At 39.6% G+C, this 144,179-nt stretch overlaps 1 long non-coding RNA gene across 1 annotated transcript; it reads right to left on the bottom strand.

The window, feature by feature from the left end:
• Positions 1–77,324: 77,324 nt before the first annotated feature.
• Positions 77,325–130,163, bottom strand: LOC123586767. The gene is made up of 2 exons (XR_006706938.1): positions 129,771–130,163; positions 77,325–77,544 (listed from the first exon to the last, which is right to left on the bottom strand). It is a non-coding gene; the product is annotated as an uncharacterized LOC123586767 (long non-coding RNA).
• Between the last annotated feature and the right edge of the window lie 14,016 nt (positions 130,164–144,179).

Raw genomic sequence — 144,179 nt, 5'->3', positions numbered from 1 at the left:
TCTTTGATGCTGACACAGCCCACTCGGATGATTTCATGATCCACTATTGGATCATGACCTACAGCTGGAAAAACATTGCCCTAGAATTTACCAGTTCTGTTGGCTGTCAATGAATATTTTTTTAAGCAAAGGAATCTGTTGTCTAAAAAGTTTAAGAAATTATAGGTTGAAAGTTTATTGAGACGTCCCCCTTTATTCTTAAATGACTGCTAGGTTAATATGCAATGTGACTCCCCAAAGGGACCTAGTGTTCAGTTTCCCAAACTTAACTGATCGTGGAGCAACCTGTGGGACTAGTGATGTACAGACCACACTCAAGAACCAGTTCATCGGGATAATATCTCCTTCTGTTTCCATCTCAAAATTCTTTGTTTCACTTGTGATTTCCCCAAACACAACACTAGGTATGATTACGATGCATGAACCATAGCATTAAAAATACACTGAATTGAAACTGGTGAAAAGCAATACGAAGACCATCTGTCCAGAAAACTACTGATGTCAAGAAATCTTCCATCTTCACAACAACATCCAGCAACACTCCTAATCTCCTCTCACTAAACCTGATATACCTGTAGAAACAATGACAAAGAAGAAATCATTTCAAAATATCTCATTCCATTTGGTTGTCTATTCAATGTATTGCTTTTTACAGCAGTTATCATCTTCTACCTTTTAGGGGAAATCTGTAAGGGTTCATTGATCTTAGTAAAATACACTTTTGTGGAAGGACTGTTTATATTGTAATTTATATGGGATAATGTGCACTAAGTTCCAAACAACTGACTTACAAATGCGTTTTAGAGAGAGTCATCAATAAACTTGGGTCTGCCTAATACTCTGGAATCTTAATAGATTAAGCCATTACCAATGATTAAATTCCTTTATGAGCATTTCATCTGGGGGAGGGGTGGTAAGACCTGAACTCTACAGGTTTAGGCATGCTGTCACATCAGCACACGGAGACATTTCAGGAGTGTACTTTTTGGTGGGGACGCCAAAAGAAGGTGAGAGGGTATCAAAGACAAATTGCATATTTCATTTTATCTATTTGTTTGTGTTTTTTTCTTATTTTATATGGGGACATATCATGCTTCATATAGAATACAAGATGAGTCTCAATGTTTACCATTTGGAGTCTCAGGGCTAGTTGCTTTAGGGTCACTGAAATTTCATAAATACGTCTTTTCTCGTAGGTTTTGACTTCAGAACCTTGACTTTCTGAGCAACCAGTTTGTTTCCCCCATCTCAGTGATGTGTTAGAGCTGCAATCACTGGCTCACAGGCCTGATTATGTGCCTCTCTTCCCAAGTTGGGTTAGAATCAGCTATGTTGGGAGTATTTACACAACAGAAATCATGAAATGCTACAACTTGCCTCCTCTTTCTCCACCTCTTTCTCCTCCTCCTCCTCCTTCTCTTCCTCCTCCTCCTCCTCTTCTTTTCTTTTCTTCTTCTTCTTTTCTTCTTCTTCCTCCTCCTCCTCCCCTTCTTCTTCTTCTTCTTCTTCTTCTTCTTCTTCTTCTTCTTCTCCTTCTCCTCCTCCTCTTCCTCCTCCTTCTCCTTCCCCTTCTTCCTCTCCTCCTCCTCTTCCTCCTTCTTCTTCCTTTTCTCTTCACCTTCTCCTTCTCCTTCCTCTCCCCTTCCTCCTCCTCCACTTCCTTTTTTTTTTTTCTGGTGAGTTGGTTTGCAAGCACATAGCTGTCTGACATTGACCCCCTACCTCCATTACCACAACTGTGTAACATTGTGTAAGTTACTTATTCTCCCTGAACCTTGCTTTAATAGAATAAAGATAATTCCCTCTCTTTTCTTCCTGGTCCACAGAGGCAACTTGAGGCTCAAATAAATGTCTGTGCTTATTTTTTGTAAAGAGCAAAGAACCAGGAAAATAAGCATTATTTTTATGTGAATCAATTCTGCCTTCTTTATACCTGGTCCTGAGTTGCACCCTGTAAGTCTGTCCTTTTATTTGGTTTTCATTGTGACAGACTGTTACTTTTGCAGTTCCCGATGGGACACACATCAAGCTATTTAAGCCCCTGTGTCCTCTCCTCCCATTGGCTCTGTGCTAAACTGTGTGACAGACCTTGACCAATAGAATGAGATAGAGGGGATGCTGTACCAAGTCCTGTCCTAGGTTTTAAGAGCCCAGAAGCTTATTTCACTTTAAGTCAGGCAAAATATAACATACTGCCATACTGTGAAGGGAACGCAGCTAGTCCTGTGGAAAGATTAAGTGAAGAAAAATAGAGATGCCTCACCAACTATCCCAGCAACCAGCAGGCATGGGAGTGAAGAAGCCATCCTGGGGTTTTCAGCCTAAGATGTTCCACGTGGAGCAGAAAAAAAGCCATATCCAACTAATCCTTCCCCAAATTGCAGAATTGGGAATGAAAATTATTTTGGTCACTTTAAGGCACGAAGTTTTGGAGTGATTTGTTGTCCAGTGATAGAGAATGAAAAGACTCATCAACTTTCAAGATAGAAGCATCATCTCCATTTTTTCAAATGAAGAAACTGAGGGCTCAGAAATGGTGAGGCGGCTTCCTCAAGCTCACAGAGCAAGTAAGTATTGGATTTAGGCTAAAATCCCAGTGTCCACACTCTAGCCCTGTGCACTCCACATTTCTTCATTCACTAGTGAGCATGATTGCAGGGAAACCTAAAACCTTGCACAACCTTGCACAACTGATTGCACAATAAACCTCATTTCAAAGCTATCCTTCTCCATTGTGACCAGTCGAGGACTATGTACAGTTGTTGCCTAACAGTGGACTTGGAAGGCAACGAGGTGTAGTGGAAAGAGAGAGATACCGAGAGAGCTACATGGTAATCCTAGACTACTCATATTAGGATTCTCCAGAGAAATCAAACTAATAAAATACGTATATATATGAAGTGACGGTTTAATTTCAAGAAATTGGCTCATCCAATTATGAAGTCTGGTGAGTCCAAAATGTGTACAGCAGGCCTGCAGGCGAAAGACCCAGGAAAGAGTTGATGTTAAAGTTCAAGGCCAAAGGCCTTCTGCTGGCAGAATTCCCTCTTGCTCAGTAGAGACCACTGCTTTTTCCATTCAAATCTTCAACTGATTAGATAAGGCCCCCCCAAGTGACAGAGAATAATCTATTTTACCTAAAGTCCACCAACTGAAATGCCAATCTCATCCAAAAACACCCTCACAAAACAGCCAGAGTAATGTTCGACCAAATATCTAGGTACCATGGCTCGGCCAGGTTGACACATAAAATCAATCATTACACCAGTCATTCTCTAGCTGTGAAGCCTGGATCCAGTCACTTAATTTTTCCGAACGTCAGTTCGGTCCTTAACATGGCAGGCATGTTCATATTTTCCTCACAGAGTAATGCAGATGACTAAATGGAACAGAATATATGAGGCTCTCAGTACAACACTGGTTAGTTTACATGGTGGTGGACATTGCAGGACATGGGAACTCAGGGCTCGTGCACTACAGGCTTTTAAGAAATTTTTCGAGGAAGGAAATACCACTGTGAGGCATTTTCTTGCTATCACAGGACCCTTCTGTCAGAGAAAGGCAGTGGGAACACATCAGGAACCCCCTCCCCGCCCACTAACTACATAGGTTGCAATGGTCCCTTTTCATAAAGTTGGCTCAGTAGCACAGTTTTTTTTTTCCCTCCAAACATCTCTTTAAAGAAGAAGAAGAAAAAAATACTTCATTTATTCAAATTGCTTTCCACTTCAGAGTATGCATGACTGCAAATTCGACTCCAACCTCCCCAAACACCCTGTTTCATGCTGATGAAACTAAAACTTCATTTTTGTTAATTTTTTTTTAGTGTTTATTTTTGAGACAGAGAGAGAGAGTTGAGTGGCGGAGGGGGAGAGAGAGAGAGAGAGAGAGAGAGAGAGAGACAGAATCCCAAGCAGGCTCCAGGCGCTGAGCTGTCTGCACGGAGCCCGATGCAGGGCTGGAACTCAGGGTCCGCGAGCTCATAACCTGAGCCAAGGTCGGACGCTTAACCGGATAAGCCACCCAGGCGCCCTAGAAATTAGCATTTCATTCGAACTGCCTCCCCCCTGAGAGTGTACTTTGACTATGCCTTCCACTCAGTCAGACCCTCACCTGCTATATCTGAGCAAGGTCCCTCCTGGTCTAGGACCTCTTGTGACCCAGTGACGTCCTCCATGTACAAACTGAGACTTGTGGGGTGCCTGGGTGGCTCAGTCGGCTAAGTGGCCCACTCTTGATTTTGGCTTACGTCGTGATCTCATGGCTCATGAGATCGAGTCCTGCATCGGGCTTTGCACTGACACTGTGGAGCCTGCTTGGGATTCTCTCTCTTCCTCTCCCTCTCTGCCCTTCCCCTGCTCATGCTCTCCCTCAAAATAAATAAATATTTTTTTTAAAAACTGGGACTTGTAATTCCTAGGACTTAATCTATAAAGATTAAAGCTTTGATCCCTGCAGAAATGAAAATCCCCAGGAGCTCCAGCAGAATGAAGGAGTCCAGAGAAGTTTAATTTAACACAATTGGGACATGTATGTATGCGTGCAAATGTCTGTGTGCGTGGGTGTGTGTATGAATGCAGTAGACAGTGTGGTACTCTTGCGTTTGGAAAAGGGAAAAGAGGCTCTAAAACACAAAGACAAACTTCCATCATGTGCAAATCTCACTTAAAACTGGCCCTTCACTGAGCCAGGGGACCTAACTGAGGGTTCTTTGTCCCAGCACCTTGGGAAATCCTGGGAGGCAGGCACTATCACATGGGAACCAAAAATTGTAAGCTTTCTTTTAATATGGGAAGGGCAGACCCAAAGGTACCAGCGGAGTGTTCATTATTGGAGGAGGAAATTCCTTATTGAATAGAACTCCCACTGGCTTTATAGGCTGTGTATAGTTGAACCATTCACCGGCTAAGAAAAAAAAAAAAGTCATAGGGCAAGATCAGCTTGAATCCCACACTGAACCCTTAAAAGAGGCTGCATGTGCTTCTCCGCAGGGAGGAGGGCTCTCCCAGAGGAGCCTCATCATGGCTAGCAGAAGAAGTGTAATAATAACGAAGATTCACATAGTTCATTAGACATTACATCAGTTATCTCCGTTAATTCTCAGACCAATCCTGCAGGGGAGGGAGGACTGAAGTGTGGGTTCATCTCACTTCCAGAGAAGCTAAGTGCCTTGCCCAAGCCAAGGACTGCTAGACGGAGAATTCAAAAGGGCCCAGTGCTTGTTCAATTTTTCCCAGTATAACAGGCAGAGGACAGAGATTGCAAATAAAAATTCAACTGAAAGTGAGGATTAAGCATTTCATTAAAAATCCTGGCTCTGGGTAGAGAAAGAAAAAAAAAAATTTCAGCCCCTTGGATACCACTGTGGTAACGCTATAAATCATTGCACAGCACACTTGAGAATTTAGGATGATTTCTTAGCTTCAGTAATAATTGTGAAAGCACACATTTAAAGTAATAATGATACATCATTTCATACACACACACACACACACACACACACACACACACACAAACACCATTAGGCTGGCAAATCTTTAAATTCCATAATACAAGATGTTGACAAAATAAGAATAAATAAAAACTGTTACACACAAGTGGGGGTATAAACAGATACAACTATGTTGGAGAACAGTTTGACAATATCTAACAGAGTTGAAGATGTACATAACCTATGACCTAGCAGTTTCATTCCTAAGTGTTTTCTCTGAAAAAAATGTCTGCATAGTACATGAGGCAGCTTTTATAGGACTGTTCATTATAGCACTGTTTAGAGTAGTTGAAATTGAATTTTAAAATTGGGATGGGGGGTTCCTGGGAGGCTCAGTCAGTTGAGTGTCTGACTCAGGTCATGATCCCAGGGTCATGGGATTGAGCCCTGCATCAGGCTCTGGGCTGAGTGTGGAGCGTGCTTAAGATTCTCTCTCTCTTCCTCTGCCCTTCTCCCCCAGTCGTGTGTGTACTTTCTCTCTCTCTCTCTCTTTAAAATAAAAAATAGTCACTTAAAAAATAAAAATAGAGACACATTGGAATAAACCTATGACAATTCACTTGTCACTTTATCCATCCATCATGTGTGTGCACATATATATGTGTGTATATATACATGTCTACTATGTGCTAGATGAGATTCTAGGTTCTGGATACACAGCAGTGAGCAAGACTTAAATAAAAACCTTGTCCTCATTTATATTTTGGTGGAAACAAGCAATAAACCAGGCAACAAACATATAATTTTAGTAAGGACAAATGCTATGAAGCAAATCAAAAACAGTCAGGACCTAGAAGGCACCTTGGTTGGAGAGGAACATATTTCAGACGTATGGGTCAGTCTGGCAGGCCTCTCTTTGTTAGGGCAACATTTAATCAGGTATTTGGCTGAACATGAACAGAGAGTACATGAGTAAAATACAATCACCCGAATGCCTGGAGAGTAATATGTATTAGGGGATGTCACCCACAGGGACACGGATTTTGAGGTGGCAAAGTGGTAGTTTCTGAAGCTCAGTTGTGTAGAGGATGGCCAGAGGTTGATGAGGAGTGGAGAATAAAAACAATTAAAGAAATATTCCTTTTGTTAATGGATTTTTTTTCAGTATGGTATTCAGTATTTATTCGGTATGGTATTCAATAAACTGCAGGATACCAGAAAATGAAATTGTCACAAAAATCTAAGTTATTATGGAAATGGACCAACCAAGAATAACAGCGACAACTGACATTTAATAACTACTTACAATGTATTAAATGCTGTGCTAACCTTTTTTTTTTTTTGTATATCAATTCACTTATTTGTTTATAACGATTTTAATTGTTTGTAAGAATCTTTAGCGTGGATACTAGTACTCTTGCTTTACCGATGAAGAAATCACGGTTTGAAATGTTTAAGAAATTTGCTTAATGTGACCTAGTTAGCAAGCAGCAATGGTGAGACTGGAACCCAGCTCTACCTTTATTGTAGGCTCCCAGCCACTCTATCAAAAATCTAGGATGTGGGTGTGAGACCTGCTTTGTTTCTTGGCAAGCCAGATAACCACTGTTTGGACAGCATCCGCTTTGACTCTCATTTCTTCAGAGGTCATGTATACAGCCCATCTCCTTAAACTGACCATCTATTCCTGATCCAAGAAAGGCCAAAATGCAGAGATGAAAGGGAGATTATTTCTAGAGCCTGAAGCCTTGTTCACAAGGCTATCACTTTGAGAATGGCTGAGATTCTTCCCCTTCTTCCCTTCAATCTATTTCGCCACAAATTAAGAGACTGTCCATAACAAGCAGTCCCCAACCTTTGGGCGGGGAGGACAAGAATGGCAAATGAGTATCATTGCACACATTCACTGCAATCCCTTGGAGAACAGAGTTGAGAGAGATTTCGAGAATTATACGGAATGCTGTTGGCAGATAGACCGGGTGAGACAACCCGGCTTAATGGACTCAATTTACTGGCAATGTCAATGACCACACCAGCAGGAAAAAGGCTTGGGATAGTTCATATTAGATGTTCTTGAACGTGCAATTCAGTGTTATCCTGTAATCCGAACTCAGTTTTGCTCCAGTTGTGATCTCATCTTTTGCAGCACAAACCTCTTCCGAATAATTCCTCGAACCTTCTTCACAGGGAGATTTTATCCAAATCACATCTCTTTTCCCCTTGATTATTGTTTTCTTCATTTGGCCATGGCTTTTCTTGTTATAATATAACAGCAAGGGACTCTGTTACCTAGGTAACCAGGCATAATTTCTGTCCTGGCTCATCTTTGTTGGGACCTGTCTATGCTTGGAGGGGACTCTTGACGTGCTCTTGATTCACTGCACTCCTAAGGGTACACGACTTGGCAACAGTGAAGTGTCCTTCCTCTCTATCTGATGGACAAGGGCTGTACTACCAGTCAGGCCACATTCAGCATAACTTTCAGCAGTGTATCTTTTTATTTTCAATATCTCAATATAAAGTTAAAAGTTTTACAAGCCCTCATATTTATTATTCCTCAGACTGCCTACCTTGCCCAACGGTGGATTATAATTTTATAACTTTAACTATCTACTTTAATGCATTTTATTTTGACTTCCTAAGTTTGATACGACTTTTTCCTCTGTTACAGAAGCTTCCCATTCTGATTGTTCCCATAACACACCACACTAAACACTTCACAGATTGCTTCTTAATCAGAATATCAGATTTGGAAAGATCCTCAAGGTCAAGCACTATTACATTTTCATGTGAGAGACGAGGACAGCAAGGGGCAAAAAGGAGAGGACTGGGGCCTGGAAGCCTTAGTCATACAATTGGAAGACTAGTAATTCATTAATTCATTTATTCTTTTATTCATTCAGAATATATATTCACTATGTGCTAATCACTATTCCGGGCATTAAGAAATGAGCTATACAAAAATAAATAAATAAACAAAAGTTCTTATCCTCAAGGAACACTTTGATTAAAACAATCCAGAAGCATAATCAGGAATCAAACCCTAAAAGTCTTAGAGCTATTCTGACCAAACTCTAGGTTTGACCATCCACAGTTGCATTCAGAAACCAAAATTAAGGTCACAAGACATGAAGTAAGGAGTTAGGTTTTTAGTCTCGTTTGAGTCAATAACTAGCTAGATTAGACAATTTTCGTGATCCCTCTGATCTCACCTATGAAACAGCAGTATAGGGCTAGATTACCTTAACAGTATCTCTTTTACACCCAGAGAATTAGGATTTCCACCATAATCACATGGGAAACCTTAAAATAACAGAAATATCCAGGCTCCACACTGGTCTGACTGAATCATAACCTGTACAGGTGAGGCCTCAGTAGTGGGAATGGACCACTCAGTAGTGTGGTCTTAGACTCCAGGTTTTGGTCATCGTGAGTGCTCCTTGACTGACTGCTTCTTATCCTAACTGCCTGTTATTTATAACTATTCTCTAACCTTAAAAATTTTTTAAATAGTAATTTGAGTAATTTTGGGAAAAGCCTAAATATTCAGTAGCCATGGTAAAAACTAGTCATCAAACAGATTTTATACTTGCTTAATTAATCAATTACAGTTCTACAGTCATGGTAAAAGCAATCACTACAACTCGTTTTATACCCACTTAATCAGTCAGTGATTCACTTCAATGAACAAGCTTCCTAAAACCAACTAGTCAGGAATAGCTCTTTACTTCAAAAAGTCAATCAAGTGGGCACACAAACTTCCTATGTACATGCATTCAACACCAATCTCATCTAAATCGTCATGGTTTTACAACTGATTCTAATTTACTCAATTCTGCTGAATGCCCATATTCTTCCCAAAACAACATTAAGGTCATAAGTCTGCTTTCCTCGAAGAGATCATACTTGATGAGCGTAGCTCTCCTTACTTAAATAAGCAATAAATTGAGCTTTGAATTTTTGTTTCAGATATTGAGTGGTGAGATTGTCTGTAGGCAATTCTGGAGGTACCATCAAGATTACTGTAAGCATTCCACAGACGAGTGGATCAACAGAAACATTCTTTGGTTTTCTTGTGCCAAAATTCCATTGGCACCTCAACAGTAATTGAACTGTAAATTGTTACATTGGGGTCTCATAAATGACCTCATTTGGTTATCCTAGGGTTTGCAGAAAACAAGGTAGGTTTTATTTATTAATTTTTTTTCTAAATATAGTTTATTGTCAAGTTAGCTAACATGCAGTGTATACAGTGTGCTCTTGGTTTCGGGAGTAGATTCCCATGATTCATCACTTACATACAATACCCAGTGTTCCTACCAACAAGTGCCCTCCTCAATGCCCATCACCCAATTTCCCCTCCCCCCCCTCACACCCCCATCAACCCTCAGTTTTTTTCTCTGTATTTAAGAGTCTCTTATGGTTTGCATCCCTCTCTGAAACTATTTTTTCCCCTTCCCTTCCCCCACGGTCTTCTGTTAAGTTTCTCAAATTCCACATATAAGTGAAAACGTATGGCATCTGTCTTTCTCTGACTGACTTATTTCACTCAGCATAATACCCTCCAGTTCTATCCACGTTGTTGCAAATGGCAAGATTTCATTCTTTCTCATTGTCAAGTAGTATTCCATTGTATATATAAACCACATCTTCTTTATCCATTCATCAGTTAATAGACATTTGGGCTCTTTCCATAATTTGGCTATCTTTGATAGCGTTGTTATAAACATTGAGGTACATGTGCCCCTATGAATCAGCACTCTGGTATCCAAAACAATGTACACATCCAGTGCAGTCCCAATCAAAATTGCACCGGCATTCTTCTCAGAGCTAGAACAAACAATCCTAAAATTTGTATGAAACCACAAAAGACCCTGAATAGCCAAAGTAATGTTGAAAAAGAAAAAGAAAACCAAAACGGGAGGCATCACAATCTCGGACATTAACCTCTACTACAAAGCTGTAATCAAGACAGTATGGTATTGGCACAAGAACAGACACATAGACCAATGGAATAGAATAGAGAACCCAGAATTGGACCTACAAACATATGGCCAACTAACCTTTGACAAAGCAGGAAAGAATATCCAATGGAAAAAAGACAGTGTCTTTAGCAAATGGTGCTGGGAGAACTGGACAGCGACATGCAGAAGAATGAACCTGGACCACTTTCTTACACCATACACAAAAATAAACTCAAAATGGATGAAAGACCTAAATGTGAGACAGGAAACCATTAAAACCCTAGAGGAGAAAACAGACAACAACCTCTTTGACCTCAGCTATGGCAACTTCTTACTTGACACGTCTCCGAAGGCAAGGAAAATAAAAGCAAAAATGAACTATTGGGACCTCATCAAGATAAAAAACTTCTGCACAGCAAAGGAAGCAATCAACAAAACTAAAAGGCAACCGACAGAATGGGAGAAGATATTTGCAAATGACATATTGTATAAAGGGTTAGTAAAATCTATAAAGGTTTATAGGTTATAAAATCTATAAAGAATTTACCAACTCAACACCTGAAAAACAAATAATCCAGTGAAGAAATGGGCAGAAGATATGGATAGACACTTTTCCAAAGAAGACATACAGAAGGCCAACAGACACATGAAAAGATGCTCAACATTGTTCATCATCATGGAAACACAAATCAAAACCACACTGAGATACCACCCCACACCTGTCAGAGGGGCTAAAATTAACAACTCAGGAAACTACAGATGCTGGCAAGGATGTGGAGAAACGGGAACTCTCTTGCACTGTTGGTGGGAATGCAAACTGGTTCCTCAAAAAATTAAAAATATGATCCAGCAATAGCGCTACTAGGAATTTACCCAAGATATGTTTTATTTAAAAAAAAATTTTTAAATGTTTAATTATTTTTGAGAGAGAGAGAGACAGAGACAGAGGCAGAGTGTGAGCGCGGGAGGGGCAGAGAGAGAGGGAGACACAGAATCGAAGCAGGCTCCAGGCTCTGAGATGTCAGCACAGACAGAGCCTGATGTGGGGCTGGAACTCATGATCTGCAAGATCATGACCTGAGCCAAAGTCAAACACTTAAACGACTGAGCCACACAAGCGCCCCTATCCAAGGTATGTTTTAAATAATACATTTTAAAAATATTTTTAATTTATCTACTTAATGTTTTCATCTGATGGAATATAGTTATAATACATGCTTTAATGTCCTCTGGTAATTCTAACATCTGGCTCAGTTCTCGGTCATTTTCAGACAATTGATCTGTCTCCTCATTAGGAGTCATTTCCCTGCCTCTCTGCATACCTCAAAACCTTGGATGGAGTGACAATGTGAATTTTAACTGGTTGGTGGCTGGATATCTTTGCTCCTATAAACTTTTTTTAATGTTTATTTATTTTTGAGAGAGAGAGAGAGCAAGCACAAGCTGGAGAGGGGCAGAAAGAAAGGGAGATAGAGGGTACAAAGCAGCTCAGACCCCGATATGGGGCTCAAACTCATGAACTATGAGATCATGTCCTGACCTGAAGCCAGATGCTTAACCAACAGAGCCACCCAGGCATCCCTCACATAATACATTTTGAGTTTAATTTGGAGACCTTTTGATTTGAAACTACACCATTTGGTAATTTTTTTTTTCTATTAATGTGCTTATTCTTCACTGGTTACTTTGCATTTTATTTGGTTTGTCCCTTAATATAATGTTGTTATATATGCATAGTGTGTGTGTGTTTTGTGAGCAGATGGCTGGGCTTCTTTTGTCCTGACTCATCTTTCCGTTGCACATATAAGAGTGTGCTCCCTAAGTAACAAAGACATAGGCTTGATCAGTCTCCAATCCATCTTGCCAGTTCATGAAAATAGATCATTTTGTTTATTTCATATTCCAAGTTATACACTTGTATTTTGATCACACAGCCCATTCCTAGCCTCTGTATGGTTAGGGAACCCAAAATTATTCATAAATACACATTCTTGGCCAATCGTGGTGGCCTTTCCTTGTTTGTCGTGAGTCTATCAGTCACAAAGCTATAACCCGCTCTTGGGAGAACAGCTGCTTTTGCCACATTAATTTTTATGCTTATCTTGGTGAATGGCAATATTATTTTTATTTTGAATAACAATAGCTATTACGTGGAACTTTCTACATGTCAAATTTTAGAAGAGCTTCAGGAAAAAAATAGGAAGCAAGAAAATCAATCATTCAATAGTCAGTTTTTTCAGCTTGCATGCTGACTTCAAATAAACAAAATGCTGACTTCAAGAAAATCTCTGACAGAGGCCCCCTTGCTCACTCCTGTTAATCTTTTGAAATGTACGCTTTTTGCATCTCTCCTTATCTATCATATCTTACTTTCCATTGCCTCCTGCTCTTTCTTCTGACCTTCTATCTTTGCTCCCCTTTGGGAGCAGACGTGTTCTCAGGAAAGAAACAATCACATTGCCCACAATGTCTTCGTATTCCTACATCAGAAAGCAATATATAAAAGCTGAATGTAAGTCCCTGTCTAGGGAAAAGTTGAGGGCTACAATTAAAATTTCTCCTACACCTAGAAGTTTGACCAGAATTTGCAATAGAATTCAGGATTTTACTAGATAGCTTTTTTCCTGGATGCTCATAGCTATCCTGGTTTGTTCACTAAATTGTTAGCTCTTTAGACAGGAAAAATTGGTAAAGTACCAAAGACGGAAAAACCAGGAGAGAATTTAAATAGCCCTGTTATGCTTATTTTTAAAAAGGCCCTTGGGAATGCAAGCTGGTGCAGCCACTCTGGAAAACAGTATGCAGGTTCCTCAAAAAATTGAAAATAGAGCTACCCTACGACCCAGAAATTGCACTACTGGGCATTTATCCAAGGGATACAGGTGTGCTGTTTCGAAGGGACACATGCACCCCCATGTTTATAGCAGCACTATCAACAATAGCCAAAGTATGAAAAGAGCCCAAATGTCCATCGACCAATGAGTGGATAAAAAGGATGTGGTATATATATATATTATATATATAATATATAATATATATTATATATATAATATATATATATAATGAAGTATTACTCGGCAATCAAAAAGAATGAAATCTTGACATTTGCAACTACATGGATGGAACTGGAACTGGAGGGCATTATGCTAAGTGAAATTAGTCAGTCAGAGAAAGACAAAAATCATATGACTTCACTCATATGAGGACTTTAAGAGACAAAACAGATGAACATAAGGGAAGGGAAATGAAAATAATATAAAAACAGGGAGGGGGACAAAACAGAAGAGACTCATAAATATGGAGAACAAACTGAGGGTTACTGGAGGGGTTGTGGGAGGGGAGATGGGCTAAATGGGTAAGGGGCCCTAAGGAATCTACTCCTGAAATCATTGTTGCATTATATGCTAACTAATTTGGATGTAAATTTTAAAAAAAATTAAAAATAAAACAAGTTAAAATAAAAAAAATAAAAAACAAAATAAAATAAAAAGGCCCTGACAAGGCATTAAATGAATGAATGAATGAACGAATAAATAAATTAATTAATTAATTAATTAAATAAATGCTACACGAAAGCAATTCCAGAGGGCTTTCTCTTAGAATTAGATTGCATAAGGAATAAAAATTGTAAGCCAAATAAAGGCAAATCAATAGCAGTCTTTAAAAAAATAGTCTTTAAAATTCCCAAATAGAATTTTGGGTAGACACAACAATTTAAGAAAAGAGAAGCTCATCTTCTTTTTTCATATATAAGCTCAGACCTGAATTAGGGGACTTTTTCAGAAAAAAAAAGTTGGGGGGCAAGTCTCAATTTAGAGTGTCTTCACCATATAACCAAACATTTCCAAAAACTTGTGAGAAAGTAAAAAAACTAGGAATCAAAACCACCTCAGTTTAATAGGTAGAATTTACCTTACAGACAGCACTTCCAGATGAAATGTATTATAGAATAATTATCATTAGAAGTCTCAGGAAAATATCTTGGGTATGATTAATATCTCTATATTATATTTGATTAAAGAAATAAATAATTAGCTATAATTCCAGAATTCTTATGGGCAAAAACCTCGTGTACTGAGATAGAATAATTAGTCCAGAGTACATAAGAATTCAGATCAACTTTTGTCAGATCACCATAAAATTCTTTTTTGTATTTATTAATATGGTAGGCCATATTCTAGAGCTTTTAACTCAATCACATGTTATACTTCAAAGATCCACTGTTATGCCTTGACCCAGGAGTCAAGGTACTTCTTTGCCTCAACAATTTCAGACTAAGCTAAACTATTCAAAGTGTCTTCAGATTTCATACCAGTATCATCTTTAAATCTGATGATACCACATGCAACATAATGTCTATTCCTAACTAATAACAACCAACATTTTTTTGCTAGACAACTACCTAATTATGAAATATTGTTAATTGTCTCTCAATCTAAAAATTTTTCTACATTTACTTAACAAAAAAAATGTCTTGATTGTGTTTCCATGATTCAAGAAGTATCTACGTCCAGAACAGTTGTTTTGGACATTTCCTTAAGTCTTAACTTAATATATTTTTGTTATCAAGTCTTGTCTTAAAAATGAGGAAGCATAAGGGCACCTGGGTGGCTCAGTTGGTTGAGCATGCGAGTCTTGGTTTCAGCTCAGGTCACGATCTCACAGCTCATGAGTTTGAGCCCCACATAGGGCTCCGTGCTGACAGTTCACAGCTTTCTTGGGATTCTCTCTCTCTCTCTCTCTCTCTGTCTCTCTCTCTCTCTGCCCCTCCCCCAGTCATGTGCACATGCTCTCTCAAAATGGATAAATAAACTTAAAAAATGAAAAAGGATAATAGCAAGTTGGATATGCAGTAATTACTTCAGTCTCTTGTAAAATCTAATCCCTTACTAGAAATCAAATTGATTCAAATAACTGAACAATGGTCCTTTGTAAAACACATCAAATTGTTAAAAGTAAAAGGGTAAATATATTCTCTGATAGCCAATATAATTTTGAAATAGTTCTTTCTGGGTTAGGATAATGTTCAAACTAAGAAGTTTCCTTCCTCCCCCAGAATTGCTATTCTCAAGGTGGAGACTCATAGTAAAATAGAAAACATTAAAGTTACATAAAATGAAAAATTGCTATCCTAAAGGTGGAGGATTACAGTAAAAGAGATACCATCAAAGTTACATAAAATGTTTTAGCATATCAGCATGCTAATATGATTCCCTAAACACAGTCCTTACATGTAAATCTCTTAAATACAAAGGCAATTCCATGGAAAAGTTAAAGGATTCCAGTAGAGACACAAAGTTTGAACCAAGTTCTAAAATAAATACTAGAAGCAAATGGGTTTTAAGATTCATAAGAATTATTCTAGCAGAGCCAAGATGGCTGCTTTCTAACACTAATTGAAAGCTCAAATGGACACTTGCCAAAATCTCCCAGGAGATGCATCACAGTAGAGGAAAAGGGTCCACAATATAAAACACTGACAGGGAGAATTTTCTAGAAGATGTGGGCCATCCACATCTTATACATCCATACCTGTATATATAAGAACTGTAAAGGTAGATATGGAATGGAACCATGATCTGAAAGATTTTATACACCGGGGCGCCTGGGTGGCTCAGTCAGTTAAGTGACCAACTTCAGCTCAGGTCATGATCTCGTGGTTTGTGAGTTCTAGCCCCACATTCGGCCTCTTGCTGACAGCTCAGAGCCTGGAGCTTGCTTTGGATTCTGTGTCTCCCTCTCTCTGCCCCTCCCCCCCTCATAATCTGTCTCTCACCCTCTCTCAAAAATAAACATTAAAAAAATTCTTCAAAAGATTTTATACACTGCCTCCTGTTGCAGCTTCATGCCATAATGAATATATGTTTCATACCAATGTTTATTTGCTGAATGGGATAAAGCATTCTATTATCAAAAGTCATATCACTCACTGTGGATAAAAAACAAACCACCACCACAACAAGCTCCTAAACTTTGTGTTCTTACGCGTGGCTTAAGAACCTATCCAGACAGGGATGGAACAAACCTTCAGTGACAGGTGCTTGTGAATTGTACATGGCTTTGCCCCTTACTCTGAAACATCACTCTCATTATCAGCCACAAAACTCTGAAAACATGGATGGGATTTCAGAATTGTAATATTTGCAACAAGCAGAGACTTTAAATTTCTCTGGAGATCCACCAGAAATAATTGGTCCATGAAGTCCAATAGCCAAAGCCAAGTTCGTTGGAGCAAACTAATGACATAGACAAGCATCTACCTAAACCGTCAGAAGGAAAGACTATCCCAGTGAGCTGAAATCACTGATTGTCACACTCCATGTACTTTTTGTTCACTACACTTTCGGTCATATTTACCTATTCACTAGCTTCAGTTTATACTCTTCTAACTTAGGACTACCAAAGGTAGAATCTGGAAGTTGAAGAGAATTATTTTTATCATAAAGCCTATAAATTATGGTTCCAGAGTGTCTTTTAGTTTTTTCTCATAAATGTTTAGTTGAACTTTCTTGCCTTACAGTTTGTTGATGTCTGTTTCCTAAGTTTTATGTTCTTCTGCGTAGTCTCTGTCCATATAAATGACTCAACAACCAATTGAAAGACAAAAACAGGATGAAATCATACTGATCACATTTGAACTGAAAATAATACCTTTGTAGGGATGCCTGGGTGGCTCCGTTGGTTAAGCATCCAACTCTTGACTTCGGCTCAGGTCATGATCTCGCAGTTCGTGGGTTTGAGTCTGCCTCGGGCTCTGCACTGACAGCCTGCTTGGGATTCTATCTCCTTCTCTCTCTGATCCTCCCCCAATTGCTCTCTACGTTTCCAAAAATAAACTTAAAAAAATAATAGCTTTGTAAATGAAGTATCTTCAAGAAGAATCATATATAAATATATCTATACTATATAGACTATATGTTATATAGTATAGTAAACATCTTTTATAGCCCACAGTTCATAGCATGGTGATTAAAATGTATTTAATGACATAGTTCAAGTTAGTGAAATACAATATCCTCCCCAGATCCCAAATATATAATGTCCTGAATGGAGAACAATGAGTTCAGTTTTAGACACTTTATTGCCAAAAACAAAGATTGATGGAAGCATCTATAATACAGAGTTGAGAAAATAAAATTGGCCAAGAAGAATAAGGAAAAGAAAATATGTCTTGATTAATAGGTTATTAGTGAATATTCATAGAAAAGAAAAAAATGTAATTGTTTTTTGGAGGAGAAAAGAAGAAAATCAGAAAAGTATGATAACAGAAATATTATGAGAGAAAAACATATATGAAAAAGCAAAGAAGCCAGAATAGCTAAAACATTTTTGGGAAAAAAAGCCAGGAGAGATTGTCTACCTGTCTACCATCAAGACTACGGTATCGGTGGAGGGATGGACATATAAATCAGTGGAGCAGAATAAACCCAGACAGAAATGGACACAGACCCACACAGACAAATCTAACTGACTTTTGACAAAGGGGCAAAAGAAATTCAATACAGGCAAAGCTACAGAATCTTTGCCTAAGGGTAGGCAAAGAGTTCTTAGACTTGGCAAAAAAACATAGCGAAAAATTACTAAATGAAAAATTAACAAATAAAAACTTCATGAAAATTAAAAACTTTTACTCTGCAAAAGATATTATTAAGGGGATAAAAAGGTAAGCTCTGGAACAGGAGAAAATATTTGCAAACCACACATCAGACAAAGGAATAATGTCAAGAATATATCGAAACTCAACAGAAAAAAAAAATCATCCAATTAAAATATGGGCAAAAGACATAAAGAGACATTTTAATGGATAAGAAAGTACAGATGGAAAATAAGTACATGAAAACATGTTCAATATCATTAGTCATTAGGAAAATTAACATTAAAATCACAATGAGTATGACTACATATCAATCAAAATGACTAAATTAAAAAAAAAAAAAAGTAATGACAGCCCTAAATGCTGGCGAGGATGCAGAAAAACTGAATCACTCATACATTGCTATGGGAATGTGGCATGGTATAGCCACTCTGGAAAACAAGTTGACAGTTTCTTAAAAACTAAATATGCAACTACCATGTGATCCAGCAATTACATTTATCCCAAAGAGAAAAGCACACACATACAAAAAAAAAAAAAAAATAGAAGAAGAAAGAAAGAAAGAAAGAAAGAAAAGAACCTGTATGTAAATGTTCACAGCAGTTTTATTCAAAACAGCTAAAAATTAGAAACAACCCAGATGTCCATCAATATATGCATGGTTGGACCATCTGTAGGATATCCATACCATGGAATACCATTGAGCAATAAAAAGCAACAAACTATTGATATATGCAAAAACCTGGATGAATCTCCAGAGAATTATGCTGAGTGTAAAAAAACCAATCCACTAAGTTTACATACCGTCTGATTCCATTTATACAACACTCTTGAAATGACAAAATTATAGAAATGGAGAACAGATTAGTGGTTGCTAGTTGTTAAGTCGGGGGTGGGGGTGGCTGGAGAGAAATGAATGTGACTGTAAAAGGGAAACATTAAGGATGCTTATGATGATGAAATATTCTCTATCTTGACTGCATCAGTGTCGATCTCCTGGCTTGATATTTTATCACACAGTTGACCCTTGAATAGCACCCGGGTTTGAACCACACAGGTCCACTTACAGGCGAATTTATTTTGAATAATACAGTATGATAATGCAACTGTATTTTCTCTTTTTTATGATGTTCTTAATAATTCTCTCCAGCTGACTTTATTGTAAGAATACAGCATATAATACATGTACTATCCAATTATGTGTTAATTGACTGTTTATGTTATGATAAGGCTTCTGGTTAACAGTAGGCTATTAGTAGTTAAGTTTTGGGGAAGTCAAAATTTACAGGTGGATTTTTGACTGTGCTAGGCGTCAGTACCCCTAACCCCCACGTTCTTCAAGGGTCAACTGTAGTTTTGAAAGCTGTTACCATTAAGGAAAAATGGGTAAGGAGTACACCATATCTCTGTGTTATTTCTTACAATTGCATATGAATCTGTAATTATCTCAAAGTAGAATTTAATCTTTTTTAAATCAAAGAGAATTCATTACCTACCAAACAACTGTTTCTTTTTAGAAACACCATTATCAAGAATGGTTTATAATAAAAATACTTTTCTGGTTCTCTTTGAATCAGAAAGTTTAAGAAGCCAGAAGTCAGTTTCAGCTGACATCACAAAAAATAGGGTATTTGTGCCAGGGCACACCTAGGTTCAAACCCTACATCTCTTTTGGACCTCTGAGAATTGGTTATCTTGTTCTAAAAGCAGGGATAATAATATCTGGTTCACTGAGTTGATGTAAGAATTGCAAGAGATAACTACGCAAGAACACACTTGTGATAAGCCTACTAATTTCAAAGTGCACACGCACACACACAAAGAATCCTACTGTAGCTCATGAAGCTATGTGCATATTTTGTATACTGTGTATCTGTGTCTGTGTCTTTAATAATTTAATATTACTGTCATATAGGTATAGAAATGGATATTTCGGTAGTGGTGATTGTCAGAATAAATGACTTTCTTTCTTTTTTTTTTTTTTAAATGCAAGCACAGAGAACATTGCCTAGTAAATTATGAGGGTTCAACAAATGTGAGTTTCTATCTCTTTCCCACTCTGAGTAATGGGAACTCTTATTTTATTTTGTATATAAAACCAGATACAAGAAGGAGAGAAATGTCAGGCTAGGTCTGCAGTACAAACTGCCTTGCGGGAAAAAAAAATTAAGATGAGTTACCAGGATGAAAAATAATCTTCCCAACAGAGTTCAAAGAGACTCAGAAATGGTCTCTTTGGGGAAAGCTTCCACTAGGCAGGGAAACATGAAACAGAGGCAACAGTAGTGCCCTTAGAGGCTAATGGCCAATTTGACCTATAATTTGCTTAGTACATCAAGTTTATCTGTTGTCCTTATCATAAGCCACTAAGGAGGCAGGAGTGAAGAAAGACCATCCACTCTGCAGCCAGTTCTTCTAGGTTCTTTTGCCAACTAGCCCTGACACAACATTTCAAGCCCTGATATACTCACCTCTTTTGCCCTACAGCCTTCCCTAGGATGGGAGGATATTGAAGGAAATATATATATGGAATCGGGGGAGGTGAGGGAAAATATAAGGCAAACGTAAGGTGCAATAAAAGAAGGTTGAAGTAGGAACATCAGAAGATTAATTTCCTGGCTCCAAGTGTTATTGGATTGTAGCTCAGCAATCTGCCTGGGACAGGTTAGGAGCTCATCATGGGAAATAGGTGAGCCGAGTGGATGGAAACATCAAATGGTGAGTAATAGAAAGACATCTGAACAGGCAAAGATCTTAGTAACCCCTGGAAACCTTGTTCACCTGTTTCTACAATGCAGAAGATTTTGTTGCCTGCTGACAAACAGCCTGAAACAAATCAACTTCTCTAGAAAGCTTACTTGCATTTTAATGGGAGAGGCAGGCATCTGCTCCTAGCACTAAGTACTTCCTATAACTTGCTTGGGGCTGTCCTGAAAACTGCTTATTATTTATGGCTCTCCTAGATCCTGCCTTTCCTAGAAGTTCATTAGAACTAACTACACAATATCAGATTTCAAACTGGATTAAGATTTCAAAAAATTGTTGCTTACAAATTTGTCTTCTCCCAAATCAGAAAGAAGTGCCTATAGATTCAAGATACTTTATCATTGTAAATAATCAACCCCATATATTTGAATAGCATATTACAACTTACAAGGCGCTTCTTCACAAGTTATCTCTTTAGAGCCACATGAATTCCTTTAAGCCGGGTGGGGCATATGCTATCAGAAAGATAATCATCTACAGATGAAGAAACAGGACTTAAAGAAAATGATTGTCCAATGTCACTGAAGAACAAAGTCAAACCTAAATAATTCTGACTCTTAAAATACCACTCATGTTGAACCAATAATAGCCAATAACACATAGGAATTTTGGAGCTGTGGGTTTGTTTGTTTCTTTCTTTCTTTCTTTCTTTCTTTCTTTCTTTCTTTCTTTCTTTCTCCTTCTCTTTCTTTCTTTCTCTTTCTTTCTTTCTTTCTTTCTTTCTTTCTTTCTTTCTCCTTCTCTTTCTTTCTTTCCCTTTCTTTCTTTCTTTCTTTCTTTCTTTCTTTCTTTCTTTCTTTCTTTCTTTCTTTTGCAATTTTCCTTCCCTGTGGGAAAAGAGGGCCAAGGTGGTGTTCAGTGTGGTGGCATTATACCTTAACGGGCACTTGGGCAAGCATGGATCCTGTTGTGGCCCCAGGTCTGCAAAGACTTTCATTTGGATTGGAAATAGACGCACCATCACTGAATCATTTATGACCCTCAAAGGAGATATCTGAATATATGTTGAAATGAGGGCAGAGGCAAAAACTGCCAGGGAAATCCCAATGAATTACATGTCATTATGAGCTAGAGAATAAACAGAAGGCTATGTGGTGAAGGCCGTTATAACCAAACATTTACAGAATAACAAGGATTTACAAAGGAGGAAAGGAGGGGTGAGATGTTTTACAGAGAAAAAGTTTGAGCAAAGGCATGGAGTAGGCCATACGTTTTAGAGCTATAATAGTTGGTATTAGAGGCTAGAATGAATACTGTAGTATATATTTAAGATAGAAACTCTAAAATCAGATTTTTTGGAGTTCACATCTCCATCACTCACTAAATAAGTTACATGACAGCTTCTCCATCTATAAACGGAGACAATATTAGTGCCAATTTCATAGAGTTTTGTGAGAATTAAATAAAACAGTACATAAAACATCCCATTAGAATGGTACCTACACTCGGTTGGCATTAAAACAACAACAAGAACAATAACTGTTACCTTTTTTAAAAATCGCCAGGAGCCAGGGAATGGTTAAACTTGGAGTACAGACAGAGTGAGCAAATAAGTTACCATTTAAATCATTTAGCCTTTGAAATGAAAGGGGATGCCATGAATGATTGTCAGGGCACTAAGTATAAAGGGAGAAATGTTTGGGACAAACCACAAAGTATGATGATCTTCCATATAAAAGACCCTACACATGTTTCCTTGTTTATTCAAACTTCCCAGATGTGTCATAGACAAAATTCCAGAGTCAAATAGCATTATATAGGCCAGATACTGTAAGTAATTTCTGTAATAAAATCCAAAGTGTTGCGCTTTGGACCAAGAATGTCAAAGGTAGACAAGATCTTAGAGGTCACATAATATTCCTTCAACATTTTCCATTTTAGAAGGGACCTCACTGACAGCAGGTGCTGATAGACTGCTGAGAATTCGTTGGGCAACACTGAGACAATGGATCCGCACCTAGACAGAACTTTTGGAGACAACTTTATAGATTTCTAATTATTATGTAAGTTCAGAGCTTATTATACAGATGAGGAACCTGCTTTGCATTGGCTAGGAGCCTTATTCAGGATTTCCTAACATTCAGTTCAGGATTTGTTTTCAACACATCAGCATTACCCAAAGTATGTTCCATTGAACTTGAGTTCTGTCAGACTTAGCAGCAAGAGTAAGCTCAGTCATGCTGCTCATTATGTTACAGCACACTCTTAGAAATTCACAATATACGTTAAATACTCTGAGAAGTCCTTGAGTAAAAAAACAATTCAGTTTTGTTCAAAGCAGTGTTTCCCAAGTGTGTTTTACCACAAAACCCTTTTATCATACAATATAAATTAACATTCTGCAGAATTAGCATCTGGATGCTACAAGCTTTGCAAAAGACAATACTGCACAAATTTAGCAACTTCTGAAGAACTCCCAAACCAGTAAGAACAAGAAATAAATAGATCATTAGGACATTTTCTCATTTCATGTGGATTTACATGAAGTCATAAAATCAACATGTCTTCTGCCAAATGCATTCTTTTAGTTGTTTTTAAATAACATATTCAATTAAGCTTAAGACAAATGGATATACCCAATTGATCATTTATTTATTATGGAAAATTTTGCTTTAGCTTTGTCAAAAGCAGCAATATTAATATGATAAAATGATTTTCCCTTAAATATTTTGTAATCTCAAAAAAAGAAAAAAAGAATATCTATTCTAACCTATAGCATCGGGGAGAACTTTTTAAAAGCAAAAGAAAAATGTATAAGAACAAAAAAGATTAACTCTTAAAATGATATGCTTCAATATGTCCCTACAATACAGCCAATTAAAGAGATAGTAAAAAGGATTTACCATTAAATATGAGAGGGAATAATGCCTATCTTAAGTACATAAATGGCTTAAGTAAATCTTATAAAGCCTACAAACAACAACAAAACTCATTAAGAGAACAATAGAAAGAAGGACCAAGGATCTGAACACAGGAAGGAGAAAGAGAATGAATAAAGAAGGTACTTGACTTCCCACACCCAGCTTGCTAGAGGCTACACTTTCTCCATGAGCATTGAATCTACTAAACAACTTTTCAGAGTCTGTTTCCACCTTCCATACCCCCGCTGCATAACAGTCCTGTGTGATCTGCAACCTAGACTTATAGGACCCACAGGAGTCATTATTAGCTGTTTTATAGTAGGTTTTGTTCTCTGAGAGGACTTCCTCTTATGCCTGAAAGTCTATTGTTCAACTTGAGACATTTAGTTTAGGGCACACGCAAAAGAAGGGAACTTCCATAGACATAGTGACCCTGGGGTAAACGTGTTTCCAAGCACAGCCTCCCAGATTCCCAGGGCATCACTGCAGGAACTGATTCAAGAAAGAAGCCAGATAAAACTTTCATCTCAAACTGTCATCTCTGCTCCCCGCTGGCAGTATTTGACTAGCGTGGTTTCACATTTCTGGTTATTTGTCTTGTCAAATGTTCACTGTTCATCTTCTAAAAAGCCAACCCCCCTGGTAAGTTTAGATGCTCCTAGTGTCCTCTCCATGTGAGGCACACATATCAATCAATTGCCTATGTTTCTCAGAACAGGGGATTTAATTACTTTTTCTGGCTACCTCAGTTATCATACTAAGCCGTATGCTGCATAATAAGCTATCTCCAAATTTAGTGGCTTACAACATTTATTATTATCTTTCATAGTTCTGTGGGTTGACTGGGGTTTAGCCAGGTGGTTCCTACTTGGATGTCTGGTGTAACTGCAACAGATAGTGGCTGAGAGTGGTACCCCGTGTGTATGTGTGCCTCTCAGTCTAGATGGTGATGCTTTCAGCTAGGAATGCATGGGACTCACCTGGGCCCTACGACTTGTGATGAGCCCCACAGACATTTCCCTGACAAGAGCCAGTGTCGTGAATGGACCAGCTCATGTGGTTCTTTTTATGATTTCAGGACACATCTCAGCAACAACCATCAGGGAATTTTGAAAAAAATAAGGTTTATTACTCATGAGTCCTGAAGGATACACAGCTCACCCCGGCCATACAGCGTGGTTGAAGGTAGACCCAGAGAGAGCACAGACCTGGGTTCTGCCTTTACTGGGGTTGCAGGTAGGGTGACTAGGGTATCACAGATTCGCTCTTTATTGGTGAATTTAAAACCTAAGAGCAGGAGTTAAAGCATGGGAGGGGAAACAGGGTCATTCAAGTGATCGGTTGTCTAGGTCACCCAGGGCTTTCTAAAGGGGGAACTTCATGGGTGGAACAGCATCGTTCTTCATCTAGTTGTGTAACTGGTGATGTGTTTGCTAGAGATGCATGTCTTTGAAATGGATGCCTCAGGAGGCAAAAGCTTAATGTCAGGTGCTTACATTGCAATCAAAGAAAGCTAATTATCAGGCATTTACATTACCTGTGCACACTTGAGTGGTCTGGATGTGAAAGATGGCTCACTCACAGATCTGGCCACTCGGTGTCTCCCATGTGGCCTCTCTCCCATAGAGTGGTCAGGACCACTATGTACGGTCTCAGGTACCCAGGAGAGAGCATCCCAAGAGCCAATGTTCTGAGAAATCCAGGAAAAGGCTGCAAAGGTCCTTATAATCTAGTCTCAAGAGGACGAATACATCACTTCTGCTGAGTTCTATTGTTCAACAATTCACGAAGACCAGTTCAGATTTAAGGGAAGGACAATTAGACTCCACCTTTTGATACACTTGAACAAGTAAGAGGAGGAATTGCTTGGGGTCATTTTCAGAGACTGTTTCCCACACTGCCATTCACCATCTTGTTTTTCTTCTTCTCTGTTTTGCTTTTACTTGTGTGATCCAGGTATTTTGTTTCAACTAAGTTCCTCCCCACTCAACCTCCTTTGCCCTGTGTCTCATGGGAATACCGTATTAAAATAGAAGAATGTTGTTCCTAAGTGATATGATCTGATTTCTCCAAAGGCTTCAGATTCTTTCTTTCAGTCCCCATTGAGGTGATGATATGAACTAAGTTGCCTGATATAAAAGTAGATAGCAGCTCAGTGCTACACCCCCCCACACACACTGCATAAAGTGTGATAGACGCACGTCCTGTCATCCAGATCTCTTGACTATCTGACAGAACAAGAGAGTGAGGCTGTGTCCCAAGGCAGAAACTGTCCTCAACTTAACATTGAGGTGCCTGAAATGGAGAGGTCAAGGGAAAATGAAAAGAGAAATTAGCATATTGCACTTTGAATTAGGAATAAAAATTGGGGAGGAAAAAAGAGTTTTAGGAAAAGAACCAGAGAAGATACGTGTCGCTCTGCAAACCCATGGATTTTCCCACTTTAGATAGTGAATTAGTGTTTCAAATGCCACTTGCCCAGAGACATAGGATTCTGTACCTAACCTATGAAACACAGAGTGTCATAATGAATGTCTCAATGGGAAAATTCTCCTGATTGAGCTTTAAATTTGCTAGACAATTGGCGAGGATTGACAATAGTCATAGAGAACCTAAATCCACATGGATTTTCTTGTTTACTTTTGATCTCTGCACCAGGAGGCAGTAAACTATAGCCCACAAGCCAAAATCCAGTCCTCCTCCTGTTTTTATAAATAAAGATTTATTGGAACACAGGCACATTCCTTTGCTTACACATTACCTATGACTGTTTTCATGTTACAATCTGAGCGGAGTAATTGCATTGGAAGCTACGTGGCACGTACAGCCAAAGCTGTTTACTATCCAACCCTTCACCGAAATGTTTGTTGACCTCTGCACTACAACAATCCTCCGAAAACATTATTTGCTTGCCATAGTTTATGACTAGTAACTCTAATGTGACCCCAGAGTGTAAATTACTGTGCTTTGGGACACTATATATTTTACTTGGAAATTACATTGAATAAGGAAATCATCATCTTACCATAGTTGTGACAGTGGTAACATTTGATTCTGTGATTTGATTATTCATTTTGAACATTATGTCTGCTGCGGTTTGAAGTGGGTGCTTACTCCATTTTTGTTTTTATTTTTGCTTGTTCTGTGCCCTCTAGACAAGACCTTCCCACGCCACATATTATAAAAGCAAATAAGAATGAAAGTGCATCCCAGGGAGAGTGAGGTATAGTGGAAGCAAGTTAATCTTGTCTCTCACCTAGGCAAAGTGTACCATTGTAGTCATGGGGGATCTTCTCAGGTTCACCAGAGTGAGGGGTCTCCTTAGGGATTTGGAGCCCAAGCACCAGCCAGTCTGAATGGCTACTATAACTTCCATTCACTGCTCACTCACCACAGGTGGATCTGGGACCTACTCACTTTTCCCATGTTATCTCATTTAACCCTTACAATGTATTATTGTTGAAGGAGGTCATCGAGAGGACATGACTGCCAATTGACCCCCAAGCTGGACCCGGGCAACTGGAGGCTTCCATTCCCTCCTTTGTCCTTGGGATGTATGTTCTGTCCACCATTTCCATAGTGGGAGACATTTTCAAGGATGCAAGCTTGAGAGAGCAATGTGTCCTTGAGACCACCCTGGAAGCATACACGGCTGAACGAGTTCAGGTCCCTATATAACTGTTCAGATTCTATCCAGGCAGATGCCGACATCTATTTATCTTGCAGCCGCCCAAGACAAGCCTTAGATGTAAACATTCCCCCACTTATTAAACCTGCCATCTACCAATCGGAAGTAGCCTGCCTCTTTCTTCTGTCTGTCCTTGCCCCCCACCTAAGGGAGCCAATTTGAGAACCAACTACTATGAGGCTGAATTTGTTAAAGACATGTTACAAAAGAAACAGACACTACAAAATGTTAAATAATTTGCCTAAAGTTACATAGCAAGTAAATGACAAAGCCACAAGTTAACCCCAGTGCTATCTGACTTCAAAATCTGTTCTCTTAATAACTATGTTATAGTTAATAGGGGTCTTATCACTATGCATATATGCCCCACTAATCTGATAGCCATGACATACTTGAGACCCAAGGAGATCTTAGACATTGTCATTCTGGCTGTATATGGACAGCACCAACAATTGAAAATGGAAAAAAAAAAAAAAATACCGGCATTACACTGAAACACTATCTACAGATGTGCCACATTGAAAGAAATGTTTTCAAAATTATATCCAAAATATATTTAGTTTATTTAAATATAAAACTTTTTATCCACATTTTATCCATCCACCTGTTGAAGAACATTTTGATTGTATCTAGTTCCTGGTGATAATAAATAAAGCTGCTACGAACATTTGCCTACGAGATACTGCATCCGCATAAGTTTTCAATTCACTTGTGTAAATACCTAAAAGTAAGATTATTGGATCACAGGATAAGCACATGATAAATGTATGACAGATTGTTTTCTCAAGTGGCTGTACCATTTTTCATTTTGTTCTTCCTTCTTGCCAGGATCTGGCATCTTCAATTCTTTCCTTCCAGACATTCTAACAGGTATGTTTTGATGGTGGTATCTCATTGTGGTTTTGATTTCCATTTTCTAATGACTAACCATACTGTCTCTTCATTTGCTCATTTGCTATTCAGTATCTTCTTTGAGAAGTGTATCTTTGCTCATTTTTTGCTGGGTTGACTGTCTTCTTATTGTTGAATTTTAAGAGTTCTTTATTCTGTTTCCATGTCTTTTATCAGCTATGCGATTTGAAAATATTTTCTCCCAATCCATGATTTGTCTTTTCATTCTCTTAACATTGTCTTTCACAGAGCAAAAGTTTTCAATTTTTACAGCTTAATTTATCCTTTTTTTTTTCATTTATGAATTGCACACTTGGTATTTCATCTAAAAACTCATTAATAAGCCAAAGGTGACACAGATTTTCCTCTAACATTTTGAACATCCATGTATATATCTAATTCTATATAGATCTGTTGATTGACTTGTTTCTTAAAAAAATATATGTTTATAGGGGCACCTGCATGGCTGAGTAGGTCAAGCATTTGACTCTTGATTTCAGCTCAGGTCGTGATCTCATAGTTTATGAGAGCAAGCCCCACAGGTTCTGTGCTGACAGTGTAGAGCCTGCTTGGAATTCTCTTTCTCCTGCTTGTGCATGCGTGCGAGTCTGCGTGCACACTTGCGTGTACATTCTCTCTCTCTCAAAATAAACATTTATATGTGTGTGTATGTGTGTGTGTTTATTTTTCTTTTGTTTCTTTGTGTGTTGCAATTTGTGGCTAGAAATTGACATTTTATGTAGACACTAGCAAGTCAGATAAATAATTTTGTGCCTGGAAATAATGGGTAAACTGTTTGCTAGGCTTTAGTATAGAGAGTTGAGATGGATTTGGATTTTGGTGTTTCTATGGCTACATCCAGTATCAGCTTCAAATTCCCCTAGTAATATTTTGTGTTTAAATTGAGGGCTGGTTTATCAGAGGATTTTTCTCAGTAATTTTCCTCACCTTCAGCTTTCTGTATTTCCTTTCCTTTCCTCCTGCATATCCCAGGACACCCCTTCTTGTGTCCTTGACTATCTCTAATACTAGCCCAGTATGTGTGGGGAGAGGTTGTGGGTTGTAAGTGTGGTTCACTGTGGTTCAGCCTCATTCTTAGGCAGGTGTTCTTATCCTGGGTCTGGGGGTCTGTTTGGAATCCTTATCTACCACTCGGGGAGGAGTAGGTAGAGAATCTATCCCTCCCCCAGAGGTAGGGGGTCCTTAATGGTCTAGCCTCAGAATATAGCCCTGCCTCTTCCAAAGGAGTTTTGTTTTTGTTTTGTTTTGTTTTTTCTCTCCCCTTCCCTTATTTGCAATGGGTCTTGACCTGTGTCCTCAGGGCAACAGGCTGTGATCCCCTTGCCTCAATACTTTAAAGGTTTTTATTCCATGGAGGAAAGAGAAGACGATAATCCAGGCAGGGCTCGTGCCTTTCCCTCAACAGCTGCTAGTCTCCTCTTCCAAGGCTGTTTCACAAAGGCTGCTTTAGCTTCACTCTCACCCTGACCCTAGACCTTCTTGTGATAAACCAGTGGGGATCTGTGGAGAAGAGCCTGCAGGTGGATGCAGATTCTCTTTACTTTAGTGGCTCCTGGGGGCATGATACTTTATGGTGGTCCACACTCAGCCTTTAGCAATTTGTTAGCATTTTTAACTGAATTATTTCTGGCTTGCATGGCAGATGGCATCTGTGGCAAGTACTTATATTATATTTCTCCTTGGAGAGATTTATCTTTCCTGAGATTTCAAATTACTCGTTGGTTGTCCTGAAACCTCATCTTTCTGGTAGATTGCGAAAAGTTGTGATTTTACATTCTTTAGTTGTAACAGTGAGATCTATGCTCTTTCTAACTTTCCCCATTCTAAATGGAACCTGGAAATTTTCCATTCTATTTTGAAAAATAAGAAAAAAAAAAATAGCCATTGAAGATTTTTGAGCTGAGGAGCAAAAAGTTCACATCTATTTTGGTGGGGGAGGGGAGGGGCACGGGGATTATCTGGCTGCATGATCCAGAATGGGTTGGAGAAAATGGAAGTCAAGAGGAAAGTTAGGAAGCAGTTACAATAATCTGGGCAAAAGATGAGCAAACCCCAAACACAGCATAGCATGAGGACTAAAGATAAAGATATATGAGAAGTTTAGGATTTAACAGGATTTCCTGACAGATTGTGGACGTGGGTGCATAGATGCATATTCATGTACCTCAATGTGCTGGATTATGGTGTGAAAAAGAGGGAAGATTTACAAAAAAAAAAAAAAGTGCCCATGTTTCTAACCTAGGCAACCGGGAGAATGATGATAAAGGAGTCAAGATAATATTAAGACTGTAAGGAAAACAGGTGCAGAGAACATACACAGGTGAGTGTTGTCCTTGGAGAATGGGTGGTCAGTTTACCCCAAGGACTATGACCAAGCATGACAGAGGAGCTCAACCAATCAGTAAATGATCAGTAAATGAACGAATGAGTGAATGAGTAAGTATATCAGAGCTATACCTGTTGAATAAGACTGATTTGTTTCTTTTTATTCCAGCAAGGGCAATAGGTTTTATGACATTAAAAAAAAATTTTTTTTAATGTTTATTCATTTTTGAGAGACAGAGAGAGACAGCATGAGCGGGGAAGGGACAGAGAGAGGGAGACACAGAATCTGAAGCAGGCTCCAGGCTCTGAGCTGTCAGCACAGAGCCTGACGCGGGGTTCCAACTCACGAAAACTGCGAGATCATGACCTGAGCTAAAGTCAGATGCTCAGCCGACTGAGCCACCCAGGTGCCCCTGGTTTTATGACATTTAAAAGAATTCAGGGGCACCTGGCTGACTCAGTAGCTTAAGCGACAGACTCTTGGTTTCAGCTCAGGTCATGATCTCACAGTTTGTGAGTTCGAGACCTGTGTCAGGCTCTGTGCTGGCAGCATGGAGCCTGCTTGGGACTCTCTCTCTCCCTCTCTCTCTCTCTCTCTCTCTGCTCCTCCCCCACTCATACTCGTGCTCTCTCTCTCTCTCTTAAAAATAAACAAATAAACATTAAAAAAATCCTTGCCCACTATGAGAGTTTAAAAGAATTCTGTGGGGATAACTTGGATAACTTGAAATGCTCCCACAAAACATGAACTGAGCTATGATAGCCCAGCACTGACTCAGATGTTTCAGAAACTTTATCATCTCTCCCCTATCACGGGGGCTCCAAGTACTGTGTGCTAACTGCATGGGTCAATCAGTATGAAATTCAATTTGTTACAGTCTGTCTGAGCACACTGAATAAACCTGATACATAAGCCTCAGGGCTTATGTAATTCATAGTGTGAAGCATTTAAGTACCTGTTAGAAATGAAGAAAAATAGTTAATGCCCAGTTCCTTGTTCCATCTTTCAGAAACGGGAAGAGATCATTGTATCACCAACAAGTTAATATAGGGATTGTCACAGGAAAGTAATTAGAGCATGTCGTCTATACCATGATATCATGGATTTCCCTCTTCCTCCCTCCTGCAAGAGTTGATACAGCCTCATGCTCACTCAGCTTGGTGCATCTCATCATGTGCTTGGTGTTTTGGATGAAAGATGAGAATTCTCACTTAAAGGAGCTGCGGCCTCATGAGAAAATTCCCAGGACAAACATTTGCTCATGTAAAGCGATGGGCGCTGAACTTGGGGCGGGGGAGGGGGCAAGGAGGGATGGAGAGTATCACTAACTTAGACTGGAATTAGAGAATTTACCCATTCAAATGAGCGTTGTTCTTCAAATAATCACTATGAAATCAAGAATACATGTCACAATTGTGTTCTGGTTACTTACAATATCTTAGACTTTCCTCTTGGAGTTATCTTCAGAGAATATTTGCAAGTAATAAAAAAAAGTGTGGTTGTCTTTCATTTTATCAAATTATACTAACTAGCTCAGTTCTTCCCAAAATGTATTGCCTTGCATAGTTGGCTGTATAGCTGCCCCATGAAACATGCTTCCATGGTCAAATAAATTTAAGAAAAATCTACCTAGGCTCACCTAGGATCTGCTAATGATGAGCATTAGCAGATCCAAATCTCTGAGAAGCCCTGAAGTCAACTTATTTAACGCTGTAGACGAGTGTATCTCCAAGTTCATTTTATCACATCTAAGACACCATCTACTCAAGATGCATCTTTAATTTATGTAGAAGTTATGTCGAAAAAATTTGCCAATTAAGCTGAGGCTGGATACTTTCTTAACGCTTTGAAGAATTTTTATTTTATGCTTGTTGAAATAATTCTTTTAGAATTATTTTGACAAATATTTTATTATATGTTCTTCTTGGATATATATCTATATATGAAACAAGTCCTTCAAGGAGTTTCTAAAACCTCTAAAACACATCCCAACTCTTCTGAGTCACTTTTTGTCGTGGAATAACTGATACTCATATTTTCCACATGATATCATTATCTGTGCCACCAAGAATATGTTGCTGTTTTAGTCATGCGTCATTACTTCCACCATGATTTTTATCCAAGCCACAGACACCTATTCTGCAAGCGTTGATATATTTGTGGAGGAAAAACAAGCACATCAAAACTGCCACCTAGAAAGCAGTGATAGTAAGGTGCATTTTAATTTTACGGATATTAAAATTTGAAAGAAAAGAAACGTGTTTCGGAATCAGTGAAAAACATCATATGCCCACAAGATTCCATGTTTGAGGATTTCATGTCCCTAGCTTTTTCGGGAGCCTTTGAGAAAGCTGATCTAGCCTATGTGATCAACGTTGGCTTGAAACTAACGATAGCCAACCTTCTATAAAATAAGTATATTACCAGTCTAGGTCATGGCAGCCTTGGACATAGGGAGCTCACACGTAATCCCAGAAGGCAGTACACACAGCGGTTGGAAGTGGACCACCTGGAGCCAGCCGGCCTCAGTTCACACATGTGTCTCACCAACTTTTTGGCTCGGATCTTGGGCAAGCTGTTTAATCTCCCTAAGGGTCAGTCGCCTCAACTTTTAAGATGATAATGACACACCTCCCATATAGACTTATTCTGAGGCTTAAATTAAAAAATTATAGGGGTGTCTGGGTGGCTCAGTCGGTTAAGCGTCCAACTTTGGCTAAGGCCATGATCTTATGGTTCTTGAGTTCAAGTCCCATGGCGGGCTCTGTGCTCACAGCTCAGAGCCCGGAGCCTGCTTTGGGTTCTTTGTCTTCCTCTCTCTCTCTCTCTCTCTGCCCCTCCTCCATTCATGTTCTGTCTCTCTGTCTCACTCTCTCAAAAATAAATAAACATTAAAAAAAATTTTTAAAGATTATAAAGTGCTGACCACTGTCAGGAATCAACACATCTTACCTATTATTATTTTCCCAGGCATTTATAGACAAATAACCACCTTCCTTGATTTAGCCCTGGAAGAATCTTGACTATTTCTGAGAATTAAAGTAGTTCTTAAAGGATGAGTGATTTCTCACATGAAGAGGCTCCCAGCAATGTGCTGCAGGGTCTGATGATGATTACTGACTGAGGCATTTTTAATAGTACTTTGGGCAATGGCAGGATTATCAAAACAAGTACACGATGAAAGCAGCCAGACTCATTTACAGAAAGCAGTTCTGGTGTGATTACTACCATATCCCTCTGCATGGAACATAAATTGGATAGAAACTTGTTTTCTGTTTTCCACGTTCCATCCCTTCTCACCTCCAGGTCCAATCCATTTGAAAATATTATGGGAGGCAGCATGGCAAAACACTGGGGGCAAAAGTGTTGTTGCTATTTTTTTAAGCATGAATTTCACCAAGGATGTAACTTCGGCAAGTCAGTTCAAGCCCTGTAACACATTTCCAGGCACAGGGTAAGTATTGACTAAATGGTGATATTATGCTTCTTGTGATCAGCATTAGAATTAGCATCAGTGCATTAATTTCTTATTGTAACATATTACCATAAACCTGGTAGCTTGAGACAACACAAATGTACCATCTTAAAGTTCTGGAAGTCAGAAGACCAAATGGGTTTCACTGTGTTAAAATAAAGGTGTCAGCAGGACTGGGTTTCTTCTGAAAGCTCTAGGGGAGAGGCTGTTTCTTTGCCTTTTTGAGCTTCTAGAAGCCACCCACATTCCTTGGCCTGTGGCCCCTTCCGTGTTCAAAGCTAGCACTGCATCACTGTATCACTCGGGCATTGCCTCTCCTGCCTTCCTCTTCCCTCTTTTAAGGACCCTTGGGATTACTCTGGGCCCAGTGTGATAATCTCCGCATCCCAAAGTCAGATGATTAGCAAACTAGATGCCTTCTGCCATGACCATTAGCATACTTGCAGGTTCCAGAAGGGAAGACATGGGTGTCTTTGGGGCCATTATTCTGCCTCATCTTCACTCTGTTGCGTACTGCTGCGTAACACATCACCCCAGATGGCAGCTTCTCAAAGTAACGACATTTGTCCCACAGTCTCTCTGGGTCAGGAATTTGGGTGTGGCTTAACGGGCCCTCTGATTCAGGGTGTCCCCCAGGTTGCAACCATGGTGTCCACCGAGGCTGCAGGAGCCCAGGGCTCGCCTGGGGGAGGGCCCAATCCAAGCTCACTCATACGGTGGTTGGCAGAGTCCAGTTCATGGGCCATTGGCCAGAGGCTTCCCTCAGTACCTGGCCACATGGACCTCTCCACAGAGGGCCCCTCACCACACAGCAGCTGGATTCTTCAGAGTGAGCAATCAAGATGGGGCACACGCTAAAAGAAGTCGTAGTCTTTTGCCATCAAATCTCAGAAGTGACATTCCGTCACAGTTGCCATCTTTTATTTATTAGAAGCACGTCACTGGCTCCAGCCCACATTCAAGGGGAGGGTTTTGCACATGAGCATGAGTACCGGTGGCAAAAATCACTGGAGGCCACCTTGGAAGCCTGCCTGCCGCAATCACCATCACTACTGTTCCTGCCAAATCCGTTTCCTTCCCCTGGTCACATTTGAACCCCACATCCATTTCCAACTCATTACATCAGCTTATCTGGAAGTGGGGCTCAGGCCCTGTACTTTTAAAGGCATCCCTTTGTGACTTCACGATGCAGCCAGCATTGACAGCCACAGCCCCTGCAGTCTGTCACTGTAAGAGTGATTTACGTACAATGCACTGGGACTGTCATTCTCTATTTAAAATCCTGTCACACATTTTTGATCATGTGCAGCACAGGGTGGATGTTCTGTACTTGCTTGTAAGTCCCTGAGTCACTTCCTCCACCTGGGATTTGTCTGCACCCATCCACACCTCACTCACTACACATGCTCCTCTAACACCTCGAAGCCCACATCTGTCCCCAAGCATTGGGCTGTTTGCCACCCCTGTCCTTGGTGGATTCTGTTCTGTCTTCCCACCGTCCCCCAAGACACACGTACTCCTTTTAAAAATGTAATAACTATTGGGGCGCCTGGGTGGCGCAGTCGGTTAAGCGTCCGACTTCAGCCAGGTCACGATCTCGCGGTCCGTGAGTTCGAGCCCCGCGTCGGGCTCTGGGCTGATGGCTCAGAGCCTGGAGCCTGTTTCCGATTCTGTGTCTCCCTCTCTCTCTGCCCCTCCCCCGTTCATGCTCTGTCTCTCTCTGTCCCAAAAATAAATAAACGTTGAAAAAAAAATTAAAAAAAAAAAAAGAAATGCTTCCTGGGGCACCTGATGGCTCAGATAGTTAAACAACCGACTCTTGATTTCAGCTCAGATCATGATCTCATGGCTTATGGGATCACGTCCTGAGTCAGGTTCTGCTCAGACAGCATGGAGCCTACTTGGGATTCTCTCTCTGTCCCTCTCTTTCTGCCCCTCCCCTGTGGGCTCTCTCTCTCTCTCTCTCTCTCTCAAAATAAATAAATAAACTTAAAAAAAAATGCTTCCCTACTTAAGGTCAGAAAGCTAGTCTCCTGTATTGTCTTCTAAAAGCTATAAAATTTTGACTTTCTTATTCAAATTTTTACTCTTGTGGGATATAACCTTATGTTTGGTGTGAGGTAAAAATTAAATTCCATTGTTTCTCTGTGGTTAATTGATTATTAGAACACTATTACTTTATTAATTACATTGTCCATCATTTCTATGTGGAGTCACAAGGTCAGTTGTTTTATAAATAAGGCTGACAATTACACATGTTTCATTTTCTGGCTTCTTGATTCTGTTTCATCTGTCAAACTGTCTCACTGCACTGAATTATTTATTACAATTATTAGGCTTTTATAATTATTTTTGTCTGATAAGGTAAATTCTTACTCTAAAAAAAATTATTCTAATTATTCTAAATTCTTATTCTCCTAAAAAATTATTCTTAGCCTTTTAAGCTTCCAAAATTTTAGAATCAACTCATAATATTTGGGGTTTTAATTGCGTTTTGTTCTGAGTATCAACTCAAGTTTTAGAATGTCAAAGGATACCTGGTACTAAAAGAAATTACTAAGCACACACACACACATGCATGCACACATGCACACACGTAAACACATGGTGCAAAGCTTCAACAAGCTAATCAGGCAGTTGACTCCTGGGGAAGGCACAGGGTTTCAGACACACACTATTTAAGGGGACCAGCCAGTCTCTGCTTGGGCTGCTGCTGACTCCTGGCAGGAGTGCATAGAGACCTCTTCTAGCAAGATTGGTTTCTTCTGGTGCTCCCAGGAGACCGGAGTCGTCTCTCAGTCTGTGTGTTGTGCTCCAAAGAAAACTCAGTTTGGCATTTTCCAGAGAGACATGGGAGGATGGGTATTCCATGCTTAGTGATCCTCCGCAGGCTGGACTTTAATACCATGACTTTCACCACAGGACTAGGCTACGGCTGCCAAAGTAGGAATGTCGATTCTTCTATTTTCTCTCAAATACCAATACCTTGTTTGTAGAACTTTATTTTCAGGTGTAAATGTATTTTGCTTTTTAAAAAATTCTCCTCAGCCAAAACATAAGAGACTGTTAAAAACTGAGAACAAACTGAAGGTTGATGGGGGGTGGGAGGGAGGGGAGGGTGGGTGATGGGTATTGAGGAGGGCACCTTTTGGGATGGGCACTGAGTGTTGTATGGAAACCAATTTGACAATAAATTTCATATATTAAAAATAAATAAATAAATAAATAAATAAATAAATAAATAAATAAAAAATAAAAAATTCTCCTCAAAAACATGTTCAAAACCAAGTGTCCCATAAAAAGTTTATGCTGTTTCTTAAGCACAATATGTTTTATAATTAACAAAGTGGGGTAAAAACACTGTCAAAATTTCATTTTTTTGGGTAAAAGAATGAGACACTTTTACATGTACTTATAAAAAAAACCCCACATATTAATGATTAGAATTGTTCTTAATTATTTGAAGGATTTGGAAAGAGTTATCAACTTTATGACCATTGAGTCTTCTAATCCGTAGGTATAGTATGTTGGTTTATTTAATCAGGTTTTTTTTTTTTTAATGTTATTGACAAGGTTTCATAATTTTCTCCTTAAAGGTATTTTATATCTTTTGTTATATTTTTTCATATTTCTATTTTTCCTATATTCTATAATGAATATTATTTTTAAAGATTTTACTTTCTATCTAGTACTTTCATATAGAATTGTAATTAATTTTATATTTTCTAGCAAGCTTGCTAAATTCTCTTATAATTACAATAATTTGTCAATATATTCTTTTGCATTTTCTAGAGAGCCAATTTTATCAGAGGATAATGAAAAGTTTATTTCTTCCTTTTCAATCATTATAAATTATTCTAGTCTTAGTATATTGGTCAGGGTTTCTAGGAAAATGTTGAATAGAAGGAATGATTTTACCCATACTTTTCTTATTCCTGATTTAAAGTAAATTCTTCATTCACCATTATATATGATATTTTCTTTGTTCTTTTGAATACCCTATATCAGCTTCTTGAAAGGCGTTTCTATTGCTAATTTTTTAAAAATAAATAAGTATTGAATTATATCTAATGCTTTTTCTACAGCTAATGAAATGCTTTTAGGATTTATTGTTTTTCTCCTGTAAGTTTTATATTGATTTTCTGTTTTTATTCCTTGGAATTAACCCATTTTGATATGATGTATTTTCTTTTTATTAGATTTTTAGATTTAGTTATTAGTATTTTATTTATAATTTTGCATTTATGGTCAAGAGTTAAGCTGGCCTATAATTTTCCTTTATCATAATGCCTTTGTAAGGTTTTAGTATCAAAGTTATGATAATATCACTAAATGCACTGGGTGGTATTTCCTTTCTTTTTTTTTTTTTTATTGTTTCTATGCTCAGGAATAGTTTGTGTAGGATTAAAATGTTTTCTTGAACATTCAGTAGATCTTTGAAAAATCTTAGTTATTTGTTCAATTACTTTAATGGTTATATCATTATTTAAGTTTTTTATTTCTTTACCAATCAGTTTTAGTAATAATATTTTTCTAGGGAATTTTTATTTCACCGAATATTTCAAATTTATTTTTATAAAGTTTTTCAAAATATCCCTTTATCATATTTTAATATCTGTTATTTCCAGTTATTTCCTATTTTTTTGTTATTCATATTGTGTATTTGTTCCTTCTCCCTTTTGTTTTTGACCCATCTTTTCTTTTTTAAAATTCATTTGTTTGTTTATTTATTTATTTATTATTTTTGAGAGAGAGAGAGCATGAGTGAGCAAGGTGCAAGGAGAGAGAGAATTCCACGAGGTGCAGAGAAAGAGAGAAAGGGACTGCGGAGCCCAGAGTGGGACTCGTGCTCACCCGAAGCTGGGTTTGAGCTCACCCTATGTGGGGTGAGCAGTTGGCTTGCAGTTGGCAAGCTGGAGAGCCAACCAGAAAATACATGAGTTTGAAGATCTAAGCACCAGGAGAGTCAAGAGTGTAAATTCCAGTCTGAAAGTGGATAGTCTTAAGACTCCAGAAGAGCCCATGTTTCAGTTCTAGTCCCAAACCAGGAAAAGACAACGTCTCAACTCAAGCTGTTGGCAGGGAAAAGTTCCTTCTTACTCAGCCCTTTTGTTCTATTCAGGTCTTCAACTGACTCGATGAGGCCCACCCACATGAGGGAGAGAAATGTGCTTTACTCAGTCTACGATGCAAACATTAATCTCATTCAGGAGCAACAGTATAGACACATCCAGAATAATGTTTGACTAAATGTCCGCACACTCTCTGGCCAAGTCAAGTTGACACATAAAATTAATCATCACCCTTGGTTTGTGGCTACATCACTCCAACTTCTGCTGTTGTTGTCACATTGTCTTCTTCCTTTGACTTTCTTTTCTTTCGTGTAAGACCCTGTGATTGCATTTAGGGCACAAACAGGTAATTTGGAATGATCTTCCAATCTCAAGATTTCAAGATTATTAATTTAATCACATCTGCAAAGTTTTCATGGTTTGTGGTTGTTGTTGGTGGTGGTGTTGTTTTGCCACTGAAGGTAACATTCACAGATTCCAGGATTAGGATGAGAACATGTATGGGGGGAGCCGACATTATTCAACCTACCACATTAAAGAAGCACCTTTCAAGTCTCTTAATACCTTCTGTTTTAATTTGTATCATTGCCTCCTTTTGTGTAATATTGATTCCTTATGTACTTTCCGCTTCCTTAATAGGATACTAAATTCATTATCATCAGCATTTTCCCATTTCTATTAGAATTGAAAGCTAAATATTTTCCTCAAAATACTATTTTACGTGGGTCCACAAATTTTGTTACAGAGAATTTTCATCGTCTAATTCTAATTAATTTAAATTCCCTTTTTGATTTCTTCTTTGAACCATGAGTCATTTGCAAGTGAGTTTCTTAATTTCCTGAAACATGAATGTTTTCTAGTTTTCTTTTGGTATTAATCCTCACCTAATTGCATTATGTGATCCATAGGATATTCATTCTTTAAAATTGGTTGAGACTTGCTTTATGGGCCAGTATGTGACCAATTCTCACATAACATCAAATAGGTTCTTACGGAACAGGTAACTGATAATTGGGTTTGGTGTTCTCTACATGCAAGCTTACAACCTGCAATCCTGCTCACAATTCCTCAGTCAGCTCAGACGTTCATTTTCTCCAAGAAGTCTTCCTGGCCACTGGGCTAAGGGTCTCCTTCTGTGCTCTCGTTGCATTCCACGTATGATTAAGCACAGCTTTGTTCAATATTGTAGCTTCTGATTCCTTATTTACCTCTCCTATCAGCTTTTTAAGATCCTCAAGGACAAGAAGTAGATGTTATGCATCTATGTTTTTCCTGTTCCCACCACTGTATCTGCCAGACAAGCTCTCAGTAAATAATTATTGAGCTAAACAACTGAATGAGGCTAATTTTTTAACAAGCTTGCCCAGTTCTCTTCCACGTAAGTGATATTCATCGCACTCTAGAAATAGTGCCAATCTGCCACATTAAACTTTGTGGAACGGGAAGGCAAATTTTCTACTCTGTTGAGGAGTTTTATTTACCAAGACAAAAGTGCTTATTTTTCAAGGTCACATATATGCAGTTCGCTGAAGTGAGAACGCACAGTCTTTGAGTTTGGTTTTTCCTCTTAACAAGCACATATGCCTTAATTCTTCTAGGATTACAATGTTGTGTGAACACACAGCTGAGCCACTACAGAGCTTAACCACATGGCATCTGGGACATTAATAGGACATAATAACGTCCATACCTTTGAAGTAGAGAAGAATATAGCTTTAATTAATTGTAGACTCACAATGTGGAAAAAATTTTTAAATCTTCTAGTCTAGCCTAATTCTTATATCCCTTCTCCAAGATCCTAAGCAAGAATTAAAGTTATTGCTCGAATATCTCCAGTGATAAAGGACTCAATGTCTCTAACATTTTTTATATCAATATTATTGCCTATCAGGGATGTGCTAACCTGATAGTAAAGTAAGTGGTTTAATTAGATTAAAAGAACACAATAATTCCTTTTTCATAACTCAGAAACATTCCTCTTTCCTCTAGAAGGAATCCTTCCATGCATTATCCGTTTTTCTCAGTCTTGAGTGTGATCACAAGTTAGGATCAAAGCTTATAAAATAAAAGGCAATACCCAAATTAAGTAAACTTTCTATGCAAAACTTAAACTTGAACTATTCGGTAGAAAAAAAAAATTATATCATAAAAACTGCAACATCGAAGGCTTTCTCAATTTGGAACATAGCAAGTATTAGATTATAGCATCTGTTAGTAAAATTTAATTCAAATACAGCTAAGCATTTTAAATTCCCAAGTATGTAGACAGAATTTAGAAGTCCTGAATGGTCCCAATCCAGAACCAGAGAATTCAAAAGTACACAAAAACTTTTGTGATTCAAGTATGGTTGAATAATGCCTGAACGTTTCCAAATACAGGAGTTCCTAGAGGTGAGAATTTTCAGAAAGGGTGGTAAAGTTACTAAATAGCACTTTTATACTAGAAAATGCCTGGCATGTATATTCCAAGGCCCATCGATATCTATCTTTTCTCACCAAAAGCTTTCACCTCAGTGTATAATAGTTTTACTGCAAACATATACAGCACATACTCCCACATTTCTTTATATACACATCTTTTGCTACATAACTCTGCAGTGCCCTCGCACTCTTATGGTACACTTGATGGTATGAAGTGCTTTGAACAAATGGATGTTAACAAATGTGACATAGAGGTTAGAAGAGTGTTTAGGTATGGGGACTGCCCTAGCTCTTGCACCTCTGCCTGTTCCATGAGAGCAAGCCTAGGCTAGCCTGCTGGGGGGACAGGCATAATGTGGAGCAAAGTCAAGTCTCTCCAGTCAGGTGCCAGACAACTCACAGGTGCAACAGTCACCATCTGACAGATGCTACTCAGACAAGCAAGCAATTTCAGTTTAGGCCAGAAGAGCTGTCCAGACTGGATTGCTGACCTGCATATTCATGCATATTCAAATAAATATCTATTGTTTTCAGTCATATGTTTTAAATCTGACTTAATATCTGCTTCTTTCTTTTTCTTTTCTTTTCTTTTTTTTTTTTTCTGTCCTTTATCACCATAAAACAAACACCCATGCTTTGACAGTCTGGAGAGTTGTCTCTTGGCGTAGATAAAACAGCATTAAAAAGAAACAAGAAATTTTCCTCAAAACAAAGGCTGAGACTAGTGTGATAAAATGGAGAGCAACTGAGCCAAGAGGCTAATTCCCAAGGCTCTCCACTCATAAACACTATCCCCACTGTTTCTACCTCCTCAGTGCCCTGGGAGTAGGGCCTCGGATTTAGCCACAGCTCCCAAGTTCACATTGTCAACCACAATAACAGGTATTACCAATGAAATCTGAAACAACGGGGTGGGGGGTGGGGGGACAGAGATGAGAATCATAAATATTAAAAAAAAAACAACCTAAAAGCCACATACTGAGCAATTTTTTTTGTTGAAGTAGAATAAATGCACATGGGAGAAGGAAAAGTTTTAAGTATTCACACTCACATGTTGAAACAGAGAAGTAAGGGTATTGGAAATGCCAAGGAAAAATAAGCAATTATAGGAAAGAATTAATTGGACGAAAAGTGGTATAAAAATAGAATTGTTGAAATAAAAAACCAAATAGATGGCCTAAATAACAGACTATATCCCATTAAAAAAATGAAGAACTGAGCTGAAATATTGTGTCTAAGACATTCATAGAAGGCAGAAATATAGCAGTAAGTGAAAAAGCATAATTTAAAAAGTTAAGTGATATAAGGGTAAGGAAAAGATGTGTTCCTAGTCCCATAACAAGCATTATAAAAGCAGAGAAAACAATCATTAAGGGGGGAGGAAATACATAAATAATTTAGAATAGCCCCCAAGTAAAGAAATATGTAAGAATCTGATTAAACACATTCATAGAGATTAGAAAAGTAAAAGCTACAACTAGTTGCCATATTAAAGTATATTCAAATGAAAGGGAAAGATCACCATGAAATAAAGAAGACCACCTGAAAGGAAATAGCATGAATCATGCATACCTGGGATGCAAAATAATGGAGTAATAATAACAAAGTGGTAAAGGAAAAGAATTGCAAATAAAGTGTTTTATAGCCAGCTAAATTATCACTTACAATAAGTGATTTCAGTAGGAGACTGAAATACAAATATTCTTAATAATGAATGCCTCAGAGATTTTACCATAGCTAGAGCCTCTTTGAAAGAAGTCTTACAGCAAGTACCCCAGCAGTAAGACAATGAAAGCAGTAACATGTGACAAATTACTTAATAAAATGTGTTGTTGTATAAGTAGACACTAACCAATAACAGACTTCCCTTCACCACAAATTACTAAAGTGTATCCAGAGTGCATTTCTGAGTGATAACTATATGGGATGATGTAGAAGAACCAAGCACAAAGACCAGAGATAGTATGAGAAAACTTTACTTCAAGGTAAGACAAAACTTGACAAACTTAAGAGGTTGGTTGGTGGAAAACAATAACTAAAGTCCTCAACAAGTTAGAGATAAGTAACAAAATTAAAGTAGAACATAAGATCTTCAAACTGTCAGAATAAAATTTAATTTATCTATGAAAGTTAGTAAAAAGGAAAGATAAAAACAGTAAGAAAGTCTTATAAATAGAAAACGTGAAATGAGATTCAGAAATAACTAAAATTTATAACAAATTTAATTGAGTAAATATACCAATCAAAAGACAAAGATTTCAACTGGATAATTTGAGAGGAACAATGGTATTATTCGCCCACATTTTCTCTTCTTGGGCACAGAAGGAAGGCATATCCTAGTCTGCCTGACAGCTAATTTGGGGACATTTGATTGAGTTCTGGACTGTTAATGGGCCAGAAGTGTTGTAAGGCACTCTCAGTCCTTGGAAATACTATTCTCTAACTCTCCTTTCCCTGCTGATCAACCCAAGAGCCTGTGTGTTACAGTTCTTGTAGCCATCCTGCCCCAGAATCACTTTTGGAGTAGAACCATGCAAAACAGCCATGTTTCCCACACGATGGGCATGAAAATAAGGAGTCGTTGCTGCATTCTTTTGGGGTTTTATTTCTAAACACATATTAGTATAGTTTAATCTTCACTAATATCAAGGAGGAGCTCTAGCCATAATTTTTTCTAAGAAACAGTCTGAATAAGGCAGGATTCTTCAGAACACTGGAAATCTGAAGGCGAAGATATTATTCAAAGACACCATCCCCAGCCCCACACTGGTGTTGAGTTTGGTTGGCGAATCAAGAAAGTTATGTCTATATGCTTTCTCATTAACTAAAGCAAAATGATTTCTAGGGTAAGCTGTTCTGGAATTGCATGGTAAGCCTGGACTAAAAAGACAGAAGTTCAATACAAATTCAGCATTTTGCTCAATTCTGGCAGGACACAGGCTTTATGGAAAGTGTCCCTTGCAGCATGGCACCACATAGAAACAAGGCAATGAAACAGTCCTGCAAAGGTATGTTTCTGCTCCTGGTTGCTTTACCAGCTTCATCCCATTACACTCTGATGCTCTTATTCAATAAAGAATTTATAAATTTATCAATCGCAAAATTATAGCAGGTGTGCACTGTCCAGAGCCTTGTGTGCAACACTGAACACACATAAAATGAAAAAGAAAAGAGTGAAAATAACATACCAGACAAATGTGGCTGAAAGAAATATGGTATAGCAACATTCATTTCAGACTAAATAATATTTAAAGCAAAAAACTTATAAATAAAAGTTTACCTTATATGTGGGCTGATAAAAAGAACAAAAGATCTGAAAGATAATCATGAATACATTAGCACATAAAAATATATGCATCATCTCTGACAGCAACTGGTGAACTATGAGGATAAATAGCTAAATCAGTAGTTGTAGTTAGAAATTTTAAAGCCTGCACATTAGAAAGAGATAGCTCAAGGAAACAAATTAAAAATTTATATATGTGATAATTAATAACTATGAACCAAAAGATACATAAGAAACTTTATACCCAGTGAGCACACTTTTTCTTTTCCAAGCACACATGAGACATTCATACAATTCAACCAAGTACTGAGTCACAATAAAAGCCCCAATAAATTGCAAAGAAGCAATATCTTACAGGGTTCCCCAACTATTATTCAATGAAATAAAAAATCAAAACCAAATGTAAAGTTTATAGAACCCCCAAATATCTGTAAACCAAAAAACCATATAACTACACAGCACTTGCATTAAAGAGAAACTCATACACGAAAGTAAGAAATTTACACTTGAGTGAGCATGAAAGCACTCCCTGTTAAAGTTTCTAGGAACCAGAGGTGCCTGGGTGGCTCAATCGGTTGAGCGTCTGACTTCAGCTCAGGTCATGATCTCACAGTCTGTGAGTTCGAGCCCCGCGTCGGACTCTGTGCTGACAGCTCAGTGCCTGGAGCCTGCTTTGGATTCTGTGTCTCCCTCTCTCTCTGACCCCCCACCACTCAAGCTCTGTCTTTCGCTCTCAAAATGGAAATAAAACATAGAAAAATAGAAACACACAAAGTTTCTACAAACTAGGGAAAGCAGTACTATGAAAGGCAAATATATACAAAAAATATTTATCATAAGTCAATATAGGTAATAAATAAATGAGCTGAGTATTCCCCAAAACACTAGAAAAACGGGGAATGAATTCAAAGAAGAAGGAAAGACATATCCAGAAAAGAATAGACACTAATAAAGTAGAGAAGAAAATAGAGATGACAATAACAGCTAGCATGTTTATGGCCCATGCTGTAGCAAAGGGCTGTTCGAAGTGCCTCACATATATTGGATCTTTCAATCCTCACAACAATGGTTAGAGAAGGTAAAATTATTCATTCTCATTTTACTGATGAGGGAAGCAGTGCACAGAGAGATTACATAACTTTCCCAAGATGACAAAGCTAATAAGGAGCAGAGATTGATTTATAATCTGTGCTATTACCAACTGTGCTATACTAACCCAAAAGCTGATTTTCCTTTTGAAAAGACTTTTAAAGTAGACGAACTTCCCAGAAAGACTGATCAAGGAGAGAAAGAGATTGAGAGACAGAGAGAGAGTGAAAGAGAGAGAGAAAGAGGGAGGAAGGGAGAGAAGCATTGCTCTTTTGGGATAATTAGGGATAGTTGACAAAATAAACCCTGAAAATCATTGGCATAACATAATGTTTATTTCTCTCTTACATCACAGTTGTTGGTCAGTGGAATCCACGGGGCAGTTTCCTCAAGCAGTGAGCAGGGGCCCGTGGAATATGTGGCAGAAGAAGGAAGAGAAGGATGAAAACTCGCTCCTATCTTCCTGGATCTGCTTATCTTTCTTTGGTTTGGACCAACCAATAGCACATGTCTCACCCCAAATGATGAGGCTGAGGGCGTAGGAAAGCACACACATTGTTTTAGTGACCACGACACCCTCTGCAACTGTTGGAGGAGGTCACCAAGAGGATGTCACTGCTGGTTGACCTGAGCAAGCTGGACCCAGGCGATCGGAGGGTACTTACCCTTTCCCGTGCCCCTGGAATATAAGTTCTACCCACCACAGGTGCTATTCCAAGGGTGTAGCCTTGAGAGAGTAAGGTGTTGTTGAGACCATTTTGGACAGTATACATGACGAACCTAACTAAGGCCTCTATATAAATTCTTAAACTCTTACAGTCTGGCAGGCTGGTATGGAGCCCTACTGGTCTTGTGGCATCCCAGACAAACCTTGTATGTGAGTTCCCTGGCTTATTAAACCTGCCACCTACACATCTGGAATGGTCTGCCTCTTTCTCGTCCCTCCCTACCTCTCCTGTACAGAGGCCAGGTAAATAAGGTAAGAAAGAAAGAAAGAAAGAAAGAAAGAAAGAAAGAAAGAAAGAAAGAAAGAAAGAAAGAAAGAAAGAAAGAAGAAGAAGGAAGGAAGGAAGGAAGGAAAGAAAAGAAAAGAAAGGAAGGAAGGAATGAGAGAGAGAGAGAGAGAGAGAGAAAGAAAGAAAGAAAGAAAGAAAGAAAGAAAAGAAAAGGAATGAAAGAAAGAAAGAAGAAAAGTAAATACAGAATGTAAAAGAGATTTAAAAAAGTATAAACAGACTTTAAAAAAATGTATTATTATTTTACATTATTTTTAAAGGAGTATTTGGAAAACTATTCAAACAACAATGAATTTGACAGCTGTCTTGAACTAGTTCCTGGAAAAAGATTAAATGCCACCACTGGAACAAGAAGAAATTAAATATGATCAATAGACAAACATGAACACAAAAGGAAATGGTAATCAAAAATCTCTCTGTACCTCTGACCTCCTTCCCAAGGGGAAATAATGCCCCTGGACCAGCTAGAACTGCATTGTCTCTCAGCTCCAAATTGTCCCTTTATTGCTGGGCCTCATGATACTGGAGCTGCAGCCTATAAACCTCTCCTTTGCCGGCTGGCGTAACATCAAGCTTTGCCAGTGGGATGCTGCGGAGGCACAGTGCAGGAGGAAGGGACTTCTCTGTCTGGTTTCCAGGTGCTTATTCCTCTCTTCTAGCTCCTGCGGCACTCAGTGCCCCTATAGACTTCAGCTAACAATAACAGATCAGTAATGACTCATGGATTGAATAAACGTATCACACTAATGCAAGGTGATGTGAGGGATGAGGCAGTGTATAAGAACTCTCTGTATCTTCTGCTCAATTCTTCTGAAACTTAAAACTTCTCCAGAAAACAAAGTTTGTTAAAAAAAAAAAAAAAAAAAAAAACACCACACACACAACCCCACTCCTACCTCACTTATGAATATAATTGCCAAAATCTTAAAGCAAATATTAGATAAGCAAACCCAGTATTATTTAAGTAGCTGCATAATGATGATGTAAGGGTTATATCAAGAAAATTATGAGGACCACAACATGGGGGTGTAGGAAGATCCTGAACTCCCGTCCCGAGGGCGCACCAAATCTACAGCCACATATGGAGCACAACCCCTTAAAAAGGCTCTAAAAGTAGATGAACTGTTCTCACAACAAAGGATAAGACGATCACACAAAGACAGGGAGGGAGGCACAGACGCAGTCTCACCAGGAGCCCCACCCCGCTGTGTGGTGACACACAAGAGAGATCTCACCAATCCACACTTCTCTTGGAGGAGTGAGGGGTTGGTGCCCACATCAGGCACCCCATGTCCCGGATCTGCAGAGGAGCAAGGAGCCCCCACAATTTCTGGCTTAGGAAACCAATAAGGCTAACATCCAAGAGACCCAAAGCGCTATAGGAAACTGAGATGCCCCTTTTATTTTTTAAATTAAAAAAAATTTTTTTAACATTTATTCATGTTTGAGAGACAGAGACAGAGCATGAGTGGGGGAGGGGCAGAGACAGAGGGAGACACAGAAGCCGAAGCAGGCTCCAGGCTCCGAGCTGTCAGCCCAGAGCCTGACGTGGGGCTCGAACTCACAGACCGTGAGATCATGACCTGAGCCGAAGTCAGATTAGCTTAACTGACTGAGCTACCCAGGCACCCCACGAGATTCTCCTTTTAAAGGGCTCCCATGAGGTCTCACTTACCCTGAGACCCAGGAAACAACAGCAGTTTGAAAAGCACCTAGTCTATATGTGAGATTCATTTGCTTCTCTAACAGAATCTGCTAGAAGGGATGGTAGAAACTCTTCCTAGAGAGAAAGACACTGGAAGAAACTATCTCAGATAAGCCCACCTTTAGAGACACCCTTAAAAGACAGGTTCCCAAACCTCTCAGAGACAACGGGATCCATTCTTTCATTGGTATGCTGAAACTTCTAAAACACAAAGGGACTTCAAAAAAACAGATCTACAAGGATCTTTATAGCAATGCAAATAAAAAGCCTTTAGCAAAAACTGTTCACCTGAGTGGGTAACATTATCTTAGCTCATGTGCCAGAAATACAATTCGGATCCAACTGTTCCTTTGAGTTTTGTATCTGAGACATGGCTAACATTTTTATTTTTTTTTTTTAAGGTTTCTTTATTTTTGAGGGGGGGAGGGGCAGAGAGATGAAGGGGACACAGAATCCAAAGCAGGCTCCAGGCTCTGAGCTGTCAGCACAGAGCCCAATGCAGGGCTCGAACCCATGAACCATAAGATCATGACTTGAGCCAAAGTCGGATGCTCGACGACTGAGCCACCCACGTGCCCCAGACGTGCAAACACTTTTAAAACAAAAGCTGTAAGATCTCTGTTTGTGTCTATCTGTATGCTCTGTGTGTCTGTATATGTATGTTATAGAAATGTGCTATTTTTCCAGCTTTGGATGGCACTGACAAAATTAATTTGTAAAGAGCTCTATTTTTTGGCTTTATTTTTATTTATTTATTTATTTTTTTACCGTTTATTTATTTTTGAGACAGAGAGAGACAGAGCATGAACAGGGGAGGGGCAGAGAGAAAGGGAGACACAGAATCCGAAACAGGCTCCAGGCTCTGAGCTGTCAGCACAGAGCCCGACCCGCGGCTCGAACTCACGGACCATGAGATCATGACCTGAGCCGAAGTCGGACGCTCAACCGACCAAGCCACCCAGGGGCCCCTCTATTTTTTGGCTTTAAAAAGTAAGCATTTATATAAATCAAGAACATTCTCAGAAATATATAAACTAACCCAAATGTTTTTCAAGTTCACATGATCTGGAGTCATTTGATAAATAAAGGCCAATTTAAATTTGTTGGTTTAGGGGCTTAGTTGCTTCAGCGCCTGATTCTTTTTTTTTTTTTTTTTTTTTTTTTCAACGTTTATTTATTTTTGGGACAGAGAGAGACAGAGCATGAACGGGGAAGGGGCAGAGAGAGAGGGAGACACAGAATCGGAAACAGGCTCCAGGCTCTGAGCCATCAGCCCAGAGCCTGACGCGGGGCTCGAACTCACGGACGGCGAGATCGTGACCTGGCTGAAGTCGGACGCTTAACCGACTGCGCCACCCAGGCGCCCCTCAGCGTCTGACTCTTGATCTTGGCTCAGGTGGTGATATCACAGTTTGTGAGATCGAGACCCATGTCAGCCTCTGTGCTGATAGCACAGAGCCTGCTTGGGATTTTCTCTCCATCCCCCTCTCTCTGCCCCTACTCACCTTGCTCTCTCTCTCTCAAAATAAATAAATAAACTTAATTAAAAAAATTTTTTTTAAGGTGAGAAGCAAAGGGACTCTCATGGGAGCTTTCTCCTACTGTGGAAGGATTTGCTATAACTTCTTGTTTTTCAATTGTGGCCGTGCACCACTGGGGAGTCATGATTAACATTTACTTAAATAGAAAATATGCATAGTATCTAGATCTATGTGTATCTATGTATATAGATAAATGGATTATATATCTTCAATTTCATCTATAATTTATAGGTGGATTTGCTTATTATTTATAGGTCAATAAAGAGAATAATTTCATAAAGTACAAAATAGAGTCCATGCATGGCATATACAGAAAATAAGAAATATGTGTCAGTTTATTAAGCTTTGATTCCAGTTACTTATATGATTTAATGTGCATATGTAAGTGCTGGCCATAATATACACTATATTTATTTCTTTTTTAAAAAAAAGTTTATTTATTTTGAAAGAGATACAGGGCAAGCAGGGGAGGAGCAGAGACAGAGGGAGAGAGAGAATCCCAAGCAGGCTCCCTACTGGCAGCACAGAGCCTGATGCAGGGCTCGATCGCACAGACCATAAGTTCACTGCCTGAGCCTAAACCAAGAGTCAGTTGCTTAACCGACTGAGCCACTCTGGTGCCCCTATACATTATATTTCTTGCTGTGCAAGGACCTAGCATTTTTGAAAGCCGCTGCTCTCCTACCACGGTAAATTGAGTAACAAGAAGGTCTATGCAGCCAGCTGCAAAGGCTAATCCAAGAGCCCTTTCTGTCCTGTACACACACAGTGATAACTCCTCAAAATCCAGGCAGTGATCACTCTTGGACAGGCTCCTACTTTGTTGCCTTGGCTTTTCAGACTTGCAACCATCCAGTAATCTTTGTTTAAAAAAAAATTTTTTTTTCAACATTTATTTATTTTTGGGACAGAGAGAGACAGAGCATGAACGGGGGAGGGGCAGAGAGAGAGGGAGACACAGAATCGGAAACAGGCTCCAGGCTCTGAGCCATCAGCCCAGAGCCTGACGCGGGGCTCGAACTCACGGACCACGAGATCGTGACCTGGCTGAAGTCGGACGCTTAACCGACTGCGCCACCCAGGCGCCCCCAGTAATCTTTGTTTAAAAGAACTTCCTCCATTTTTTACTGCCTTAGTTCTTACTTCTTTTTGCTTGCAAGGCTGGGAATTCTGGTGGTGGCTTCCCAGATATTTATAGCTTTACTATCAGTTTAGAAGTTGTCCCGTATTTCAAATCTCTATCCTTTCCCCAACTTAGATCAACCCTCTTCATCAGTCATGTGGGGATCCTGGGGCCCCCGACTGTACAGTCATTCGCCGTCTAGCAGAGCAGTCTCAGGACAAACCTAGAGACACCAGTGAATCTCATGATGTAAGACAAAAGGCGCATGGTTTACTTTAACTGTATTATGTGGAAGGAGTTTATACTCACTCAATGTAGTGCATAGGCAATTATGCGATTCTCTCAGGGTAAACTGTAATTATTCTGTAGCAACTGCCTTACATCATGTCTTTTCTAGACAAGCTTTGTAAGCTTTTGAAATTGAGAAAGCAGCATTTGAACTAATAAAAAACTGAAATTGTCAACAAAAAAGAGAGCCTTTGAAAAAACAAAACTATGAGAAATAATAAAGATGACAGAGAATTACTATATATGAAAAGTAGGATGGGGGCGCCTGGGTGGCGCAGTCGGTTAAGCGTCCGACTTCGGCCAGGTCACGATCTCGCGGTCGGTGAGTTCGAGCCCCGCGTCGGGCTCTGGGCTGATGGCTCGGAGCCTGGAGCCTGTTTCCGATTCTGTGTCTCCCTCTCTCTCTGCCCCTCCCCCGTTCATGCTCTCTCTCTCTCTGTCCCCCAAAAAATAAATAAACGTTGAAAAAAAATTAAAAAAAAAAAAAAAAAAAAAGAAAAGTAGGATGTGTGTTTTTGGGAAAAGAAGGGATGAGAAATGAAGATGCATTTTTGGTAAGGGAGAAAAAAGAAAGTAATTTTGTCCTAAAGTAAAAATGATTGCTCCTAAATAAGAAAGGGAAAAGATAGTGTGAAACTGAAATGTATATAGAAAGTTATAGAAGGTTTATGGAAAAGAAATCTTGAGAAGGAATTTTATGTGTGATCAAGCTAAGATTAGAATGGATTTATTTTAAGTGAAAAGAAAAAAAAAAAGGAAGAATTTTAATATCAAAAGTATACTGGTGCAAAATTAGGATTTGGTCTTTTGTCTGTTAAAAGGACAAAGTTTTCTTAGCCTATTGGTCTGCTCTTAACTAAAAAAATACAGGATTTTCTTTATCTTTAATATAATCTGCCAAGAAAACAAAGATACTATGTTACACCAGGTCTTTGATTACTTAAGAAAACTGAGTCTTCTCTATTAATAAAGCTAAGTGTTTTTTTTTTTACAACTATGCAACATTTTGTACGTTAAATTCCATAGGAAGAATTGTCAAAGAAGGAGAAATGCTAAATTTTCTTTAGGAAATATTTATATGTAAGTTACTAATATAAATGTCCCAGAAAGTATGTGAAATTCCTGGGAATCTGGTGTTCCCTGGTACAATGTTATCAGTCGTAATTCCTACAGTTGTTTTAAAATAGTGTATCCCAGAAATAACCAAATCTCCTTGCCAATCACATTATAATGAACTCTCAACTGATATTTAACCATTGCTAATTTTTAAGTCTTTTGACATTTATAGAGTTATTATTTTACTCTGCTGTTTCTGCAAAAATGCTTCATCTTCGAGGAGATTCACAGAAAAGATTCAGATAAGTACTCTAGAATGCAAGTTTCTGATAACCTTAATAAGATCATCACCCTTGAACTGGGTAAGAATTTCTAGAACTTTGATGGAGAATTGGCAAATTCATAAAACCGGTAACAAAAGCACAAGATCAGCAAGAATTAATCGCAGGAAGTTAATGAATTAATGGAGATAGATGATTATGATTTTTATGACTTCATTTAAAACATTGTTAGTTCTTTAATATTTTGTTTTCTAGATTTAAAGGACCCCTCTTCTCTCTTTTCAACTGTCTTTAACTTAACAGCAATTTAGGAAAGTGTGTCTTTACAACAAAGGTTAACAATATCTGTATTTACATAAACTCAGTAAGAATCTGCTCTCCTTGCAACAGGACACGTTCTTAGCTTGGGTTGGACAAGTCTTTAAAGAGACTTTAAAAGCCTGAGATTCCTTACGAAAACTTCCAGCAAGACAAATGCAAAAGAACCTATATGGTCGGTCACTATTCTTGTTGCACTTCTATAAATAATCAGGCCAAGTTTATTTAAACTAGACTTAACCTGGGTCACCTGGATGGCTCAGTCGGTTAAGCATCTGACTTCAGCTCAGGTCATGATCTCAAAGCTCATGAGTTCAAGCCCCTGGAACCTGCTTCAGATTTAGATTCTGTGTCTCCCTCTCTCTGCCTCTCCCCTGCTCATTCCTCATTCTCTCTCTCTCTCTCTCTCTCTCTTTCTCTCTCAAACATAAAAAGATAGGAAAAAAGTAATAAACTAGCTTAACCTGCAAACAAATTAGTCTTGCTGTGTTTGTCTTTCATGGAAATGGAAATGATTGTGGAGAGAAAATTATATTTTGATAATATACTTGTGGATATTAGATTCTGGGCTGTTGATTGTCTTTGAGGTTTTGTTTTCTACCTGTAAGCTGAATGGAGTCCCAGAGTTTTCTAGCTTCCTCCAATATTTGGCTAAAATTCTCCCAACTAACACTTCCATTTTTCTCCCACTCTTTGGGGAATCACTGTGAAACTAAAACTGCCCTTTTCCTGAAGCCATGCAACCTAACAATGGATAATTTGATATAAACTTCAGAGAAATCACCACAACAGCTCATGTGTGGACTACCTTTGTGCCTGTTGCTATGCAGCAGCCACTCAGACCACCAGAGACACTCACACTGCAAACCTGGGAAAACTGTCTGAATGCCACCGCTTGCTTGCCCTTGCTCTGTATGAAGACTCTCAGAAACTGACATCTAGAAATCTCAACTGGCTGCTCTCCAAACTCAGAAAATTCGATTTATAATTTGCTCACACTATTAATCTTTGTTTTTCTTTTGTTTCCATAGAAATGCCTCTCAGTAAATTCCCTGCTTGCTCACATCACATAGAGGCCTAATGTAGGCAAAAGCCCCGCCCCCCCCGCAACACTGTCTCCTGAAATACAACATCCTCAAGTTCAGCCAGTCCTAACTGCTCACTAAGATATGCATTTGCTAATACACCATGGGGTGCCCACGCAAATAACTGAAAATCGTAAACTGATGTAGAAATGTAAAACCCGAATCTGCTTATAACCTAGCTTGGTTTATTGGATTGGCTAAATGCTGGCTTCTGCAAATCCTGGGGAATTTTTCAATCCTTGCCTATGGTTCTTCTTACAGTCATCATACTGACCTGTCTAAGTGCATTTATACCCTGCAAGGTGTTAAATGCCTGTCGGCAACTGACAGACAGCAAATGGTATCCATCAGGATCAGACAACTGGATGAAATCAACAATAATCCCATGAATGATGAAGATGACGACTACATAGCCCTTGGCCTGATGACTCAACTAATGGAAACAGCAAACGTGTGATTCCTCGGCCCGACTACATCAACGGTGGTAACGGAAAATAATACTATTGCGGCTGGTCAAATTCTTAGCCAGCTGAGTGAATGACCAAAACATAGGAATTGTTAAAAATCAGAAACAAATGGAGACTGACCTGGAAAATTCCCCGAGCAGACAAAACCAGTTAAATCATACAAAGCATAAGTTAGCCTATTTTGCAAGGCTAACCTGGATCATTTCTTGCTTATGACTCTGGAAATGATAAGCAAAATTGAACTGTTTCCCAAGGTTGACATAAGGTAACCACTGAAAATTGTAATATTGTAACCAATCCCTGCAAAGAATAAACAGTCACTGCTTTCTAGCTATATTAGCTGCTATATAACAATATACCCTTGAGCCTCCTTCCATGTTCTGGTTTAAGTGCCCTGGTTTGCAAACTTTTTGGTGGGTGCACAATAAATTTTTATTAATTACTGCTTCAGTGACTGATTTTAACTGGCTATTTTGAAGCTTTGACAAGAGAAAATTTTAACACCCCATTAAAAATCATAACATAGGCCTGAATAAATGGAGAGATTACTACATCCTTGGAGAGTTTTCCTTAATATGCTAAAGATTTCAATTATCTCAAAAAAAAAAATTTTTTTTTTTTTAATTTCACCAGCAGGGCTCCTGGGTGGCTCAGTTTGTTCAGCATGTGACTCTTGATCTCAGCTCAGATCATGATCTCATGGGTTTATGAAATCCAGCCCCACGTCGGCCTCTGCACTGATGGCACAGAGCCTGCTTGGGATTCTCTCTCTCTGCCCCTCCCCTGCTTGCATGCTGTCTCTCTCTCAAAATAAATAAATAAAGTGGCTTCTGGGTCCTTCCTCCAAACATCACGCTGGATGATCTATGAAATGAGAAGCATGGATCTGAGGAACTTACAACTCTAACCACAAAACAAACATACAAACAAATTGTGAAAAATACATTCGGGGGGACAAAAGAGGATTCATGATTTAATGCGGATGGAAACTGGCAGTGTGGGGTAGGCAGATGCTAGTACCAGAGTCAGGGAACAGAGTGAGGGGGAGCTATGTTATTTTTAACTTTTTGTTATAGAATAGTTTAAACACAGACAAAAATAAAGACTACTACATGAGACTCCCTTATATCCGTAACCCTGCTTTACCAGTTCTCAACTCATGGAAAACTTTGGTAACCTATGTCCCCTACATGCCCTGATCACTGAAGTAATCTTGCCCAGCTGACTTCAAGAGGCTCTCTTAACATTAATCTTCAAGTAATGACTGAGCAATGAGAGGAAATGATGATTTCATTTCACTTATAAATGACCATATCATAAAAATCTTACATACGAGGTGATGAAACTCAATCATTATTTAAAAAGGAATATTTAAGAAGAGTATAAGATGTGGGGCGCCTGGGTGGCGCAGTCGGTTAAGCGTCCGACTTCAGCCAGGTCACGATCTCGCGGTCCGTGAGTTCGAGCCCCGCGTCAGGCTCTGGGCTGATGGCCCAGAGCCTGGAGCCTGTTTCCGATTCTGTGTCTCCCTCTCTCTCTGCCCCTCCCCCGCTCATGCTCTGTCTCTCTCTGTCCCAAAAATAAATAAACGTTGAAAAAAAAAATTAAAAAAAAAAAAAAAAAAAGAAGAGTATAAGATGTTTCATAATGCAACTTAGCAGCAACCTATAATACTACTGATCCCTCCTTCCCACTTCCTTTTTTCTTTTCTTCTGTTTTCTTTTCTCTTTTTTCCCCCTTTGACTTAAAGGACACCACTTTCTCTTGATCTTCCTCTTCATTAAGGACTTCTTCCTTCTCAGTCTTCTTTTCTGCTTTCTCCTCACTTTCTGGATCTTTGGCATTAAAGTTTGCCAAGGCTATGTCTTCAGATCTCTCCTCTATCTAAACTTACTTCCCAGGTAATCTCAACCATTCTTATGACATGAAATACCATCCGATCGCTGATGATTTCCACATTTAATCTCTACCTTGGAACTTGTCCCCTGAATTCTAGACACATGTATGCAATCATCTATTCCATGTTTACATTTTAATGTTTAATAAACACTTTGCATATTCTAACTCAAAATCTTGATCTTCCCTCCTCTACCTGCACAACACCCTAATGAACCTTCTTTTGCTTTCTTCATCATGGAATATCAATTCCTTTCTCCTGGTGCTCAGACCTAAACGCTGGATTCATCTAAAATTCCCACTTTCTTTCATAACTCAATGTCCAGTCTTTCAGAAATCCTGTTTAATATGCCTTCAAACACCACCCCACAGCCATCACTTGTTTCAACACTTAAGGATTTCTCCTTTGGATTCTTGTAAAGCCTCCTAACTGATCTCCTTAAACTTGCCCCTTAAACCTATTCTCGACATCACAGCTAGAGGTTTGTTTGTTGTTTTTGTTTTTTGTTTGTTTTCCGTCTTTTAATAAACTTTATTTTGGGGGCGCCTGGGTGGCTCAGTCGGTTGAGCGTCCGACTTCAGCTCAGGTCAAGATCTCGCGGTCCGTGAGTTCGAGCCCCGCGTGGGGCTCTGGGCTGATGGCTCAGAGCCTGGAGCCTGCTTCCGATTCTGTGTCTCCCTCTCTCTCTGCCCCTCCCCCGTTCATGCTGTGTCTCTGTCTGTCTCAAAAATAAATAAACGTTAAAAAAGAACATTAAAAAAAAAAACTTTATTTTGTAGAGCAATTTTAGGTGCACAGGAAAATGGAGCAGGAAATACAGAAAGTTGCCATGTTCTCCATGCCCCGTACATACACGACCTTTCCCAACTAGAGAGGTCTGTTTGCTGCAGTTGATGAACCTATGTTGACATATCATAATCACCCCAAGTCTATAGTTTACACTGGGGCTCATTCCTGGTGCCGTACTTTCCACGGGTTTTGACAAATGTAAAACAACATGTATCCACAATGGTAGTATCATAAAGAATAGTTTCACTGCCCTAAAAATCCTCTGTATACTGTCTATTCATCCCTGCCTCCCTCGAATTCCTGGCAATCATTGATCATTTGACTCTGTCCATAGTTTTGCCTTTTCCAGAATGTAATAGACTTGAAATCATACACCATGCAGCCTTTTTAGATTGGCTTTTTTTCTTAGCAATATGCATTTAGGCTTCCTGCATGTGTTTTCAAGGGTCGATAGCCAATTTTTTTTTTTTAGCACTAAATAATATTCCATTGTCTAGATATACCAGTTTGTTTATCCATTCACCTACTGAAGAGCATCTTGGTTGCCTCCAAGTTTTGGCAACTGTGAATAAAGTTTCTATAAACATCTGTGAATCAGTTATTTTTTTTTCAACTCATTTGGGTAAATACTAAGGAGTCTGATTGCTGAATCATATTGTCAAGAGTATGCTTTGTTTTGTAAAAAGTGATGGACTATTTTCCAAAGTGGATGCACCATTTTGCATTTCCACCAGCAGGGGATGAGAATTTCTGTTTCTCAGCACCTTCAGTATTTGATGCTTTTAGCTTTTAGTGTATGGATTTTCACCACTCTGAAAAATGTGGAGTGTTATCTCATTATTTTAAATTGCAAGTCTCCAGTGACATATGATATTGAGCATCTTTTCAGACACTTATTCACCATCTGTATATTTTATTGTATGAGATTTCTGTTCAGATCATTTTCAATCAGATTGTTCATTTTCTTATTATTGAATTTTTAGAGCCTTTTAAACTGTATATTAGATTAAAATTAAATTAAAAAATAGGGGCACCTGGGTGGCTCAGTGGATTAAGCATCTGACTCTGGATTCCGGCTCGGGACATGATCTCATGGTTTGTGAGTTTGAGCCCCGCATCTGACTCTGTGCTGACAGTGTGGAGCCTGCTTGGGATTCTTTCTTTCTCCCTCTCTCTCTGCCCTTCCCCTGCTCATTCTCTCTCTCCCCCTCTTTCTCAAAAATAAATAAACTGTAAAAAATAAAAATAAATAAATAATAAAATGTATGTTAGTTAGGTCATGTTACTGCTATCCTCAAAATAATAATACCTCATATTTATGCTTCACCAGGAATTGTTCTAAGTGCTTTTCATATTGCATTCCCTAATTTTTAATATGCACTTTTTTTTTATCTTTGCACATTTTAACATTATTTAAATTGGGTTGTATCTCACTATTGTTGGCCAAGCAGTAGTCATAATGCAACTGTCATTGCTGATGTGTGCGCATGAAAAGTTGCAGGTTTCAGTGTATGGACGAAAATCTCAGGGACAACAGTAGAGCATTCCTCTAGAAATTGCATCACCAATGCTCTTACTGGAAGCAAGAATGATATTGGATGGAAAAACACAAACATAGACAACACTGAATGAAAACCTGTAGAAAGCTTAAAGGTTACCAATTTTTGGAAACATTTTAATCAATTCATGTAAATTTTAGTTGAGACGCTGTGGGTGTTATCTTATGATTGTGGGAAAACTATAAATAGACCAATCATCACCACGGCTGACACTCAGCCTTAAATCATTTCAATACCTGTTTACATCTAGTTGATCTGTTCTTTTCTCTGTCACCATCAGAGCAAAACATAAACATCCTCTGGAGAAAGAAAATATTATTCACAGTCTTTTCAATTCTTTGCACACAACTCCAGAATACAATAAAAATCACCAGGCATATAGAAAGAAGAAATAAATGAAAGAAAAATTTCAGGTGATACAAATATTGGAGTTATCAAACAAGGAGATTAAAATCATGTGACAGACATGTTCAGAAAAACAGAATACAAGATAGGTACCATCACCTGAGAAATGAATCAAATACAAATTGTAGCATTGAAAAAATCAGTTGATAATTCAGAGCTTAATAGTTAAGAATGCAGAATGAATGCAAAAGAAGAAAGAATTATAGAACAGCATGGTCGATTAGTGCAAAGTATTTAGACCAGCCCCTTGGTTTTCTAGCAGATGATGTAGGCTCAGAAAAGTTAAGTTATTGCATCAAAATTCCCTCACTGTCTGATGCCAGAGCTGAGCCTGGAGTTGAGTTCCATGACTCCACCCCCAGTGCTCATCATATAATGTCTCACACTTAAAACATTTTCCTCCCAGAAAGTCTGGTCTCTCCAGAACCGTATTCCCTCTACAGAGACCCCAGAGAAGCTGGTAGCTGGAGCTTATCTGCAACCTCCTGACTCTCAAGAGAAGGCAATTTAGCCTGGAATTATAAGTGGGGTGTTAGCTCTAAAATGTACCTGTGAAAGCCTAAATGGTTCTCACCACTTGGTTCTCAAGAGTGCACTGGACCCATACATACTGAACAATGTCTGGAGATATTTTGGCCACGACTAGGGGGATGCTACTGCCATCTACATAAAGGCCAGAATTGTTGATAAATATTCTATAATGTACAGAATAGTCACCCACAGAACACAAATGATCTGGCCCAAAGTCTTTGTAAGGCCAAGGTTGAGAAACCCTGATCTAGACCAAGTCACAGAGTGGAAACTAAAAAGGATAGCAAAGAAAAGAGAATAAGGGACATATGGGACACAGTTGAAAGATCTAAAGTGTGGATAATTGGAGTCCCATAATGAGATGACATAAAGAATGGATGGGGGCAATAATATTCAAAGGGGTCCAGGCCAAGAATATTCCCAAACTCAAAAATGCCCTCAAGACACAGACTGAACAGAGTCTTGAAACTCCAAGTATGATAACATCACAGTAAAATTCCTAAAAATGAAAAGCAAAACATCATCAATGCATTTAGAGGGGAAAAAAAAAAGATATCCTACTTTCAAAGGAATAAAAGATTGACATCAGATCCTTCGAGTCTTTATAGGACTGTAAACCTAGCATTCTATACCTAGTGAAAATGCCCTTTAAAAATGAGAGGGAAAATTAAAATGAAGGGAAAATAAAAATGTTTTCAGATAAAATAAAATCTATAAGAATACAAATCTAGGGGTCGCTTGTCAGTCAATTAAGTGTTCAACTCTTGATTTCAGAACAGGTCATGATCTCGCAGTTGGTGAGTTCCAGCCCAGTGTAGGGTTCTGAGCTGACAGGACCAAGCCTGCTTGGGATTCTCTCCCCCTCTCTCTGCCCCTCTCCTGCTCATGTTCTCTCTCTGTCTCTCTCCTCCTCTCCCAAAAATAAATAAACTTTAAATAAAAAAAAGAATGCAAATCTGAGTTCAAAGAAACATAAAATGGAGTGCCTGGGTGGCTCAGTGGGTTAAGCGGCTGACTTGGTTTCAGCTCAGATCATGATCTCACAGTTTCATGGGTTCGAGCCCCACATGGGGCTCTGCATTGGCAGCGTGGAGCCTGCTTGGGAATCTCTCTCTTTCCTTCTCTCTGCCTGCCTGCCCCCCCCACCCCACTCACATTGTCTCTGTCTCTCTCAAAGTAAATAAATAAACTTAAAAAAATTCAAAGAAACATAAAGTATCATCTTTAGGCAGAAGGAAAACGATTCCAGAGAGAAACAGAAATTCAGAAAGAAATATAATCTGCTTAAAGGAGTAAATGTGTGGATAAACGTAAAAGAACATTTACTCCATTAAACACTTATAGCAGTGGCTTGTGAGGTGTATATTTAAAATTAAATTTCATAAAAACAAGAGAAAAAAAGATGGACAAAGGTTTGTCTTAGTCAGCTTGGGTTGCTATAACAAAATAGCCTAGGCTGGGCAGTTTGAACAATAGACCTTTATTTCTCAAAGTCATGGAGCCTAGAAGCCTGAGGTCAAGGTGCCAGCAAAACTGGGTTCTTGCTGAGAACACTCTTCCTGGTTTGCAGAAGGCTGCCTTCTTAATGTGTCCTCAAATGGCAGAGAGAGAGAAAGAGAGAGAGAGGACACAGGCTCTCTGGGTTCTTCTCAGAATGGCACTAACCCCATTCATGGGGGTTCCACCCTCATGACCTCATCTAAACCTAATTACCTCCAGAAGGCCCCAGGACACTTGGGTGGCTCAGTCATTTGAGTGTTTGGCTCTTGATTTTGGATCGAGTCGTGATCCCGGATTGTGGGATTGAGTCCTTTGACAGATTCCATGCTGAACATGGAGCCTGCTTGGGATTCTCTTTCTCTCCCTCTGCCCCTCTCCTGATTGCACACACACTGTCTCTCTCGAAAAAATAAAAAAAAAGATAAAATAAATAATAAGAAGTTCCCACCTCCAGTATCATCACATTGTGGGTTAGAGCTTCAACATATGAACTTTGGAGGACAAAAAGTATTCAACCCATGCCAGAGGTTATGTGGAATTCAAGTGTTATTGTGAACTTGCATTGTTTGGGATGTGGTCAAGTTCAAGTGAAAAATATGTTTATTACTTTGATTGTGGCGATGGCTTCACAGGTGTATGCATATGTCCAAATTCATAAAATTGCAGACATTAGAAAGGTGCAAGTTTTGTATAGCAATTGTATCTCAATAAAACTGTTTTTAATAAATAAAAGCATAGGCTATTTGAACAGAATGTTTATCAAATTCTATCAAACTGATGGGTATAGGACCCTTTATCAAGGACAGAATATATTTGTTTTTAAGTGAAAATGGGATAATTACCAAAATTGATTATGTAGTAGTCCCTAACGCACATTTCTTTGTTTGAATAATATAACATGTATCTATTCCACTTTTTTGGTTTTTTTAACTGTGCACTTACGGTGAACTTCCTTTTCCTCTCCTGCCTCCTCTGTGTAACAACTAAGACCTTACCTGTCAAGAGCGATTTTTAAAATGAACCTATTAAGACAAAATTATCATTAAAAGGAGTTCCAATTATGAGCTTTCAGAAAGACAAGGAGTGGTGATTATTGGTTTTTCTCTAAACAAAGGCTTGTTTATTTTCCAAAATGTATTAGAAATAAAGTGTATAACCAACCATACCATACTGATTCATATTTTTAAGTTCAAGAGTGTTTTGAAGATACATGTGTTTTAAATTCTGCCCCTTTCTACAAGGAAGGGCTTTCTGCTAGTATTGCTAAGGAAGGATTTTTGGTTCTGTTTCACACAAAGACTATAAACTGAACTAAATGGGACCCAATGGGTCACAGTAAATCTACTCATTTACAACTATCTCTTATGAAGGATGTTTTTGGATAGTGAGAATGCCCAATACACTATTTCAAAGAAGTTGACAAAATCTGAAAACCAGGAGAAGAAAGAATTGAAGAGTGGTAGCAACATTTTCTAACAGGTTATGTGCGACTCACATGTAATTCCCGTCTTTTTCAGCCCATTTTCCAAAGGGCCAAGATGACACCTCAACAAAATATATTACTTTACATTACATTACAAAGCACAAAGGCACAGACTTACAGAAACCCACTTACAGAAGCTCCCAGACTCTCCCAATTGCAAACATCTGGGGACTGACACCTTCGGACTTTGGTTACCTTGCAATGGCCTCTGTAGGAACTTTTCTCTAAATGTTCTACTGGCTTCTCTTTCTGCACCTCTGCTTTCTCTTCCTCCCAGTACAGTACTTCCTTGACACATTCCTACTTGGCCCAAGACCCTACTCGGTCTACACAAGAGGACATCTTTATTTCATTCCAAATGTAGTGGAAGCAGGAAAAGGCTCACTTAAACTGCTTTCCTTAAGGGTCTCTAGACATTTTCTCAGGCATCAGAAGTCCCAAGGAAGGCTCCACCTGGCAATAGCAATTCATATCTTTATCTGAAACATTTTAATACTGCTTGGCATTTAAGTGTAGGCCTAGGCTGCTGTCCAATGTTCCAATACCCTGGCGGCCAGATTGCAAAGCTCACTATCTGACACGTCCTCAAGTTCCTGTGGGAGTGAGAAGTTCAGAGAAGAACCTGCCTGCTCTTAGCAATGGGATTTTCATCCCCATCAAGTCTTTCCATACTTCATTCTGTCCACATTTCATGATTACAAATCTAGCCTCACCAATAAAACATCCTCTTAACTTTTCCTTTTGAACCCAAAGCACATGTTTCTGTGGGTCCTTCAAAGTTCTTTTAAATTGCATTATCTTTAGGAAGGTCTAAATAATTTGCCCTTGTTTATATCATGCTTCCCAACAGTGGCTAACAGCAGGTGAAGGCTAAGCCAGGTTCTTTCATATTGGTATGGGCAGTTGAATGGAAAGCAACTCTCACCTCATCTTGTTTGAGATTCTGAAGGCATTGTTTAAAACTCCAGTACTATATTTCTGAAATAGATTATTGAGGTGCCAGGGTTCATGTTCATATGACTTCTGAGCTTTTGTCTGTGTCTCCACCACTATCCTCTTTGATAGTATAAACATTCAAAAGCAGAAACTAAATAGAAAATAATAGATTAGCTGAACACAAATAATTTGTAATTTCTATGTAAATCTTTAGAACTTTTTGGTCATAATGTCAACATCTCATGGGCTTCCACTCCCATTACCAACCTCCAAAATACTAAGAAAATAAAAGGAGATTTCCACTGAAAATCACACAACACATTTACATTTATATAAAATGTAAATAAAACAAATGAAAGTAAACAAACAAAAAATCCTCCAAATCTGTTTTTTAAAAGATTTTTCCTGTCATTACAGCTTGAAATCACCACTATTGTAAATGAGAACAAGATCTTACTAGGTAAAGATAGAAGTAATTGTAGACATCCTTTATGGCCCAACTGAAGCCTAGAGACAAAACATTTACTGGGACACCAGTCTTCAGGGTCATGTGATGTTTTCTGCAATATTTATATGCAACTCAAGTCCATGTGCAGAAAATTTAGTAAGTTGAATTGCTAAAGTAATTTGAAGTTTCACTAGGCAAGAATGACAGGAGTGTAATAGGGCAGTACTGTGTTAAAGGGCTTTGTGTACATTGTCACATTCTAATACTCAAAATTGTTCTTGGATATAATAATTATTTTTTTTAAAATATTAATTTTTGAGAGAGAACATGAATGGGGCAAGGGGAGAGAGTGAGGGAGACAGAGAAGCCCAAGCAGGCTCCGTGCTGTTAGCGCAGAGCCCTAAGTGGCGCTCGAACTCACCAACCATGAGATCATGACCTGAGCTAAAATCAAGAGTTGCCGCTTAACTGGCTGAGCCACCCGGGCGCCCCAAGAATGTAATAATTACTATTATCCCTATTTTATAGATAAGGATATTGAGTTTCAGCAAGGGTAAATAACTTGCTTGTAGTCTCACAGCTGTAAGTAATGGCTGATATTCTAACTGTGGTCTCTCTGAGATTAATGTCACACATTGACTGCTTCACTATATAGAGGTAGGAGGAAATGAATAAGATAAAGTGAACAGGTCTGTGGAGAAGTGGTCTTGGTGTGGTTGAACGATAGGATTAGTAGGAGTACATTAGTTACACACACACACACACACACACACAAACACACACACACAGGAATAGAGATCTAAATAGAAATTGGAGGTTAAATTTAGGATTTCAGAAATGGTCCCGTTTTCAATAAAAAGAGTGACCAATTCTGTGATTAAAGTGGGTTGAATAAAAACATTTTTTGCAAAGGAGAAAAAAGAAGTGGGAAGCAAGGGTATTGGCTATGTCATCCATTTTGAGGCTCAAGTTACCAGAATAATGGCTGCCATTGAGTGGGAGGGGATATGGTAAGTCTATTTCCAAAATCTTTATTAAAGGAGAAGTCAGGGTAGAAAACAGTGAAGAGAAGATATAGAATATATAGGGCTGAATGAGACAAAGTTAATGAATTAGGGATTTTCTCATAAGACTGGAAGAGTAATTGTGTAAGAAGCCTTATGACTGGACAAGAAAGATGTGAGTTCTGACTTATAACCTTGAGATTTGTGAGGTATATAATGTGTGACTGCAGCACATATTACTTCCCATTTAGCACTTAACTCATGGTTTTTGAGGGTTAGGAATCTGGCCATGGTTTAGCTGAATTCTCAGCTTTAGGATCTCTCCCAAGCTGCAATCAAGATGTCAGCCAAGGCTGGGGTTTCATCTGAAGGCTCAATTGGGGAAGGACATACTTTCAAGCTCACATGGCTATTGACAGAATTTTAGTTCCTCAATGTCTATTGGATTGAGGGCCTCAGTTCCTAAGTGACTGTAATTGGAGGATGCAAATTTCTTGCCATGTGGGTCCCTCCAACATGGCGGTATGTTTCATCAGAGTCAAAAGGGAAGAAGAGTCTGTTAGCAAGATGGAACTCATAATCTTGTAACCTAATCGTGAAAATAACATCCCATCACTTTTGCTATTTCTATTAGTTAGAAACAAGTCACTAGGCCAGGCTATACTCAAAGAGAGAGGATTACACAAGAGTGTGTATTCCAGGAGGCAGGAGTCCCTGGGGATCATATTAGGGGCTGCCTGCCACCTGGTATGAGAGGAAATGAGAAGCCTTTGTTTGAAAAGAGGGTAGGGAAGTCAGCATCCTCAGAGATCAGCCAGGTATCAGTTAAGATCAGGAATTATAGGGAACATCAAGTGGGAGTTTGATGACTCATGATGAGATAGTGATTCTAGTAGGTACAGAAGAAAAACTTGAGAGAGAAGAACACTTGGAAATTGGGTAAGAGAAAAAAGAAGCACAGAGGAATAAGACTAAGAATTCTGTGAAGAAAAAGAGTTTAAGGCACACATACTGATTCGTTCTCAAAAGTGAGTTATTATATGCATTGGCTAAAAAACAAACAAAAACAAAAATTAAAGAAAAAAAATAGTCTGGAATTAAAGCTATAACTTTTTTTTTTTTAATTTTTTTTTCAATGTTTATTTATTTTTTTGGGGACAGAGAGAGACAGAGCATGAATGGGGGAGGGGCAGAGAGAGAGGGAGACACAGAATCAGAAGCAGGCTCCAGGCTCTGAGCCATCAGCCCAGAGCCCGACGCGGGGCTCGAACTCACGGACCGTGAGATCGTGACCTGGCTGAAGTCGGACGCTTAACCGACTGCGCCACCCAGGCGCCCCTAAAGCTATAACTTCTAACAACTACAACAAACTAGTTGATCACATGGTGGCCAAACCAATGTCTTTGAAACCCTCTCACGTTCCCTGCTGTCCTTATCAGCTCAGATATGTTCATATTCTTCATAGTATGGATAACTCTACAGATCCTAAGACACAAATGAGGCAATGCTGTTAAGGGGATAGAGAAGGAAATATACAAACAGGTCAACCCAACTGGGAAAGATGTTGTCATGCCTGGTTATCCAAATGGATTCAGGGATCATGTACTGATTTTACAGCTTCTTCTGCTTTGTTAATTAAATATAAATTGAGGGGCGCCTGGGTGGCTCAGTCGGTTAAACGTCTAACTTCAGCTCAGGTCACGATCTCGCGGTCCGTGAGTTCGAGCCCCGCATCAGGCTCTGGGCTGATGGCTCAGAGCCTGGAGCCTGCTTCCGATTCAGTGTCTCCCTCTCTCTCTGCCCCTCCCCCGTTCATGTTCTGTCTCTCTCTGTCTCAAAAATAAATAAAACGTTAAAAAAAATTTAAAAAAAAAAGAAATATAAATTGAGATCTTACATTTTCAAGTTCCTGCTAAATGATGGTAAAATCAAGGAATTAGAGCCTGGTATGCTTTGCCAGAAACCATGACCATGTTGGGGTGGCAACCTTCAATTCCTATATACCATTGAATCATATCCCTGGGGAACTCTTTTCACTGCCCTTCTGATTTCAAATCCTGTGAATTGCTATGCACACCCAGAAAGATTGGTGTCCACTGATTCAGAACACTTATTCCCGTCCCATTTGCTTCCACATTCTCAAAAACCTATATTTACTTTAAAGCCAACATTATGGAACGTGGATGGAATTAGATGTTTAAGGCTTGTCAATTCTCCAATCACTTATAATTAAAAGATAAAATCAACCCCTTGTCCCAAACTTTCTTTTGTATTACTAGTAATGAGTACACTGTCTGTAAGAATACAAAATATCCCTCTTTTACTAGTATTCTCTCTAGGAAAGTCATTTTAGGATTTTTTATTATCACTTTTGAGATATTCTAATAATTATTTAGCATTCAAAGGGAGTTACCAGGCTATGGGCCTTAGGCCTTTGGAGACATGGGGATTAGGGAGTTTTTGAAAGTGATTCCATTGACTTTAAAAACATTATTGAACAAATATTATCAAAAGTTCTGGCATTCAGTGGGATGTTTCTTTGTCTTTTTATCCGTCCATTGGGTACCTTCTAAAAAGAATCCTTAGTGACTGAATCAAACACCAAAGTGCCAACTTGTTAGGAATTGGCCAGAAGTGCAAAACGAGAATAATATCCCTTTGTTTCTTTTCATATAAAGCAAGTTTGTGAGTAGGGGTAGGGGGGTGAAGAGGGAGGCCAAACCCCACAGAGTCTGTTCCTTTATTTGGATAGCTTTGAGGAAGAAGCATTGCTTTGTGTCTTTTGTCATTTTCCTTCTAAAACAGGAGATTTTTCTAACATGCTAAAACACTAAGGTAATACTGGCAATAAAATTAGAAAAATTTTCTTTGGGGGAAAATACAAAGATTCTGGAACAAATTTATTAGAACTGAGGAGATGGGTGCTGTTCTAAGTTTGTTAGAACTTGTGAATGTCTTGTCACTTTGTGTATGGTTTCAAAAGAACAAAGGTTTTTGTTCTACTAACCTAGCTTTTCTGCAAAAATATAAACCATTCAATTCTTCACATCTATTTCCCAGGTTCAATTAACCATTAATAGCTCTCACGCACACTTACCATTTATGTGTTTATATAAAATTAACTGATGTTTCATATCCATTTCAAAGGAGAAAATGGAGCACATTCGTTGTGTTTCTACTTACATTTCCAAGTTCAAGGCAATCCATGCATTGGTTTTAATAAAACATTTTATGTTAACTTAAGTAAGAGCTTACATATCGCTCTTGAACCCTCATCTACTATAATACAGTGAACAATTTTAAATTTGAAATATAATTTTATTTAAGTTTATTTATTTATTTTTAGAGACACAGAGACAGCATGAGTGGGGGAGGGCCAGAGAGGGAGAGAGGGAGGATCCCAAGCAGGCTCTGCACTGTCAGTGCTGATCCTGATGCATGGCTTGAACTCACGACACTTGAGATCAGGACCTGAGCTGAAACCAAGAGTTGGACATTTCACTGACTGAGCCACCCAGGCACTCCTCGAATATAATTTAAAAGTATATAGAAGGGGTGCCTAGTCGGTTCAATCGGTTAAGCATCCAGCTCTTGGTTTTAGCTCAGGTCATGATCTCATGTTTTGTGAGTTCAAGCCTTGTGTCGGGCTCCACGCTGACAGCACAGAGCCTGCTTAGGATTCTCTCTCTCTCCCTCTCTCTCTGCCCCTCCCTGCATTCTCTCTCTTTCTCTCTCTCAAAATAAGTAAATAAACACTTAAAAATATATATAGGACTAATTTTATCTATTATCTTACTCAGTGTAGAATGTTTCGTCATATAAACAAGTTGGTTTTAGCAGAAGAAAACATAGAAACATACTGCAAAATTTTCCTATTAGTTCAATGCTATGAAATTACTGCCATAAATAAAGTAGAACACCCACTATTTGAAATAGAAGGAGAGGAGGAGTCAAGATGGCAGAACAGCATGGAAGTTTTTTGTGTCTTGCACCCATGAAATACAGCCAGACCAACACTAAACCATCCTACACACCTAGAAAACCGATTGGAGGATTAACACAACAATCTGCCCAACCTGAACCTGAACCACAGAATTCAGCAGGTACGCGGCACAGAGAAGTGAACTTGGGGAGCGGGAATGCACAGGAAGGGAGGTGCTTTTGTGAACAGAGAGAGGACAGAGACTGGAGAGGGGAAGAATACAGGACAAGCACCCCTCCCCAAAAGCAGCTGGAGAGAAAGTGGAAAATTGGAAACAGCCGCAGGGACTAAACTAAAAAGGGAGAAAGGAGAAAGGAGAGGGTTTAAATTCCATTAAGACTGTAAACAAGGGGAGCACAAAGGCTGCAACTCTGCAGCTCCATACCTGGCGGTGCTCTGGTGGGAAGGGCGAATCCCCAGGAGCAGAGTGGGGTCCGGGAGGTTCTCAGGCCACACGGGGAAAAGCGGTTCCACTGCTGGAAGGACGTTTGGTAGAGATTGTGAGGCCACCTGGGCCCAGCAGACCCCAGAAAACGGCCACATTCGCTGGTGCTGGAACAAGGTTGTTAAGGGTGAAGCCTGGTGCCAGATGTGTGTGGTGATTTTCCATAATCCCTGAAACGCTGCTGCTACACCATCTCGCCAATTTTTTCTGGGGCGGGCTGGCACCTGGCGGCAGTCTCGGGGCACCAGCAGCAGCAGTGTCCAGCGGGTGTTCCTGGGTGCAGCTGACATTCAGCCATTGCTCGTTCGGCCATCAGTCGGTGAGACCCTCCCACAGAGGGGCAGAACGGGTCAAAGACGCAGTCCTTCCGAAACAAGGGGCCGGGGAAAACAGCCGCATCTGAGACAAAACTCTGGAGAGAGGTACTGCCTGGGGCTTGGTCACAGACAGTGGAAAAGCAGGGAGTGGACGAAAGCGGAAGACAGAGGACGGGTGCGCGATTGCTGATCAGGGAGAACAGTTCCGATACTAGAGACTGGATAGCTGGGTATCGCCATTTTCACCGCTCCTGCACATGCGCATACACACCTATAAGTGCCACAACACTCCACCCTAGTAGTCTAGTAGCGCCATCTAGTGGAGAACGGAGCCTTTACACTGAGCCCTGCCCAACTGGGCCAATCTTGCTCTTCAAGAACACAAGTCTCACCACCTGCTTAGTTTATGGACTATAAAGCACTTCATAGTCTGACTTCTAGAGGAAAATGAAGTAATTTCAGTCCTATTTCAATCTGTTACCGGATCCATTTATTCAATCTTCTTTCTTTCTTTTTTCTCTTTTTCACTTTTCTTTTTCTTGAATACAGAAAGAGAAAAAAATCATTTTTATTTTCAATTTTTGTTAAAAATATTTTTCTTTAATTTTTTACTATCCTTTTTACTTTTGTGTAAATTTTTTCAAGTTCTATTTTACTTCCATTTTATTTTAGACTACTTCAGTGTATTCACTTTTTCAAATTTTCAAACGATTTCCTTTTTTTCCCTTTTTTCTCTTTTGTTTCTTTTCTTTTTCTTGAATACAGAAAGAGAAAAAATTCATTTTTATTTTTAATTTTTATTAAAAATATTTTTCTTTAATTTTTTCCCACAATGTTCTTTACTTTTGTGTAAATTTTTTCAAATTCTATTTTACTCCCATCATCTGATTTTAGTCTACTTCAGTGTATTCATCTTTTCAAATTCTCAAATGATTTCCTCCCCCCCTTTTTTCTCTAATCTGTCAAACCACTTTCAAAACCCAGGCCAAAACACACCTAGGATCTAGCATCATTTATTCAATTTTGTGTGTGTGTGTGTTTAATTTTGTAATTTTAATATTTTTTTAATTTTAATTTTTTTTAATTTTAATTTTTTCTACCTCATTAATTCCTTTTCTCCCTTAAAAATGACAACACGAAGGAATTCACCCCCAAAAAAGGGCACAAAGAAACGACAACCAGGGATTTAACCAACACAGATACAAGCAAGATGTCTGAACCAGAATTTAGAATCACGATAATAAGAATACTAGCTGGAGTCGAAAATAGATTAGAATCCCTTTCTGCAGAGATAAAAGAAGTAAAAACTAGTCAGATTGAAATAAAAAATGCTATAACTGAGCTGCAATCACGAATGGATGCAGCAGTGGCAAGGATGGACAAGGCAGAACAGAGAATCAGCGATATAGAGGACAAACATAGAGAATAATGAAGCAGAAAAAAAGAGGGAGATTAAGGCAAAAGAGCATGATTTAAGAATTAGAGAAATCAGTGACTCATTAAAAAGGAGTCCCAGAAGATGAAGAGAGAGAAATAGGGGTAGAAGGGTTATGTGAGCAAATCACAGTGGAAAAAGTTTCCTAACCTGGGGACAGACACAGACATCAAAATCCAGGAAGCACAGAGGACCCCTATTAGATTCAACAAAAACCGACTATCAGCAAGGCATATCATAGTCAAATTCACAAAATACTCAGGCAAGGAGAGAATCATGAAAGCAGCAAGGGAAAAAAAGTCCCTAACCTACCAGGGAAGACAGATCAGGTTTGCAGCAGACCTACCCACAGAAACTTGGCAGGCCAGAAAGGAGTGGCAGGATATATTCAGTGTGCTGAATCAGAAAAATATGCAGCCAAGAATTCCTTATCCAGCAAGGCTCTCATTCAAAATAGGAGAGATTAAAAGTTTCCCAGACAAACAAAAATTAAAGGAGTTTGTGACCACTAAACCAGCCCTGCAAGAATTTTAAGGGGGACTCTCTGAGGGGAGAAAAGATAAAAATATAAATAAATAAATAAATAAATAAATAAATAAATAAATACCAAAAGCAACAAAGATTAGAAAGGACCAGAGAACACCACCAGAAACTCCAAATCTGGAAGCATCATAATGGCCATAAATTCATATCCTTCACTACTTACTCTAAACATCAATGGACTCAATGCTCCAATCAAAAGACATAGAGTAACAGAATGGATAAGAAAACAAGATCCATCTATATGCTGTTTACAAGAGACCCACTTTAGACCTAAAGACACCTACAGATTGAAAATAAGGGGATGGAGAACCATCTATCATGCTAATGGTCACCAAAAGAAAGCCGGAGTAGCCATACTTATATCAGACAATCTAGACTTTAAAATAAAGCCTGGATCAAGAGATGCAGAAGGGCATTATATCATAATCAAGGGGTCTATCCACCAAGAAGACCTAACAATTGAAACAGAAGGAGAGTCTTTAAAGCAGCAGCCTGACATTTTTCCTTCAAAATTTCATATTTCCTTTGCTTTTTTTTTATGATTTCATTATTTCTACCACCTTGTTGGTCTCAGGGTCAATTTCTTTGCCTTCAATATTGTGGCCAAATTTGGGGGTGGCATAGGGAAAGCCTTCCTTTGATTCCCCTTAACAATGGTGAGTAGTATTAAATAACCAAAATAATGTTACTCAGTAGTAGGGACAACATAATGAAAAGTTGTAAGTGAATCATTACAAACATAAATGCAATCAAGTTCTCTAAATACAGATTCTTTATTCTCTTCATTAAGATTACTATATTTTACTTCTCAAAAAATGTCAATAGGGATGTTGCTTATTGCTCTTGAACTCCCTAAAATTGGCCTGTGCTCTGTCCCTTGAAAGCTAATTTTTATTGACTCAGTGCCTTCAAGCCCAGGTAAAGAGTACTCTCTATTCCTGCCTCCTACCCCCAATCCCGCTCTAGTCTTTTCTGAGGGAGGACACCCATTCATTCAACACCTATTTATAACATGCTTGCTTATATGCCAAACAGAGTTCTAAGTGCTAGGCATTCAGCAGTAAACAGGATAGATAAGATCTATAACTCTTGCTCTTATGGATTTAAAAAAAATTTTTTTTGCATTTATTTATTTTTTGAGAGACATAGAGAGACAGAGCACAAGTTGGGGAGGGGCAGAGAGAGAAGGAGACACAGAATCCGAAGCAAGTTCCAGGCCTCGAGCTGTCAGCACAGAGCCCGACACGGGGCTCGAACTCACAAACCATGAGATCGTGACCTGAGCCGAGGTTGGACGCTCCACTGACTGAGCCCCCCAAGGGCCCCAACATGGGGAAAGGCAAAATCAGACAAAAAAAATGAATAATTTCCAAGAGTGACCCAAAAGAAGAACAACATGAAATGATGGAGAGGAACCAAGGTCAGAGAAGGGAAACTGCTCCAGCAACATTGTTCCAGAGAGCTCCTCTGGGAAGGCTAAGTTTGAGCTGACACAGGAATGGGGAGAAAGAGCCATCTGTGGGAAAATCTGGGGTCAAGACATCAAGGTGGAGGGAGCAACAACTGCAAACTGAGTAAGACTGTTGAAGCTGGCAGTGTACTAGATCAAAGAGAAGACCAGTATGGCTACAGCATGGTGAACCAGAAGTCCCACATGAGGTGAAAATAGTCAGGGGACAGATCTGGTGGGTCACAGTAAGGAGTTTAGATTTTCTTGTAACTGCCATCAGAAGCCACTATATATACGCCAGTACTCCATCAAAACAAACAACATTTATTACTCTTAGTAGATTTTTACTTCAAACAATAGTTCATACTTACCACAACCTACCAAATTTTCCACAGCAAACATGCACTCATTTATCATGCCCCACTAACAGGAGTCACAGATTCTGAGAGACATGATTTATTTCTAGTGTGAGAGTGGGAAAATACACGAGTCTAGAACATTCTGTTGTGCCTGAAGCAAAGCAGTTCTCCAAGACTAACAGTGACATGTCAAGACAGGGACACTGAAAGGCTAAATGGTTGACAATTTGATCACTAAAAAAAAAAAAAAAGAAAGAAAGAAAAAAAGATTATAACACATTGACTATTTTTCTTGAAAACTCTCTAGTGTTAAAAGATAAACTGAGGCATATTAAAATTTTAAGAGTGTGAGTAAAAGTCCTTTCAAGTCAGGCAGCATCAGACTGGAAGTGCTTAGAAGTACTCCACAGATGGGACCTTGAGGGGGGAGATTTTACTGAGAAAAGGTAGAAGCAAAGTAAGGAAATTATTGACTGGCTATAGTTTGTAGCTTTGTTGGCTGTTAGTGATTTGTTGTCTTTAGGTTTCAATTTCCTAACTTTGAGGCAGGCTTAGATTTTGGATTTCGTGGCATTAGTCCACCATGGTGTTAGAGCCATGTAGTGATTGATATTCCTTAATCATGGGGGAAGAGGGGAGAAGGAAGGAGGGGAAAAGTTGGGTATTTTTTAATGTTTATTTATTTTGTGAGAGAGAAGGAGAGTGTGCAAACAGGGGAGGGGCAGAGAGAGAGGGAGAGAGAGATAATCCCTAACGGACTCCACACTCACAGCACAGAGCCTGAAGAGGGGCTCAATCTCCATCTCACAACTTAGAGATCATAACCTGAGCGGAAATTAAGAGTTGGAAGCTTAACCGACTGAGCCCCTCAGGTGCCCCAACAAGAAAGTTATTTTTAAAGAAGAATGTCAAGTAAAAATAGAAACAAAAGTAGTATTAAAAAAAAAAAATTGCAACTTCTCCCTTCCATCCACCCCAGTGTAACAAGTGATTGAGGAAACAGTCATCCGTGGTGATTCTTGGGTAAAAGATTTTGAAGAACCGGATATTTACAGGATATTCAAAGTGCTATGTTATTGGTTACTTATTAATTACAAGGGAAAATGTCTCGTTACAAGAACAATTTAATCACGTGATCAAACAGCATCACTGATATTGAAAACACATACAAAAATAAACGAATATCATGTGCCTCTTGATGTGATGGTTAAAAGATAATATTTAAAAAAATTAAATATTAAAAATCAGATTATGACTCACTCAGATATAAAACAAATTCATCAAAAAATTTAGTTAACTTATTAATCAGTGAGAGAACGAGGCAGATGTTATAATTGACTCATAAGAGAATTCAAGGGAGGTGCCTGGGTGGCTCAGTTGGTTAAGGACGGACTTCTGGCTCAGGTGGTGATCTCGCCTTGCGAGTTTGAGCCTCCCATCAGGCCCTGTGCTGACAGCGTGGAGCCTGGAGCCTGCTTGGGATTATGTGCCTCCCTATATGTCTGCCGCATCCTCTCTCTCGATCTCTCTCTCTCTCTCAAAAATAAAATAAAACATTAAGAAAAATTTTTAAAAAAGAGAATTCAAGGAACAGATGCATTTATAGATCATGATTATGGAAACTGATGTGCAAATGTTGGGAATGCTGGTTTTCCTGCTGGGAGACAGAGCGGAAGGAAGGGAAAGACAATTGAACCTCTTGGCTGGGGCCATAATTTGCGCATCTATAGTCAAGAATTAGGGTACATTGTTATGTTATCTGTAATTTACACACTGTTTAGATAGCTTCCATAGAATCAGAATCAGATGGCCCAGAGGGATTCCTTTAGACAGTGCACGGTTTTCAATTGAAGCTCAACGTTTTAGTAAGAAATGTACAATATTAATAATGGAACATTTTTGCCAAAAACATTTCATCTGAATTTGGTCAGACAAAACTAGAATATAGCACATTCTATACAATATCTAGCCTCAACCCAATTAAAACAGTTGATGTCATGAAAAACTACAAAACCGTAGGGAGAATGTTCTTGACTGTAGTGGAATAAGAAGCATAATAACTATATATGGTGGATAAACCTTGACTGGATCTGGATTCAACAAAAAATACAGAATATATTTGGGAGGATACTCAAGAAAAATAATATATGGACTTCAAACTAGTTGATGTTATTGAATCATTGTCAATTTTCTTAACTCATAGTGGTTTTGTGGTTATATAGGTAAAATTTTTCAGTCTTAGGTTGTAGTGCAAGGAACAAAGGCAAAAACGAAATGTAGATAAAATTAAACTTCTTTATAACCTGCAACCCATTGACAAATACTTGAGGCCGGCAGAGTAAAGCATTGCTCCAGGAACTCCCAACTGTCTTAATGTTAATGCTTTACTAGAGGGAAAAACAACCTTAGTTTGGCTATAGTTAGGTCTCCAGGGCCCTGTGAGTCTTCCTTAGCATCTGAAAGTCCTTTTGGGAGACTTCCCCTTGGCTTTACTTCCCTCAGCTCCCAAGTATATAATCAGTCACTCCTCACAACCCAATGCAGGTCTTTCTGCCCATGGGACATATTCCCATGCTTTGATATACACACATTTTTGCACCGAACACATCTCAAGAATTCCTCCTTCGCCGGCTGCCAACACCAACATTTTCCACATCAGGCTGTAGATGCTCAAGTATCAGGATTGACATGTAACCATGTCCCGCATACTTCAAATGTTTCCAAGAAAAAGATAATAATGCACATACAGAGAACAAATTGATCAAAATGTTAACTAATTGGTGAATCCAGTTGACAAATACATAAATCTTTCTTAAACTATTTTCATAGTTTCATGTCCACTGAACTATGAATTTTTAAAACAGATTTGCAACTTTTAGTACAAAAAAAGTTAAGGAAAAAGGTAAAACACTGTTTTTAGAATAAAACAATGTTTATAAAAACGAGTGTAAAAAACAATACATATTAAATATGTTGCTATAAAAATATATGAATCAATGATACTAATATACTTAGAGACAGATATGAGAGAGATAGATGCACAGATTGATTTAATGCAGGAGGTACACGTCAATCAACTATTTGTACATAATAACCTCCATTTGGTCTCCATGTCAGACTTACCCTGCATCAAGGAGTCTCAGTCTTCTCAAGTAAAAGATGTCTTTTTAATGTGAAAAAAGTTACTAATATTGTCATTGTCAGTTTCTAGTATCTATTGATTTAAAAAAATACATAATGACAAATGCACCCATGAATTCAAGAAATGATTTAAAATGAATTTCTATGTCATTAAGCACAAGACTATTTCCATAAATGTGTGAATTGGGAATTCATATGTGGATGAGGCATTGTATTTGGTTAGTTCAGAGGCTATTTAGAATGTAGAATGATTATGGGTTCTACATTTTTTTTTTTTAGCATTCTGTAGACAAAATAAAATGAATTCAAATGGGAAAAAAAACTTTAGATGGTGATACAGAAGAGCTTATTTTTATTCTATCATCAAACATCCTCTTGGACAGGAAGATTAAAATTTGGCTTACTTGTTCTTAACACATTTAGGAGTTACCAAAGACAGAGCCTGGGGTTCTGGAGTAAGTGTGATGTGGAATAAATTTTGATTTCATGATTGTCCTTTCTGGATGCTGGTCCCTAGAAAAATTGCTTGGTTCCCCTCAGTCATGGTTTTGTCATCTGAAATGAAATGGTAACGACAAAAAAAGATAATAATACCAACCTTTCTGGGGTAATTGTATTTTTCTTCATTATTTTTCATTTGTTCATGTATTTATTAGATCTTACCATACTTCCAAAAGGATTTGAAGCAACATAATGGTATCCTGGGATGAAAGGACAATTCTTGGAATGTGTTTATAAATAATAGAAGTACAACAACTTTGGTTTCTTTCTTCCTTCTCTGTCTTCCTATTTTAAACGTTAGGATTGATAACTCTGTGATCTTGAGCATTTAACTTTATTTCCGAACTTTGGTATTGCCTTTTGTAAAATGGGGATAGATTCATTAAAATCTTGGAATTTCTGAGTGAGATGACCTGTTTCTATGAACTTGAGCAAATTATTGAACATTATCATTCCACAAGTTCTCACCTATAAAACTGAGAAATATGTCTGCCCTGACTATAATGTTCAACTGAAATACTATTGTTGTAAAACGACTTTGCAAATACTGAAGTGTAGATGTATGTGAGTGATACCTACTCTATCATGAAAGCTAAGAAAAGAAGCAGAGAGAATAAAATCATTTGCCCAAATAACCTTTTTTTTAAAATTGAAGTACAGAGAAAAAAGGAAGATGGCGGCGTAGGAGGACACTAGGCTCACCGCGCGTCCTGCTGATCACTTAGATTCCACCTACACCTGCCTAAATAACCCAGAAAACCACCAGAAGACTAGCAGAACGGAGTCTCCGGAGCCAAGCGCAGACGAGAGGCCCACGGAAGAGGGTAGGAAGGACGGCGAGGCGGTGCGCGCTCCACGGACTGGCGGGAGGGAGCCGGGCGGAGGGGCGGCTCGCCAGCCAAGCAGAGCCCCCGAGTCTGGCTGGCAAAAGCAGAGGGGCTGGACGGAGTGTGTTCCGACAGCAAGTGCGACTTAGCGTCTGGGAGGGCATAAGTTAACAGCTCTGCTCGGAAAGCGGGAAGGCTGGAGGACAAAGGGAGGGAGAGCTGCTGAGCCCCCGGATGACAGAGCTCAGTTTGGTGGGGAACAAAGGCGCTCGCCAGCACCATCTCCCTCACCCATCCCCCAGCCAAAAGCCGAAAGGGAACCAGTTCCTGCCAGGGAACGTGCTCCCTCCGCGCAAACACCCAACTCTGTGCTTCTGCGGAGCCAAACCTCCGGCAGCAGATCTGACTCCCTCCCGCTGCCACAGGGCCCCTCCTGAAGTGGATCACCTAAGGAGAAGTGAGCTAAGCCTGCCCCTCCTGCCCCCGTGCACCTTGCCTACCCACCCCAGCTAATACGCCAGATCCCCAGCACCACAAGCCTGGCAGTGTGCATGTAGCCCAGACGGCCCACGCCACCCCACAGTGAATCCCGCCCCTAGGAGAGGGGAAGAGAAGGCACACACCAGTCTGAGTGTGGCCCCAGCGGTGGGCGGGGGGCAGACATCAGGTCTCACTGCAGCCCCACCCACCAACTCCAGTTATACAGCACAGCACAGGGGAAGTGCCCTGCAGGTCCTCACCACGCCAGGGACTATCCAAAATGACCAAACGGAAGAATTCCCCTCAGAAGAATCTCCAGGAAATAACAACAGCTAATGAGCTGATCAAAAAGGATTTAAATAATATAACAGAAAGTGAATTTAGAATAATAGTCATAAAATTAATCGCTGGGCTTGAAAACAGTATAGAGGACAGCAGAGAATCTCTTGCTACAGAGATCAAGGGACTAAGGAACAGTCACGAGGAGCTAAAAAAGTTTTAAACGAAATGCAAAACAAAATGGAAACCACCACGGCTCGGATTGAAGAGGCAGAGGAGAGAATAGGTGAACTAGAAGATAAAGTTATGGAAAAAGAGGAAGCTGAGAGAAAGATAAAAAAATCCAGGAGTATGAGGGGAAAATTAGAGAACTAAGTGATACACTAAAAAGAAATAATATACGCATAATTGGTATCCCAGAGGAGGAAGAGAGAGGGAAAGGTGCTGAAGGGGCACTTGAAGAAATTATAGCTGAGAACTTCCCTGAACTGGGGAAGGAAAAAGGCATTGAAATCCAAGAGGCACAGAGAACTCCCTTCAGACGTAACTTGAATCGATCTTCTGCACGACATATCATAGTGAAACTGGCAAAATACAAGGATAAAGAGAAAATTCTGAAAGCAGCAAGGGATAAACGTGCCCTCACATATAAAGGGAGAACTATAAGACTCGTGACTGATCTCTCTTTTGAAACTTGGCAGGCCAGAAAGGATTGGCACGATATCTTCAGTGTGCTAAACAGGGAAAATATGCAGCCGAGAATCCTTTATCCAGCAAGTCTGTCATTTAGAATAGAAGGAGAGATAAAGGTCTTCCCAAACAAACAAAAACTGAAGGAATTTGTCACCACTAAACCAGCCCTACAAGAGATCCTAAGGGGGACCCTGTGAGACAAAGTACCAGAGACATCACTACAAGCATAAAACATACAGACATCACAATGACTCTAAACCCATATCTTTCTATAATAACACTGAATGTAAATGGATTAAATGCGCCAACCAAAAGACATAGGGTATCAGAATGGATAAAAAACAAGACCCAACTATTTGCTGTCTACAAGAGACTCATTTTAGACCTGAGGACACCTTTAGATTGAGTGTGAGGGGATGGAGAACTATTTATCATGCTACTGGAAGCCAAAAGAAAGCTGGAGTAGCCATACTTATATCAGACAAACTAGACTTTAAATTAAAGGCTGTAACAAGAGATGAAAAAGGGCATTATATAATAATTACAGGGTCTATCCATCAGGAAGAGCTAACAATTACAAATGTCTATGCGCCGAATACAGGAGCCCCCAAATATATAAAACAATTACTCATAAACATAAGCAACCTTATTGAAAAGAATGTGGTAATTGCAAGAGACTTTAACACCCCACTTACAGAAAGGGATAGATCATCTAGACACACGGTCAATAAAGAAACAAGGGCCCTGAATGATACATTGGATCAGATGGACTTGACAGATATATTTAGAACTCTGCATCCCAAAGCAACAGAATATACTTTCTTCTCGAGTGCACATGGAACATTCTCCAAGATAGATCATATACTGGGTCACAAAACAGCCCTTCATAAGTATACAATAAATGAAATCATACCATGCATACTTTCAGACCACAATGCTATGAAGCTTGAAATCAACCACAGGAAAAAGTCTGGAAAACCTCCAAAAGCATGGAGGTTAAAGAACACCCTACTAACGAATGAGTGGGTCAACCAGGCAATTAGAGAAGAAATTAAAAAATATATGGAAACAAACGAAAATGAAAATACAACAATCCAAACGCTTTGGGACGCAGCGAAGGCAGTCCTGGGAGGAAAATACATTGCAATCCAGGACTATCTCAAGAAACAAGAAAAATCCCAAATACAAAATCTAACAGCACACCTAAAGGAAATAGAAGCAGAACAGCAAAGGCAGCCTAAACCCAGCAGAAGAAGAGAAATCATAAAGACCAGAGCAGAAATAAACAATATAGAATCTAAAAAAACTGTAGAGCAGATCAACGAAACCAAGAGTTGGTTTTTTGAAAAAATAAACAAAATTGACAAACCTCTAGCCAGGCTTCTCAAAAAGAAAAGGGAGATGACCCAAATAGATAAAATCATGAATGAAAATGGAATTATTACAACCAATCCCTCAGAGATACAAACAATTATCAGGGAATACTATGAAAAATTATATGCCAACAAACTGGACAACCTGGAAGAAATGGATAAATTCCTAAACACCCACACTCTTCCAAACCTCAATCAGGAGGAAATAGAAAGCTTGAACAGACCCATAACCAGTGAAGAAATTGAATGGGTTATCAAAAATCTCCCAACAAATAAGAGTCCAGGACCAGATGGCTTCCCAGGGCAGTTCTACCAGACGTTTAAAGCAGAGATAATACCTATCCTTCTCAAGCTATTCCAAGAAATAGAAAGGGAAGGAAAACTTCCAGACTCATTCTATGAAGCCAGTATTACTTTGATTCCTAAACCAGACAGAGACCCAGTAAAAAAAGAGAACTACAGGCCAATATCCCTGATGAATATGGATGCAAAAATTCTCAATAAGATACTAGCAAATCGAATTCAACAACATGTAAAAAGATTTATTCACCGTGATCAACTGGGATTCATTCCTGGGATGCAGGGCTGGTTCAACATTCGCAAATCAATCAACATGATACATCACATTAACAAAAAAAAAGAGAAGAACCATATGATCCTGTCAATCGATGCAGAAAAGACCTTTCACAAAATTCAGCACCCTTTCTTAATAAAAACGCTTGAGAAAGTCGGGATAGAAGGAACATAGTTAAAGATCATAAAAGCCATTTATGAAAAGCCCACAGCTAACATCATACTCAACGGGGAAAAACTGAGAGCTTTTTCCCTGAGATCAGGAACACGACAGGGATGCCCACTCTCACCGCTGTTGTTTAACATAGTGTTGGAAGTTCTAGCATCAGCAATCAGACAACAAAAGGAAATCAAAGGCATCAAAATTGGCAAAGATGAAGTCAAGCTTTCGCTTTTTGCAGATGACATGATATTATACATGGAAAATCCTATAGACTCCACCAAAAGTCTGCTAGAACTGATACATGAATTCAGCAAAGTTGCAGGATACAAAATCAGTGTACAGAAATCAGTCGCATTCTTATACACTAACAATGAAGCAACAGAAAGACAAATAAAGAAACTGATCCCATTCACAATTGCACCAAGAAGCATAAAATACCTAGGAATAAATCTAACCAAAGATGTAAAAGATCTGTATGCTGAAAACTTCAGAAAGCTTATGAAGGTAATTGAAGGAGATATAAAGAAATGGAAAGACATTCCCTGCTCATGGATTGGAAGAATAAATATTGTCAAAATGTCAATACTACCCAAAGCTATCTACACATTCAATGCAATCCCAATCAAAATTGCACCAGCATTCTCGAAACTAGAACAAGCAATCCTAAAATTCATATGAAACCACAAAAGGCCCCGAATAGCCAAAGTAATTTTGAAGAAGAAGACCAAAGCAGGAGGCATCACAATCCCAGACTTTAGCCTCTACTACAAAGCTGTAGTCATCAAGACAGCATGGTATTGGCACAAAAACAGACACAGAGACCAATGGAATAGAATAGAAACCCCAGAACTAGACCCACAAACGTATGGCCAACTAATCTTTGACAAAGCAGGAAAGAACACCCAATGGAAAAAAGACAGTCTCTTTAACAAATGGTGCTGGGAGAACAGGACAGCAACATGCAGAAGGTTGAAACTAGACCACTTTCTCACACCATTCACAAAAATAAACTCAAAATGGATAAAGGACCTGAATGTGAGACAGGAAACCATCAAAACCCTAGAGGAGAAAGCAGGAAAAGACCTCTCTGACCTCAGCCGTAGCAATCTCTTACTCGACACATCCCCAAAGGCAAGGGAATTAAAAGCAAAAGTGAATTATTGGGACCTTATGAAGATAAAAAGCTTCTGCACAGCAAAGGAAACAACCAACAAAACTAAAAGGCAACCAACGGAATGGGAAAAGATATTTGCAAATGACATATCGGACAAAGGGCTAGTATCCAAAATCTATAAAGAGCTCACCAAACTCCACACCCGAAAAACAAATAACCCAGTGAAGAAATGGGCAGAAAACATGAATAGACACTTCTCTAAAGAAGACATCCGGGTGGCCAACAGGCACATGAAAAGATGTTCAACGTCGCTTCTTATCAGGGAAATACAAATCAAAACCACACTCAGATATCACCTCACGCCAGTCAGAATGGCCAAAATGAACAAATCAGGAGACTATAGATGCTGGAGAGGATGTGGAGAAACGGGAACCCTCTTGCACTGTTGGTGGGAATGCAAATTGGTGCAGCCGCTCTGGAAAACAGTGTGGAGGTTCCGCAGAAAATTAAAAATAGACCTACCCTATGACCCAGCAATAGCACTGCTAGGAATTTATCCAAGGGATACAGGAGTACTGATGCATAGGGGCACTTGTACCCCAATGTTTACAGCAGCACTCTCAACAATAGCCAAATTATGGAAAGAGCCTAAATGTCCATCAACTGATGAATGGATAAAGAAATTGTGGTTTATATACACAATGTAATACTATGTGGCAATGAGAAAAAATGAAATATGGCCTTTTGTAGCAACGTGGATGGAACTGGAGAGTGTGATGCTAAGTGAAATAAGCCATACAGAGAAAGACAGATACCATATGGTTTCACTCTTACGTGGATCCTGAGAAACTTAACAGAAACCCATGGGGGAGGGGAAGGAAAAAAAAAAAAAGAGGTTAGAGTGGGAGAGAGCCAATGCATAAGAGACTGTTAAAAACTGAGAACAAACTGAGGGTTGATGTGGGGTGGGAGGGAGGGGAGGGTGGGTGATGGGTATTGAGGAGGGCAACTTTTGGGATGAGCACTGGGTGTTGTATGGAAACCAATTTGACAATAAATTTCATATATTATAAAAATATTAATAAAAAAATAAAATTCAAGTACAATTAACATACAGAATTATATTAGTTCCAGATGGGCAAGAGAATGGTTTAATAATTCTTTACATTCCTCAGTGCTCACGATAAACATAGTCCTCATCTGTCACCGAGGTTTTTTTCAATTTTCATCTCTATGACTTACTTATTTTGTAACTAAGTTTGTACCTCTTAATCCCCTTTATCTATGTCATTCATCCCCCCCACCAACTCCCCTTTGGTAGCCACTTGTTTGTTCTCTGTACTTAAGAGTCTGTGTGTGCGTGTGTGTGTGTGTTTCACTTTGTTTTCTTTTTAAAAAACTTTTTTTAATGTTTGTTTATTTTTGAGAGAGAGAGAGAGACAAAGCATGAGCAGGGGAGGGCAGAGGGAGAGGGAGACACAGAATCTGAAGCAGGCTCCAGGCTCTGAACTGTCAGCACAGAGCCCAGCGTGTGGCTCGAACTCATGAACCATGAGATCATGACCTGAGCCAAAATCAGACGCTTAACCGACTGAGCCACCCAGGCGCCCCTGTTTGTTTTGTTTCTTAAGTTCCATATGTTAGTGAAATCATATGGCATTTGTCTTTCTTTGTCTGACTTATATCACTTATTTCACCAAATAATCTTTTAAATTAGACTTCTAAATTGTACTATTTTGAACTCGGAAAAATTTTAGATGCTTGGAAGTCATAAATATATCAATAGAATCCCCATAAAATGCTTTACATTTTTTAATTTGCATTTTTTACCAACCAGACTTCAAAATTGACAAAAGTAATAAAGGAGAGAATTTATGTGAAAATCTCTGAATTCCTACGGGTAAATATACCATAACATTTAAAGATATCATTATGTTATTATCATTTTATCATTTTCAATACACTCTTCTCTTATTTGAAAATTAAAAGTATGATGAATATACTGTATTCATTAGTAAGTGCCATCAGCCTCTGTGTTACTGGAAGAATACACTTTGTAAAGAGAAGTAAAGAAAAAAGATCATTCTCAATCTCTTGCCTCCCTGGGAGAAGGTATAACATTACAGATTCCCTGGTGTGTCAAGACGGTTTAATTTATGAATATCTCCCACATAGTATCCATCATGACTCAATCAGATTGCATGTATATTTCATTCCATCATTCAAAAGTCGGTGACCTATAGCTGGTCAATGAGGTGTAGGCTTTTCATTAACAAAAGTAACTGCTGATCTTGCACCCTTAGAATGTCAAAAGAACTGGAAATGGTTCTTGCTAAATTCTGTAGCAGCAAGGGCAATGTCAACTACACGGAAAATTCAGCTCTCTTAAGGAGAAACTCTTTAGCCATGAAATTTCCACAAGGATGATTACTTTCAATCAGAAAGTATGGTACAATGATCTCATTGAAGGAAACAAGAAGGAGATTGCAACTCAAAGAGGCAGATTCTCTCCAGGGTCCAAATCATTTCTGGGTAGTGTTGCAGGAAGCAACACTAACACATTCAGGCCATCAGAAAAATGTATTATTGTTGCCAAGCACTAAAGTACCCCACAGAGACTTAGTTCATTCATCTTTCTGAGAGCTTAATTTACTGGGAGGAGTTGACCTATGACTCACTGAGGGAATGTAGAATTTATATGCACTGAGCACCTACTATGGTTCCAGCACTGTGAATTATACCCTTACGTGCATTGTCTTATTTAATTTTTACTACAATCTAGAAATAGATGTTAATACTCACAGCTTACGGATAAGAAAATGGAGGGTAGAGAGATAGCATAACATTCTCAAGGGCACAAACACAAATAGCAAAGGTACATTTGCTTATGTATCTGTCTGCTACCAAGGTCCATGATGTCTCAAATACCAGGGCCACCACTGAGAGAGCCCAGAAAGCATGTTCCCTCTTTTCATAGTCTTACACTCAATTGTCTCTTTGCCACCACCCTCAGACACACCTACCAATTGGATACAGGTGCTGGCTACAATCTACTGGACTGGAAATCTGGCTTGATGAAGGTCCTGTATTTTTCTCCAAGACCGTGAAGTTCTTGAACATAGCAAAGACTGCTGAGTTCTCCATTATGCTATCCATCTATTACCAAAGCCCTATCTCAGAAAATAAATGTTCAAAACACATTTCATTCCTATACTATGATGAGAAAAATGAAATCTAGTTGACAAGATCAGGGCAGGAGCATCAGAGAAATTAAAGAATGGATATGCTTCCATATGCAAAGATGACATCAAGAATGGCATTCACTGAGTGCAGAGTAACATGAAGGAAGGCACAGAAGGAGGCAAGTCAGGAGCAAACAAAGATAACTTGCAAGTTTTAGAGTTATAGGAAATGCTGGTGCTGTTAAGGAAAACTAAGAAAGTTAAGGAATAAGTTGAAGGAGATAATAATGTTTTGGACATATTAGCTATCTTGGTTAGTTGGGCCTTTTGTCCAAATGCTCAGGCCAAAAACTTGGCAGTCGTCCTTGACATATCTACTTCATTCACACTCTGCATTGCAATCCACCAGCCAATCTTCTTGGCTCACCTTTCAATGTATATTTTGAATTCAACCCATTTTCCACCACCTCTTTGTTAACCTGTGGCCTTGACTGCCATCATCTTTTACCTGGATTATTATAATAGCTTTTTAATGGGTAATTACAGTTTTCTGCAGTCTCAACACAGCAGTTAGAGTTACCCTTAATTTTTTTTCCCACTCAAATCACTACAGTTTGATGCAGAGGAAAAGCCAGAGACCTGCAATGGCCCGTAAGAACATAATCTTGCCCCACTCCACTCTCTACCCAACCTTACTCTGTGCTACTCTGCCCTTCAACTCTCCATTCCAACCACACTGACCTCCTTGATCTTCCTGGAATGCACTAGCTATAATCATGTCTTAGTGCCTTCATACTTGCTGTAACTTAGAAAGCTCCTTTTTCAGATAACCATATGGTTTTCTCCCTCTCTTCCTTGAGACCTTCACCCATTTTCTCAGAGAAACCTTCCTTGATGGTTCATGCAGTCCTTTGACAACACAACCACTCCCTTCTGTTCTGATGTGTTTGTTTCTCTCCTTAGACATTCTCACTTTCTTACATTTTGTTATGATCTACTGTCTGTATCCCTGTATTAGAATGTAAATTCCACAAGACAGTGGGATGTGTCTGTTGGATTCACTACTGTCTCTTCTGTGCCTAGAACAGTGCCAGGCACATAATGAATGCTCAATCAATACTTTCTGTATGAGTAAATGAAGTAATTAAGAAATTGAGAATTCAGAGAATTCAAGACTAAAGTGACTGACTTTAAGATCTTTCCCCATTGATGGAATAAACTATATGACAGATCGCCAAAGGAGGAGAGTTAATAAACAAAAGGTACATCACAGAGTGTTTGCATTTATTTGCAAGCAGCAGCAGGAGATGAAGAAAGGGAATTTGAAAAGGTGCTATTTTTCCTTTTCTTTCCTTTTCTTCAGTATACTTTTGTAGCTAATCACACTAATAGAAGTTTCTAATATTGAATGCTTAATCATGTTGTATTATTTCAAAATACACTTTTGGTTTCAATTAGCTGAAGTTTTATTTCCTGTATTTGTATATTATAGGAAAGAGACATTATTTTCTTTCTTTCTTCCTTTTTTCCTTCCTTCCTTTCTTCCTTCCTTCCTTTCCCTTCCTTTCCCTTCCTTTCCCTTCCCTTCTCCTCCCTCCCTCCCTCCCTTCCTTCCTTCCTTCCTTCCTTCCTTCCCTTCCCTTCCCTTCCCCTTCCTCCCTTCCCTTCCCTTCTCCTTTTTCCCTTCCTTCCTCCCTTCCTTCCTCCCTTCCCTTCACTTCCCTTCTCCCCTTCCTTCCTTCCTCCCTTCTTTCCTTCCTTCCTTCCCTTCCCTTCTCCTTCCTCCCTTCCCTTCCCTTCTCCTTCTTCCCTTCCTTCCTCCCTCCCTTCTTTCCTTCCTTCCTCCCTTCCCTTCCCTTCCCTTTCCTTCCCTTCCCTTCTCCCCTTCCTTCCTTCCTTCCTTTTTCTTCCTTCCTCCTTTTCTTTTCCTATTTTTTTTTCTGATTTGGAAACCACATGAAACTAGTTTCATAAGGCAAGCTGAGCAGCATTTACTTTTTCTGTCTCTGGAATGATTTACCTAAGAGAAGCATGAACTGAACCAACATTCAGAAGAATCATCTAGAATTGGAACTTACTGGGAGCGAAGGTCTCTGATGACTGCCTTGCATCATTTAGTACTGACTTTAGCTTCACGCTCTCTCTTCCTTCTTGTACCAAGTTTGGCATTTACACATTTCTAGGAGTTTGTCCCTTTCATCTTGTATTTCAAATTCGTATGCATATATTTATTTAAAATATTTTATAGTACTTAAAAATCTATTTTGTTTCTGCATTCTTCTCTTGCTATTTAGTATTTTATTTATTGGCATCACACTTTTTATTAAGTCTAAAGTCTATTTTATTAATCTTTACAAACAATCAGCTGTTAGTTTTATTAATCCTTCCTTTTATTTATTTATTTTTAAAGCTTATTTATTTATTTTCAGAGAAAGAGAGAGAGAGAGCATGAGTGTGAGCAGGGAGGGGCAGAGAGAGAGAGAGAGAGAGAGAAAATCCCAAGCAGGGTCCATGCTGTCAGCACAGAGCCTGACGTGGGGCTTGAACTCACAAACCATGAGATCATGATGTGAGCCAAAAAAGTCTCATTTTTTTCTTTTTTCTTTATATTTCCTTCCCTCTAGTTTCTTTGAGTTTGGTTTTTTTTTTTTCTTTTTCTCTCTTCTTGAGCTGAATGTTTAGCTTGTTTGTTTTAAACTTGATATGTATTCTGGCAGATGCATTTGAAATACTTTTATCTCTCTCTGCAGCTGTATCAGCCTCCTGCAAACATCAATATCTTACATTTCATTGCCTCTCAATTCTAAGTATTTCATAATTTCCTTCATGATTTCTTTTTTAAGTAAGACGATTACTTTATTTTATTTCAGTTCATAACCTGTGGAAATTTTAGCTATTTTTATTGTACATCCCTAAATTTACTGGACTATCTTTAAGAATAGAGTCTATATGAAACTGATCTTTGACGTTTAAAAGTGAGACTTCATTTTTGATCTAACATATAATCTCTATTTTTGTTTGTTTGCTTTTAATGTTAATTTATTTTATTTTATTTTTTTTTAAATTTTTTTTTCAACGTTTATTTATTTTTGGGACAGAGAGAGACAGAGCATGAACGGGGGAGGGGCAGAGAGAGAGGGAGACACAGAATCGGAAACAGGCTCCAGGCTCTGAGCCATCAGCCCAGAGCCTGACGCGGGGCTCGAACTCCCGGACTGAGAGATCGTGACCTGGCTGAAGTCGGACGCTTAACCGACTGCACCACCCAGGCGCCCCAATGTTAATTTATTTTTGAGAGAGAGACAGACAGAGCACAAGTGGGGGAGGGGCAGAGAGAGAGAGGGAGACACAGAATCTGAGGCAGGCTTCAGGCTCTGAGCTGTCAGCACAGAGCCCAATGAGGGGCTCAAACCCGCAAACTGTGAGATCATGACCTGAGCCAAAGTCAGATGCTTAACCGACTGAGCCGCCCAAGCACCCCTATAACCTATATTTTGAAAACAAATTTCATACTTGCTCACTAGCAAAATATAGTTTTTATTTGCTGAGTAAAGAGTTTATATAAATTTAGATAAATATAGGTGATACAGATATTGATATAGAGATAAATCTGTGTCTGTATATAGAGATGTATTTAGATCTATGTCATTTCTGGTTTTGTTTCCCTGCCTGCTTTTTTATTTTGTTAATCTATCAGTTCCTGAGAGGAGTGTTTTAATATCTCCATATACAGTTATTGACTTCTCTCCCTCCCTTCAGTTGTGTCAGTTTGAGCTTTCATATTGTTGAATATATATTTGTCATGATGCCTATCCCTTCTCGTTCTTCTGTTCCTTTCACCAGGATATAATGCTCTTCTTTTCTGCTGGCTTCTGAGGAAATTCTTCAACCTGATTCCCACCAAATTATTTCATCCTTCGGCTACTTATTCTATGTATTGTGTTTTTGCTATCAAATTTACAATTTTCATACCTAATATTTCACGTTGGTCTTTCTCATAACTTTAACTATGGCTTTATGTCATCCGTTACCCCTTTATATATATATATATATATATATATATATATATATATATATATATATATATATATAAATTCTTGAGGCTTCGGTTCCAATAATTCTTCAGTTGTAAATGTTTTCCATACGTGTGTATGTTCTGTGATGGTTATATCGACCCAGGGTCTGATAATTTTGGCCCATGAGCTCATGTTCCCCTAGAGGCATCAATTAGCTACTCCATCTTGTAAAACGTCTTGGGAAAGACCCAAAAGGTAGGTCCTGGTCTGTATCCCCCCATCTGAGTTTAGTAAGTACGAAGAGGGACCAAGGGAGCTCTGGGTTCTGCAGAGTTGGTCCCTTGCTCTTGCTACCACTGTAGAACTCATCTGTTCAGGATACACATGTAAGTTCTTAGAAATAAGCATTACTGGCAGTGCCTGGGTGGCTCAGTAGGTTAAGCATCTGACTCTTGGTTTTGGCTCAGGTCATGAACTCACGGTTCCTGAGATCGAGCCCCGCGTTGGGCTCTGTGCTGACAGTGTGGAGCCCGCTTGGGATTCTCTCACTCTCCCTCTCTCTCTGCCCCTCCCCTGCTTGCACTGTCTCTACCGCTTTCAAAATAAATAAATAAATGAATGTTAAAAAAGAGAGAGAGAAGCATTACTGGAATGGGGCAATCTTGACATTTCAGTCCACTTGTCTTAAGAGTTTGAAGAGAAAGAAGGTGAACAAGAAACAATCCTAAGGTAACTCGTCAATTCCTGTCATTTTTAGCAATTCTTCACCCCCTTAGGGCCATGCTGTGCCCTAACATCACCTCTACTGGTTTCAGTGGCCTGGAATGTTCCCCACAATATCTGGAGAAGAGGGGATCAACTACTGCTCTGAGACCACTTGGGCAGAAACAAGGTAAAGGCTTCCCTCCAACCCTACTTCCCCTTGTAGTGAGGCCACCTCCATCCCAACTGTGGAAGCCAGAAAGCCTTCAGTCTCCCAGGAACTTCTATATCTGGCAACTATTCATTTTTTCTTCTAGCACATGCTTCTCTATTGCTTCTACAGTTCCTCGAGACTTGATTTTGGATGAGAAAGCCATGCTGACTTACCATCTTGACCAGGTTCAAATAATACTTAAGCTGCTATCTTCATCAGCAGGACCCTCTGTAAGTCAGGCATGTAATAGAATCATTTCAAAATTTAAAATTTATATTTGAATTCATGCCTAGAGCATAGGGCTGTCTCTGACAGCTGAGAAACAATGGTCTTTAATGGTGTGCAGAATTGTCCAGTATTTATTTGGAGAAAAAATATTATCCTGGCCCTCCTTAGTCATGTCAGGCTGGAAGCCATCGTCACCAATCTGAAGAATATTCTAAATAGTAAGTATGGAGTTGGCTTTGCTTCATTATGCTATTTTTCCCATTGGAATTTGCACTACAGATTTTTCAGAGGTCACAGTGTTATGTTTTTCATTTGAATAAGCTCCCAACCCTGACTTTATGTGTCCATCATGTTAAAGAGTATGACCAATTTAAAAGCGTATTCCTACAATTTCACCAGAAAACTGACCCCTGGGACCACTCTGGGCCGGCATTATACATCTGGCACCCTTGGCTGTGCTTTCTCTGGCTCTCTGAAGGCTATTTGAGAGTCACTTCTTTATTTAAATGCAGAATTCCTATCACTTTCTTTCAGATAGGGAATTCAGATACTTCCCTTCCATGTCCTCCTCAGGGCCAATTAGAGGAAGCAAACGACTGGCTTTTTTGAGTCCTCATCCCTATTTTACTATTGGCTTGCTTATAACATAATATTTATGTTAGGTATAATACATATTTTTGCAATTACATCTAATATTTATAATCAAATAAATATATAACATTTACATCATATATGATGTAGTGTCTAAGTATTCATTATATATTATAATATATAAAAACATACTTATGCTCATTATATATACTATATAATACTGATGTTACATATTATAATAAATAAAATATTCCTCATTATAAGAATCCCTGGTGTATGAAAGTTACAGTTCAGAGCCATCTAAACTTCTTAAGAAACATTTGAAGATGTCTAAATAGGACTTTTGATAATTCTGTCCAAATACTAGAAGTGTAGATAACTCTTATTAGAATAGCAAACTAAACTACTTGGCAGGGACAAACTGGATTTAGGCATTTCGAAAAAGGAGACAAGGAGTTTAGATTGTAAATCCCAGATCTTTAATCTCAATCCCAAACCATGTTAAAATATCTACTGCTGTTTTTGCACACATTTTTTAAAAAAGCTTTTATTTAAGAAGAGATGTTGGCCACTTGCTCAAATACTTTTGCTGCAAACACTGAGCATTATTGGCAATTGTTCCTTCCTTTTCAAACTCAGTAACAAGAATTTCATGTTCAAGGAAAAGAAACTTTGTTTTTTTCTTGGTAGAACCAGGGCTCTACTGAAAATGTGAATGCCCAGGGGCCCAACACGCTGAGCCTGAAGGAAGCTTTGGCACCTCAGCACATAGCCTCAGGCTTCCAGGTTAATAAACCATGTTTAAGGTTAATGTCTGTTCTTACATGGTCATCAATCCTCCTTAAAAAGAGCTGCCACAATGGGATTTGCCACACCTGCCAATCAGTTCTACTCAAGAGACCTACGAGGGGCAAGAACAAAAGCTAACACCAGAGGGAAAATAAAGGTCAAATAAGTCTGACAGTTTGATGTACATGAATCGGAATTTTATATTAGCCCAAACTAAGTCGCTGTTACTTTTCTGGGCCCTTCCTGTGCATATGTCAGATTGGACACATGCTTTATTGCATGTTAGAATAAAATTTCAGTTACTAAGAGTTTGTTTTATATTGTGACTCTTACAGGGTATTTACAGATATTAGTATTATTAAACAGTGCATGCTTTTTGATATGTGCACATTTTTCCACTCGCAACACCACATTACCAGCATGATGACCACTTTCAGTATCATTACTCTCTAAGTGGGTCACCCCTCCCCTCTAAATCAACCCTCTCCACTCTCATTCACATAACATTTAGGGGGAGCCTACTATGTGCCAGGCTCTGATGATGCAAGATCGATTCTCTCTTAAGGAATCTCAGTCAATGGAAAGTGCACATTCCCACAAAATATTCTTCCATTTGTGTTACTGCTCTTCTTTAATGCAGGTACGGTTCTCACAGGAGAACATTTGTGAAATGCTTTGAAACAAAGAACAAGATTTTGGGGTTCTTTGGTGGAAAGCCAGGCTTAGTCTAAGCCTACTTTTTAGGGTTCTTTCACTCTGTGGTATCTCTAAGCTTTGTATTGTCTTCCGGCCATTTTACAACTCTGTAATTTGCAGATATGTGATAGACAGCAAGCAATACAATTGATTCTCACACTCTCTTTTCTCCTGTTCCTTCAGCCTCATCCCAGACACAATCTAGCTTTACATATATTTGTAAATTCATTTTGGCACCATTTACTGCTCATAGGTGTGGTTCTTTGAATTCTCCTTCTGAACCAACTATAAACATCTTCCCTATCCCCTCAGTTAATGAGTTCAATAAAATCTCTGACATGTGTTCATTTGTATGAATGCCAAAACTGGTTTTAAAACTGTTTTTTAAAAAAATACTATTTAACAACTTTCAAGATACTTTAAAGTAGGTAACGAACTTCCTAACCAGCCTCAACATCTATCAATATCTCCTCTTTTCCCAATATCCTCTGTCTTATCACCTTTGTGCTGCTCTAACAAAATGCCACAGAATGAGTAGTTTACAAAAAACAGAAGTGTACTTCTCACGGTTCTGGAGGCTTGATATCCAAGATCAATATGCCAGCATTGTCAAGTTCTGGTGAAGGTCTGCTTTCTGGCTCACAGATGGTACTTTCTTGCTGTGTCTTTTACAAGGTGGAAAGGGTGAGGGAGCTCTGTGGGGTGTCTTTTTTATCAGAACACTAATCCTATTCATGAAGGCTCCACCCTCAAGACCCAATCACCTCCCAGAGGCCCCCACCTCCTAATACCATCACACTGGACATCAGACTTCCAACATATATATTTGGGAGGAATACAAACATTCAGACAATAGCACTGTCCATTTCCACACAGGTGCACACACCTCCAATCCTTCTGAATGAATATATATTCACTGAGCACATGCTGTACATTTCTGTCTCAATGTTGCCATTTATTCTGTTTGTGTGGTATACCATGCAAACTGTTTTCACTTCTTCATACCGTTAATTTTTTACTCATTTATTAACATTCATTTTAAAAAGTTACTTCTGGGGCATCTGGGTGGCTCTGTTGCTTGAGCATCCGACTTCAGCTCAGGTCATGATCTCATGGTTCGTGAGTTCAAGCCCCGCGTTGGGCTCTGTGCTGATAGCTCAGAGCCTGAAGCCTGCTTGGGATTCTGTGTTTCTCTCACTCTCTCTGCCCACCCCCCCACCCCCACTTGCATGCATGCTCTCTCTCTCTCAAAAATAAATAAGTAAAACATTTTTTAAAAGTTACTTCTGTGACCATCGCCCTAAATGCCCAAGGTCAAGGTAAATATTCCTTCTTCTGTGCTCCCTCAGCACCTGGCCAGCACTGCTGGAATTGCACTCATCACACTACACATACTTAGTACCTGTGTGTCCATCTCTTTTGTCAAACACAAACAGTAACCTCCTAGAGGGCATTTCTTATTTATTTTTGCATACACATCACTTGATTAGAAACTGGTGCATCACCAGTCTCTATCCCGTGTTTGTGGAGTGAATGAATCATTGAATGACGGAATGAATAGGCAATTACAATCTCACCAGCAGAATCATAGACTTAGTCCTCTGTATACACATTTTGATCAATTAGATCATTCTCATAGACCCTCTACATGGGAAGCTGAACATGAGTAAATGAAAAAACATCTATCTGTGATTATTGGCATAAAAATTGGCAGTGGACACCAAAGAAACATTATGACCAAGGAAAAAGAATAAACACAATATCCAAACTCATAAATATGTTTTTGTCTCAAAGTTAATTTGCCAACTGGTTGATTAGAACTTCAGGCAGATTTCCCCAGACTAAGAATAAGATGCAAAGGGTTTAGTCTCCAAGTTCAGTCCCCTCAAATCTCTTTATCCTGTGACATATTTGAGAACATATATATGCAATAAAGTAGAAGAAGATCACAGATTCAAGAGATACTCAGCATAGTGTCCTGACGACCTAGTATACTCTTTCTAACATTTAGGATTTAAAGAAGATTAATTGACTAGCATATCACTTCTCCATCATTTTGAATACACCCATTTGAGGACAAAGGAGGCTTTAGTAGAGCAGAATGATGTATTAGATGAATAACAGAGTATTTCTGAGCACTTTGACATGTGTTTGGCTAGAGAAGCCTGATACTTGACTACATCTAATTTCATTTCAAAATTCATTGCTTTGGGGAGCCTGGGTGGCTCAGTCAGTTGAGTGTCTGACTCTTGATTTTGGTTCAGGTCATGATCCCAGGGTCATGGGATTGAGCCCCGTGTCAGATTCTGAGCTGAGTGTGAAGCCTGCTTAAGATTCTCTCTCTCTCTCTTTCTCTCTCTCTCTCTCTCTTTCTGTGTGTCTCTCTCTCCCCTCCCCCCTCGGCCCTTCTCCCCCACTCGCACACTCTCTCTCTCAAATAAAAAGAAAAAGTTCAGTGCTTTGTGTTTCCTTAACTAGGGCATTATCCCTAGCACAATTTCCACTGTGTGTGTGTGTGTGTGTGTGTGTGTGTGTGTGTATGCTTTCTGTGGCTTTAAATGCTGTTTGGGTTAACAGAATGTTGGCTGTTCTTTATTTTCTTGTCATGTTGTCGGTGGTGTTTTCTGTGAAGAAAAACAAGAAAGCGAGAGAAGAAAGTAAAAGTAGGAGAGAAGAAAGAGAGGTTAATAATAAAGAAAGAAAAAAGGCAAGCAGAGCTTCTGAGGCAGAGGCAAGAGGAAGCAATATTATACTGGCAAACTGGCTGAGGTGAGGCGGAAGCATGACTTGCGTGGTTTGCAATTTCCACAGTGTAAATATTCTTGATGTCGCTGATTCCAAGCTACCGGCACAATGCCCTGAATATGGACTTGCAAAGAAAAGTGTCCATTTGGCTCTTGCAAGTGATAGGAGCCTGACTAGCCAGCTCCAGGACACCACTGGGAAAGAGAGTGAGGAGAGAGTGAAGAAAAAGAGGAAGAAAGAATGTAAGAGAAATTTAAGTTTTTTTTTTTTTTTTAAAAAAGGCTGGTGTTAAAATGATGGGTGTTGTGTAAGAATCAGGCTAAGAAAGGAATCATCCAGATGTGAAGAAGTTCTCTCTCCTGGAATCCAGAGCTAAGATCATCTCTATTTGTGACCCGGTAGGAAAGAGTTTTCCTAGGGGACTTTAGTTGCTAGTAGACATACAGTTTCTGTAAGGTGCATGGTGAGTCATTTTGGAGGTAATCATTCTCCTGCAGGTAGATATTCCCCCAAGAAGGCCTGCCCAGAAAGATGAGAGAGAGAGAGAGATGAGAGAGAGAGAGAGAGAGAGAAAGAGAGATGATAGAGAGATATGATTTCCACTAAACCAGTTCCCACATTTATGAGCATAAAAACCATCCAAGGATCTTGTTAAAATGAATATGCTGGTTCAGTGAGTCTGGGCTAGGCCAGTGACACTGCATTTTAAAAGGTCCCAGGTGATGCTGGTGTTGCAGGTACATAACCTACAATTTCAGTTGCAAAGCTCTAGTCTGACCTCTCATCCATGTGCTTCTTTACGTGACAGATGCAAATCTGCTGGTGTCTCATGAGAAAATCCTGATCTTCACGAAGTACCACATGCTGTTCTTGTGCTCTAAGACTAATGATCTAATCACCCTAGGTCCTGATTAGACAGAGATGATAACAATAGTAATCATGTTCCCTTCTATCTTCTAAGTGCCATTTGTGTGTCATTGGCTAACTTCCCATCAGTAACTAATACTTGTTCTTTTGCTGACACATGATCATAAATAGAGATCATTAGAGCAAAGAACCCATCTTTGCTTTTATCCCATGTGACAGCTGAGCCATTTATCTAACAACTTCAGTTCACAGTCACACTATCTGTCCTATCTGCTATGGTCTGAATGCTTGTTTCCCTCCCTCAAATTCATATGTTGAAATCTTAACCCTCAAAGATGATGATATTAGGAAGTGCTGCCTTTGGGAAATGCTGGAGTCATAAAGTCATGAATGAGATGAGTACCTTATATAAAAGATCCCACAGAGCTCCCTAGCTCTTTCCACCATGGGAGGCACAGTGAGAAGGTCTAGACTCTGAGCCAGAAGGAGGGCCTCCACCAGAATTTGATCCTTCTGGCACCGAGATCTTGAACTTCCAGCCCCCAGATCTTGAACTTCCAGCCCCCAGAACCATGAGAAAAAAAATCTGTTGTTTATAAGCCACCGAGTCCATGGTATTTTGTTATAGCAGCCTGAACAGACTAAGATACTCCCTTATACCATTATCCTGAGAGGATAACCATGGCTTGAACATCATACTCTTGCCTTTAGACTTTAGGAAGTTGACAGAGGAATCCATGCAAAATCTGACTTTCCTTAAAGAGCTTCCTTAGGCTAATAGCCACGCTGGTCCTCATCTTGTCATTTTAAGTCTATTTCAAAAATACCTTCCCCGTTATAAGGATCTCAAATTCCTTACTGTGATAAAGGTTGCTTATTGGAAACTAACTGTACTATAGTCAATGAAACTCAAGTCGGGGGTGAGGGGAGCAAAAATGCCATGAGGGAGGGAGGAAAGATGAGCTAGAGAAGAAATACTACTTTTGCCAATGTCTTGTCCTGTCCACAAAGGTGACATCACCATCCATAGGCTAAAAGAAAGGACCCTGAGACTGTAAGAAATATGTGGGTTTCCAGGACTTCTTGTGTGCCATGATTATAAAGTGAATGTTCGTAAGTCAACAAATGTTTGTATTTCCATTATAACAAAGGACTCCTGGTGTTTCAGTCTTAACCTCAAAATGGAAGGCTGTAAAAAAAAAAGAGCACCCCTTTTCAACTTAGATATATCTGGTTTTAAGTACAAGAATCCATCACTTATGCACTGTGACTGTCCTTGGGCAAATGACTTAACACACTTTGTCTTCATTTCCCCATCTTTAAATTGGTGATAATAAGACTTGTATCATAAAACACTTTTCCAGATTAAATTACATAACACTTAAGAAGTATCTACCACATAGGGGACATTCCATTAATACTACTTTTCTCACTTCCCTTCCTGTAAAGGATGACTTTTAAGTGTTAGAAATTTCAGGTCTTATGAGTAGCTGAAACTTTTTAAGAATGGTAAAAACTTCCTGAAGAATTAAATCACCAATCATATATTCTATATTGTAGACACACATGTGGTACTTATACACAGATTCATTTTAATGTTTATGCAATTAGATAAAATTTTGTCTTAAAAATCTATTTTTGTCAAGACTCTATTTCCTTTTGTTCCGTCCCAGTGGAATTCATTCATCATTTATTGTAGACTTCATTCGTTTATTACTATCATTGTCTTTTAATTGATAAAGATAGTACTTATTGTTCATAATATAATCATATTACTTTATAGTTGCACTCTTCTAAAATCTTAGATTTAGATTTTTTTTCCTCATTTAATCTTACAGCAATACCAGTTAGGTGGCAGATTAGATATTATTATTTCTATTGCATAGATGAAGATAACAATTTATGTAAGTTAACAAAGATCACACAAGAAGGCACAATGAAGACTGCTGTGTCGGCCAATCCTTTAAAGTAGATTAAATTATCTTTATATTCAGATGGGACCAGCTTCTGAGAAGTTAGGGATCTTGCTCAAAGCCACACAACTGATAGATGAATGCAGTTGGAACTGGCTACCGATCTGCCTGATTCCACATCTCACACTTCATCTATTTTTCTACTGTATCATTTGAGGTCTAAAGCTATTTTAACTTGGGCAGCACATTATACTAATGGTCCATTTACATATGTTATTTTGCTTTGAGTCTGAGGCTTATAAGAGTCTTATGAAATTAGGATGGGCAGATATCATCATAATTCTTATTTTAGTATTTAAACAGAGGCTCAGATACAAAGTATGTGGCACAAGAAAGTCATAAACACTGTGGTTGGGAGGTTTGGTTGGGGAAGAAGAAGGTACTGTGTGTAATGAAGTATCTATATGGGCAAGGCCAGAAACTTTACTAATAATTCTTCTCTCATTCCACAAACTTTGATAAAATGTGCAAGCCCCTCACTCACCCCTCTTTGGGAGGGCACTATCTTGAAGTTCTAGGGTGATGCTACCTAGAACTGTGGTCATATGTGTAAACAGGCTTACTACCACTGATACAGCTTGCTTTCCTTGGCAAATATCTTTTTATTTCCCAAGGAGGCAAGAGTTCAGAGTAGAATAAAGAACTACATTAGCAGTAGTGTCTGAGAGCCTGCACCTGTCTAAAACAGGCAGCTTGCAAATTAGTCCCAATCGATTGGATTTCCAGAGAGAAAGGGGAATAAAAAGACAATCAAGTCAACCCCCTACCCCTGTCCAGCCAGTGGGACACATTATTCATGACTCAAACTCAGTGTGTGCTGTTTATAAATAGTTCTAAACCCCAGGATGCCAAATAAACCCTCTGCTATTTGTACACCATTTGAAGTAAAGCAGGACAAGCTTCAAGCCTAAAGCCTGTACTTGAGGTTTCCAGAAATTCCCTGAGCATTTTCCTCAAGTCTTCTAACGGTGGGATGAAGATTTCATTAGGGCATTCTGGACAAATGGCAGACCCGGGCTATAAATGAGGGATGTGGGTGGCCAGTGAGCATAATAAATGTGTGAGAGGGAAAGCTACCCACTTATAATCAGAACTTCATTGTCATAGACCAGCAGCAACACTGAAATGTGGTCCTCTTCTGGCTGAAGTAGAGATGAGGGGCACAAGTTCTGTGTAATAAAATACCCATGTATTATTACTAAAGTGCTTTCTATAAGCAGACAGGACTTTAATTTTTTTTAAGTTTATTTATTTTGAGAGAGAGAGAGAGAGAGAGAGAGAGAGCAAGCCAGGGAGGAACAGAGAGAAAGAGGGAGACAGAGGATCTGAAGCAGGCTTGTCACTGACAGCAGCAAGCCTGATGCAGACCTTGAACTCATGAACCATGAGATCATGACCTGAGCCAAAATCAGATGCTGCTTAACTGACTGAGCCACCCAGCTGCCACTGAGCAGATGGGACTTCATATTAATCAAGGTCTAGTCAGCCAATGAAGATGCCATGGCAGGTGCTTCAACAGAGGGAATTTAATATGGGGGACTTAGTTATGACAGTACTACAGTAACTGAAAAACCAAACACGAAAAGGTCCTACAAGAAGCATACATCAAGGTGGGATTAGGTATACTAAAGATTTGTTGGGAAAAATCTCTGTCAAGTACAAAGGAAGAGGGAGCACAGACAAGCAGTTAGAGCCTTCAGGGTCAGGCGGATCTAACATTCATGAAACAAGAAGGGATGGAAGGACTGGGTAGCAAGAGCTTCAGGCTGCAGATAAAGTTCTGACAAAGTGTCAAACAGGTGAATAGGGGTCTCCACACAACAGTTGATCATTAAAGGAATCCTGCATTGAACAAGGACGACCTGCATCTAGTTGCCCTGCCATCTGCAGCCATTGGCTGGGAGAAGCGTAGGGAAAAACATGATCTTGTCTCACAGCAGATGGATCCACCGAGTGGTGGGGTAGCTGGGCCTGTCAGTCAACCATAGTCCCCTTGTAGTGAAAGGGAACATCTAAGCAGCACTTCTCCATAGTGACCACACTGAGGACACCCAGAGATTTGCAACAGGAGGAAGCCACCACCCACCTCAGTACTAGAGAGGCAAAGGAAGATGAAGTTACAGTATTACAGACCCCATCGGCCTGCAGGTGCTGGAACAACAGAGGAAATGTGGGCTCTGCAGAAGAAGAGCCATAACAACAAAAAGTAATAAAATAATAACAAAGTAATTCAAATCTGTGAAATGGACCGAGCCAGTTAGCTCCCCTGCTTTTTAAAAATTAATTTTTAAATATGGAGAAATTCTCAGGTGCGGAAATTCCACTTCCAGCCAATTTGGAGTAACAGGGACTATATTTACCCAACTGCCTGGAACTGCTAAAAACCCAGACAAAATATATGAAATAATCACTCTCAAACTATTGGACTTCAATGAACAAAGGTCAGTGATCCCTAAGAGACAGGAAACAAATTAGATGATCCCCACCAATGCCTCCTATTACTACTTATGGAAGGTCTCCATGCTGTAGCACGTGGACTGGAAGCCCAAGCAGAGTCCAGTGGACATCCTGAGCTGAGGTGACAGAGCTGAGACTCCTGAGAAACCATGGCAACCAAGAGTTTGGCAGGGTATTGGAGATAAGAGATATGTATGTAAGAGAGAACTTTGAAGGTCCCTCTCAAATATTCAGCTAAATGCTACTCAGTGCATGCTTAATGAGGAGATGCCTCAAAGCCAGTGGAAGAGCCATCCAAAAAGATCAGAAGGAACATGTGCAAAGCTCACAGAGGGTCTGTTCACCAATTAGAGAAGAGGAACACCTATCATATCATATCATGTGCATCATGAATGAACTAGTATAGAAAGACTGTCTTAGAACTCAGGGAAAACTAGCCCCAGACTAAATACCTTCCTGATCCCACCAAACAATGCTTTAAAAGGGTAAAACTGTTTCCAAGTAACTTAATCACATTCCAGGACAATACTTATAGAAACACAAAAATATCCAGCATGCAACAAGGTAAAATTTAAACTGTCTGGAATCCGGGGCGCCTGGGTGGCTCAGTCGGTTGAGCGTCCGACTTTGGCTCAGGTCATGATCTCACAGTCTGTGAGTTGGAGCCCTGTGTTGGGCTCTGTGCTTACAGCTCAGAAACTGGAGCCTGCTTTGTATTCTGTGTCTCCCTCTTTCTCTGCCCCTCCCTCGCTCATGCTCTGTCTCTCTGTCAAAATTAAATAAATATTAAAAATACATACATACATACATACATACATACATAAATAGTCTGGAATCCAGTAAAAAATTCCCAGACATGCAAAGGGACAGCAAAATGCTACACATAATAAATAACAAGAGCAATTAATGAAAACAGACCTAAAATTGGCAGAGATGACAATATTAAAAGATGGAGATGTTAGAACAGCTTTTATACCAGGATAATGTACACAAAAATAGAAGATTAAGTATGTTAAGGAAATAAATGAAAGATATAAAATGACAACATTGAACTTCAAGAAATAAAAATTATAATGTCTGAGATGAATAATACACTAAATAGGACTAACATTAGTTGATGAGACAATGCAGAAAAAAAGATTAGAAAAGTTTAAAACATAGCAAAGAAACTCTACAAAATGAAATACAGAAAGGAAAAGATTGAAAACAGAAGAGAATGAAGCATCAATAAATTGTGGGACAAATTCAAGGAGCCCCCCTAAAAAAGCGCATAGAAATATTTGAAGATAATGGCTAAAAATTTTTCCAGATGTGGAAAAAAGAAGCCAATAAAGTCACAGATCCAAGAGTATCAAAAACACACAAACAATCAATCAAAAGAAACATGAAGGAAATGATATCAAGGCATATCATGATCAAATTTCTTAAAACAAATGAGAAGGGGGAGAAAAATCCCAGAGAAAAAAGATCTACATTTCACCTTTAATAAACTAGAAAAGAAGAGAAATTATACCCAAAGTAAGCAGAAGAAGGGGAATAGTTAAGATTCAAGCAAAGTAGGGGTGCCTGGGTGACTCATCAGTTAGGCATCTGACTTCAGCTCAGGTCATGATCTCCCTGCTTCTGAGTTCGAGCCCTGCACCAGGCTCTGTGCTGACAACTCAGAATCTGGAGCCTGCTTCAGATTCTGTGTCTTCCTCTCTTTTTCTGCCCCTCCCCGTCTTGCGTGCACACGTGTGGTGCTCTCTCTCCCCCCGCCTCAGATAAATAAACATCAAGAAAAATTTTTTTGAAAAATTAAAAAAAAAGATTAGAGCAAAAGTCAAAGCAATAGAAAACAGAAAATAGTAAAGAAAACCAGTAAAAACCTCTCTGGGCCTCAGTTTCTTCATGTGTACAATGGGAATAAAAATATCACTCTAATAAATCTTACTGATTCTATTTCCCAACACTAAGGATGAATGGTGGGCATCATTTATCATCACAATTGCATTACTGTTTTTCTAGTGACAAAGAAAAAGAGGAATGATACTCAGATATAATTTCCAGTGTCAAAGATTTTTATACCCCGAAACATCTTTATTCATTCCTATTACGTGCTTGATTCCTGAGCCCTAGAAGTTGGCAGTGCTTGGCTTGCACCTTAACGTGGCATTAAAATATTTTCCCAAGCTCACCTTAACGTGCTGGTCCTTGCACATCTGTCATCTCCCATTTCCTGTATGTCTGTTACAGCCAGATTAACCATCTCACTGCCCCTGCTGTATATACCATGGTCATTTTTGGTGTTGAACTTTGGACATGCCCTACCTCCAAGGTGGAATGAGGAATCCTTCCACCTCACTGAATTCTACTAACCCAGTCCTTTTGAAAGCCAATGTTTTCTGTAAAATGTTGTGATACCTCTTAACCAACTCTCCTTACATAATCTAGATCTCCAAGAAATATATAATCGAGAGGGGAAGAATAACACATGGGCAAACAAGTGGGATAAAATCCAATGGGTACTATGTATGTAGCACAGGCATGTACAAAAACCTAGGAAATCAGAAAGGGGGAATTAATTTCATCCAGCAGATACGAAGAGGATACACAAAGTTCACATTTCACATAGGTCTCTAAGAATGAATGGAAGTTCAATCACAGAGTGAAGCGGGGGCAGAGAAAGCAGCCTGTGCAAAGCCAAGGAAATAGAGAGCTGCATGTTTAGGGAACAGTGAGTAGTATGGAGTGTCTGGGCAGAGAAGAGGACCCAAATCCTTATGCTCCCCCAATTCTTTCAGTTGGCTGTTAGAATGTAGGCTCCCGAGAAAGCAGACTGAATAAGATATTAACATGTGGGCCACTTATTAGGGAGTACTTTTGGGATTGATAGCTGTAGAAGAGAGGAAAAGGAAACAGGATTGAAAAGAAGTTGAATTTACACACGATCCCAGTGACTGGATCAGATCACCCCACAGTTAGCTCCAGAACTGGAATGACCTCTCATACTTTCAGGCCCCTGCCTCTATCAGCCCACTAGATGTGGGCTGTCCTTGGAAAGAGATGTGACATTGAAGAAGGGAATTTTCTTCAACCTGTGACAATCCTCAAGCAGGGCTGACAGATGTGGGTCATCTTCCTGTAACACTCCTAATAGGTGAATTAACAAGTGCTTCATTCCTGGGGGGCGATCTGTGTGTCACATCAGTGTCCAGTCTGCTATTTTGGCCATCACATTTCATCATTTTCCCTCTCCCCCTCCAAAACACGATACTGGACTTGAAATATAGCAACATTGACCTGCAAAGTTGCAAAGCAAACCTGAGAAATTTGCAATTTAAGATGGGATGGATTTTATTGTTTCAGGTATCTGACAAAACACTAAGCATCAATACGAATAAATCTTCAAAAACCAACTCAGGAAGTAGAACTGTCTTTCACCAAGCAATTTGGCTAGACCAATCTTAGTGATATTTGTTCTTTCAAGGACTAATTACCCTATTGATATGAAAATTAATTATCTTAATTTTAACTAACTAGAGATATCATGGAAATTGTAGTGGGCATGAATAGCCAAAATGTCGTAAAATAACATAGCTGGAACTATGCTCAGAACTCAAGGGGAATGCTCTGTATGCAACTTCAGTGGTGAATTCATTTATTTGCTACCAGCTAAGACTTCCCTGTAATAAAATCAAACCTGTCCATCTCCTATACAGGAGGGAGAATTCTGAGATGGTCTTCAGTGATCCACACCTTTGTGTAATCCCCTCTCTTTGAGTGTGGGTGAAACCTGTGACTTACTTCTACCCAGTAGTATGTAGCAAAGATGATGGGATTTCACTCCCATGACTGTGTTTTGCAGTATGATAAAGATGAAGGGATTTTGCAGATGTAATTAAGGTCCCTAATCAATTGATTTGAAATTAATCTAAAGGGAGATTATTAGGAGTGGGCCTTTGCTAATCACTAATCACATGAGCCCTTTAAAAGAAGGTCTGGAGATTAGAAATGGAAAAAGTAAGGGAGGGGCGCCTGGGTGGCTCAGTGGGTTAAGTGTCTGACTCTTGGTTTTAGCTCAGATCATGATCTCATGGTTCAGGAGTTCAAGCCCTGCATCAGGCTCTGCGCTGACAGCATGGAGCCTGCTTAGTATTCTCTCTCTCTCCCTCAAAATAAAGAAATAAACTTAAAAAAAATAAGTAAGAGAGATTTTTCCTTATGGCCTTAAAAAACAAACTACCAGATTCTAGGGAAGATGGCGGCGTAGGAGGACGCTGGGCTCACTGCGCATCCTGCTGATCACTTAGATTCCACCTACACCTGCCTAAATAACCCAGAAAACACCAGAAGACTAGCAGAATGGAGTCTCCAGAGCCAAGCGCAGACGAGAGGCCCATGGAAGAGGGTAGGAAGGTCGGAGAGGCGGTGCGCGCTCCAAGGACTGGCGGGAGGGAGCCGGGGCGGAGGGGCGGAGAGGCGGCCAGCCAGTCAAGCAGAGCCCCCGAGTCTGGCAAAAGCAGAGGGGCCGGATGGAGTGTGTTCCGACAGCAAGCGGGACTTAGCATGTGGGAGGTCATAAGTTAACAGCTCTGCTCGGAAAGCGGGAAGGCTGGAGGACAACAGGAGGGAGAGTTGTTGAGCCCCGGACGACAGAGCTTAGCTTGGCGGGGAACAAAGGCGCTCGCCAGCGCCATCTCCCTCACCCATCCCCCAGCCAAAAGCCGAAAGGGAACCAGTTCCTGCCAGGGAACTTGCTCGCTCCTCGCAAACAACCAACGCTGTGCTTCTGTGGATCCATCCCTCCGGCAGGTCTGACTCCCTCCCGCTGCCACAGGGCCCCTCCTGAAGTGGATCACCGAAGGAGAAGCGAGCTAAGCCTACCCCTCCTGCCCCCGTGCACCTTGCCTACCCACCCCAGTTAATACGCCAGATCCCCAGCACCACAAGCCTGGCAGTGTGCAAGTAGCCTAGATGGGCCACACCACCCACAATGAATCCCGCCCCTAGGAGAGGGGAAGAGAAGGCACACACCAGTCTGAGTGTGGCCCCAGCGGTGGGCTGGGGGCAGACATCAGGTCTCACTGCAGCCCTGCCCACCAACTCCAGTTATACACCACAGCACAGGGGAAGTGCCCTGCAGGTCCGCACCACTCCAGGGACTATCCAAAATGACCAAACGGTAGAATTCCCCCCAAAAGAATCTCCAGGAAAAACAACAGCTAATGAACTGATCAAAAAGGATTTAAATGATATAACAGAAAGTGAATTTAGAATAATAGTCATAAAATTAATCGCTGGGCTTGAAAACAGTATAGAGGACAGCAGAGAATCTCTTGCTACAGAGATCAAGGGACTAAGGAATAGTCAGGAGGAGCTGAAAAACGCTATAAACGAGATGCAAAATAAAATTGAAACGACCACGGCTTGGATTGAAGAGGCAGAGGAGAGAATAGGTGAACTAGAAGATAAAATTATGGAAAAAGAGGAAGCTGAGAAAAAGAGAGATAAAAAAATCCAGGAGTATGAGGGGAAAATTAGAGAACTAAATGATACACTAAAAAGAAATAATATATGCATAATTGGTAACCCAGAGGAGGAAGAGAGAGGGAAAGGTGATGAAGGTGTACTTGAAGAAATAATAGCTGAGAACTTCCCTGAACTGGGGAAGGAAAAAGGCATTGAAATCCAAGAGGCACAGAGAACTCCCTTCAGACATAACTTGAATCGATCTTCTGCACGACATATCATAGTGAAACTGGCAAAATACAAGGATAAAGAAAAATTCTGAAAGCAGCAAGGGATAAACGTGCCCTCACATATAAAGGGAGACCTATAAGACTCGTGACTGATCTCTCTTCTGAAACTTGGCAGGCCAGAAAGGATTGGCAGGAGATCTTCAATGTGATGAACAGAAAAAATATGCAGCTGAGAATCCTTTATCCAGCAAGTCTGTCATTTAGCATAGAAGGAGAGATAAAGGTCTTCCCAAACAAACAAAAACTGAAGGAATTCGTCACAACTAAACCAGCCCTACAAGAGATCCTAAGGGGGATCCTGTGAGACAAAGTACCAGAGACATCACTACAAGCATAAAACATACAGACATCACAATGACTCTAAACCCGGATCTTTCTATAATAACACTGAATGTAAATGGACTAAATGCGCCAACCAAAAGACATAGGGTATCAGAATGGATAAAAAAAACAACCCATCTATTTGCTGTCTACAAGAGACTCATTTTAGACCTGAGGACACCTTCAGATTGAGAGTGAGGGGATGGAGAACTATTTATCATGCTACTGGAAGCCAAAAGAAAGCTGGAGTAGCCATACTTAGACAAACTAGACTTTAAATTAAAGACTGTAACAAGATATGAAGAAGGGCATTATATAATAATTACAGGGTCTATCCATCAGGAAGAGCTAACAATTATAAACGTCTATGTGCCGAATACGGGAGCCCCCAAATATATAAAACAATTACTCATAAACATAAGCAACCTTATTGATAAGAATGTGGTAATTGCAGGGGACTTTAACACCCCACTTACAGAAAGGGATAGATCATCTAGACACACGGTCAATAAAGAAACAAGGGCCCTGAATGATACATTGGATCAGATGGACTTGACAGATATATTTAGAACTCTGCATCCCAAAGCAACAGAATATACTTTCTTCTCGAGTGCACATGGAACATTCTCCAAGATAGATCATATACTGGGTCACAAAACAGCCCTTCATAAGTATACAAGAATTGAAATCATACCATGCATACTTTCAGACCACAATGCTATGAAGGTTGAAATCAACCACAGGAAAACATCTGGAAAACCTCCAAAAGCATGGAGGTTAAAGAACACCCTACTAACGAATGAGTGGGTCAACCAGGCAATTAGAGAAGAAATTAAAAAATATATGGAAACAAACGAAAATGAAAATACAACAATCCAAACGCTTTGGGATGCAGTGAAGGCAGTCCTGGGAGGAAAATACATTGCAATTCAGGACTATCTCAAGAAACAAGAAAAATCCCAAATACAAAATCTAACAGCACACCTAAAGGAAACAGAAGAAGAACAGCAAAGACACCCCAAACCCAGCAGAAGAAGAGAAATAATAAAGATCAGAGCAGAAATAAACAATATAGAATCTAAAAAAACTGTAGAGCAGATCAACGAAACCAAGAGTTGGTTTTTTGAAAAAATAAACAAAATTGACAAACCTCTAGCCAGGCTTCTCAAAAAGAAAAGGGAGATGACCCAAATAGATAAAATCATGAATGAAAATGGAATTATTACAACCAATCCCTCAGAGATACAAACAATTATCAGGGAATACTATGAAAAATTATATGCCAACAAACTGGACAACCTGGAAGAAATGGACAAATTCCTAAGCACCCACAGTCTTCCAAAACTCAATCAGGAGGAAATAGAAAGCGTGAACAGACCCATAACCAGTGAAGAAATTGAATGGGTTATCAAAAATCTCCCAACAAATAAGAGTCCAGGACCAGATGGCTTCCCAGGGCAGTTCTACCAGACGTTTAAAGCAGAGATAATACCTATCCTTCTCAAGCTATTCCAAGAAATAGAAAGGGAAGGAAAACTTCCAGACTCATTCTATGAAGCCAGTATTACTTTGATTCCTAAACCAGACAGAGACCCAGTAAAAAAAGAGAACTACAGGCCAATATCCCTGATGAATATGGATACAAGAATTCTCAATAAGATACTAGCAAATCGAATTCAACAGCATATAAAAAGAATTATTCACCATGATCAACTGGGATTCATTCCTGGGCTTCAGGGCTGGTTCAACATTCGCAAATCAATCAACGTAATACATCACATTAATAAAAGAAAAGATAAGAACCATATGATCCTGTCAATCGATGCAGAAAAGGCCTTTCACAAAATTCAGCACCCTTTCTTAATAAAAACGCTTGAGAAAGTCGGGATAGAAGGAACATAGTTAAAGATCATAAAAGCCATTTATGAAAAGCCCACAGCTAACATCATACTCAACGGGGAAAAACTGAGAGCTTTTTCCCTGAGATCAGGAACACGACAGGGATGCCCACTCTCACCGCTGTTGTTTAACATAGTGTTGGAAGTTCTAGCATCAGCAATCAGACAACAAAAGGAAATCAAAGGCATCAAAATTGGCAAAGATGAAGTCAAGCTTTCGCTTTTTGTAGATGACATGATACTATACATGGAAAATCCTATAGACTCCACCAAAAGTCTGCTAGAACTGATACATGAATTCAGCAAAGTTGCAGGATACAAAATCAGTGTACAGAAATCAGTCGCATTCTTATACACTAACAATGAAGCAACAGAAAGACAAATAAATAAACTGATCCCATTCACAATTGCACCAAGAAGCATAAAATACCTAGGAATAAATCTAACCAAAGATGTAAAAGATCTGTATGCTGAAAACTTCAGAAAGCTTATGAAGGTAATTGAAGGAGATATAAAGAAATGGAAAGACATTCCCTGCTCATGGATTGGAAGAATAAATATTGTCAAAATGTCAATACTACCCAAAGTTATCTACACATTCAATGCAATCCCAATCAAAATTGCACCAGCATTCTTCTCGAAACTAGAACAAGCAATCCTAAAATTCATATGAAACCACAAAAGGCCCCGAATAGCCAAAGTAATTTTGAAGAAGAAGACCAAAGCAGGTGGCATCACAATCCCAGACTTTAGCCTCTACTACAAAGCTGTAGTCATCAAGACAGCATGGTATTGGCACAAAAACAGACACATAGACCAGTGGAATAGAATAGAAACCCCAGAACTAGACCCACAAACGCATGGCCAACTAATCTTTGACAAAGCAGGAAAGAACACCCAATGGAAAAAAGACAGTCTCTTTAACAAATGGTGCTGGGAGAACAGAACAGCAACATGTAGAAGATTAAAACTAGACCACTTTCTCATACCATTCACAAAAATAAACTCAAAATGGATAAAGGACCTGAATGTGAGACAGGAAACCATCAAAACCCTAGAGGAGAAAGCAGGAAAAGACCTCTCTGACCTCAGCCGTAGCAATCTCTTACTCAACACATCCCCAAAGGCACGGGGATTAAAAGCAAAAGTGAATTACTGGGACCTTATGAAGATAAAAAGCTTCTGCACAGCAAAGGAAACAACCAACAAAACTAAAAGGCAACCAACGGAATGGGAAAAGATATTTGCAAATGACATATCGGACAAAGGGCTAGTATCCAAAATCTATAAAGAGCTCACCAAACTCCGCACCCGAAAAACAAATAACCCAGTGAAGAAATGGGCAGAAAACATGAATAGACACTTCTCTAAAGAAGACATCCGGGTGGCCAACAGGCACATGAAAAGATGTTCAACGTCGCTCCTTATCAGGGAAATACAAATCAAAACCACACTCAGATATCACCTCACGCCAGTCAGAGTGGCCAAAATGAACAAATCAGGAGACTATAGATGCTGGAGAGGATGTGGAGAAACGGGAACCCTCTTGCACTGTTGGTGGGAATGCAAATTGGTGCAGCCGCTCTGGAAAGCAGTGTGGAGGTTCCTCAGAAAATTAAAAATAGACCTACCCTATGACCCAGCAATAGCACTGCTAGGAATTTATCCAAGGGATACAGGAGTACTGATGCATAGGGGCACTTGTACCCCAATGTTTATAGCAGCACTCTCAACAATAGCCAAATTATGGAAAGAGCCTAAATGTCCATCAACTGATGAATGGATAAAGAAATTGTGGTTTATATACACAATGGAGTACTACGGGGCAATGAGAAAGAATGAAATATGGCCCTTTGTAGCAACGTGGATGGAACTGGAGAGTGTGATGGTAAGTGAAATAAGCCATACAGAGAAGGACAGATACCATATGTTTTCACTCTTACGTGGATCCTGAGAAACTTAACAGAAACCCATGGGGAAGGGGAAGGAAAAAAAAAAGAGGTTAGAATGGGAGAGAGCAATAGCATAAGAGACTCTTAAAAACGGAGAACAAACTGAGGGTTGATGGGGGGTGGGAGGGAGGGGAGGGTGTGTGATGGGTATTGAGGAGGGCACCTTTTGGGATGAGCACTGGGTGTTGTATGGAAACCAATTTGACAATAAATTTCATATATTGAAAAAAAAAAGAAAAAAAAACTACCATGAGTTCCACAGGTTCAGTATAAGGACATGTCATATGTGAATATGTGTCTCTATGTATACATCTATCTACATGTATTCAGCTGACCTCTAAACAACTGGGGGCTTAGGGGCAGTGAGTGACCTCCTACACAGTCAAAAATCCAGTGTAACTTTTGACTCCCCAAAAGGCTACTAACAGCCCGCTGTTGACTAGAAGCCTTACTGATAATGTGTCAGTTGATACATGTATTATATGTTATATGTATTATATACTGTATTCTTACAATAAAGTAAGCTAAAGAAAGGAAAATGTTGAGAAAATCATAAGAGAAAATGTATTTGTAGTACTGTACTGTATTTACCAAACTTCTCCTATAAGTGGACCCACACAGTTGAAAACTGTGCTGTCCCAAGGGTCAGCTGTGTATGTACAAATTTTCTGTGTTCCAATATGTGTACTCTTCTACACAGCCACCGCTACATATATATTTATACATTCACACCTGTGCCAGTGTGCACACGCATGTGGTCTACAAAAAAGCATGGTTAGGTTCAGTGCAGCTCAGTGTATATTTTGATATGTGCAAATGCATATTTATACATATGTTCTGCTCATCATTTCCTAACTTTTGTACATTTAACTATATGGTATGGTGTGCATGTGAGATGCAGCCTAGGAGCCACCAATACCTGTGGCCTCACTTTTGCCTAAGTATCAAGAAAGAGCCATGATATTTAAGTGACTTTGGTTTCCCTTGGACATCCTGCAGTTCTCCATTTGATGTTAATGTAAATGAACTGAAATGGAGCATGAGATCAGGGCAGGATGACTGCCGATTCCATCTCCACTCCCAGCTGGGCCACAAATGGAGCCTGGTAATTCATCCTTCCTGCTCCCCAGGCCAGGAGTTTGGGTCTCTTCCCATTACCCTTTACTAGGACTCTGCCTGTTTTCTGGGCCCCAGCTTTTTTTCCTGACAAAGAATTCAGTAAAACCATTTGGCAAGTGCAATCTTTCAGTCTCCTGGTGTAATACTCAATGTCCAGAGAAGCACGTTCCTCTCCCTTCTCTCCCTAAGAGGTCTTCTTTATTTCCTTCTAATGGACTCTCTTAAGTGACAAATTTCCAGCTGTTGTCAAGATCTCTCCATTAATGTGGTCTGAAACTCTTGGGAAGCCTTCAAGTGAGGCTGTGTTATCCTGAAGTCCAGACATACCTGTACTGGCCTTAACTCCATGGTCAATACCTGTGTTGACAACACTCTTAAAGTACACAGCCACTGGGGACCCTCTCAGGATGCAGTAAATATGCATTAAAACGAGAGTCTCAGGGGCACCTGGGTGGCTAAGTCGGTTAAGCGTCCAACTTCAGCTCAAGTGATGATCTCGAAGTTCATGAGTTCAAGCCCCATGTTGGGCTCTGTGCTGACAGCTCAGAGCCTTGGAGCCTGCTTTGGATTCTGTGTCTCCCTCTCTCTCTCTCTGCCCCCCTGCCACTCACACTCTGTCTCTCTCTCTCTCTCTCTCAAAAATAAATAAACATTTTTTAAAAAATGTTTAAAAACCCACAGTTTCAGATTTGAGAACGTTTTCTCTCTTTTGCTTGCAGGATATGGGCTTAGATTTTCTCGCTGAATCTACTACTACTACTGGAGAAAAGTGAGTCAGAGAGTTGAAAAATCACACCACCTTCCTTCTAGACTCCTTTTCTCTTTCTTCAATAGAAAGGGTTAGGGTTTGTTATTGCTATGACTGTATTAAATGACTCAGCTATTTTATGAAACATGTCATGCTCTGACGTTTATAGCCGCTGAGGGTCATTAAAGGAGCAAGTTTCCAGGGTGCGTTACAAGTACAATTTCTGATTCCCCACACGCTGTAGCCAGAGTGGTCTTTTACAAGGCAAATCAGACCCTGTCACGCTGTTTAAAATTATCCAAAGCGGTCCCATTACTTAGAATAAAACCCCAAAATTTTCATGGCTTAAAAGGCCCTGTGTACTATTCTCCCTCATCTCCCCAGCCTCATCTCAGGATCCACTCCTCCTTGACTTTCTTATATAGAATAGAGCTCTTTCAGTTTCCCTAATTCACCGTGCTCCTTTCTGTGAATGCTCCTTTAGCTCGTATGTTTTCTCTCTCTGATATTTTCTTTCCCTCCTGCCCCTTCACTGGCCAAATTTGTTCACGATTGGACCTCAGTTCCAGTGTCACCTTCTTTTGTACTCCTCCCCCCACACATACACCAAGTCAATCTCCTAGTCAGACCCCTTGATAGTACCTTCATTGGACCCATCAGAGTCTATAATTGAATGGGTCCTTCATTGGACCCATTACAATTAGTAAGCATACATCTGCTTGCATGATTCTTTGCTAAGTGTCTGTCTTCTACTAGACACAGGATAAGAATCCCGTAAGTTTGGCTCAGCAGTATATTCTTCATACCAATTACCGCCAGTTGGTACCCAGCAGGGTGCTCAACCAATATCCCTGAGTAAATGAGTATGTAGGTTAGGCTTTACCCTGATTATAGCAAAGCCTGAACTCTGCTGGGCAAGCTGTCTCCTACATCTCTCAGTGTCCAGTTCCAATACCATGCACCAGAATAACTTCCTTCTAAAAATATATGTATGATATTTGGTGGAGCTGTTTTGCTGGTGAGCATGAAAATTTTACTTCACAGCATTCACATTGCTTGTGAATCCTTTGCACAGTTTGGCAATTTTCAATTTAAATATTTACCGTGGGTTCACTTGTCATATTTACCATGAATACATAATGCAAGGCAGATGGTAATAAATATTATAATAGACCTCGAAGGTGCTATGAGAACCAAACAGAAGGAATTAATCTCCACTGGGGAGATCTGGGAAGGCCCCAAGTACAAGTTAACATATGAATAAGGCCTTGAAGTCTGGGTAGGTTGGTAAAGACACTTTCAACCCTGTTTACCTGGCCAACCCTTAGCTAACCCTAACTATCTTTATAGTTCAGCTTAAGAATCACTTCCTCCTGGAAGTTTTCTCTAATCCCATCCTCCAACCAAGTTACATGCTCCCATTGTCCTTTCTCCATTATCACAACACTTATTTGTCTATCTTGCTAAATTCTAAGCTCAGGAAAAGGAACTGAAGGTGACTTATCCACCAATGCATCTGCATGGTTTAGTACAGTGCCTGGCAAAAGGCAGACATTCAATAAATACCCACTGCATGAATGAATGAGTTGACAGAAAAATAAGAAGTAAAAGTGGGAATAGCAATTCAGGTATGGAGAAATACCATGAAGACATAAAAGGAAAGAAAGCCTGGTGTGGTCAACACAGATACATTGTTCCATAAGAGAAAGAAAACATCTAGGCAGTTAAGTGCATATTGTATATGGGAAACATAGGAAAAGGAAGGTTTGAAAGCTGGAGTCAGATTTTCAAAGGACTTGAATCATAATGAAGAATTTGTAGTTTCTATCACCAAGAAGAGCTACATGTTACTTAAATAGGAGGGTAGTGATATTAGATGTGTACTTTACAAAAACCACTTCGGTGGACCAGAAGACTGGAGAAAGAAAAGAGAATAAAGGTACAGAGAACGTTTAAGCTACTATAATTATCTAGTTCATGATTTCTCAACCTCGGCACCATTAGCATTTGGGGCTGGTAATTCTTTATTGTGGGTGGCTATTTAGTGCATTGTGGGATGTGTAGCAGCACACTTGGGCTCTACCCACTAGATTCCAGTAGCACCTATCCCCTAAGGTGTGACAGTCAAGAATATCTCTAGACATTGCCTACTATCTCCTGCAGGACAAAATCACCCTCAGTTATTTTGAGTATGACGGATCCAGGTGATAGATAATATGATGTAATCATGGGTGATAGTTTTTAGGATGAATGGGTCAGATACCAAGGACACTAACAAAAGTGATTTACCACAGGGAACAGCCATTTGTTATTGTGCAGCATGACTGGTACACAATATGGAAGTAAGTCTCCTCAAAAGAAGACAGGTAGATTCTTCTTAAAATGATCACATTTCTCCTAGAAAACGTACAGATAGCCGAGTTCTAGACATTTCCATCTATTTTGTTGGATTTAGTAGTCAAGAGACCATCATTCTTCTTTGATAGTGAAACTCTGATTCTCTCTTGGGCATCAGTCCATGGACTTTAAGCCCCTACCTCTGACTCCAAGGATGAAACAGCTAACACAGAGCCCTGAGCTAAGCAGACACAGGGGATGCCATCATGACACCTCAAAAGAACAGTATATCTGAAGAAGTCAAAGGGAGAAAAGAAGCCAAGAGAAGAAGGGAAAGAAACCAGAGCCATGATGAGGTTATCTGTGCTCTGGAATCTTACCATGCCTGAAGGTAGGTCATCCTTGGATTCCTCAATTTAGTGAGTCAACAAATTTATATTTTTGGTTTGGGTTATCTGAAGAACTGAGGGTGAGCCATATTGTTCAAGGAGAGTAACAGTCATCTAACAATATCCAAGTATCATTATAGAGTGTAGAGTGAGCACTGGACATAGAATCAAACCTCAGAGTTGAATCTAAGCCCAATCATGCACTCATCTATTAGTCATGCATCAAACTTTTATTGAGTACTTCTTGTGTCCTGTGCAATGAACTACACTGAGGCCATAACGCCAGAAAAAAAGACGGTCTTACCTGCCAAGAACTTATATTCTAAGGCTCAGTTGATGGGTGTCAACCCTGACTACATATTTGAATCAGTTCAGGATGTTGTATTTTTATTTTTTTTAAGGTTTATTTATTTTTTGGAGACAGAGAGACAGAGCACGAGCAGGGGAGGAGGGGCAGAGAGGGAGACACAGAATCCAAAGCAGGCTCCAGACTCTGAGCTGACAGCACAGAGCCTAACAAGGGGCTCAAACTCACAAACTGAACTGTGAGATCATGACTTGAGCTGAAGTTGGACACTCAACTGACTGACTGAGCCACCCAGGCCACCCCCAGGATGTTTTTAAATATGGCAATGCCTGGGTTCCATACCAGATGAGTCAAATAAGAATTTCTTAGACATGAGGTAGGCAATGTTTACTGAGGTAATAATAATGATGGTTAGGGTTCTATTCCCATCTTACGAAAAGGAAGGTGGGGTTAAATAACATGTTCAATGTGGCGCCTGGGTGGCTCAGTGGGTTAAGCGTCCGACTTCAGCTCAGGTCATAATCTCACAGTTCGTTGGTTTAAGCCCTGCATCAGGCTCTGTGCTGACAGCTCAGAGCCTGCAGCCTGCTTCAAATTCTGTGTCTCCCTCTCTTTCTGCCCCTCCCCTGCTCATGCTCTGACTCTCTCTCTCAAAAATAAATAAACATTAAAAAATTAAAAAAAAAAAATAACATGTCCAAGAATACACCACTGATGAGAGGCAAAGCTAGGATTTGAACCCAGACAAAGTCCCACGGGGTTTCAGAGCCTCCTCTTAATCACTAAGTTATGCTGTCATTTGAAAGGCATAGAAACACCATGGTATATTCAATCCAATATTATTATATACAAGCCAAGTTCATTTTCAGAATTCTCAGCTCTTCCTTTGCCTTCCCTTGTTCTTGCACTCACCAGCCCCAGCCTCATACGTACCTTCCACATGTACAGGGATAACAACTTTTCTTCTCTGTCCTATTCAGTATATTTTTTCCAGTGGTGCCTGGGTGGCTCAGATGGTTGAACGTCTGACTTTGGCTCAGGTCATGATCTCACAGTTCATGAGTTCTCGCCCTGAGTCAGGCCCTGTGCTGACAGCTCAGAGCCTGGAGCCTGCCTCACATTCTGTGTCTCCCTTTCTCTCTGCCCCTTCCCCACTCATGCTGTCTCTCTCTCAAAAATAAATAAACATTAAAATTTTTTTAATTACAAATAAAATAAAATATTTTTTTCCAGAAGTTACCTGCTACTCTTCACTTACAATAGAGTATGTGTAAGCCATGGTGCTTCCTTATCCAGAGTCACACTTACATCTTTTTTTAAAATTTATTTATGTATTTTGAGAGAGAGAGGGAGAGAGAGAGCAAGCAGGAGAAGGGCAGAGAGAAGGGGAGAAAAAGAATCTCGAGGGGGCTCTACACAGAGCCCGACTTGGGGCTCCAACCCATGAACCGTGAGGTCAAGAACTGAACTGAAATCAAGAGTCAGAGGCTTAACCGATTAAGCCACCCAGACGCCCCCACACTATGTCTTGATATAGCACTTTCTGCCATGGTATAAAGAACACTGGCTCTGAAATTAGAAATCTCAACTATATCACTTTAACTTAACTAGCCCCATAGCCTCAGATAAATTACATAACTACTCTGAGCCCCAGTTTCCTTTCGTGTAAAGTGGGAATAACACCTCTCTTGTTGTGTGGTGGTAAAGATTAAATTGAAATATATTTACAGTGTTTAACGGGGTCAAACACGGCAGACACTAAATTAAAGGCAACTACTGCTATTACAATTGCTGAGTAGTCATATCGATTTTCATATGGCTGAGGCCGTCAAAAATATGTAAAAGTAATTAAAACACCCAATATTATCAATGATTTACTGTGTTCCTGACATTGTTATCATTTCTTTACATGTATTTTCTCAGCTATTTCCAAAAATAATTGCATAAAATAGGTGTTTCCATTTTCCATGTTTTATAGATAATGAAACAAAACCAGAAGGATACCACATAGCTTTCCTAGGAAAGTGTTAAGGATTTATGTAATCTTAGTGCAGATTCTCTTAGGGTTTCCAGACTCAATTTCCAATGGTGAAGGCAAGGGTGGTTCCCAAACACCACAACAAGCAATTCTCTCAAACACCAGCAGGCTGAGGATTCAACTCAATTCTGACACCACCTACTTCAAGAAAGCATCAGATTCCACAAGCTAAGGGTTCAATCCTATAAAACAGTCTCCAACCCCTGACTTCGGAGGCCAGTTGCAAGCGCCAGCATGTTACTACCTATACTTCCGACTGACAGCCTACGGAGTGGAGGTTCCAACAACCTCCTCCTTAAATTCGATTAATTTGCTAGAGCGGCTCACAGAACTCAAGGAAACAGTTATTTACATTGACCAGTTTATTAAAGGAAACAAATCAACAGCCAGATGAAGAGATACATAGGGTGAGGTATTGTTGCAAGATTTTTTACCTCAACAGCCAGGGTTCATTGCCTCACCGCTTTGAAGAATCAAGAGGTGGACACGGAACAAAATGAGCAGCAGGCCAAAGTTTGTTAGGGTATAAGATCAGAAAGTGAGAATAGTATGAAAGCTGTCTTTACAGAGAGGGGGCGTTCAAAAGTGAGTACCTGTGGACTATAGGCAAGGGACTTTGCTTTATAGGGTTTGGGGTGACCCCTTCCCTTCCCCCGTGTTCCTTCTCACGTTCTACCCTTACTGGCTTGACAACTGTAGCCATTCTCTTTGGATCGGGTCGGTTCCACTGTATGATGGGTGGTCTGTAGCCATACTGTTCCTTGTGGGTCATAGTTTTATGGTCTGCTTATTTTTACTCAGGTCTTTGGTCAAATTCCTGAGGGAAACCTGAGGGAAAGTAAGTGGTGTCTATTACATTCTTAAGAGGAACCTTATGCCTGAGGGAGTTTGCTTAGGGTCAGATGCTCCCAGCATCGTTTTCAAATCTGTGTCTTCCCCACCCAGGGACCTCGAGTCCTGGCCTTTCCCTCTCTGCCTATTTTATCCTGTATTTCCCTATCATTGTACAGGGAAAGAGTGTGGAGAAGATGTGCCATTTTCTCCACATCTCCACTTGCTCATCACCCCAGAAGCACTCTGAATCTAGTAGTTTCGGTTTTTATGGGGGCTTCATTGCATAGTCATGATTGACTAAGATATTGGCCTTGGCCTGTTCAGTCTCCCTTTCTCTTCCCCAGAAATGGGGTAGGGGGTGGGACTCCAATCACCAAGGCACTCCGGGCAACCAGCCCTTATCCTTGGGTGGAGTCCAAAAACTACTGTCGTTAACATAACAAAAAACGTCTTTATTGCTCTGATTACAGGAAATTCCAAGGGTTTTAGGAGCCAGGAACCCTGGAGGAAGACTAAATACGTAAGAGGACTATAGTTTGGTAGTCTAAATAACAAAATATGTATTTCTTGTAAATTATAATACCACACAGATCACAGAAGTTTCCTGTTTGGGAACAAATATCAGCATCGTTATGACCACGTAAGAGGCACTTGTCATGGCAGATGTTTGTGTACATGATCTCATTTAAGCTTTACAACAACCCCAGTTTACAAACAAGCAAACAGAGGCTCAGCAAAATTATGTTAGTTGCCTGGATGTGGGTAGAACCCTGGTCTGTCTCACTCAAAGCTTGTGTGTGCCTTTTTCCCTCTTAGATATAAACAAAAGCTTAATTAAAGGTTTTGATTAATTAATATTATGTGTACACAGAATAAAAAAAAGGGCTTCATTTGTAGATCAACAAACCCCAACCCACCAGAGAAGGGATCTAATGAATTTTAATTTCCTTCTACTGCATTTTACTGACTTCTAAACACTCTTCTCATCTTTGGTTGTCCAGACATCGATACCTCTTCAGTTGTCCAGAGTTCCATCCAGAAAAACTCCCCATCTTGGGAGGACTCACACAGCATCTCCTTTACGAATCTAATCCCCTTCACAAGCACAAACTTCCCTGGTCTAGTTTGAATTGGAAAGAGGTCCTCTATTTCAGAATACAGAACTCTCCCGGCATTAAAAAAGAAATTCCGGCAATATGTTCAAATAGGGTGATCAGCCCAAGTCTATCACATTGAAATAGAGGCAAAGATAGCTCCCATGACTTAATTAATTCTTCTATTATCAGCATTCATGCTCTTCAACTGAATCTCATTTGCATATTCCCGTAGAGCATCATTATTTAAGTTTAAAGGCACTTAAAATCAAGTCACACAATGGTTATATGTACTCAAATCAATGCAGGCTATTCAAAGAAAAGCACTGAATGGATATAAAGACTGGCTGATAGATGTACCATTTTCACGCTTGCTCTCTTTATGCTCACATCCCAATAATGCCACTGAGTACCTACTATATGCAAGATATTAAGCAATGAGTTTCACTTCTTATGGGTGTGGTACAGAGGAAACTATGCATTTAAAATAATGCTATCCTATCAAGTTATTGATCTGCATTGTATATATTTCCTGGTCATAGGCAGCTTCCACACAGAAACATCTGGATGCAAGTTGAAGAATTCAATTACTCAGATCCAAGTGGGTATATCTGTTTCCTGGTAGGTGGATAATTGACTTATAGCTGGCTTCATACAGATATAGCCCAAAGCTATTTTGACAAAGACAGAATGAAGTAATGTTTTTTTTAATGCTGCTGAGAAGAAGATCTTGCAGATCTATGCTTGACATTATGCAGGTAGCCACCAAAACAACCAAATTAGGATTACTATTGGGTCACCTCGAGATGCTACGTGAACCCTCTGATTAATACAACGGTGTAAAAAATATGTCAAGATATTGCCATAATATTGTCTGATATATTGCCTCTGGTACATTTTCTGAGGCATTTCCTTGCCCATGTATAAAACAATGATGGAAAAGTAGTAATTTCAGGAATGAGGGGAAGCCAAGAAAAGGTTTAGATGTTAAATAATGTTTTGAACGTTAAAATGTTAAAATGTTAAAACAATGCTTTGAAATCACCGTTACTCTAAAAATGCAACGTTAGAACTTTTATTGTGGTAGCCAGCCTAGTCTAGTCTAGTCTCTGAAACGAGAGCACAAAGTTATACATTTGAAGTTAAATGAAATGACAATTCAATCTGGATTCCTTTTTCTTTTAATATACTTTCATTAATTTCATCTGAGCCTTGGCCTCTCCAGATCCCTGGAATGCCAGGAGTCATCTCCATGCATTTGATGAGGAAAGAAGGAGGACTGGGCCAGGGGTGGGGGAAGGGGGGAGGATGGGGGTGGGGAGGACAACATAGAAGAGGGAGGACTTAATGAGAATAGACACACCTCTCCTTACACTCAAAAGACACTCTGCTGTGCTGCTCCATTCCCTTCTGTCAAACAGCGTCCCACACAAAAGCCATCTGTAAAGGGAGGTGACAAAGCAAGTTGTTGACAGTATGCAGTCAAGTTCATCTCTGGTCTTATTAGGAAGAGAAATGGAAAGCAGATCTTAGGGCTGTCAGGAATTTCAAAGGTGCTGTTTGCCCAGATGATGGAGAAGACCTTGTTTACTCTGTCTGAGCTCATCCTGCTTCCAAAATCTGCAGGGACTCCCTAGTGCATCTCAAAAGTTAATGCGATTTGGCAGATTGGAGCCACCTGGGAATCTTGTTACAAAGCAGATTCTGTTTGGGTGGGTCTGAATTCTGCATTTCTCACAAACTCCTAGGTGATGCTCTTTCCTAACCCCTTGCTCTTTCCTACCAGATGTTGTGCTCTGCTTCTTCTGACCCCCACCCCTAAAAGGTCCCTGTGATTCCCGATGTGTAGCAGTAAGAAGAAAAAAATGTTTTCTATTCTGCCATGCTGCCAACCTCATTTCAAGGGTATGTCTGCAATTCCTTCTTCCCCTAATGGTACTTGCTGATAATTTGCAGGCTCTTGGAACACTTTAAGTCTGTCTCCTTCTTCTCCTTCTCCTTCTCCTTCTCCTTCTTCTCCTTCTTCTTCTCCTTTGCTCTTTCTTTCTTTTGAATATTTAGTGAAGCATACTAAATGCCTGTGCTGAGGGCGAGGATTCTGGGATGAACACAGCTCCTGCCTTCCTGACTTTCACAGGCTGGCTGGGAGCATTTGGAGAGAGTAGGGTGCAACACAGCCAGTCAGTACAATATGGAGGTGCTCCTACAGAGAAAGCATGCGCTGCTGCGGAAGGGCTGGGAAGCTGAGTTTTAAAGGAGGATTTTACGTGGCCGAGAAGGGAATGAATATTCTTCAGACAGGAGGAAAAAAAAAAAAAAATCACCAGCAGTAACACAGCAAGTAAGGAAGAAATAGCATTGCAGGTGATACAAAGGGCAAGGCGAAGAGTGTCAGAGTGGAAGCTGAAGTTGCTTTGACTTTCACTGTTGAGATTCTCTGACATCTATCAAGGGCTCCAAGCCAGGACACCCTCCTTCAATCCCTTCACCTGACAGAGCCTCCTTTGGAATTCTGGACAATCACGTCTTGCCTCCTGGGGCAAACCCTGAGCTCATGAAGCACATGAGGTTACCTGTTGGTCCCTGAGCATCGCCTAACCTATAACTCGCATACTCTCATCTTCGGTAGCGGCCATTTCCATCTTCAATCTTTGCGTTTCTCCAAGAACAGACCCTGGAGCAAGGGCTTGAGAGCAAGTAGTTTATCTGGGATGTGAAGACCAGCAGGGGAGTGGAGAAGTGAGAAGGGGAAGGGAGGACAGACAACACAGGGAGGATTATCAAGCCAGTTGCTGCTATGGGTGCCTGGAACTTCATCCCACGGAGGAAACCTGGGGAGCCAGTGTGAAATATATGTCCCTAAGGTACTACACAGAGGACAAGGAAGCTGGCGGTGCTCCGACGTCCATTTCCCTCATCACTGGTGAGGGCTGCGGGTGGCACAGGAGTTATCCCTCTGGCATGGGATGCTTCTGCTCTGCCATGCATGGAAGTGAGTCTCCTGCAGCGAAAGAAAGCCCTCAGGCAAAGACACGCAGGACCTGGCAGCTAGGTGCACACTGAGCTGGTGAGGTAGGGGGGCTGTGAGGTGTCTGCCACATGCCCCACGGAACCCAGGGCCAAACCTCCTTCCTCTTTGCCGGCTCCCAATACCACCCTCAGCCCGATCTTCCTAGCATCCGACTTTGCTGATTCAGTCTCCTGTTTTGGGTTCTCCTCCAACTGAAGCTTCCCTCCCCACCTGCCACTGGGTAGAGCTCACACCGGAGTACTCATGGAACGTTTGTGGCATTTCTACCTGATGACTCAAATCCAATGGGCCACCTGGTGAATTTATTTTTAACATGATCCTGAAATGAAACTGAGATGACTTTACATCAGATGCATATTTTATCTGTAGGTCAACATTTATATTACATCCTAGCTCTCTGGTGACTGATGAAACGTGACAGCAATTTATTTTTGTCTCGAAGTCTGATTCAATTACATCACCATGCCACGCTTAGGAGGTTCCATTACATTGCCTCTTCTGTGCCCCAACTGTGCACAAGCCTGCAATATTAGGGAGATTTTGCTACAATTCTTAAGCCTCAAGTACAGTTCCCCAGTGGTCTGTTTTTATGTGCTCTTTTTGGATGGCATTAATGACATCAGTTTTAGGAGGCTGAAGTGTCAGTGGCAGGTTTTTCTTTTTAGTCATTCACTCATCTTCTGTTAGCAGAAGGAAGAAACTAGCCCCTCCATCGTCAGATCATGAGCTCAGGTGGTATATTACCACCCGCGGCTCTAGCAGCAGGCAGAGACTGTTTGCCTTCTTTCTTCTGAACTTGAACTTGAGAGGATGTTGGCCAGGAACTGCTGTCAGCCTCCTATTGTCAAACCTGAGCCTGAGAACAAAGGTGACAGGGAAGAGAGAACTGGGAGAGGGAGGGGGGCTGAGACTAGATGACCAACATAGCCGACCTTGAAGCCATGGATCTTTCTGGCCTCAATGGCAATGTAAGATAACAAATCTCTTTTGGTTTACGATAGTTTGGTTGGATTATCTGTCACGTGCACCCAAAAGATCTCGAGAGGATGCAGTCCCTGAGAAACCTGGACTCAAATCCCAATTCTGCTTTTTGTTAGCTCTGTTTTTAAAGTTCAGTTCCTTCAGCTTTCAAAGATGAAATATCCCCCTGACAGGGATATTGTAAAGATGAAATGAGATGATGGACTCAAGCTTCTCTGCCCAGTGTCTGCCCCCAAGACAGGGATCGATGTACCCACTGTCCTTCACTAAGGAAGCATGTCCCAGCCCAACCAGGGTAAAGTTCTGCACACTGGCTGCTTTCCCAGAATTGATAAAATCAGGAAAAAATGCATCCATGAAAAGCCTGATGTTGAAGTATCCCATGACCACTATCAGATTCCATGCTGAGGAACGCAGGAGCTCCCAGCTAGCCCAAGAAGACTTGTGTCATCTGTGTGACTTGAATAATTTATGTGTCTGTGCTGGGCCTCAGTTGTTGTCATTTTCCAACGAGAAAAATAGCATAGAGATGGTATCTAAGGTTTCTTTCAGCTCAGAAATACTCTATGCCTCATTTCCTGAAATGCCCCCTCTTGGTACTTGGTAAAGTCTAAAGTCCCTGCAATTGTATTCAAAGCAGAGTCAAGACCCGGATGAGGCAAGTGGAAAGCCTAAGACAGAGTACACAAGGAGTCAGTGGCTCCTTGTGCCAAGCCACACAGCACAACTCCAAGAGTAAGTTCCTCCTTAAATTTTGCTCCCTAAGCACCAACCTTGATCACTGTAGTCTCAACCCTAATACGTTCCTTGTATAGCAGACCTTGTCTAGAATAGATGGAAACCAAATGCTGTGTTCACCACAGCTGGCACTAACCAGCTAGCACTGCTAAATAATTTTGAATTTTGAATTAGAATCAGGAAACCAAACCCTTCCTGGACCCAAATGAAGACATTTCCTGACCTATGAATTATAAGACTCATTTCAAGCAGCCATGGAGAGACTTATGAATCATACTGTCCAACTAGAGTTTAAGTTTTCAGTTCTGAATTAGCACAAACACCATGAACCTCCCCCAACCCCCACTCTGGCTTTTCTAGCGCATCACAAGTGCCACCATCACCTTCACTCATTGAAGAACGATTTGGGGAGCTTCGTCATTGATGTCAGTCTTTATCTGGCAAGTATATGATTGAGCTCCTTAAAACAAATGAAAACAAACAAACCCGCCTCTGGTTTTGTTTTATTCTTTGGCAATATACGTATGATGTAGCTTTGGGAGAAAGAGTTGATCCCACTTCATTTATAATGAGGTGCATATGACTGAGAAAAGAGGCGTGTAGGGAAGGAATATTCAAACACTGAGAACAGTGTAGAAATAATTAGACACAGGAAGGAGAGGCAAGGATTGGATAGAAAGGGAGTCGTTGTCAGACTCCATCTCTGATGTAGATATTCACATGTAAATGAGTACACAAATGTACTTTGAGCATTTGCCAAATACTGGGCACTTTACACGTGATGTTCTTATTGAATGCTCACAATAAATGAGAAGACATTGCTATCTCCATTTTACAAATAAGTAAACAAAGACTGAGCCCAGGTCGGTTTCTCAAGGTCACAAGACCCAAGTGTGGTTAAAGTCTTTACTGAAAATGAGGTTTCTCTGACTTTAAAGACAGTTTGCCACCATTCACAATTCTGTAAAAATTCAATGTGATTTTAATTGGCTATTTGCCTTTTATACCCATCAAAGTTTTAGTGTTCTTGGTCATCAGCTTAGTTGTTTTTTTAAATGTTTCTGTTAATGTTTATTTATTTTTGAGAGAGAGACAGACAGACAGAACATGAATGGGGAGGGGCAAAGAGAGAGGGAGACACAGAATCCCAAGCAGGCTCCAGGCTCTGAGCTGTCAGCACAGAACGTGATGAGGGGCTTGAACTCATGAACTGCAAGATCATGACCTGAGCTTAAGTCAGATGCTTGACCAACTGAGCCACCTGGGGAACCCCAGTCATCAGCTAAGTTATAAGAGGAAGAAGTCTCTGGCCACTGAAGGAGCTAGTTTTAATAGCCTGCTTCAGTGAATGGAGTTACACTAGAACTCTTTTTGGAGAATTAGGTATGTGACTTCATGCCTGCTTTTCCAGCAAAGTCTCACAGCTTTTGGCTGTGGCCACGTTTGTAACAGATCTCTCAGCATTAGAGGGTCCACAGCAGCACCTGTAAGGTCCCAGAGGAGCAGCAAGGCTCCCTCTCTCTCTCTCTCTCTCTCTCTCTCTCCCCCATCTCCCACACCTAATGTGCCAGTAACACATACCTTACTGATAACCCCGAATTTTGACAGCTCTAGAAGAGAACGTTTTTCCAGTTATTGTCTTTTTAAGGAGCAGTTTCAAGAGCGGATTCTGATGCAATTTGCCTGGTTGCATTACTAATCCAAACTCAGAACTGATTCAAACTCAGAACTGATCCAAACTCAGAATGGCCATCTGAAGGAATCGCTCCAATGATGCTGCACCTGCTATTTTATGGTCCTCTGAAAAGGCATTTGTTTGTGAGAAACACAATTAATGTCATTTAGTTCTTTTCAAACACCCCATAGTGGATGAAGAATCATCAGAGGAGAAAATGAACAGTTCTTGGAAGAGGTAACGGTAGGAAATAATTACAGCAAAGTGACTGGACCAGTACTGGCTCCTTCAGAGGGACAGAGGGATGACTCTGGCATCTGCCCAGTGCAGACACTGATGTTTCCTAGCCTTTCGTTAAAGCCATATTTGCAGAGTGAAATAGAATATCTAAAGTAATATGGACCATTCTGGGGTTAAATTTGCTTAATGTTTAAATATAGAGAATGTTCTTCATTTCAGACTCCTTGTGTAGTGCAGATATTCGCATGCAAATGAGTCCCTGGTAGGTAATGTAATAAAGAAAATATCTATAGAATATCTTTTGAAATTGATGCGATCAGTTAGGTATTATCAGTGGTCTTTTATAGCTTGAAAAATCTCAACAGTCAGTTCTGATTACTGCTGTTAGCCTATTTGTTTCATCCATTAAGTATATTATATTTTCTAATTTCAGTCTCTCTCCTCAAGTCCACCCCAAACTATGAGCCCCTTGAATACTCCATCACATCGTCAGCTCAGTGAACCCCTGTGAAGTTTTAGTCCTATTTGGCACATAACTGATCCTCCATAAATGCTTGTTGGATGCATTGATTTCCCAAACTGATCTCCAGCAATCTTCATGTATGATTTCTGATAATTTTGTAACAATTTCTCTTACAAAAACTGGGGAACCCAGTCAATAAACAGAATAAACATATATACATACACATACATATACATACATACATATATATATACACACAATATGAAATATAATATATAATCTGTGTATATGCATGTGTATATAATGTATATATGTATATAATATGTATACATTTATACATATATGTAATCTGTATACATATACATATATATTTATATGTACACACACACAATTCCAGGATGGCCAACTCATAAACTAGGAATAAGAAAAGTCAGTCAGTTAACCTTTTCATTGTTTTTTTTACCTAGCTTTTTATTTTTTTTCCATTTATATGTTAACTCTGCCATTGGCAAGTTATTTATCCATTAGTGTATAGCTTTCCCTTTCTGCCATAAGTTTGCTTGTGGTTTATATTTGTTTCTAGGGATTCTTTCTACTCTGAATTTTCACCTAATGGGAGACAGACACAGAACAGCCAAGTTTTCAGGGGAAAGGTAGAGAAAGAGGGTAAAATATCCACTAAAACATAAGAGACAGGTTAGTGGATCTCTGCTAAGCTGATTTCGCACTGGTGTGTGAGCCTCTGTAGAAAACAGAATTCAGAGTTGGGTGTGGGATGGTAAGACAGAAGTGGAGAAGTGACCTCTTTATAGGCTGTTTCAAAAGGGGTTACTAGGGGTGAAGCAAAGTCATGTGTCAATCTGAACCTCATAGTATTGACCAGTGCCTGGGAGTTTCTCTTCTCTCTAATAAAAACTGGCCTTGGCTGAGTTCTTTGCTAACAATATCCCCCATCACTTGCCTTGGTTTCTGCCCATATGCTAAGCCTGGTTGTGCAGCCTTCCAATTGATTAAGAGAGCCAAGCAATAGCTTTCCAATAAAGTCTTTGTATGCCTAAACTGGCTAGAGTCTTGCAACCAAGAACATTCACAGATGAAAAAACTAAGAGATAGAGATGTTTGAAAAACTTGGCAAAAGTCACAGTTGCAGGCAGCACTGTTGTGATCCAAGCAAATCTATAGGGCTCCCAGAGTTCATGCTCTTAACCAGTACTCAACACTGCTAGTTTTGCAATAAGGTATATAGCCCCTTTTGGAAAAAGTTTCTGAAAAATCTAGTAAGGTTGAACATATGTACATTCTACAACCCAGAAATTGCACTCTTTCATTTTTATTTTTTTAAAATAAGCTCCACCCCCAATATGGGGCTTGAACTCACAATCCCAAGATCAAGAGTCACATGCTCTACTGATTAGCTAGCCAAGAACCCCCAGAAATTATACTCTTAGGTGTGATAGATTACAAAAATCAGTGCAATATTTTTCATATCCTCTATCAAGAAGTAGAGTTTATTCTCCCACTCTGTGATTCTAGCCTGGTCTTCAGATTTGTTTTGTCCAAGAAAGTAAGTTAAAAGTGATGTTGGGCCAGTTCTGAGCCTGGGCTTCAAGAGACCTTACAATTTTTGTTCTTGCTACTCTTAAAACTTTGACAGCCTAGGCTGAACCAGACTGCTGGAGGAGGAGAGAAAGACCATGTAGAGCAGAGATAAACAATCCCAGCTTAACCATTTGAGACCACCAGCCAATAGACATCTTACAAGCTGATCATAAAAACATAAAAAGCCCACCTCAAAACAACAGAGCCTGAGCACAACCTAAAATGCCAGCCCACAGAACTGTGAGCTAAATAAATGACTGTTGTGTTGTCACTAACTTCTGAAGTGATTTCATGCAGCAAAAGCCAATTCATTAAGTGTCTTAGGGGTATCTATCTATCTATCTTCACTAGCTGTGTGTATGTACACACACACACACACACACACACACACACGCACACATATAAAGAAGTAGGTATAAGAATGTTCATAGTAAAATTGTTTATAACAGCAAGAAATATGAGGCACCTGGGTGGCTCAGTTGGTTAAGCATCCAACTTCAGCTCAGGTCATGATCTCAGGGTCCATGGGGTTCAAGAACCATATTGGGCTCTGTGCTGACAGTTCAGAGTCTGGAGGCTACTTCACATTCTGTGTCTCCCTCTTTCTCTGCTCCTCCCCCACTCACACTTTGTCTCTCCTCTCTCTCTCTCTCTCTCTCTCTCTCTCTCAAAAATAAATACACATTAAAAAATATTTACAATAGCAAGAAATATGAGACTATTTAAATAGCCAGCAATAGGGATATAGATACACAAATGATGCAATGGAGAAATTTACAGCAGTGAAAATAAACTGAGAGAACAGTACCTTACCTGTAGCATGGGAGGATCTCACAAGCAATGGTGAGTAAAAAAATAAGATGCTGAAGAAACACATGCGATTTAGTTCCATTTTTGTAAGTTGGAAAACATGAAAATTGTGTGCTGATTGGGGACTCCTCTTCAGGGGGTAAAAGTTTATATAACTGCATGGAAATGACTAGTCTATTGGTGAGAGGAGGCTAACTCAAAACAAGTCCACTCTTCATTCGTGTTTCAGTCCAGTGAAGTTGGTAGTGAAAAACTGCTTCATGCAGTCACTCAGAGACCCAGTTCTGTTCCTTGTTGTCCTCCATCCCCCTTTGGGAACTTTGGAGACTTCTCTATGCAGCCAGTTAAGGAAAGAGCTTGGAGAATACTCAGGATTACGAGCTAGATTTGGAAGTGGTGTACTTCCATTCCATTCACATTCTTTTGGCCAGAATTCTATCACATGCTCTGACCTACAGCAAGGAAAGTTGGCACATATAGTAATACCTACATGTCAAAGAAGAAAAAAAAGGGGAAGCGGAATTTTTGAGTAGGTTTCATTGTGATCACCACTGGATTGAATATGAAGTGTATTCAGGAGAGAAGAAATGAAAGGTTTCATCTACACTGTTGTGTTTTATTTCTTAAGCTGGGATGCATATGTAAGTTTTTATTATATTTTATAACATTTTTCTTCAAAAATTTATGGGTTTTTTTTTCTGAAGTATGTCATAAGACAGTAAGAAGCTTAGGAAAGTAATTAGACAGAATGCAGGGGCTCTAATCAAGGGGACTGGGATAAAAACAGTTCTTCTGTATTGAATATTCAAGAGAAGTGAATCAGAATTCTAGTCTGTGATCCTGGAAAAGGAGTAGGGATTTTGCAATTTAGAACCATGTAAGTGCACAGGGCAGATCCCTATTTACACTGGGTTGATCTTTGAGTCAAGATTGATTCTGGAAAGGAGTGAAGATAAGCACTAATATTTCTACTGGAGAGAGGCAGGACAGTGCAAACACCTAATTCTTTCATGCTTCTCTTTGGCTAACCAGAGTTCTCCACTACTATGGGTCCTAACATACACCTTATTATAAAAGAACCATGAAATTTCTGAATGGGAAGCATCTGCAAGGTCATGCACTCTTACCAGCTTTTTACCAAGGACAGAAATCTGCCCCAGTATCTTTGGCAGGTGATCATCCAGCCCCTGTTAGAATATTTTCAGTGAAGAGTATTTTGGGCCTTCTCTATGGGCCTGACTGTCCATCATGTACTCCCTCAGACCCTACTTTCTGCCAGGACAGGGCTGAACAATCCAAGGTAATCTGTACTATGTTGTCAGCTGGACTGCTTTTCTGGGAATAGGTAATGGCCTTTCAAAGTCTTAACCCAATGGATGGTCATGCCACAAGCCTGATAGGGAATGTCTTGGAACATATGGAACTTTCATCAAAACTTGCAGGTGCTCACTTATTATCTGTTTATTTTCAAACAAATTTCTTTGCTATTGTGGGACACATATCTGAGACCAAGATTAAAAAAAAAATTATCATCTAAAGGTGATATTCAGTTTATGGGAGGCCAATCCCATAGTCATAAAGGTGATATTCCCTTAGTCTGTGCTCCTGGGGGAACTTTGTTTATACCTCTTTTTTAAAACTTCATATAATCTGCCATCAGTGAGAGAGTGCTACTTGAATATATTCTCTCTAGTATTTGAAAAATTCCTCATAGATCTTTTTTTTTAATTTTTTAAATGTTTATTCATTTTTGAGAGAGACGGAGAAACAGAGCATGAGCAGAGGAAGGGCAGAGAGAGAGGGAGACACAGAATCTGAAGCAGGCTCAAGGTTCCAAGCTGTCAGCACAAAGCTCGATGTGAGGCTTGAATTCACGAACTGTGAGATCGTGACCTGAGCCAAGGCTGGACGCTTAACCGACTGAGCCGCCCTCATAGATCTTATTAATCAGCTGAAGTCTTTGGTCTATAGAAGATGGCCAGTAATAAGAAAAAAAATATGGACATAAACATTAGAAAAGTAATGAGGAAAACAATTTTAAGGTATTGATGAAATGTGGAACTACTTCTATTTAATATGACTTATTAATATTAATACATATCCAGCTACATAATAAAAAATTATAGTGGGGATCATTCCAAGATTTCAATAAGAAGCTAGTTGAGTGAACCTTTAAATTACATGTAAATTGGGAGGCTTTCAGAATACATGTATAATGACCATGCTAAGAGCTGTGGCCAGCAGGAGTATGAAATTTACCCCTTTTCTTAGACACCCAAGAGTCAGCTATGTTCATGTGCTGAAATTCAAGAAGATGCACATTTTTATAAAACAAGAGAGATAAGATCAAAAGTGTTTTCTTCTCCACCCCTAGGCGGGAGTGCTCAGTTCCAAAACTGTCAACCTCTTCCTTCCCACTTGAGTATAGATCCAGTTGAAAGATAAGCACAAAAGTCAGATAAAAATGATGACTTAAGTGCTGGGACAAATCGGCTTGCTACTACTTTCCTGAATTGAAAATTTCCCCCAGAGTGCAGTTCATCTCTACAAGGACCGAACCAGCTCTGTTGTGCCTGTGGCATGGTGAAGGCATGATGAGAAGGAGCTGAAACGCGATCAAGGAGCATCCTCCGAAATTACCAATCAGAAAAGACCCTCTTCGCAAGGGAGCAGCGACAGGGTGAGAAAGACCAAGAGAGCTACGCCAATGGAAACTTCTCACCCAGAAACGGGAGAAATAGTACATAAGCATTCCCCACCAACAAAGCGGGATTCCCCAATTCTGTTTGCAGTCTGATACCCCATTCCCCATAAAACAATGCAGAGTGTGCTCGCCCCCTGAATGTTTTTCATGACCCAGTAGAAGGCTCGGTTTGACAAGTTCCATGGAAGCCACACACTCCAACACCGTATTCCCCCGCTCCTGGTGGCCCCAGTGAATGCTGATAGAAATGCAAAGACAGTCGTCGTTAATAAATACATAAGTAGGTCTGAGCTTGGATAGCGAGGCACAAAAAGAATCCGGGAGCATGAAATAAAGCTGCTTAGGATTCTGCTGACTGGTCTGAGGGAGAAGGGGTGCAGGCGGATTGTACACTCTTTCTGTCAGAGCCTGAGCAGCTCAAAGGGATTGTTCTGGAAAGTCCCGAAGCAGTTATAAATTTATGGTTGCAAGTATTCTGTTGTTAATGTGCAATTCTAGCGGGGGTTTTAGAATTGAGTATTTCAATTCAATTTGAAAAAAAAGACTATGAAGCCAAAAGCACATCAATCCTTTATAGTATAATTATATAGTCTTCTGTGGCTTTGCTCTAGGACTCTAAAGTGGATACATACACACATATATATTTCTTCTGTGAATTTATATATTTATATAAGCATATCACACAATGTCAGCTACCAGAGGTTTGACTCATAAATCGTCCTATGTAAAGTGTCCCTCTTTAAATATCAAAACGTCTTAAATATCAAAGGTTTTACATTTAAAAAACTTTCTAAGCAGATTCTCTGAATTATTAAAAGAAGATTCTGAAGAAAAAATTAACCATTCCTGAATTTTATCATCATAAACATAGATGACTCTGGGATGAATGTGGGTTACTGAAATATTTATAGACACCTGCCCTTACATGTAATGGCATGTCCATGCTTATAATCTCTTTGTCACTGTCAGCTATGTGATGCTTTAAAGATAAAATTTACAGGGCACCTGGGTGGCTCAGTTGGTTGAGTGACTGACTCTTGATTTTGGCTCGGGTCATGATTCTAGGGTCATGGGATCAAGTTCCATGTCCATGCTGAATGTGGAGCCTGCTTGAGATTCTCCCTCTCTTTTTCCCTCTGCCCCCTCACACTCTCTTTCTCTCTCTCTCTGTCTCTAAAAAAAAATTGAAAAAAGGTAAAATTTACACACAATGAGATACACAGACCTTAAGTACGAAATTCAATGAGTTCCGATAAGTGTTACACCTGCGTTAGCACCCCAATCAAGACATAGGATGTTTCTATCTGCACAGAGTCCCTGCATGTTCACTTCTAGTGAAGCCTCACTTCCTCCATCAGCAACCGCTGTGCTGATTTTCAATCCACACATTAACTTTGCCTACTCTTGAATTTCATATAAATAGAATCAACAGTATGTAGCCCTTTATGTCTGGCTTCTTTCACTCAATATAACATTTTCAGGATTCATCCATGCTGTTGCATATATCTATAGTAACTTTCTGTATTGCTGATTAGTATGCCATTGTTAGAATAATTGCAATATGTTCTTCCATTTCTCTTATTGATGGATATTTGGATTATTTCCCTTTTTCCCATTATGAACAAGGCTGTACTAGACATTTTTTATAAAATCTGGATATACATATGGAAAACAAACTTGGGACCTTACATCAAATCACATGCAAAAATTAGTCTGTGATTGATTATAAAATTAAATGTAAAAGCTAAAACCATAAAGATTCTAGGGGGAAAAAAAAGAAACATAGAATATCTTCATGACCTTGAAGCAGGGAAAAATTTCTTAGGTATAACTTAAAAAGCACTCAACATAAAATAAAAGTTGATAAATTATACCTCATGAAAATAAAAGCTCATCAAAACAAGCCATTTAAAAACTGGGAAATTATTGTCAATGTATTAGAGGCATTGAAATGTATTGGCAATATATTTGACAGAGGAATTGTGTCCAGAATAAATAAAGAGGTCTACATATCAAGAATAAGAAGACACACTAGTAAAAACTCAGCAGATGATTGGAAAAGACACCTGACAATAGAAGGCATGTGAATGACCAATAAATACACGAAAAATGCTCAACATCATTAGTCATGAGGGAAGACAAATCAAAGAACAATGATATACCATTTTATACTCACATGAATGCTAAAATTAAAAATACTGACAATATTAAATGCTGGAGAACGTGGAAGGGATGGAGGTGTGAAACGATACTGTCACTTTGGCAAATTGTGCGACAATTTCTTGAAAACTAATCATGTATAACTACTGACAAATTCCATCCCTAGGTATTTACACAAGAAAAAGGAAAACCTAAGTTCCACTATTGCTTTTAGATAACTTTATACAGGATGCCTTGAAGAACTTTCCTTTAGGGTAGAACAGAAGCAACATAGTCAAGGGGCACCCGGGTGGCTCAGCTGAGCCATGATCTCTGGGATCAAGCCTGTGCATTGGGCTCTGCAATGACAGCTTGGAGCCTGCTTAGGATTCTCTCTGACCCTCCCCCAATGTGCTCCCTCTCTCTCTCAAAATAAATCTAAAAACTTAAAAAAAAAAAAAAAGCAAGCACAGTCAAGAGAAGCCAACATTATCTGAGCACTTGCTATATGCCAGCCATTGTGCAAAGCAAGTTATGCATATTACAGGAAACATATGATTTTCCCAAAGGCAAGACAGGTTAATAGATAACAGATAAGGCTTTTAAAACTCATTGTGGGCTCCTGGGTGGCTCAGTTGTTAAGTATCCAACCTCAGCTCAGGTCATGATCTCAGGGTTCACGAGTTAAAGCCTTGCATCTGGCTCTGCGGTGACAGCTCAGAGCCTGGAGCCTGCTTCAGATTCTGTGTCTCCCTCTCTCTCTGCCTCTCTCTCTCTCTCTCTCTCTCTCTCTCTCTCTTTCAGAAATAAATAAAAGACATTAAAAAATCATTGTATGGATTCATCAAATATTTAGGAAGTTTGTGTTGATGCTGGGCACTGCTCTGAGTGCTGAATATACTGCCTGAAAAAAAAAAAAAATTAAAGGCTTAGAGTTTTGTCCTAATGGTACCTCAGTTTTAGCGGGGATTGAAGAACCATAGACTATCAAATCGTTAACATATTAACATAACATTAATATTAGCATATTAATAAAAAGCTAATTCCCCATAGAGAGGACATTGAAACAAGGTAACAGGACAGAGTGACAGCAGGGTAGAGGCACATTAGACAGGGTAGCCATGGAAGGTGGATCTGAGGAGATGATGTGTGTGGGATGATATTCTGATGATGAGAAAGAATCAGGCACATGAAGATCTGGAGATGAATAATCTACGTGGAAGGAACAGTAAGAGCAAAGGTCCTGAGGTGAGAACTAGCCTGATGGGTCAGAATAAATAGAGCCTATGTGGCTGAAAAGGGAGGATGCCAAGAAATCAGGCTGAAAAAGAAGGAAGGGGCCAGATCATCCAGCACCTTAGATGCTACGGTAAAAAGTCCAGATTTTTACTAAACTCATAGGACTCCATTAGGAGGTTTTAAGAGCCACTCCAGAAACATTGTTAGGACCTGCTTGATGGTAACTATAATTATTACAGCAGGATCTGACTTGAGGGTTGATTCTATCACTTCTTTAATAAAGTCAAGTACACATTCATTTATCAATTTATCTGCTCAATAAATATTACTTGAGCCCTACTGTCAGCTGGATACTTTTGTCCACACAAACAATGCAATCACAAATTGCACAATCAAAGTTCCTGCCCTTCCGGAGTTTATAATCTATTTCTGTGCTTCTCTAACGTGGTTGCACAAGGAGAGTCACCTGGGGAGGAAAGAAGCAAGAAACACGCAAGCAAGAAACTAACAGAGCCTGGTAATTTTTCATCTCTCCAGATTATTTTAATGTTCAAACTGGGGTCAGCACTCTGCTCTTTCCATAGACACATGGGGGCAGCATGAGGTCGTCTTATAGGTTTACAAAAAAAATTTTTTAGCCTTGTTTTCAAACAAATACTGTGATGAAGCTGAAGCACAAATCACCTTTAAAGTGCAGACCCTGCATTGTCCAGCAAGTAGCACAGCTGAGATTTGAATCCGTATCTTTCTGACTGCATAGCAATTCTTTTTCCACACAGCAACTACAAAATGTTTTTTTTTAAATAAGTAGTATTTTTGTAATGACTCCTTAAGTTTTCTATTTAGTATCTCAATTCTTTTGGCTCTTACAAAAAGTTACAAGAAAAGATAATATATAATTAGGAGTAGAATTCTAATCTTCTATTTCAACTCTGGAGTTGATTATAGCACTGTCATCATTTAAAGAGACAGCTGATGAAACCTTGAATAACATTCATAGCTGCATAGAGTCTGAACATTGAATTCGCTCAAGATTTGGCCCCCTCCTTCATCTATCGTCATAGGGGGAGTAAGATAGGATATTGCTTCTGTGGACAGAAGTCTGTTCCTGACATGATCTATGACTTTGTGGGGGGATATTTCCATTTGCAAGATGAAGTTGGCCTTATTTTAAATAAAGAACAGAATTTAAAAAGAAGAGACATTCATGATCACTAAATCTTCCTTTTTGCTTGACATCAATTTGCATAACACAGGTAACTTATGTCTAACATGCTTTCAGAAACAAATAGAGAAAATAGAAGTTTTCTTTCAACTCCAATAGTAATTTTATATTTTGCCAAATACCAGCTAATGTGGAACTTCAAGGAATAAGGAACAGCTAGGATTTAACCAGAGACTCCAGTGACCATTTATCAAAATTCAGTGTTAATATAAAATGTGACCTCTGGTAGACCTAGTTTGTCAGTGCCTATAAATAATTCTCTTGTATTGGCACAAGTGTTTTGCATGTGTATGAAAAGGTTGATAAACCTTCACTAGCCACCAACACCCCTTACCATCAAGAGATTTACAGTATGTTACAGAAGTTAGATCAACATAAGGGCTGCCTATTGTTGTGTCCTTGAATGAACATTCATTTTGCTGAATGAAATAGATCCGAAAAATATCCAATATCTGGTCATTGTGTTTCTAGATAGTCTTGCCGCCCACTCCAGCCAAGTGGGCAACCTCTCGTCTTGGCTCAAGTGCACTTAGCACTAAGACTCAGTACTTCTTTGTTGCATCCGTGTACCCCGGTCCCCTCATCCAAATTCAGAACTATTAATAGGTAGCATTTACATCATTTACCATGTGAAAAATTAGTAATAATGAAAAGCAAAAAAATGACACCTGGTTCTTCACCCATAATGGCCCTTTCTGGTGACTAGCTGTCTCAGGAGGCTTCTTCACTTTCCCTTCTCCATCACAGGAAGGATGCCATTGTTCTCAGCACCCACGCCCTGACTCCAAGCTTCTAGCACCAGTGCAAATCAGACAAGACACCACCTCTAGAGGACATAGATCCTGATCTAGCAGGAAAGCAGCTGGGCTGGGATGGATTTCAGGACCTATTTGCACCCAGTGACTAGGCACCCAGTGGCTCTGTGCATATCTCCTGGGATTAACCAAACCTACCCTCCTTAGGATGAGGTCTAGTAACCTATCCTTAGTGAGTATGTTTTTTAGGGTTCTCTACCATACGTTTCTAATTAAAGAAGTCACAAAACAAAAACAATTTTTCGGTGAGGAAGGAGGGGAGGTTTCTCTAATGTTAAAACAGCAGTAGCAGCAGCAACGACAAAAACAACATTTTCTCCATATCTCAACTATTAAAATACGCCCCTCTCCAAGGAAGATCCACATAGGAAGGGTTGAATCCCACCAGGCTGTCACCTGAAGAAGCCAGAAGAAGGCTTTATCCAACCTTAAAGGGAGACGATGAGTTTAGTGCTCAAAGTGGAAGGGAGGATGCCAACTGTTAAACCTCTTGGCTTTTTTCTGAAGACTTTGAAACACAGCCCTGACATTAGTTGGCTAGTTTCTTTCTAAGTCAATTTTATTGTTAGAAATAACATGCCAGTAGTGATTAGGAAAATTGTGACTATACCCATAAACAATATTATTAAAAGCTGTAAGGAGTGGGGCGCCTGGGTGGCGCAGTCGGTTAAGCGTCCGACTTCAGCCAGGTCACGATCTTGCGGTCCGTGAGTTCGAGCCCCGCGTCGGGCTCTGGGCTGATGGCTCAGAGCCTGGAGCCTGTTTCCGATTCTGTGTCTCCCTCTCTCTCTGCCCCTCCCCCGTTCATGCTCTGTCTCTCTCTGTCCCAAAAATAAATAAACGTTGAAAAAAAAAATTTTTTTTAAAAAGCTGTAAGGAGTAAAACAGGCTGTGTGGAGTAGCCAGAGGATCCTACCGTTTCTCCAAAAAAGCGTCTCAAATTTGGATGTATTCTATACATCGCATTAAGGAAAGAAGGGATAGAAGAATGACAGATGGAATTGCCATTTCTTGAGTCCTAGAAATGTGGAGTTACTTTACACACATTCTTTCTACGTTGCCGAGGCAAATATTACCAAGGGCTCACTTGGTTCTGTCTGGTTTGGGGACCAAAGAATCGGCCTCTGCCTTCAAAGGGGCTAAGGTATTTGGAAATGGAAAACAGATGGCATAGCCAGTGATTTATTACCTATTGAGTTGCCTGATGTCTTTTCCTTTAGTGTTGATCTAATCCACTAATTTAACCAAAATTACCAAGTGGACATTGGGAATCCATCTTGAAATATCTAATTATATGTGCCCATAACAGGAAGCAAAACCAGGTATATATAGGCCTCTATTTGTTTTTGGATAAAGTGAAAGAGTAGGTCTAACTTACAACCCACCCAAAGTCACAAGAAGTCCCTGTATTAGAGTTCTCCAGGGAAACAGAACCAACAAGAGATATTTATATCTCTATATCTGTATCTGTGTTTGTATCTGTATCTATCCATATCAATTTATTTTTTATTTAGTTTTTAAACTTTATTTATTTATTTAGAGAGACAACAAGAGAGAGTGCAAGCAGGGGAGGGACAGAGAGAGAGAGAGGGAGAAAGGATCCCCAGCAGGTTCCACGCTGCCAGCACAGAGCCCGATGTGGGGCTCAAACCCACAAACTGCGAGACCGTGACCTGAGCCAAAACCAAGAATCAAAAGCTTGACCAATGGAGCCACCCAAGCATCCCAATCTGTATCAATTTATGATGAAGAACTGGCTTATGCCATTATGGATGCTGAGAAGTCCCACAATCTGCCATCTACAGGCTAGAGACCCAGGAAAGCCAGAGGTATTATTCAATCTTGAGTCTAAAAGGTCTAAGAACCAGGAGAGCTGATGGGATAAATCCCAGTCCGAGGGCACAAGAAAATTAAATGATATGAGATGATGTGTCCCAGCTCATACAGTGAGGCAGGAAAAAATGGCAACTGGCCAAGGCAGAGGCCTTTTGCTATTCAGGCCCTCAACGGACTGCCCACCCACATGGGAGAAGGTAATCTACTGAGTCTACTGATTCAAATGCTAACCTCATCCAGAAACACCCTCACCATCACACCCAGAAATAATCTTTATTCTGGGCACCCCCAAGCCCACTCACGTTGATACCTAAAATTAAACACTGCATTCCCCCCTTGGGTGTCAAAGGAGGCTGAGTGGAGAATCTGGACTTCTAGCCCCAGCTGGCAGTCACAGGACAATGCCCCTGCCTTTCCTTTGCCAGAGTGGTATCAGAGGGCCTAGCCGAAACAGATGGTTTAAATAAGGCCCGGAGTCTCATAGTGCAATATAAAAGTGTCCAGGTTTCAACTGCACATCACACATCATCCCGAGAACTAGGAAAATCTCCAGCTGAATGAAAAAGACAATTAACAGATGCCAATCCCAAGGTGACAGAAATACTGAAATAACCTGACAAAGATTTAAAGCACTCCTCCTAGAAATACAATGAGAGCTACGAACAAACAAGACAAATCAAGAAATAGAGTCTCCACAAAGAAACAGAAAGTCTCAGCAAACAAATTGGAATTTTAGAACTAAACAAAAACACAATAGCTACAATTTAAAAACCTCACTGGATGGGTCCCAGAGCGAAGTGCAGAGGCAGAGAGACAGAGGAAAGAACCAGTGGATTTGAAGATAGAAAAATAGAAATCACTAAATCTGAACAGAGAGAGAACAAAACAGAACAAAAAAAGGAACAGAACCTCCGGGACCTGTGGACCGTCATAACAGACCCGACATTTCTGTCATCAGCATCACCGAGGAGAAAAGGAAGAGAGTACGGCTGAGAAACTTCCCAAACTTCCCCAAAGACAGAAGCCTATGGATTTAAGAAGCTGAGTGAACCCTTTACCGAATAACCTGCTCCCCAAATCCACAAGCCACATTACAGTGTAACTTCGAAATCTAAAGACAAAGAAAAAAATCTTGAAAGCAATGAGACAGAAATGGTATTTCCTCTCCAGGGAAAAACCCAATTCAAATGACCCCAGGACTCTCATCATAAACTATGGAGCCAGAGAAAGTGGTACAATTGAGCACCCCAGACAGTGTATGGAAAATAAGCATCTTAATACTCTGAAAAGTGGAAGGAACAAGGCGGGCCGGCTAGAAACTATAAAACTTACAGAAAACAAAATAGAGGAAATCTTCAGGATCCAGAGCCAGACAAAGAGTTCACAGTTTTGAGCGTAAGTTTGATTCATAAAAGGAAAATTGGCCAATAAAACTTGATCAAAATTAGAAGTGTTTTTCTCTATGAAGGACTCTGTCAAGAAGATGGAAAGACAAGCTACAGAGTGATAGAAATTTTTTGCAAGCCATGCATCTGACAAAAGACTAGTATCTAGACTCTATAAAGAGCTTTCAAAATTCAATAGCCAAGAAATAATAAAATAAGATAAAAGACCGGAAGAAATATTTCACCAAAGACATACAGGTGACAAAAAGCACCTAAGAGGTATTTAACATCATTAGCCCTTAGGGAACTGCAAATTAAAACCATGATGAAATATGACCACACACCTATCAGAATGTCTAAAATAAAATGTGTGACAACATCAAATGTTGGTGAGGATGCCAGACTGAATCATTAATACATTCCTGGTCCAAATGCAAAATGGTACAATCCCTCTGGAAAACAGTTGGGAACTTTCCTTAGAAACGAAACACACAACTACCATAAATCCAACAATTACATTTTTGTCCCTTTATCCCAGAGAAATGATGACTCTCGTTCAAACACAAACCCTTACATACATGTAGAGCAGCTTTATTTGTAATAGCCCAAACCTAGAAATGACCCAGATGTCCTTGAATGGCTGAATGGTTTAACAAGCTGGGGTACGTCCACACCACAGAATCTTATTCCGCAATAAACATGAACACACTCGTTTTATACTCAACAACCTGGGTCCATCTCCAGAGAAATATGCTCACTGGGAAAAACCAACCCCATAAAGTTGCACACCATCTAACCCACTTATATATTATTAAAGTGATACTTGATAGGGTGGAAAACCTAAATGGAGAAAACTATGGGTAGTACACTGTCAATTATCTAAGAAAGGAGGAGGGGAGGCATACATACATATTTTTTCCTTTTTTTTGTTTTTAAGAAAAAAGAAAAAGTAGAACAAAAACTTGAAAAGAAACAGGTACAGGGCGCGTGGGTGACTCAGTTGAGTGTCTGACTCTTGATTTCAGCTCCAGTCATGATCTTGAGGTTTGTGGGTTCGAGCCCTGTGTCTGGCTCTCTGCTCTCATCACGGAGCCTGTCTCAGATCCTCTGTGTCCCCCTCTCTCCTCCCCTTCTCATGATCTGTCTCTCTCTCAAAATAAATAAATAGATTTAAAAAAAAAAAAAAGAAACAGTTCCTCAAAGAACCCAAATAAGTGGTTCAAATGGAGGAAACAGGAGAGGGGAATGAGGTTAGAAGTTAAATTTCTCTGAATATACTCTATCATGTGTTATGATTTTGGAATACACTAATATTTTGCATAATTATATAAATACATAAGTAATCTCTCTAAATAAAAAATAAAGTAAAATGACTTAATAAGAATACTGAGTTGGTGTCATAACCACATGAGAGAAAATATTTCAGATGACTTTATGACATAATAATTTACTAAACATCTTTAGTGGGATGCATCTTAAGGCCAAAAATATAAAAAAACGTACAAAAAATCTTAAATTGATTTTAATAATCATATTGCTAATGGTAGCATTTATATTGTTTTTCTGAGTCTGTCATGTGTGAACTATGTGAGAAAGAAAGTGAGTAATTACATCAGTGTTGAGAAATGCAATGCTTGGCATAACAGAAAAGGATATGTACACTTAAACATATTAGGTAAAAACTATGTAGTCCTAATTTGATTGATAAGTATCCACATCAACTCATGACAATTTGTCTTTATTTCCCGGCTCTGTCCATTGAAAGGGCTTAGAAATAATAGCCAAGGAGTACCCATAGTATCCTTAGTACCCACTTTTAGAAGAACTCAGGAGACTCTGAAATATTTATGGATGAGATGATATGATGATATGATGCCAGAAAACAAAGAAGCTATAATGTCTACAAACGTCATATTGAAAGGTTTTAGGACCTCAGGAGTCCATTAAAAGACTCCTACTGGTCAAAAACAGGATAATTTGGGCATCACAAGAGTAGTCACAATGGATTAAAACATTTCAGACATGGTTGTATCCATGAATTCACAGTTACTAAAAGAAAAATGTCCTCATTCTTCTCTGGAGCTTGTGATAAAATAATCTCATATAGTTTGAAAAATAATAAAGGAAAAGCATCAAACATTTATTCTTTCTTTCCTATAAGAACTTATCTCAGGGAAATCAAGTAGTTGACAATGAAAAGTTTGTCTCTAGAAGCATTTTAGCTGACAAATGAAGGAATGGTAGAATTAGAATGTTGCCATCTCCAACCCATGAAGATAGGCTGTCGTGACAGATGCCGACATCTCAGATCATCTGCTGACGGAAGCACAAAACACCACCTATGGGGACTTCTCGCCAAAAATAAAACTAAATCTGGAACAAAGCTCTATGGCCAACCACCAGGTTAAGGAAAACAGAGGTGACAGAGAACATGTTAAATAACAGAAAATTCCTAACTGTGAGGAAGTCTAGAGATGAATAATCTGGTTTCTTTAAGAAATAAATAAACTGTAAGGATAAGGAGAGATCAAAATCATGAGATAGTGATTGAGAGAGAGGGAGAGGGAGAGAGAGAAAGAGGGAGGTAACCTGTACAAATGACCAAGCAGAATGAAGGATCTATAGTTTGAAGCATTTTAAGAGAAATACAAACTATTGTGCTGTAATTTATAAATCTTATTTTAATTCTGACCCAAAGAGTATTAAAACTTTTTTAAATAATAAAATTTGAACATCAGCTTGTTTTTTATACTAAGAAAATTCCACTGGTCTTAAAGTATGTATGTATGATAATGATATAGGATTATATTTTAAAAAAGAGTCTTTAACTTTTGAGGAAAAAATTGAAGTATTTATGAAGAAAATAATATGATAATTGGGATTCATCTCAAAATAAGGGGAGGGAACTACATGGGGATACAGGTACCACAGGTTGGGTTGTAAATGAATGATTGGTGGAATTAGATGCTAGGTATAAGGGGGTTGATTAAACTGCTCTCCCAAATTTGTGTATGTTTGAAAGTTTTCATAATACGAGTTTGTAGCGGGGAGGAACCAAGATGGTGGAAC

Source organism: Leopardus geoffroyi, chromosome C3, assembly GCF_018350155.1.
Source record: "Leopardus geoffroyi isolate Oge1 chromosome C3, O.geoffroyi_Oge1_pat1.0, whole genome shotgun sequence".
Classification (NCBI taxonomy): Eukaryota; Metazoa; Chordata; class Mammalia; order Carnivora; family Felidae; genus Leopardus; species Leopardus geoffroyi.
Note: the sequence above shows the minus strand (reverse complement) of the source record. Positions and strands in the feature narration are given on the sequence as shown.